Genomic DNA, 110,737 nt, shown 5'->3' with positions numbered 1-110,737 from the left:
TCAGGAACGAGTCTTTGTTGCATGTGAGCCATGCATGCAAATGCTCAGTTAGCATGCATTCATGCCAAACGACAATCAACACACATGTTCCCAGCTTTTAGCTGCACTTCCATCACACATGAGTAAAGAATAAAGGCTCGTTTTGTTATTTTATCATTCTGGTTACTTTTTCTTACAGGAGTAGGTACAGAGCAGAAGTGTAACACACATGAACGGATAGCAGGCACTGCTGGGTGGTCCGTCTTACCCCACGTTTTTTTTTTTGTCTGAGTTGTTGACATGTCCCTCTTTAAGAGCATCCACCACCTAGATGTCTTTAATTTGAAATTTAGTCTTTACACCTATCAACAGAGGAAGGATTGAGCATTCCGAAGGCTATAAATAATATGAATTATAATTTATAATATAGATTACGAGTGCAGTGTCGCAAGATATGCGGCCTCAAACCTTAGCTGGTCCGTCTTATCCCACCTTCCCCTATATTTTTTTAGAACGCAGTTGATAGAGAACAGAAAACAATGAGCGCCAGCCAGGATTGTCGAGTTTGATGTAATTTATTTGTGAATAATCAATTTTTACAAGCTAGTCGGTTGATCGGCTATCGGTCACACCTGCGTCTGGCTAGCCGCAGTATTATTGGCCGGAACCGATCGGTCCGCAGCCCGGAGCCGGCGGGCTGCGGACGACCACCCCGCGAGTGCCAGCACGCACAAACACAACTGCAACAACAGCGCCGCACACGAGCTCGGCACAAATAAGCGAGACAAGGACGCGAGAAATAATCACTTCGTGGGTTTGCGAGACGGAAGTACAGAGTGCAGACTAACTATTCATAGTCACCGTGGTGCAGACTGCAGTGCAGACCACACATGGGTGGAGAACCTGCCCCGGCCACCCCGGCCGTGGCCGGGGTAACTTTCAGCCGACCCCGGCGCGGCCGGGTTAACTTTTTCCACTTTTGTAAATCCTAAAAGCTGTCTCCTTACGAAAAATCTGCCATCTATAAAAGTGTCTCTCATTATTCTTATCTACCTTGAAAAGTTCTTGAAAATTTACCTACTTTATTTTCATTTTGGAGCTTCTATGTTTTTAAGTCTTTTCATCGCGGAGCCCGACATGTTTCATCAAACAGAAGTAAATCATAGTTAAGGGCCGTTATCGTAAGATGGCACTGTAATAACATCACAAGACAGGACGAGGGTAATATCAGTGTCCAGTGAGATAGAAGGACCAGCTGCTGGGGCTCAAGGCTCCCCCCAACTTAACCCGCGCCAGGGTGGTGGCCCTATCGTAACACGTTGAGTCGAGAGGTGGGCTTTCCACGCTCCTTCTAACTCCGCTACTGGGCTACGAGGCGAGAAGCGGAACGACGTTTGAAAGAGCGACAAACGTGATCAGAGAAATCTGGTCATGTTTTAGGCAAGCTCAATAATAAAATCACCATAGATCATCAAAAGCCAAATTTCTCTGATTTTAGCGTTTTCCGACAACTTTTCTCAAAGTTCATGAACATAACGGAGCTTAAACACTGCAAACAAAACATTCGATTACTCGTTTAACCCGCGCGGGGCTGGGGTCTCCAGCCGAACGCGCGGGGCTGGGGGGGGGGTAAATTTTACCCCCCCTGTTATCTCCCGAACTAATGGTCCGATTTGGAAAATTCAAACGCCAATCGAAAGCTCTCATCACGAACTACTAAAAACATGTACTTAATTTAAAGTTTGAGGTCAAGGTCAAGGTCAGGTCAAGGGTACAAATTGCAAGTTTCTACAGTATCGGCCTTGCACCGTAGTTACCGAAGAATGGAGTCATGGACTGAGACTGATCGCCCAAAACGTGTTCTTAGGCTACCAAGACAATATTCGCTGCATACAATATCATTCAGAGGTCAAGGTCAAGGTCAGGTCAGGTCAGGTCAGGTCACCAAAAAACAAAATATAGAAAAGGGCATGTGCGACACATGTTTTATTGGTCATTTTACTCATAGAATTTAATAGGCACACTCAATAAGTGATATGGACCACCTCTGGATGAATTTCAGGTCGAGGTCAGGTCAAGGTCAGGTCAAGTGAGGTCAAATTTTGAAGTTGGTTGTTAAGGCCTCAAAAGGTGTCTATCTGATGCAGTTTTTCACGGCGAATCGAATGGTGCTATTTTTGCTTCCGTACGAGGTCTAGAACTTCCAAAAAAGTCATTTTTCAAAAAATTTGTGTGTCGTGACGTCATAAAATCTTGAATAACTCCCACATTTTTGAACCGATTCTTCTAAAATTTGGTATGTAGGTGCACATAGACCACTTCTCTGACATATATTCCGTTTTTTTCGATTGACTCAAAATTTTGGATTTTATAATGATTTTCCCAAAAAAGTTAGTTTTTTGAAAAAATTTAGGCCAAAATCCAAAATTTTCAAAAAACCGAGATAGCCATTTGATAGACAAAGTAAAATTACGTATAACCTTTTTTGTTACGTCTTGATTCCTTTAAAAATGAAGATGTTAGCGGCGTTTGAACTTTTGCCGTTTTTGAGGCGAAAATGGCGAACATGACGTCACTAAAACGTCAATTTCTCAAAAAATTTCCGACGGATTTCGCTCAAATTTTCAGGGAACGTGTCAAATTGATGTAAGAAAAGGTACTGAAAGTTTGGCGGCGCTACGCGCCGCCGTTTTTGAGATATCGCAAAAATTCGCGAGGGGGGGTAAAATTTACCCCCCCCCCCAGCCCCGCGCGGGTTAAGGCTCGGTCGCGAATAGTATTTCAGGTGCGAGCTCAAATCAATAAGAGGGTCAAAACGGTCAAATTTGACATTTTGTTTTGTGTGGGAAGGTTGCAACTTGCAACTTCCACGGAATAAGCTTTGCAAAGGGCATGATGGCATTTTAGCACGATCATCCAGCAAATTTGACCTGATGACCTGACCTAGCACTAGGTGACATGCGTCCGAAATTTTAAGGCGTGTTGCAAAATTGTTGTTACAATTACGAAATCTTCTGCACCTGCGTGCAGCAGTTTTCCTTAAAAACGTACAAACGGCAGACACCCATTATTCTATGCCACAGAATATACATAGGGGTTTATTGATAACCGTTGACAAATATTTGAGCATCATCGTCTTTCTGACTTCCGGTCGCCGGCCGGGGTAACTTTTTCAAACATTCTCCACCCGTGGGTCTGATACATCGAGACACAATCTACAGAAAGTCCCTTGCGTAATTAGAAAAGAGGCAAAACACGTGACACGTGAAACGTATCTCCGTCCGTCAAAAAAGTGATATTGAAAGGCACGAATACAAGAAGCATTAGCTTGCAAGCACTACAATCGTGCACTACATGTTTTAAGCAAATCGTGCATCCAGTTAATCGTGCATCCGTTTCACCATTAACAATGGTGGTTAGGCATGCTTCGTAGACCCTTCACATTCAAAGCGCAGTAAGCGCCGCTCACTATATTTTCACCCGAGGCATCTTTCACATCCCGCCATATCTGACCCTTACCGGCCCGACCCAGATGAGTGAGATGACCAACATTACATTCAGACAATCATCGTCCCATCTCCTCAGGCCCGCGCTGAGTGACGCACAGACCACGCGCGCGCCGGCGCACCACTTTCGACAATCGATGGGCGATCCTGTCAAATTACCGGCGCATCTACACCAAAGTAATGGGCTCGGTTAGATTAGTCATTTGTGCCGGCGGCGATTTACGTGCGAGCCACAATGCAGAGACTTTGTTAAATGAAGCTCTTTACGATCCGAACCCATAGCGGGGCGGACATAACGTCCCGAACTGAGTCATTCCTCAATGAAACTGGGCCGGCGTTAAACAATTCATGCGGGTCGCTGCGGAGCGGCCGTTTGATTCGGCGTACTGGACGGCGGTGCTGGCCTCCGCCGCAGGATGGACGGGGTGAATTCGGCGCCTAATGTGGAGACCTGCTCGTTTAGATCGAGCAGAGAGTGATTCGTTAGTCGCATTTAGGTCAGCTCATCAGATTTGTTCGGAGATTCGCCCGTATCAGCGCTCGTCAGTAGCGGGAACGCGTCGGTTGGTGCTGCCCTGACACAGCAGGCGATCAACAGAAAGTCGGCGCGGGGACGGTGCTTCACGTCAGTCAGATGCAATGCACGAGACTTGGATAACTTATATTGAAGTGATAGACTGTGACTCATTGCTCACACATTTTGCTCGAAAACAAATTAAAGTTTGTTTAATTTTAGGTTTATGTGAAAAAGTAACGTCTAATTGCGCTTTTAGTCATCGATTTATGCTTGTAGTCATGGACTGCATGTACCTATTTACTTCCTTTACCCTGATCATATATAAACGGTTTATTGAACGGATATTTTCTTCGAGCTTGGCCGTTGGCACCATAGAGATCTTATATACATCTTAAGATCTTAAGATAGAGATCTTATATATCTCTCCTCAGAGTCCGATTGTGACGCCCCGCATAGGCCGCTCCCCAATCCTAATAAAATTATAGCATTTATCACGGAGATTCGCCGTCCAGACAGGAGTATGCGGCCTAATATATCATGCGGACCGTTTTTTACAGCTGCTACGCACTGGCTAATGGCATTGGCCTTTGTTATTACAGTTGTGGCCGGCCTCTAATTGTGGTGGTCACCGGGGGGCACAGCCGTGGCGGATAGAGGGCAGAAGGAGGAAATATCGACACTGGTGCGGCACGCGGGCGGGGCGGCGGGCAGCCAGGGTGGGTCAGATGGACTGAACTAGGCTGGGTCAGATGAACTGAGCTGGGCTAGGTCAGATGGACTGAGTTGTGTGGACTGAGCTGAAGTCCGGGAGAGATCATCAGTAGAGCCAAAATAAAATTTAAGTTGAGCCTGGTGTGGACAAAGTAGAACGAATTCTAGAACGAAATAAAACGAAGTGCTATATTGGAGTTCGGGCAGCGGGCTACCTACACGGGTTTAGAATCTGGAACGAATGAAGTGGAGTCTGGAATGGTCCACCGGAATGCATGGATGTTGCTCCATAAACTTCTGTTTTGCAGTCTTGAATGAATCGGACCGAATTGTGAAAAGATTAAAAATATCAGCTTGGCACAACACCCATCAATACGTTGAAATCAGTTGACTTTCAATCAGTTTAATTTTAGCTGAAGTCACAGTGTGCAAACTGGATACCCATTGGGACCTCCTAGGAGCTCCTCAACCTCTTAGCTGAACCACATGTGCCTCGCACATGTCGACATTCGAAAGCGCTGATAGGACGCATAACTCCCGTTTTCGTGCTGTTGCATCATCTCGTCATCTGTGGGTTGCAGCTGTTTCCGACCCGGCCGTGCCAGTTCTTTGGAGCACAGGTGTGTGTCCGCCCTGCTCCCCCCCCCCCCATATCATAATCTCCTCTCGTCTGTAATGACTCCGGTCACAGAGTCCCCAGAGTCGCCGGCGAATCGCCATCGTCCCGCGACCGGCGGGGAGCTGACGGAAATTAGCGCAGTGACATCCCGCGGTCCCGGCCGACCACAGGGGCGGGACGGGACGGGCTCGGACAATCACGCGCCCACCCGGGACCGTGGGAGCCCGGTCCCCTCTGGGGGAGGCCAGGGGAGTCGGTTCGGGAGGTCTCGTGTCACCGTAATGACAGTGGTGTCTATCATCGTGGGCGTCACACGCGACCAATCGCTCCGTGACATAGCTCTGTTATCGACGGACGATCGGGGCGGGGTGTGTCGTGCCGCGAATCAATCATTAGGCCCCCGTTGCCCGCGCCCCACTCACCGTTTGTTCTCCCCAGTTGGCTGTCAGTGGCCGAAACCACTCACGTCGGCTCGTTCTCAGGGTAAGCTAGCCCCTAAAAAACGGCCGGCGGAGTAGTAACGACGAGGTATAGTGTGGACTACCTATGTTCGGTTCGGTATGGTTATTCTTATCAATCGTGAAAATAATATGGTCTAATCTGAGACATCGGTGAGGGTGGGTGGGAGACTTTCCTCTCGCGTTTCGCTCCGTTCACCGTCCGTCGCTGTCGATGACTGGTGAGCGCGCCACTTTCCGTCGACGGCCCGCCCGTCCCCGCGCCCCTTCCAGACACCCCTCCCGGGTCTGCCCTGCGTCCGTCGACGGGGCGATTAGCCACGGTCACGTTCGGTGGCGCCATGGCAGGGTCCTAACCTTCCATAGCCGCGTCGCCGCTATGAGTTGATTAGGCCCCCGTTGCCCGCGCCCCACTCACCGTTTGTTCTCCCCAGTTGGCTGTCAGCGGCCGAAACCACTCACGTCGGCTCGTTCTCAGGGTAAGCTAGCCCCGATCCGGCTGGTCCCGTGCTGTGGTATAGGTTTCCGTGCAACGGGGATCCGCAGATTCCGCATGGCATGTGCAGTCGGCCGTACGGGCACTGGCGGCTGCACAAGCCCCGCGAGAAACGAAAACATAATTCGGCGTCGGCCCCCGGCCGTCTGTTTGTTTTGGAGTAGGTGTCTGGTCCTGGCCTGGCCTGGGTGGGGAGGAATTGGTCGAGGTCGGCGTGGGTCAAATACTCCCACGGGCGCAGGGACATGGCCTGGCGGGCCCGTTCGTCCATGCCCCGCACCTCCTGCCCGTCCCTCCCCATCCCGCGGTCGGCTAGCCATGCCAGGTACACGATGGCCTGCAGGCCCATCTCCGGGAAGTAAAACACGGAGTGAGCGAGCAGCGCCGCGACGGCTGCGATGTGGCCTGCGGCGGACGTGTGACCTCCGCCCGGCGCGGCGGCCTGTGTCGCTGCTACGAACTTCCTCCTGTCCCGCAGGGCGCGAGCTTCACCGGCTGTGACGGCCGGCAGGCGCAGTGACGTCGGCGGTGCGGCGCTCCTAACGCGCACCCTTGCCGCCCTGAGTTCCTCTCTGCGACAGGGCGTCTCCTCCTCCTCGGAACTGGTGTCCGACGAGCTCGACGATTCGTGGCGGTGGTGGCGGCGGCTGCGGCGGCGGGGTCGCTCGCTGTCCCCGCTGGCCCGTGCTCGTTTCCTGGGCGAGCGATCGGCGTCTGCCCCTCGCGGCCGGTGTTGGTGCGGCGGGGGGGCGGCGCCGCCCGCCGCCACCTGATACCATCCTCCGCTGTGCGGCTCGCGCTCTCCCGTCGGTCCCGCGTCTGCCGGCGGCCAGGGCTGCCCCTCATTTGTTCTCGCCTGCCATGTAGTCGCTCCCGGCGGCCCCGCTATGGGCTCCCGCGGCCCCGCTACGGACCCCGTCGGCCCCGCTGACGGTCCCAGCGGGCCCGCAGCTGTCCAGGCGGTGGCGGTCGCCGACCGTCCCGGCTGCCAGCCCTCTGGCCCCGGCGGCGCGGCGGCCTGTCCCTGTTGCCAGGCGGCAGGCGCAGACGTTACCGAAGGTAGCCCCTCCTGCCAGGCGGCCGGCGCGGGCGGCCTTGGCGGGCCGAAAGCCGGGCCGACGGTGGTGTGCGGCGCCCTGGCTGCGTCGCCCGCCGGTCTCCCCGGTGTGTGTGCCGCCGTGCCCGGCCACGCGCCCGCCGGTGGGGGCGGCTGTGCCGCTCCGCTCGGCCACGCGCCGGTCGGTGGGGGCGGCCAGATGGCCAGGCCCCCGCGCGGGTCGTGGGCTCCACGCGTGCCGGCTGCGGCGCTCGCGGCGTCTAACTCGGCACGCAGCCCGGCGTCTATGTCCGCCTGCTCAGTGCTAGCCGGGCTTAGCTGCCGCAGATCTGGAAACAGGATCCTTGTTAGAGTTCCGTCGGGGCCAGACGAAATCGTCTCGCTAGTGTCTGTGTTTGGTGTCGTACGCTGTGTCGTGTCTAGGCTGACATGGGGTGATAGCGGGCTACGCTCTGCAGTGCCGCCGTGACGATGCCGCGCTGTCCCCGTATGTAACCCCCGTATGCGGAGCTGGTCCAGCGTCCCAACAGTTGTATGGTGGTGTCTGGCACGCCTGCTGCCGCGGCGGTCGTCGCCAGCCCTATACGCAGCGAGTGTGAGGAATAGCCGGGTCCCAGCGCCCGTCGCAGGACGTCCGACATGGTACGTCTCGTGAGAGGTGTCCCCGATGCTAGGACGAATAGTGGCCCGCTGCGCAGTCCCGGTGTCCGGTCCCGCTCTTGGCAGTAGCGTGTAATTGCTTTTACCGGGCACGTTGAGGTGCCTGTTGCTGGCAGGTGCCGCTTCTCTGGGGGTCCGAACTGCCGCGTTTTCTGTATGCGGAGTTCGATGGTGCAACCTTGGTCTCTTGGAGCCAACGTCACGTCTGCGCGCCTTAGGCCGCGCCCTGGTTCTGTCGACAGGTATTCTCCGCACCGCAGCCCTGCGTAAAACGCTAACGTACAAGCCGCCCACAGGCATAGCTGGTCCCGGTATGATGGCAGAATGTGACATAATCTTCCTTTTAGGGTTCTCAGATCTGCAATGGTGACTGGCGACCTCCGTCGTGTGCCGTGTCCGGGTCCACGCACCTGTGAGCCTCTCAGAGCCGCGCTGACCACGGGGGATGTACCGCCCGCGTACGGTACGCCATACTGTACGTGTAGGTGTCGCACCGCTGATAGATACTGTCGCACCGTAGCCCCGGCCACTCCGCGCCGTCGGAGGTGGCCGACGAAATAGACCAGTGTGTCAGTGTCGGCCGGCACGGGTCGAATGCCGTAGCGTCTGCAGAAAGAGTAATACTGTTGCTGGCCGTTGTAGTAAGCCCGTTGCGAAGCCGGTGCCAAGCTGTTTCGGAGCACGTGCCGCGTAACGGTCTCCAGCTCGCTGTCTCGTGCGCACGGGTGGTGCTGACTTAGCGGGAAGCCAGGAAAGCCTGCCATAGGTGTAACGTCAGCCGTCGGCTTTCTCGCTGTCCTGTGGTTTCCGTTGCTCCCGCCGCTGGGCGTCCCTCACCCTGGAAAGTGATAGTGTATGGTTTGAATTCTATCGGAGAGGGGCGGACGCGTGCAATGTGGCGAATGGTGCTGTGTATGTTTTGTTATGCATTTTTTTTGTATGTACTTTTGGGTGTAAATCGAGTGCAGCGTGGCCGAGGCGTCAGCGGCGGACCTAATGTACGTGCGGACATGGGTGGAGAATTGGTTTCGATATGGCGCCGGTTGCTTGGAACAATACTTTCGTATTTATATTCTTATCAAACTGAAATCCTTAAATTTCGTAGCTTTTACCCTGGAAGTTGGTATGGCATTGCCACACCATCTTTTAAATTGGTGTGGCGCGTGCCATACCTGCCATACCATATTCTCGATCCATGCCGGTGCGGAGTTTACGGGGTGGCTGAGACTACGGCGGCGGGCCTGATGTGTGTGTGCATGAGTTGCAGGTAGCCGAGGCGTCGGCGTGATCTGACGTATGTGCGTGATTTACAGAGTGGCCGAGGCGTCGGCGGCGGACCTGATGTATGTGCGTGTGTTGCAGAGTGGCCGATGTGTCGGCGGCGGACCTGATGTATGTGCAGTGCGGAGTAGTGATGTCAACTACGGAAAATCGGAATACCGATACCACCCAAGTACGAACCAAACAGTGGGGAAATACCGAACCAAACCGACTGGGAACATGAGGAAAATACCAACTTTTACTTATTTCTTAGCCTCTGAAGCATTAGCTTAGCGAGGGTTCATTATACCAACAAAATACCAAACACATTAGGATTGACATACCAAGTGCCGAGTTGGTATCGGTGTGGTATCGGTATACCGAAATTGGTATCCGATTGACATCTCTAGTGCAGAGTAGCCGAGGCGTCGGCGGCGGACCTGATGCATGCGTGCCGAGGCGTCGGCGGCGGACCTGATGCATGTGCGTGCCGAGGCGTCGGCGGCGGACCTGATGCGTGTGCGTGCCGAGGCGTCGGCGGCGGACCTGATGCGTGTGCGTGCCGAGGCGTCGGCGGCGGACCTGATGTATGTGCAGTGCAGAGTAGTGACGTCAACTACGGAAAATCGGAATACCGATACCAGACCAAGTACCAACCTAGGGTGCATTATGCCAACAAAATACCGAACACATTAGGAATTGAATGCCAAGTACCGAGTTGGTATCGGTATGGTATCGGTATACCGAAAAGTTGTATCCGAGGACATCTCTACTGCAGAGTAGCCGAGGCGTCGGCGGCGGACCTGATGCGTGTGCGTGCCGAGGCGTCGGCGGCGGACCTGATGCGTGTGTGTGCCGAGGCGTCGGCGGCGGACCTGATGCGTGTGCGTGCCGAGGCGTCGGCGGCGGACCTGATGTATGTGCGTGCCGAGGGCGGCGGACCTGATGCATGTGCAGGAGTTTGTATGTGCGTGAGTTGCAGAGTGGCCGAGGCGTCGGCAGCGGACCGGTGTATGTGCAGTGCGGCGTAGCCGAGGCGTCGGCGGCGTATCTGCTGTATGTGCGGTGCAGGGTAGCCGAGGCGTCGGCGGCGGACCTGATGCGTGTGCACCCGTTCTCTACGCGGCTGCGTGCGCGCTTAATGCGCCTCTGAGTAGGCGCGTGTCGGTCGCCTGGCAGCCGTCCTCGCGATGTCGCCGTAGGCTACCGCGCCCCCCTGTGGTGCGTGCACCCGAGCCGTACCCGATGCTCCTCACCTGCCATGTCGGCGCTGGTGTGCCTGATCCGAATCTCCTCGTAGCTGTTGGTACGCCACACGGTTTTCCTTGTCTCACTTTCCTCTCGCGTTTCGCTCCGTTCACCGTCCGTCGCTGTCGATGACTGGTGAGCGCGCCACTTTCCGTCGACGGCCCGCCCGTCCCCGCGCCCCTTCCAGACACCCCTCCCGGGTCTGCCCTGCGTCCGTCGACGGGGCGATTAGCCACGGTCACGTTCGGTGGCGCCATGGCAGGGTCCTAACCTTCCATAGCCGCGTCGCCGCTATGAGTTGAGTGGACGCAGGCCGGGGTGGCCGCCGGGCCGGACGGCAGGGGTCGGGTCGGCGGTGGTTACCTGTGGCATGCAGGGACAGATGTCACCTGTCGCGGTCAGAGGACGGCGGGGGCGGAACAGAACACCTGCGATTGTCACCCGATTTCATGGGGAGTTGGCGGAATTAATCGATCGCTGGGTGGACCACGCAATGGGCGAGCTGTGACACTGTCAGCTGTGCAGTCACTGACGCAACATTATTGGTGGCTTCCTCTCCATCTTCAGCTCTGCGGCGTTCCGCTGTGGGTGCAGAGCAGGCGGAGACACATCGCGGACGGCACTCCGCCTATCCCACCCCGCCCCCACACTCACCACCGCTTCCAGCTCCACCGCCCCCGACGCGTCCGTGGCGAGCGCATCTCCCAGCATTCCGACAGTGGCCGTAAACAGGCCGGCCGCCGCCGACAATTGCCCACCGTCACCATCTATCACCTGGCCCGCTGCCGGCGACGCCGGCCGCTGCGACACGACAATAAGACTCAAATATTTGCCGCCGAGCGCCGTGATTCGCCGCGTTCCGGTTTATTATACCGAGCTGATTGTTTCGGCGCCGCCGGCTACAAAAGTGAATTAATACATCAAACGCCACCAAATTAGAGGTGGCACGTGGAAATGCGCCGGGATTTTTGATTCGCCACGCCGCCGCGAGGACTGGCAGTGCGGTGTTTACCGGCGGCGGTGGCGGCGCAGCGGAGGCGGTGGCGGCGCGCCCGACACGTGTGCGCCGCCGGTCGACAGCGTCCAAATTGCCGGTTTGTCTGTCGGTTGGGCACGGGAGAGGAGGGCGGTAATGACTGCCCGGGGCGGACCGGAGGCCGGTCGGCTCCGGCTCGAGCCACTCTCTGTTCACCTGTCAGAGATGGACAGAGAGCAGAGAGCCGAGACGGCGGAAACGGGCAGAGCAGAGAGCAGAGCGAGATTGGAATGGAGTCGGGTCACCAATCGGAGTGGAGAGGGAGAGGGAGAGGGAGAGAGAGAGAGAGAGAGAGAGAGAGAGAGAGAGAGAGAGAGAGAGAGAGAGAGAGAGAGAGACGACTATTGAAAATAGTTTCGGTTATTGACGATTTATTTCTAAGAGCAACGTCGTAATTAAATGCGTAACGGTTATGCATCGAGCACGCTTAAGCTTTACCCCTCGCAAAAAAGACAAAATGGAGCTAAGAGCCAGATCTGCTTCTAGGGGTGATGTTTCCCAATGTTAGCCGAATAGCATTTACTCACGCACAGGGATGCGCTTTAAAGTTGTTAACCGTGGGCATCATCGACATCAAAACTGAACCGCTTAAGTCAGACAAGATTGGTTCACTATGCACCAGTAAATGCGTGAATGAGCCATTATGAAATGACCATCGCGCGCGTAGTCAGTCATCTACAAACGATCAATACTTCGGCGATCACTTTATCGGCCAAACTGGTGTCCCGTCTAATCATTCAATCCGCCCACCTACATTGCACTGGTCGTGACCATTTCGAGTTCACGTCGTTTGTGTCGGCTTAATCTGACAGCTACCCCATCGATAGGTCCCTTAGGAGGGGACTGGGGACGCAAAAGCAGGGACGGAGCAGGGGTACAGGGGGACTGATTTGACCAGGACACGCGCCACGTGCTCGATGACTTCCACCTTAGAGGGCGGGGCCTTATCGATATCTACCGGTGAAATTAGTTATTTCCGCCTCAATTTCAGAGCAACTGGCTGACTTCATCTTATGTGGGGGAGTGGGTTGTCGTCCAGTGGCGGATCCAGGGGGGGGGGGCAAAATGGGCATTTGTCCCCCCCCCCCCAACGGCATGATTTTAACATTACGCCTATGGACGATGCATAGAAAGAATCGATAAATTGTTATGGTTTGCCCCCCCCCAAAAAAAAACTCTGAGCTGGATCCGCCTCTGTTGTCGTCTATTAATTCTGCTATATCACACATGCTATTGATCTATTTTACAGCTGGTTGACGGTGTGCGGTCAGCAGAAGCGCAGATGTGATTGTCCACAGCTCCCCGAATAACCTAGCGAGAAATGGCTTATCGTAACGGTCACCTCACACCTTAAAAATCTTATCAAGCCCTGATAAAAACGTCCATTATGGCAATTTGGACACACTCTCACCTATGATATAACACAGCTATGCCACGGCGGCACTGGCCAAATTAATAGGTTTCGTGTTACGTGGCACAGAAAGCGATATCACCCGCGTAATGCCATAGCTTTACCGTTAAACACATCAATAACGAGTCAATTATTGTGACCGCATATGAGGGTTACGATACCAATAATTCATCTGACATGTTCACGTGCCCAGTGCTCCATTACTGGCATGGCATGTGACATATGAAATTGGTCTTCTGACGATGGTTGTCTTTAACCCTCGCCGGCCGAGGGGGGGGGCGGGTGCCGCCCCCCCCCCCATAGGGTTTTTTCGCGATAGCTCCGAACACGCTGGCGATAGAGAGCTGAAACTTGGCATACCTGACCTTTGATCCAAGCCGGATCTTTTGACACCAACCGCATTTTTGGGTCAGGTCAGGTCACTGACCTATGACGTCATAAGTGAACCTCTGCACGGTCTTCAGATGTCGCAACTTCGCAACGCCCTCACTGCCAGAGGAGATGTCACAGGGAATTGAAACTTGCAGGATCTAGTATCCATTATGAGTCCCACAACTTGTATATCTCGGATTTTTCCTAAAGGTCATATGAGGTCAGGTCATTTTCGTGACCTCACCATTATAAGTCAATGGGGAAAAATTCAAACTGCTATTCTGGCGCCGGGAACGATCTCCAACTATCTCAAGCACACAGAATCGTGATTTGATGCACTCCTTGCAAGGTTAGATGCGTCACTTTTGCAATGTTGACCTTGCGTGACGTCATTTATGACGTCATCAAGGTCATATTAGTTTTTCGTCAATAACTCTTGATCAAATTGAGCTAGCGAGTCGGGAAAGCCACCAATGGACTCAGGAAGACCTGCCGAATCGAATGATATGCGACATGACCTCTTTCGACCAACTTCGTGACCTGGGGGTGCTGACCTGACCTTGACCTGAGGTCAACACCCCAAGTTGACCTGACCCGGACAAAAAGTATATCATTCGACGCGCCTGAGCGAGACGAACACGATGCTGCCAAAATCGGCGCTCTGCGGCCGTTTTTTGCGAAGTTATTCACCAAAAACGGAACCGTACCTTGGGGCACTTGACCTGACCTCAGAGGTCACCGGTTGACCTAGGACCTTAAAATCGGGTACCAATCTCTGCGTCTCGTAACGGCGCACACGCTCGTTTTTTCCGCGACGCGCTAGCTCCACCAGGGGCGAAACGGCGAGGGGGGGGGGTCGTACCCGCCCCCCCCCCCTCGGCCGGCGCGTATGTAGAAAACCAATAGGTCCGGCGAGGGTTAAATGACACGAGAGAACGAAACCGATTGTACACAATCGACGTTAGTAATCATAATTCTTGATTCCGATTTCTAGCATCACTGTCTATGGAACGCGAACCGCAGCTTCGTAGGCTGAATACAGTCAGGATAATAAAGTACACGGCTCATGGCTCGTTCAATTCTTTCAATTTATTGCATATCTATATATTTTTCCGTATTTCGAGGCCGAGGTTTACGTTTGTCATCGTGTGGCGATATTACCTATCTTTGTAAGAAACACCTATGATGATCGTCCACAGGTGTTGTTCGGGTGCGGTGCATTAATAAAGTCCCGCCGGGGTGACAGCAGAGGGCAGGACGGTCCGTTTTTACCGACGCTCACTGGGTGACGTTTCCTGCCCGTACAACATAAATTTATCGTGTTTAATTACCACACAGCAAGGGATGGTGCGCACCTGAGCCAGTCCCTGCCCCTGATACGGGGATCGGGCCGAAATAACACCGCTATTAGAGCATTATGAAGACGGCAACAATGAAAAATTCAGCCCCGGACGGCAATTAAAAGTAATTTATAACATCTGTCGGGAAGGCGTAACTCGTAAGAGCAGAGGCCATGCGTTGAAAGAGCCCGGCTTCCCGCTGGGTATGTTATGGGCTATTTGAGGTTGAACGTCAGAGATAAAAAGAGGTGGGTCAAATAAAACAGACTAATTAGTAGTTATCAGCCGCGGTAAAGATACACAAAATCACGAATCAGCATCATCATCATCATGGTGCAGCGCCAAACTATTATTGGTATTTGTAAGTTTCATGAGCCGAAAATATTGAGGAAACTTGGATCATTTGAAGGAATTTCTCATCGACTGAAACAAAGCTTCTCAAGCATTAGGTACAGCTGCAGCACACGAACAACATCGGACTGGAAAAGATGTCATTTTTAAGTGAAGATATTTTAGCGAAAAAACCTCTTGACATCGCAATGTGAGCACTCAAACGAGTTGTCCGGGAAAGGTGTTAAACAGCGCCACACTTTGTGCGTAATAGATGATACCATAGGCGCGCGGGAACCAGGGGGGAAGGCAGTGGGGGCAGCTTGCCACCCAACTCTGGGGCCGTGAGGGCGCTGCCCCCACAACTTTTAGACGGAATATCGCACTTTTTTGCAAATGTTTTCTTTTTTTGTTGAAAAAGCCAAGGGATAAAAAATAAGTGGCCTACCACCGGTGAGAAAACTAGATTTAGGGGGTATTAGGTACCCTATAGGCTGATCTCTATTACGGTGTGCCCCCCCCCCTCCCCCACCCTCCCCCAGTCTGAAAGTAGTTCCCGCGCCCCTGGATAATAAAGTTTGTTATAGGTACTATGAGAACCAACATTTGGTGCGGCTCTGAAATGAATAATGACCCCTAAGGTGGACAGAGGCGTCGTGGAAAAATTTCGTTACCTGTCAGTGTAAACTTGCTAAGACTGACAGGCGATTCGAACCCCACGATTGTCGCCCAGCCCTTGATCAATGACGGCGGGCTCGAGGGCAGTGCATCACTATTTGTCGCCGATGTGCCGTCGTTTGTCACGGATGCGCCGTTTCTGGCGACAGCTGTCACTGGCTGTGAAGTGACGTTTGTCAGGGAAATATATGATTGTCAGGCGCGTACAGATGGCACACGAAACCACCCAAACCGACCAATAGCGGTCGGTAGAACACGATCAGTCCTATCGAATGGACCGATTGAGCTCTCTGGAAAGATGTATAATGGGCAAATGCTAGATATTCCTTGTTTTATTTATAGAACGGGTGATTATCGTCCACTTGCTCAGGGATCCGCCGCCAAGCTGAAAATAGCCAAACAATAACATGAAGAATGAAGATTGTATGAACTTCTTACAAATTGCACATAGCTCATTTATGTTTCTGCTCGCGCTCGCCACTCCAGTGACTTTCTACAAAGGATGGAGACGGAAACTATACGAACGATAACCCTCGTCGTTTCGCCCCTGAAATGGGTAGAGCTTCCCCGAAGAAACGAAAAGTTGACCGTCATGGACACAGTAAATAACGTCACCTAAATACCACTTTTTTAACCCGCGCCTCGCTAGGGGGAGGGGCAGAATCTGCCCCCTCCCGTTTTTCGCCAATAACTTCTAAACGCGTTACGCCAGCGACGTCAAACTTTCAGTACCTTATCATACATCAATTTAACATGTTGTCTTAAAATTTGAGCGAAAGATCGTTCCCGGTGCTAGAATAGCAGTTTTCATTTTTCCCCATTGACTTATAACCCGCGCCCCAGTGGCGGTCTCCGCCAACTTCGCCCTAGTGGAGGGGGGGGGGGGCATATGTTACCACCCAACTCTAACTCAAAAACTAAGAGGGCTAGAAAGACGCGGTAAAAAGCAGTCGATAGCTCTCAATGCGTACGTTTGAAAGCATTTCAGTCATTTTTCATCTTATTGGGGTCACCAGAGGTCATCAAAGGTCAAAATTTGCCAATGGTCATTATATTTTTCAGAAAACATGCCGTTATCTCAGGAACTATGGTAGCTAGAAAAACGCATGGAAAAGCACTCGATAGCTCTTGAACTCTTCTTTTGAAAAGGTCATTATCAAAATTGACCTCAGGTCACTGGTTTAGCCTCCAGAGGGCAAAAACTTCAAAAATAGCTGTTTTTACGAAAAGTGTTTTTTTGACCATAACTTTCGACAACAAAAAGCCACGACATTTCTATTGCCAGAATCGTGTTCCTCTCGCCGAGACGCGTCGAATGAACTATAATTTGACCTTGAAAGGTCAACTTGAAAATTTGACCTCAGGTCAAGGTCATGACCTGACCGGAAAAGGTCATGTAGCATATCAGTCGATGCGTCTCGGCAAGACAAACACAATGAGACCATCGCCAGCGTTCTATCTCTTTCCAATCGCGAGTTATTGGCAAAAATCTGTTTGTAGCCTCAAATGACCTCGGATGACCTTTCTAGAGGCTATCAGCAAAAATGACACCCTGGTCATCATGGGTGGTCCAAATCATTGTGATTCTGAAATATTTGGACTATTCCTATGCGTACACACGGATCTAGAGGCATTTTCATTTTTTCTCCATTGACTTATAATGGAAAGGTCACGCCACTGACCTGACCTTAGGTCACGGATATAGAAAATCCGAGATATACAAATTGTAGGCGCCCATAACATCATGCAATCCACCAAGTTTAAAGCCCTTCTGACAAACACTGCAGGCTGGACATGATTGCAAACTTTTTTAGGCTTGGTCAGTTAACATGACCTGGTGACCTGACCTGACATGACCTGGGGTCAAAAATTTCACACATTGTCCAAAATTGATGTACCGAAATCTACCCCAAGCGGCGCGGCGCTACGCGCCGCGGTTTTTTATTTACACGCAAAAAACGCGACAGGGTCGTAACATATGCCCCCCCCCCCCCACTGGGGCGAAGGATAATGGCGAGGTCACGAAAATGACCTGACCTCATATGACCTTTAGGAAAAGTCCGAGACATACAAGTTGTGAGACTCATAATGGATACTAGATCCTGCAAGTTTCATTTCCCTGTGACATCTCCTCTGGCAGTGTGGGCGTTGTGAAGCTGCGACATCTGAAGACCGTGCAGAGGTTCACTTATGACGTCATAGGTCAGTGACCTGACCTGACCCAAAAATGCGGTTGGAGTAAAAAGACCCGGCTTGAATCAAAGGTCAGGTATGCCAAGTTTCAGCTCTCTATCGCCAGCGTGTTCGGAGCTATCGCGAAAAAACCCTATGGGGGGGGGGGGGCGGCACCCCCCTCGGCCGGCGAGGGTTAATGCAGAAATAAAAACAGGAACCATAATCCTTATCCATCAGCACAAACGAAGAATTTAGTGCTTTTCATCGGTAGTCTTGATATGTAAAGATACCGCAATCCATCCCAGACTTTCTGGCGAATGGCAACACAAAATAGATAATCAGCCATTTATTTTCTTGTGATTCGCACATCATCTTACCACTGAGGTCATGGACTCGCGTGCATAAATACACAAATAAATGCGTCCCCCGACTGCTTCGGACAAACTCAAGCCACACTGAAGTAGAATGCACTTTGTCGATACATTATCGACGAAACGATATCACAATCATCACGTGAATAGTGCAACGGATCATCAATTGCCACATCGATTGCCATGGTATATTATGCGCCTCAGGACTAGCAGTACAAAACGTGGACGACGCCGGGCGGTGCCACCAACGCAACACACACCTTCGCACAACATGGAGAGCAGCAGTTCCCGATGGAATGCGCACCGTTTCAGTGCTGGAACGACAGTGGGAATAATACTGGCGGAATGACTTTCCTCGACTTCCCTCAGCCTCAAATGTCATGCACTGATAAGCGCCGTATGACAATACAATGCGGTAATAAAGGTGACGCCACACGGACACATGATAATACATCAAACGCATGCACATACCAAGCTGACAACAGAGAAGTCCACATACGTGCTGACTTTCACAAGGATATAATCTCGGATGTAGGAAGACGATCACAATAGCGTGTTGACCCGTTCAGTCACGAATCAGTAAGGCAGCTTGACATCCGCACCGTCGGAACACAGCCCGCGACGGTGTGATCCTCAAAGGCTAAGACAAGGCACACTGCTGCATATACCCGTGTAGCAGGAGGGGGGGGGGGGCGGAAAGACTGATACTTAAAGTGGTGTAAATCACCGACAGGGTGAATGTTTTGGTCAGCCATACCAGAAGACAGGTTTCCATTTTGATTGATTAACAGTGACCACCTCGCGTACTTTCGGCATTGGGTCGTCCGAGTCGTTCAAATGACAAACCGCAGTGCACATATTCATCACTCCGAAACTGAGCTGCCTTTACCTACCACCGGACGACAGGCTCCACCCCGTCCCGACCGGTGACCGCACGCACCTAGGACCCGTACTGCGGCCTCTGCGGTCCGCCGTCCTCCTCGTCTGGCGTGGTGGCGATGCTGCCTCTCAGCAAGGTGCTCACAAACCCTGAGCTGACTCCAAGGAGGCGACACGGTGCAGCCCCGTTCCGTGCCGGCCCGAACGGCGCCAGAGAGCCGGGCAGTGCGCTCGGCAGCGGCAGGGGTGGCGGCGGCGGGCGGCGGCGCACCACGCCGTCCCACTCCGACTCGACACAGGCGGTGAGCTGCTGCAGTCTGGCGAGCAGGTGCCGCTCGTGCGCCTGCTGCGCCGGCCGGCCGGCGCGCGGGCAGTGCAGCAGCGGCGACCACCGGCAGTAGGCCAGCGTCCACAGCTCCAGCTGCGCCACACAGGCGGCCACCGGCAGCGGCGACGGCCGCTCCGCCGCGCCCAGCACGGCGCGCGCCGCGTACAGCGGACTGACGAACAGATCCCGGTACTCGGAGGGGAACTGCTGCTCCCACTGCCAGACGGGCCGGCGGGGCAGCGCGCGACGAGAGGACACTTCCTGGAACGGCCGGAGGGACACCAATCCGTCAGTGCTATGCCGCTTCTCGACGTGTTCCAGCGCTGAGCATGGTGTGGCGGTCATATCAGGTGCAACACCACATGTTAGCGTAAATGTGATGGTTACTCAGCTCAGGCAACTGTATGGTCTCAGAATATGCAGGTGGAAGAAGACAACAAAATAATTCGAAAATCATTCTTCACACATGACATCTGCAAAACTGAATTATTGTAATGCCAAATATTTCCCCAGTACGACTTCACTATCATATTTCATTCATTCCAGTTGCACCCTCCACCGCCTACTATGCCTCACCTTTCCTTCGAGGGCGAACACGCGCTGTTTCTGCGAGTTGAAGAGGAATGTATCGAACACGGGAACGAAGAGCGAGTCCCAGAGACAGACCAGGTAGGTGGCGGTGAACTCAAATTGATCTGGGTGCTGGATCACCAGCTGGTGAACGCAGTCGAGGAACAGCAGAAACACTGGCGACTGAAAACACAGAACAGAGAACAGTCACAATTGGTGAACACAGTCGAGGAACAGCAGAAACACCGGCGACTGGGAACAGAACACAAAACACGCAGCTGATGAACGTAGAACACAGCCTGGTGAAGACAGAACACAGCTGTTGAACACAGAACAAGCTGAAGAATACAGCCAACGAACAGCGGAAACACTGGACACTAAAGAGCATGGCGCACATTAGTGAATGGCGAGCGCTCATCACTGAAGGGTATGTAAACACATCAGAAGCCGGCAGTCTTCATACATCGTGAGACAAAGCAGAACTCGCTAGTTACTGGTAATGAGTGATCTGGTCGAAAAATCACATCTTTCCAGTGAATATCAATGCAATGCCATAATCACCCTCAGAGCCTAGCTGGCACAAAACTGGAAATCTCTCCCGCCACGTCCCCATCCAATGACTGTAGAGCCATAGGTCAGTCTACCATCATCCCGTCCCCCACCCACCTTTCTGCCGCCGTCGGGCGCGTACAGCAGGCCCAGCCTCTCCTGGAAGGGGTGTCCCAGCACCCCCCACTCCCTCTGCACCAGACGCTCGAACCCGGACCGAGAGCGGGTCGCCGGGTCGAGCAGCAGCTGCGCCAGACACGACACCAGAGCGGTCAGGTCGCGGCCGCCAGACTCTGAGGGCACAGAGGCATGGTGGTCAGGCTATGTCAGGCCACAGACACAACAGGCAGATACGGTACTACAGCAATAACAGGATCATACATCAAACCAATGCAAATAACCATTGACTCTCGCAGCTTTCCAGGACGTCTGGATCTGGAAGCTCATGTTTAGAGCAGTGCATAGGTACAGCCCGCCGGTAAAGTAATGTGCGGTTTTACCAATCTCAACACACATGGCTCTGACTGACGATTTTTAATACGAAGTGATCCAGGAGTAGACAACAAAAGATAGGCTATCATCTTCAAGGAAGATGACTACACATGTAAGCTACATTCCAAGTTTCATTCTAGTCTAGCAAATCATTCCTAAGCTACAGAAGCAAAGCATTACCAAGACTGAAACCGCACATTTACTTCTGTGGTGGACTGCAGTATTTGTGTAGTAAAGCGTCGTGACACATTTACTGCACACCATATCTAGAATGCTTTTCAACCACGACACCTCTCCGCGGTGCCGGGCCGTACCTTTGAGCACACAGGCGGCGCCGTCCTCTGTGATGACGTTCACACAGGTGACGGCGGCCTTCAGACAGCGGGAGACGAACCGCATCCAGTGGGTGGCTCCGAGCTGGCTCAGGAACCGGTCATCGCTCAGCTCGAACGCCTGCACGCTGTCTGCCGGGCGGCGGAGCGGGCGGTGTTATATGACAGGGTCAACGAACAGAATGGGGCAGCAGTAAAACAATAAAGATCAGACAAAGAGCAGCCGGATAGCGAAAGCAGTCATGCCCAGAGCAGTGGTAGATTAGTGGTACAGTGTATATCAGTGTATACCTATATGGCGATTAGAATATGACAAAAGTTTAGCGGGGTTGCGTGCAAATCACGTAAGTGAATGTAGATATGCTGTGTTTTTGGCAGCAAACCTAACAGAATGCCTACACACAGCACCACTCATATCAGTTCTAGATTCATATCAAAATCCATATTCCAGACGGAAGTAAGGATAAGATATTCCGACCGGCGACCCGTCTTATCGGCAGCCTACCACCGTCCGCTCCACGCGACCCGCCCGTCCGTCCGCGCCCGTCTCACCCGGAGCACAGAGCTGCCGCAGTTTACAGTAGCTCTCCTGGATGCCTTCGATAGTAGGACATTCGGCGCCCACATTGAGCACCTCAGGCTCCTTCTGGAACGGGTGGCACGCGCGGATACCATCCAGCACACGACGCTCCTCCGTGCTGGAAACAGCAGACGCCGAGCCGTGAGAGAGGGGACAGACGGGCGGCCCGCGGGCCGGCGGGGATCAGACTGGATAAGGATGAGACTGCATAGGTGCCGCTAGTGACAAGCGAGGCTACAGAGATGTCGCAGTGTAAGGCGCAGGCCAGCGGGTCAATGGACACTGTCAAGTTGTTTAAGGTTTCTTGAAATGAAATCAACGACATGACATGGCGGAAAGATTAAGCGCAGCTTCAAGCTGATAAAGTATTTTACTGAGCATTGCCCACTCAGGACAGTCATTCGAATGCCGCTTTCCCGGCTCTCCCCACCTCTGTCGGAACTCTGGGTGTGTGTAGGCCGACCGGACGATGGCGGCGCCTGCCGAGTTACCCCAGCACCAGACGGGCGGCCGGCGCTCCTTGAAGTGGCTGCTAGCGGCGACCAGGTCGGTGTCGAACACCCCCTTCGGCACGACCAGAACCTGCGGCAGGCTGCGGGGGCGGGAGCGGGCCGGGGGTCAGATACCGGGGAAGTGGGAGAGGGGAGGGAGACTAAAGAGATATTTAGTATTTACCTCTCTGCGGCACATCTGATAAACTTCACCTACCTATGGCACATCACCAAGCTACTGCACATCTGGTACATCCTACCATCCACCCGCGGCTCACCCGATACACCCCACCACCCCCTAACAGCGCCGCGTCACCTACCTCCGGCACATCTGGTACATCCTACCACCCACCCGCGGCTCACCCGATACCCCCTGCCAGCGCCGCGTCACCTACCTGCGGCACATCTGGTACATCTCGCCACGTAACACCTGCGGCACATCTGGTACATCTCACCACGTACACACCTGCGGCACATCTGGTACATCTCGCCACGTACACACCTGCGGCTCACCTGATACACCCCACCACCCCCTGCCAGCGCCGCGTCACCTACCTGCGGCACATCTGGTACATCTCACCACATACACAACTGCGGCACATCTGGTACATCTCACCACGTACACACCTGCGGCACATCTGGTACATCTCGCCACGTACACACCTGCGGCTCACCTGATACACCCCACCACCCCCTGCCAGCGCCGCGTCACCTACCTGCGGCACATCTGGTACATCTCACCACATACACAACTGCGGCACATCTGGTACATCTCACCACGTACACACCTGCGGCACATCTGGTACATCTCGCCACGTACACACCTGCGGCACATCTGGTACACTCGAGGGCAGATTGATGTTCCACCACTCCCTACCCATCGGGCTCCCATGGCTCAGCACTGGCTGCTGCCGGTGTTGCCTGCCCTCAGCACTGCTCAGCACTGTCTGCCAGTGCCAGTGCTGCCAGTGCTGCCACTGGCAGCAGCCAGTGCTGAACCATGGGAGCCCGATGGGTAGGGAGTGGCGGAACATCAATCTGCCCCCGAGTGTACATCTCGCCACGTACACACCTGCGGCACATCTGGTACATCTCGCCACGTACACACCTGCGGCACATCTGGTACATCTCGCCACGTACACACCTGCGGCACATCTGGTACATCTCGTTGGCGTGGCTGACCCGCCAGCCGATGGTACCCGTCCTCTCTAGCTCGGCCTGCCAGTAGTCGGCCGTGTCCAGCTCCCCGAACGGAGGCGGCGACACCGGCTCCGCACTGTAAACGACGACAGGCGTAAAGTTTCGAACGGAGACAGGGAGACGAGCGAGTTGGTTTCACAGTAACTCACCAGCTGCACGGTTTCGCTGCCAGACATGTATTTTAGCGGTGTGGCCAAAACAGAAAGGTGAGAACGAAATGAGGCATGCAAGCTGTTGGCAGGTTGCAGAAATCAGTACAATGAGTTACCCAAGTTGACATATTCAATTCATACTTTTCGTGACCATCGTCCATCTCCCACCCCACTGCCAGAAGCAAGGAAACACGCGGCGACCTAGCCACCAGCCACGCGGATCGCAAAGCATACCCAGACCGCAATTAATAGGCCGATCAGTTCCACGCTATCCACCCAAACGACTACGACCGGACCACTGCAACCAAGTGGAGCGCTCGAACTGCCAGATCACTGCCCCTTAGGACAAAACTGAACCCAACAGCTCAAGGCAAAACGGACTGCTGAACCACCTGAACCAGACCGCTGCACCCGAGTGGACCATTGGACCCGACGGACCACCGCACACACGCGGACAACTGGACCTACCGGTAGTGGAAGGCGAACAGCTGCCCGACGGCCACCGGCTGGCAGTGGAACAGCAGCGCGTTCGTCACGTCCACGCTCTCGTTGACGCCAGATAGTCGATAGCTAAAGGTGAACAGGCGGAAGTCCTGGCCGGCGGAAGACAGGTGAGGTTAGGTAGAAGACTGGGGGTGGGATGGTTGGAAAATAGCACAAAACAGGCTGGGATTGCTTATATATTTGGAGACATGGCACTATGAAAATAATAAAACTTAGAACACTTTTTGCAACTGCCAACTAATACTGTCCAAGTCTATCAAAAAGGCGTTTTTACATAGTAAGATCTGTCGAGTTGATGACTAGGTTATTACATGACAGATCACACAAAATCAGCAACAATTTTCGTCAGCAGGGACAATATATCATCTTAATGAACAATCATCGTCAGTATTCATATAGCATCAGCGCATTAGGTCCTACACAATTACACAACCATCATTACAGACTGTGAGGCCACATCACGAGCAGGAGCCCCGGCCACTGAAATTTCCGGCGCTGCAGACCCACCTTACAGCGTATCTGGATGCCCTTGATCTTGCCGGAGACGGTGGAATGGGGCGGCAGCGGCCGGGTCTTGCCGCCGGAGGAGAGCAGCTGGTGGACCGTGTCGACGTTGGCCAGGGTGATCTCGTGCTCGCCCAGCAGCAGACTGCGCGGCGACTGAGGCAAGAGAAACGGGTGTGATAGCGGCGGGCCAGAGAGCAAGACTGAGTGGGCGAGAATATTCTGTCCTCCCCATCCTCAGGACAAACCCACCCGCGTCCTCCCTCAGCTCCCTTCCTTCACAGGCTGGCGGTCACCCCCATCTGACAACTGGTGGATGAGGTTGGGTCTATTGCAGGACCCGTTAGAATCTTCCCCGGGCTGACCGTTAAGGACGGTCCCAACAGGACGAGCCGGTCCCGCTGGGACAGTCTCGTCTCCGCAGATCACTGTCGTTTTCCCGCACAGTACTTATCCCGTAGCTCTGCAAGGTCTTTTTAGGCGATAAGAGCAGGGCTAAAAAAAAAAATAAAGAGTGGGCGAACAAGGCGGGGAGAGAGAGAGAGAGAGAGAGAGAGAGAGAGAGAGAGAGAGAGAGAGAGAGAGAGAGAGAGAGAGAGGAGAAAAGAAAGAGGAGAGAGAGGGGGAAAGGACAGAGGAGAGAGAGGGGGAAAGGACAGAGGAGAGGGAAACAGGGACAGAGGTGAGAGACTGGGAGAGAGAAAAGGGCCAGAGGTGGGAGAAATGAGAAAGTAGAGAGGGCGGAGGAGAGAGATGTCCCGAGACATGCCATGGTTAGGAATGACATCATTGTTAACTTTCAGGAAGTTTGTGATTGCATTTGAATGTACACTCATTCTACAGTATTTTACGGTATTTTGATTTAAGAGCTCTGTGGTGCCATCTCGTACCACAGCGATGCATGTCAGTTTTTTCGCCTGAAGCCTTCTCAGCTTCTGTCTGATCGTAGACCCCTTCAGCACTGGGCTTTCTTCCTCAATTCTATGCCAACTGTGAAAAACTCGTTAAACAGTAATGGCAACAGGTCCAGCCAGTTCAGAAATGATGAAAAATGCTGCGATTCACAGTGAGTTATTGTGCTTTGTGAACAACAAGATCCAGTCAACACCATTTGAGATCATCGTCAAGCAATGCATTGAGTTTTACTCAAGTGAGCAGATTCAATCTGCCAAAGACCTCTTCTGGGACACAACGGTGTCTGTCACTCCTTTCTTGGCATCTAGAAAAGACTTGCGCAACATTAAGCGAAAAAACACTGGTGCTCAGAGCAAGGAGAAACTTGATATGGAGGACCTACTGAAAGTCATACAGGTCTGTGACAAGGAGGGTATTACCTTGCCTGGGTACTATGCCCTAGACTTGGGAAATGTCCCTCCAACTTCTGTAGAGCAGTTGGATGCAGCAGTGCTCATGGGACAACTTCAGGGAATGAAGAAAGACATTAGCGACCTCAGTAGTGCTATGTCATCACTCACTAGCACAGTGTCAACACTGAAGAAAGTGGATTCCACTGGCCAAGTCACTTCACCATCATGGGCTGAGGTGGCTTCATCTGCCCATGCCCCAGCTGCACCAAGCCGCCCGGTCTCAAACTGTCCAGTTCAGTCGAAAGAAGCAGAGACTACTGCAGCAATCACTGCAAGTCAGCTCAAGCCAATTCAACGTCAAAAGCAACAGCAACAATCTGTGCATCAACAGTCTGTGCATCCAGTCCAGAGGCAGACACAGATGGATGATGAGGGGTTCACCCTCGTCGGAAAGAAGCCCAACAGGAGAGCAGCGGTGAAGGGATCATGCGCAGAGACACAGCTCAAAGGAGTGGCTGCTCCGCCTAGAAGGATGAACTTATTTGTGGGCAGGCTGGACCCCGACACGACTTGTGAGGCAGTGGTTCTCCACATTGACCATATCATAGGTAAGCCCAGTAATGTCGAGGCTGTTGAGATCCCTCATTGCTTGGCATCCTACGGCTACAAGGGTTTCAGAGTGTCAGTCCCTGTAGAATGTGTAAACATGATAATGCAGTCGGAGAAATGGCCGATGCATGTGGCAGTAAGAAAGTTCTATCCACCAAGAGTGGGTAAGGCTGTGAGTCAGAAGTTAAGACGCACCACAAGTGCAGATAACATCTCCAGGTCTGGCTAGGTAGAGGGGTGAAGTCGGACAATGTGCTTTCCAAATGTTGCGTATTTGTTCTTTCAATTGTTGTTCTTTGAAAAACTCTCTATATGAATTGCATTCATTGTGCACTAACAATGATTTGATTTTTCTCCAAGAAACATGGCTGTCCAAATTTGAATTGTCGCTACTCAATGATATTCACACAGACTTCATTGGATTAGGAATTTCTGCCTTCAATTCACATAGTGCATTGTTAGCTGGTAGACCATATGGTGGTCTGGCTATTCTTTGGAGGAAAAGCCTGCAGCCAGGAGTTCGCGCTATAGCTCTAAATGAGCGTATAATGCAGGTTGATGTTCTGACGAATGTCGGAATAGTGTCACTATTTAATGTGTATTTGCCTACAGATTATCATGACAGTGACAGTCAAGATGACTTTGGAATGTGCATTGGAGAGCTTAGTTGTTATCTTGACATTGTTCGCACCAGAACTGACTATTATGGGGTCATTGGTGACTGTAATGCGAATAGTTATGGGTCCCGTTTCTTCTTAGAATTGTTGGACTTTTGCTTGGAAAACAGCCTGATAGTGTCGGATTTGTTCTTGTTAGAACCCACTACTTCCACATATACATATGTCAGTGCTGCACATGGTACCACTTCATGGTTGGACCATTGCTTGTGTAGTCCGGCCCTTCACCTTACCATTGATAGGATTTTCATTCACTATGACACAAGTGTTTATGATCATTTGCCAATGGTTGTGGAATTCATTCTCCAAGCAACCGACATTGTTATGCCGGAGCAAATAGCCCAAAAGATCCCCAGACCGCAATGGAAATCGATTACACGGGAAGAAATTGTTAACTACAATGAATTTATCGTAAGGGAGCTAGGAATACAATATACGGCTCCACTTCAAACGCTAAGTGCTGATTGCGGCCTAGAATGTGTTAATGAGGACCATGTCCTACATATAAGTAGTTGCTACTCCCGTTTAGTTGAGACTGTGAAACTAGCCGGATCTCATTGCATCAAGCAGACCGGAGGTGCTCGGCGCCATAGTCAGATTCCTGGATGGAATAGGCATGTCAAAACGAAGCATGCTGTAGCCCGCCAAGCTTTTCTTTGGTGGCGTCACTGTGGATCTCCCAAGGTAGGTCCAGTGGCTTTTCATATGAGACAGACTAGACTTGCTTTTAAATACTCCCTGAGGAAGTGTAGGAAAGATTACAGAGTCGCAAAAGCTAACAAAATAGCAGCCACTTTGGCTAATAAACGGCCAGACCAGTTTTGGTTCCTCATTAAGCAAGAGTTAAGTGGAAAGTCGAGTACTCCACTGAGCTTTGGTCTCATTTGTGGTCAGGCAAACATTGTTAAGATGTGGAAATCTCATTTTGCATCGATCTTCAACGATTTTACCTGCTGCAGTGATGATGCTGTCTTAAATGAACTGACAAGAGCACCACTCTCACATGTCCCTCCCATTGACCTTCAAGATGTCTGTGGTGCAGTAGCTAAGCTTAAGGGTGGAAAAGCCCCAGGCTGGGACCTTGTGTGCAATGAACACTTGTTGCACTTAGAAACGAACTTTCTCGGTGATTTGGCTGTCCTATTTAATGGAATGCTTAACCATTCGGCACTGCCAAGTGATATGATCTATTCTTTGTTAGTTCCCATAATGAAGGATAGGTGCGGTGCTTTAGATGACAAAGCAAATTACCGGGCTATAGCATTGTCCACTACTTTGTCAAAGATATTGGAACTCATACTTTTGGACAGGTTAATGCCTTTCCTAAGTACCTGCGATGCACAGTTTGGCTTCAAGGCGGGACAATCCACTACTTTTGCAACATACGCCCTTAAAGAAACAGTGAACCACTATACAAGTCAGGGTAGCCCTGTTTATGCCTGTTTTTTGGACGCCAGCAAAGCATTTGACAGAGTATCCCATTCTAAACTCTTCCGCATTCTTGCTGATCGTAATGTACCCCTACCATATGTCAAGCTCCTCTTGAGATGGTATAGGACGCAAAAACTAAGCGTCAAATGGGCTGGTAGTGAATCCGACGCAATCAACGTTCAGAATGGTGTGAGGCAGGGTGGATCGTTATCCCCGATGTTATTTAATGTGTACATTGACTCTCTTCTTACTGTGTTGAGGAAGCTGAAGATAGGCTGTTTCATGGGTCCAAGTGCCGTGAATGTGATTGCGTATGCTGATGATTTAGTGCTTTTGGCTCCAACTAGGTCTGCCCTTCAAATGATGGTACAAAAATGTGAGCACTCTGCATTAGCACTTGATGTCGTGTTTAACACAAAGAAGACAGTGTGTATGATGTTTCCGCCACAAAAGCCATATAGAAAATTACACCTGACCAATAGCCAGACTGCAGATATCTATTTACATGGACAAAAACTAGGATGGGTGCAGGAGTTTAAGTATTTAGGTCACACAGTTTCATGTGATTTGGATGATAGTTCTGACATGCGCAGAGTCAAGCGATTTATGTATTATAGTACAAAATATATGCTTTGTGCTAAATTAGGCTTTGCAGATAGGGACACTCTGGTTAGGCTCTTCAGGGCATTTTGTACAAGCATGTATGGCTGTGAGTTGTGGAGTATGCTGAGTGGGAAAAAGGCGATGCGTGAATTGTGTGTCGCCTATCACTCCTGTTTGAAGAAACTTGTTCATGTTCCAAGATGGACGAGAAACCACAACCTGTGCATGGAGCTAAAGGTGCTCACATGTCCAATGCTGATAGCGAGCAGGCAACTTCTTTTCTGGAAGAGAGCTACATCTAGTCAAAATAGCATAATAAATGATCTGAATAGGGCCATAGGCGAGAAAGGGCTAGTTGCACGCAACCATAGGAAAATCCGTACTGACTATGAACTGCTGGAACTTGATATAAATGATGTCAGTCGAAAAGATGTTGGCAATATGTTTAGTGCCCATTTAGAAAGAGTGGTACAAGCCCGTCTCATGCAGGTCTGAATTCGCTGATGTCAAACTGCTAAGCTGATCTATTCGTGTGCACAGTGCATGGGTGTGATGTGTGTAGAGTGTATATTGTATGTTGGTGATATTGTTATGTTAACTGATTTTGTCATGTATATGCACCGACTTGGTGCGAAATAAATGCTATTATTATTATTATTATTATTCTGAAAGGTATTGAAAAGAAATAATTAAAATTATCATTAACGGGACATAGAGCATGACCATTAAGCCGAGGCTGAGGAGATAATGAATGATCCCCCTTGTTCAATTCAATATCCTTCACCACTCCCTCAGCTTCATTCATTTCCCTTACAGGGATACAGCCCTGACCATTGACCCTTCCTCCTCCAACAGCAACCCACTGTCCACTGACCGTCCTCTCTCCATTGGTGCTGCTGCTGTCGACAAAGGCCAGCTTGAAGTTTGTGACCACCAGGCGGCCTCGGATGCCCTCTGCCTGCTCGGCCAATGGGAGGTAGAGCAGCACATCATTGGCAGTTGCCCTCACCTCCTCTCCTGGCAGGAGCGTTGGTAATGGCAACGAGTCCACCTGTTGGACAGCAGCAGGTGGGAGGGGGGAGGGGGGCAATGGGAGAGGTTAGCCTACTGGGATGCATCTTTTCCCTCGATCTCAATTATCCTCAGTAAATACACAAATCTGTCCAAGGAAGCTCTCATGAAAATTGCTTGACTGGCTGTCCACTACCAAGATGCATCAACAAGACTTCAACAAGCTTCGCTGTGACTTGGTGATTTCCTTGAAACGAACAAACTACAAACATTGATGGAATGTTCTTACAGAACAAAAACAAATAATTGATTTCTTTATAAAATGAAAGTGTACACATTCGGCCTTAATAAATGCTTAATTTTATTAAAGGGACCCTCCCACCTTAACATTAGTTTTGAGTTGAGATAGCCAAATTGGTGGCCATTGCCTGAAAATACCGGTTTGGGCATTCACAACATCGAAAATTGCTTTAATTCGGAGATATGGAATTTCAAACTTGCAGTTCTCGGATTCTAAGGGGCTAATGCATTGGTATGCCCCCTTAGAATTTGTGACGTCAGCGGAGATCTAACGCTTTTTTAATCTTTTACTAAAACGTTTGGCAGCACGCTGTGGTATATGCTGCTTTGCGCGCAACAAATGCCGCACTTTCAAATAAAGTCGCTAGGAACAGCGGAGATCCCAAAAAGTAAACAAAAGTAAAAGTCTAATATCTTGAAAACCGGTGAATATTTTTCGATGAAATTTGGTAGATATTCATTTTTGCTCTTTCTGAACCGAGCGACATCACTTTCATGCCAATTCATTAACTTTTTTGAAGGTGGGAGGGTCCCTTTAATGCCACTTACTCCATCAGTAACATATTCACTCAAATCAATATAACTTCTGAAGCTTTTCATTTCAACCAACCGACAACTTCAAAGTTCAACTTGAGATGTTATGCAAAAGGTATTGTTATATTACATGTGTCTTACTGGGAACATATTATACATGTCAAGTGACTTAAATAATTTTTAGTTAATCAATGAACAACCTTCCATGAAATATTTCCATAAACCCCGCGAAATCACTGCTCCCTCCACAGCTCCACAGTGTTTGTTTACATTTCCCTGGAATTAGCAGGCATTTATTGCGCACATGTTACATAAGTCTGTTCACCGCTTTCTGCTGTCAATGTGTTTGTCAAATTACACTGCGTTCGATGTTTCCCGAACGACGAAGATTCTACGCCGTCCGGCCAATCACGTTCCATAACGGCAGCCAAGCCCCCGCTAACCTTGAACGGGATTGGCCGGACGACGTAGAATCTTTGCCGCCCGAGAGACATCGAACGCAGGGCTAGTGTTAAAATCTACCGTAAGGTGACGGTCGTCAAGTTAGATGTAAGTGAATCCTAATCTATAATCTAAGATTCGGAATCAGGTGAGCCCCTACGATTTGGACCAAACCTGGTCAGTGGATAGTACGTAACGTCCTGATTACGATGCACCCAAAATCTAAGCTCGGCCCGCCATATTTACGAAGTTACGGATGTTTGAATTTCAAGGTCATTCGGGAGAGCCTCTACGATTTCCGTCAAAATTTGTGTACGGACACTCTAGATGCTCCTCATTACGAATATCACAAAATTTAAGCTCGGCCCGCCATATTTACGAAGTTACGGAGGTTTGAATTTCAAGGTCATTTGGGTGAGCCCCTACGATTTCCGTCAAAATGGAGATGCAGCCACCACGCACCATGGTCACCGCTTGGAGTGGGCGGTATATAGGGCCTTGGACATCCTCTGTTCCGTCGTTTCCATCCTCAGGAGACTGAAATCCTTCTCCTCCACGCCGCAACCCCCACTCCGACCTGGACAGGCACCATTATCTCATTCCGGCTGCTCCCTTGGAGCGGCACCGCTGCTCCCGAGGGAGCGCACCCCTGACCCCGTAGCCGGGTGCAGAGAGTACTTGGGGGGGGGGGGGGCGGACTGGTCGGCCTGTCCATTCGGACGGGCTCCGCCCCGGCGTCTCTAGGGTGTCCACCCAGACCGATATCTCCCCCTACTCCTATCATCCTTCCCGGGCTCTGAAATGGTCTTGTCAGACCGAAAGGGCCCAACCCAACAAAACAAAAAGCCATTGGCATGAGTTCATCGAAGGCAACGCGTGAAAATAAATGGACATCCCGACCCGACATTCGCTAAGCACATCCGACCCGATGAGCTACTCACCTTCACACGTTCAGCATTAGTATTCGTCCGGCCTCTGTTGACGGTAAATGAATTCTTCCGCATCAAAGCTTTGCCAATCATCTGGGATAACCTCTGTGCTCACCGCAACACTAAGCTACCGAATATCACCGTCGTCACTGGCCACAGCACACCCTGCCGCACCCGCTCACCGCCCGTCCGCCCCGCCTGACTGGCAGCGCCGCGCGGCGCCGACCAGTCCAGCGCCAACGACGCAACCGGTCTGTGAAACTCGACACTCCGTTTTCCGGGTTAGATATTTTTTAACAACGAGCCGCAACGTCGCATACACTGTACAAGGCTTGACTCACGCCTGCATGTCATGAACTCATCGCGCTTACTCGCTCATACATTGCATTCACTTACTGACATACTGCGCTCACTTGCTCAAACATTCTCACTAGCTCACATATTGCGCTCACTCGCTCACTCGTTGACTCATCACGCTCACTCTGCCCTCCCTCACTCTTTCGATACGGGCGTTGCGACAGAGAGGCTCGGGCGGGCGGCTCTGGGCCGAGCTCAGATGCTCAGTATGTGATCAGACAGAGGTGGCGGCCGCTCGGACCGGCCGGACAGCTCGGAAGACAGCGGAGACGAGGCGCGGCGCGACACGGCGCCCGGTTCGCCGCAGCGGAAACACGCGCAGCGCGGGCGCGGCGTCAGGTTCGCCGCAGAAGCGCCGCGGTTCGCCGTGCGCCGAGCCGCCTACAATAAATACGCTATATTAGAGAAAATATACTCCGATTCCGTCGCCTCACATGTGGTAGGTATGGTCTCTCTTTTGCGCTGCAGTGCCGCTGCGTATGTACAACAATGTCTTTGGTTTAACGTAAAATACTGACCCGGCGAGCGGCGACAGCTAGATCGCGACTAAAATGCGTTCAGATGGAAGTTAGTGGACCTTCTCACTCCTCTCACCCATGCTCTCACGACTCACGCGCCTTGGTCGCTCACTCTCGCCCGATAAAGGTTTCAAAAGCAGTCCCGATGCCGTTTCGCCCGCGGCAGCCGATGGCGGCGGCCGGGTGCGCATCCGCGGTGGAGCCGGGCTCGTCGCTACCCACTCCATTGCCCGGCGACTGCAGGTACCGAGACACCCCGCGCCGGCGCCGACATCGGAGACGGCAGACCCACTGCTCGCGCCAGGGGCGCCGCGGACCACTAATGCCGAGAAATATCACATGGACGCCCTCGCACAGCGTCCGCTCGTCCGCGCCCGCCACCTGTCTCGGCTCCGGTGGCTCGAGCGCTCCAGTAACTCCGGCCCGGGGTTACCCGGACCGTCCTCATACACTGGTCAAAAATGTACCGGTGACGTTCGGTTCCTCCGTAGTCGCCAGCTCATAGTAACCATCTTCTCGTCATACGCGGGGGCGAAATGAGTAGAAGAGGATTCTGAGACCCACACTGTTCGCTGGCTCATGAGGACGTCTTGCCGACCGACGGCCACGAGGCGACCGGCCAGCTCGACGCTCGAGGAAACTGTACAGCAGCTGGGTCGGGAGCCTGGTGTCAGTATTTGAGTAACGAGACCGGCCCACCTGTCCTGTCCGTCGGCTCCTGACGTCCTGGTGGCGGCGGCGCTCCGCCAGCGGCACAGAGAGCTCCGCCCGAGCCCGCAGATCTGTCATGATAGGAGTGTTGGTGTGTCGCCCTCACACGGTGTCCAGCGATCTCTGGAGGTGTTGATCCCTCCAGCACACTGCCGTGCCGCCAGGCCATCACTGACGCTGGATATGGCTTCACACTCCGAGTGATTCGCACATCGCCGGACACATAGCCTTCACAACGCGCCAATGAAACCAAACACAGCTTCATCGGCCGTCGCTCTCCCTCTCCTCTTCTCACACCACTCGCCCACATCCTCCGGTCCTCTGATCGGTCACTGGTCGGCCACTGTTCCGTCCCATTCAGTCCGAGTCCGGCGGAGCCCGCTCGGAGAGCAGCTGCACGCTGTTAGCCTGCTCGGCGCTGAGGTAGCCGCGCGACACGGCGTAGTCCACCAGCGCCGTGTGACAGAACACGTACTGGTCGGGCATCTGGATGCTGTGCGCGCGCTGCGAGCGCACCTTCTCGACGGTACCCTGCACGTCCACGGTGCCGACGTCCTCCAGGCGGCGTATGCAGATGTCCAGCGTGCACAGCGTGCCTGTGAGAGGGAGGAGGGGCAGGGGGTCAGTTAACATGTGGGGTGGGATTTTAGGGAGGATGGAGGCGACGAGTGGGAGGACGATGGATGCCCGACCTGCGGCGGCGGAGACAGGGAGGACGCGGAACATTTCCTGACGTCGTGCCCCGCGACGGCCCGCGTCCGGCACGTCGTTTTTGGGAGAGAGGACCCGACGCTGCGGGAGGTCTTCGCTGACCCGTGCCGGGTCATTGAGTTCCTGCGGCGTCTGGGCCGACTATAGAGCGCCCACGGCGCTAGACACTCTGGCGGGGTGCTGGTTTTTCCGGCCCTACCCATCGTCTGCGCCCGCCGGAACCCGTCTGGGGGCCTGCTGCCCTCCCTGCGCGGACGTCGCAAGTGTCGCCCCCGAGGGGGCTGGGGCCCTCCCGGACCCCCCATGTGGGCCCCACCGGGCCCGACGGCCGGAACGACAACAACAACAACGAGTGGAAGGGTAAAACGGGTGCGTTTCAACGCAATGATGGCTTTCTTATATCCAGCTCAGTTGAAATAAACAGCTACAAGAAACTTTCGAGTTTCGGTGTCATCTCTTTTGAGAAATTCAATAAAACAAGCATCGGCAGATCGTCACTAGAATAAAACTCGAGTTCCGTTCCACCCTCTCCCTCTCTTTTCATCCCTCTATCCATCTCCCTTCCAGTCCCTATATCATCCCCCTCTACTCACCGGTCCTTCCGATGCCGGCACTGCAGTGGACCAGGATGGGCGGCCCCAGCGGGTGGCCCGTCCACGAGGGCGACAGCTCGGGCAGACGGCGCTCCTGGGTCTCGCGGATGGCCGCCAGAAACCGCAGCATCGTCTCGGCCGAGTGGGGCACGTTGTAGTCGGGCCAGGCCGTGAACAGAAAGTGCGTCACCTGAGGTCAGACACACATACAAGCGGGTTAGGAAAGACAGTCACACCGGCACGAGCAGAGTGTCTTTGAACGGAGGCTTTAGGGCGTAGACAGACTGCGAACTTCAGTTAGCGATGTGATTTCGTAAGTGGCAAGTGGCTGTGATCGAGTGTATCATTATGGTTGATACTGCCAGGACTGAAGCTGCGTGCAAACTGCACGACGTCGGCTAAAACGTTAGCAGTCTCTGCACAATAGATCGCATTTTTAAGCGGACGTGGCCTCAGCAGATCCCGAACAGTTCGCAAAACTGCAAATGGCCAATAAACCGTCAGCCGGCAGCGGCTCAACGCGGCACGACTTTAAATCGTCCGGGAAAGAGAAATAACATCGCCGGTAGTAAACATTTCCGAGAAGCTAAAGAAGTTTGTGCTGGAGCCACACGAATCAGCCAGCAGCAGCCTCGGAAAATCGAACAGAGTCAAGGGTCTCACAATGTGAAACACTTAGCACGTCGCTGGCACGTCATCCTCGAACCTCGCTCGCCTTTTCCCTAGGCCACTCTACATCACTAAAACCTCAGCTGAATACTGAATCAGGCACTACAGACTACCATCAGGCGCCTCGCTCAAATCTGTCTTGTCTGGGTCTTGTCCGTCTAAAGCCTGAAACAGACTCTTTCCGCATTCAGGAAATCGCATGCGAGAGCCTATTCAAATACATTACCAGTATAACGCCTTTTGGGGCGACTAACGGAGCGAGCGAGAGGGTGGGCCTTGCGCGTGCGAAATTGCGAGGGGGTACCCCCAACTGACTTGTGCACGGCACCCTACTAACCGGTCTCTAGCGATGTGCCAAATTTGAGCACAATCGGCCCAGCCGTTCTCGAGATCTGGAAGCGGCACCCTGCACGTGCGCACGTGCAAAATGGGTCCCAACTGACTTTTGCACGGCACTCTACAAATCGGTCCCTAACCATGTACCAAATTTGAGCGCAATCGGTCCAGCCGTTCTTGAGATCTGGAAACGACCCCTGCACGTGCGCACGTGCAGCAGCACCCCAACTCTGGCACATGGATATGCATTGCCTAGTGGGTGCCTACCTACATGCCAACTTTCAGCGCAATCGGCCCAGTAGTTACCGAGATATTGCAACTATTAAAAAAGTGACACCTCTTCGTTTTGCACGTGGCACGTGCATAAGGGGTCACTCACATGCATCGGGAATAGTCCAATACTTGGTAGAAGGAATGAAGCTACCCTACAAAAATTACCGCATGTAAATCGGTCAAGTGGTTGCTGGGATATAAGCGTCGCAAAAGCGTGACCACGGCCGGCCGGCCGGCCGGCCGGCCGGCCGCTCATACTCAGAAATTTCCGTTAATCTAAGGAAAGACTACGCTCGCTTCGCTCGCTCCGTAATAATTCTTCTCGCATCAATCGCTTGCGGGAGGTGCGTGCGATTGATGCGAGCGTGCTTCCATGTATTTGATTCCATGTATTCTTCCAGCCTTAACGCATTCTGTAACTGTTGGGTTTGTGTGTTTATAATCAGATAAAGATGTTCAGACGCTACGTTTTCTCTTTCTCTTTTGCATGGCTGCTGCTATTCTGCATCTACCAACACTGTATTTGACAAGACATACGAGACTAGTATATATTCTCATGCTGCTCCGTACTTTCCCCACACTACTCTCAGTTTTCTCCCACCACCCACTCCTCCTTTCCTCTCTCCACCCCCTCTCACCTCTCTCGTCTGCTCGGTGCGTGTGTCCGTCACCAGTAGCTGACTGACGTTATAACAGTCGTGCTGCGTCACGCCCAGGTTCTCCACGGTGAAGAAGCCGTGCCGGGTCTCGGCGCCGAACTCGAGTGGCCAGTACCGGCCGCACTTGGTCCGGCCCTGCTCCACTAGTCGCGTGGTCATCACAATCAGCAGCACGCGCTGCTCCCACACCATTCGCCAGAAGTCGGCGAACGTGCCCGGGATCGGACCTGCGCGGGCACGGGGAAGGGTCAGAGCCGACTGCGGGAAGGGAGAGCTAGGAGAGAGGGGGAGAGAGAGAGAGAGAGAGAGAGAGAGAGAGAGAGAGAGAGAGAGAGAGAGAGGGAGAGGGGGGGAGAAGGAGACGGACCAAATACTAGTCTTCAGATTTCTTATTTATCCATACGAAATAGTTTCTCAGTATTAGTGTCAAACACTAGTGGGACAAGGAGAAGGAGACAACAGAACTTGCACCAGCTCGGAGTGAGCTCCGACAGGTAGAGAATTAGGATCCGCAATTATTAGTGCAGGAGCTGCGAAGAACGGAGCGAAAGAAACTAAAGGGTCGTCATATAAGAACAAAATAAACGTCAACAGGCCTATCAAAAATTGATCCTGAAGTTTCCACGTCATACACGTAGAATGTAATATATGCAGCGACCAACACTACCATTATTTCTACAAACACCTCGTTCACTAGCTAGCCACCTCGGCAGCTAGCCGCCAGCCTGTCAGCCCCCCTCCCACCGCCTACCTTGTGACGAGATGAAGGCGTTCTTCTGTTTATATCCGTCGACAAAGTTGGCGTTGATGTAGTCCGAGTTGGGGTCGTCGTTGACCTGAGTCAGCGTCACGCGGCTGTGGTCGTAGCAGAGCACGTCGCTGTACCGGTTCTTACCCCGGTTGGCCGGGATCCTGGCGGGGGTGAGACGGCAGGTCAGAGCACTGGTGAAGGGGTGGATCCTGGCGAGGCTAGGGTGTGTGCCATGATAGGGAGTACCTTGACCAGTTACAGTAATAAATAATGTAAAAAGATGTTGGATGATTCTTTAACCCTCGCCCGCACATGCCATTTTCCCATCCTAGAACGCACATGGGGGGGGGGGGGGTGGTTGCCACCCCCCCGCGCCGTTTCGTTCCTGTTGGAGATAGAGCTTAGCGGTAAAGACCAAAAAGATTCTTTGGGAAGAGACGAATCCAATGATACCCGATTTTACCTTCTCAGGTCAGTCATTGACCTTCCAGGTCAGGTCAAACTAAAAAATGTTGCTGTTTTGGGTCACCGTTGGATATCAAGTGCGCTGCTTATCATATACCGATGACGATGCCGTTTTCTGGTGCCAAGCCAGCTAGAACCTCTTTGTCACACTACCCGACCAGATTTTTGCTGCTGAGGTCATTTCAGGTCAAGTTAGGTCAAGGTCAGTTATATGTGTTTGTATGTCTGTGTGTGTCCTGCCGTCCAAAGGCAAAACCCATTATGTTACATTGACCTGTGACCTAACATAATGGTTTTTGCCACTGGACGGCAGCGTCTGTGTGTATACTGATGTGTGCACCGATTGTTTTTGTGTCCATATTACATGAAATCATGATCTGAGAAGCTTTTACCAAAAATGCAGTCAAAAAAACTTCACAAAAAGTAAATTCAGCTTGCCTAAAACGCAATTATCTTAGATGACCTAGGTTGACCTTGACCCTGACCTTGACCCCTGTACATCGTCGAACAACATGTTCCATTATGGGTGGGAGGTAAGACTGGCAAAAAAGGCCGAAATCAAGGTGTCAAAAGCTCACAAGGCCCATGGCAAACGCAAGATGTTGAGAATTGGCCATTTGGGTCATGACATGACCTGAGAAACAAGGTCATATCTCCGAAACCAAAAATCACAGAAACTTGAAATTTTCAGTGGACATCAAAAAAGGATAGAGGAGCAGCTATACCAAAAATCAGCCTTCTAGCTCTAAAAATGTTGAGTGCAGAGCAGAAAGACTACCTGGGGGGGTGGGGGGGGTGGCAACCACCCCCCCATGTGCGGGCGAGGGTTAAAGCAATGAGTGGTGTATCATATCGGTGGCACCACATGCAATAGTTAATCCAGGGCGTCAAGAGCTACTTATATTTAGTAGTAAGAACATACGTGCCCAAAGTTGTGACGCTACACGCTACACTAAAAAAAAGCACACAAAACACAAAAACAGTAGCAGACGACCCCTCTCCCCTTTCCAAATTCATTCCCCCTCCTCCCTCCACCCCGCAGCACTCACATCGAGTGGTTGAAGGTGCCGGCCGGCGGTCGCGACTTGATCTCCCAGTAGTCGTCATAGAGGCCGCGGCGGCCCTTGGTCTGCAGCTGCTGCAGCAGCTCGACCAGCGTGATGCCGCGACCGTCGTCCATGTGCAGACTGTCGTCGTCGCTGAACCCTGAGCTCTCGGAGCAGCCGGCCGGGTCCGGGGAGCCGCCGCCGCCGCCTCCGCCCCCTTCGTCGCCGGCGCCGCAGTGGTCACGATCGGCGGCCGGCCCCGGCGCCGTCGCGGGCGGCGGGGAGTCGGCCGGCCGGCGCTGCACGTTGCCGTCGCCGTCTGCCGACGAGAAGGAGGCCTCGGACGGCTCGCTGGCCACGCTGGCCGCCGTCGAGTTGTTGGCGTTGGCCATGTCGTCGGCCGCCATGCCCAGCCTCTCGCGGTCCAGCTGTGGGGCGACACAGAGATTAGGTCAGGCCGGATCGGCTCCCGGACATCGGTCAGAATGAGTGTGGTGATGCAAGCGATTGTCGATTGATCAATAGCTGACCATTTCATTTTTGTTTTAACTAGAGCGGTTATCATAGACCAGAAAACTGTAGTCGGACCAATTGCAGCGTTCCTCGCACTCCCCTCAGACAGAGCCACGTCCGTTTCCAGTGCTGTGTTCATACCTGGGTGAGGCTGATGTCGCACAGGTCACCATCCGCCCGGCTACTCATCGAACGGTGGCAGTCGCGCAGCCACTGGGCATGGTCGGCACGCAGCGTGCCACCGAACTGGGGCGGCAGCGACTCGCGCGCAATGTGCAGCGACAGCTAGCGGCACACACACAGCACACACACACGGCACACGGTTAGTGAGAGCAGCACACCGCCGGCAGGGCAGGGTACGCAGTGTGGGGGGCAGCGGGCGGCGTGGACGGACACCTGAGGTCGTACACCGCCGTACACAGCCGCTCGGCCACCTGACCGGGCACAACTGGGTAAATATGAATGGGCCGGCCGGCACCAGCTGTTGGTGAATGACTACTCCGAACTGAATGGACAGACGCAAATCGATCAGTGATTGAGTGTGATCGTCACGCGCAAATGTGCATGAAAGATGAAGAACAACCTACAAGCGATAAAAAAACAATGCATTAAATCAGCAACAATATAACATAAAAATGTGACTAATCCCTTTTGACCAAAATTTTTCATGAAATTGTAGCAAGGGAATGAAGGGAAGGAAAAGTACAGAAATAAAAAAAGCTGCATCTTGAGGTTCATCAAACAGCGCGGTCCACTGCTGTTCGGCGGTGTAGCAGAAAAGAGATTCGCTGCTGGAAGGAACTCGATAGTAGAGCTGGTAGAACAGGGGAGCTTGAGAGTCGTTGAAGAGATCCCGAGATAGATCTAGTGAGAGATCCAGATAGTGATGAGATCCTGAGATAGATGAGATCCACCGGATAGAGATGTAAGTATCCACCTTGCGTACAAATACATCTGATGGAAGATGCTTTTTAATTTAGAGGCTTGATGATTCTGTTCATTGTATAGACCATGATGCACGAGATGGTTCTTCACTGCTCGGATTAAGGATGGAGGGATCCGATCAGCTAGGTTTGCGGCACAGTTGGGTAGGTGAAGGACAGGGCATTTCGAAGTCCCGATGACCACTGCCAAACATATGGGTGGTAATTACATTGATAAATTGAATGTGATCATTCGTCCAGTCACCCATTCCTATATCACTGGCCTCCCCATTAAGAAAATTGCCCACTTAATTCGTATTAGCGTTGCTGGTTTTCAGTTGCCCTCGAGAATCATTTGTTCGACTGCCGTAACCGAATTCTACCAAATTCCTATCGGCCTTACTCTAAGATTCATGCGTCATCATTCTCACATCCTTGCTCGCATTACGTTCACATTTCATGTGTTCACCCAAATTTAATTGGTAGCCCCCGAAATTCCCTCCGATAGTGTTAGGCGTCTTACAAACCATGGTCTCCCCGGCGAGATAAATGTCTCTTTCCGAAATCCATATGCATGCTCCGCTAACCGGCGACAAAGATACTTATCGCAGGGCCGTCCAGAATAATTATACAAAAATATCCACCCTACTAATTTATGGGATTCACTTCACGTCCGATAGACTTATGGTACACACATACACGATTTATATCCGACTTATCTCTCTACCGGGAGAGATTACCTATGCCCTCTTCCGGTCCGCGTGTAACATTCCCGTTCACGACCCAGGGACCACCGTTCATATCCTGGAACTCTCCTCAGGAACTCTCCTTAAACCATGGGATTTACTCTTCAAGGCCTTACGTGTCCTGGAGTACATTCTTCCCTCCCCTGAGGCTGTCCAGTACTGATTAAGGTACCTTTACAAAATAAGTATGAGGACTTATTCGGGACACTACGGCTCGCTTTATTAGCCCTTTGGGTGACTCACCCCTGACCCTCGGCTTCTTGCCTTTGGCATAACTTACTCTCCACTGCACTGTGCCAATCTTCCCCCTTCCCCCCCTGCCGTAGAAACCTCTCACTGCCTTCTCACCCAGTGTTACCTAAGCGGGAAAATTAACAGTGGCCGGTACCACTGGCGGAAAACGTGCATATGCCCTGCGTACGTGACGGCGTGTCCCTCTTATTATTCCGGTCTGGACGTGGGTTTAGAGAAGTGCATCTGTGTCTCATACGGTCATGCTGGTAAACGCTACGCCATAGGAGACGGGCAAACAAGCCGTCTGTGCCTCACAATGCCCTGTGCCAATATTGGTGGAGTAATTATTGGCGCTAACTCTCAAGAACGCGAATAACAGAAACGCATCTAATCGTAATCTCAAGTCCTAATTGCTGCTGCACGCGTGAACCTAATCATCAGTTCTCGTAAACAATCCTAGCAGACCTTGAACCGCTCTTGATTTCATCAGATAATCTAGAACCAATTAGTACGCACCGATCTGTCGTCTGGTTGTGATCCACCGTATCATAGTGAATTGCTGAATGCTCAAACGGAAATGACTCCTTGAAACTCGTTCGATAGCTTCTGATGGGCTACTAGTTACCTAAACAAATTATCTTTATAGAGTGCCAGAATATTGTCATAGGGTCCCTAGCCTTTCATAGGGAATCTATTTTAAATCATCCTATTAGCAGTAAACAATGCGCATCAAACGAAGTGCAGTCCTAAATATCAAATAGCATGTCATATTTAAAATTATGCATTAACTGTTTACGTTCTTACCCCGTTGCAACTTTCCACAACTAACCATGCTCCTATATACAATGACCTTCACCTACCGCCCGCGCCCCAATTACGGCTAACCCACTGCCCCTGTTGTGGCTGCTTTTTACGCCCTCTGGCGGCTCAACGCCCGCGTCGAGAGCGACGATACTGGCCGCCGGCTGGCGTCGCGTCGACAGTCAGTCAAGGCCACGCCGCGATGGGCGCGTCATCACTCGCGGTGCAATGCTCGTGCGTGTTGTCTCTTCTGGCCGGGTGGATTCACCGGATGTGTCAGTGAGTGTGAATCTGGTAAAATATCGCTGCAATATCTCCCTGTTCGACATCTCATCAGCTCCATTCAACGTAAGTTTTTTTTTAAATTAAATTCCTGTCCCATTTAATCGTTCCCCAACAAAGGTGGTCCTTTCTAGTATTTATTCTACAAAAGCACAACGATCGGCACCTATATTAGTCGCATATTAGTTCTAACCACAAACAATTCTACATCTACCTGTTACTCGACATTTCGCAATTTCAATGACGCAAAGTGACCATCTAAAGTCGCTAAGTGTCAAACCGTCAACCTCAAACCACTGCTCGCAACTCTGCACCTAAGTAACAGAAGAAATTCCGCCGTAAGCTCAAGCATTCGTATCTGTCGGAAATCATAACTCATAGCCATATTCATAGATCGATCGCATGAATCAGTCGCCACCTTAAAACATTACATTCCCTTTCAACCGTATTTACCTGTTCTATAATTGATTTCGACTTCGCAATTAATTCCTACAGCAATATTACCAATGATTTCGCAATGCAACTTTTAGTGAGTACAGCACGAATCTAAACCCTTAATTTCACAAACGTTCCAACCTCAAAACGCACCTGGCCATCGCCCATAATAAATCGAACGAACCAGCTTGACCGAAGACAAAGACATTTCAACGCTGTCACACATCCAGTCATCAATCTCAACGTTCGTGACCATGAGCTGCTTATTCAAATTTTAGCCTCTCGCTCTGGGCCTAATCGTGAACTCCAACTGACAATAACGGTTTGCTGGCGACTCTGACATGACTTCGAAATTCAGATCCTAATATGCTACTAGGGTGTCTGGACCAATAAGCTCAAAGTAATTTAAGTTTTCCAATTCCAATTGAGAGTGCATTTTATGGCAACCGAAAATGTTTGGCAGTCGTCACGGCACGGCAACCGGGCAGAGGGGGGGGGGGGTCAAGGATTGGGATTGAGCAGACTTTTCAACAACACTCACATTCTGGAGTTTCTCTGCGCTTCCGCTTCTCAGTGTGGTCACAAGCGTCGGCTACTGTCCTCGGTTCTGATCACTCGAACTGAAGAGGCTTCTCGCGGGTGACCCCGGACTGACGGCGGCCTCCAGATGGCGTCTCCGGCTCCGGCTGCAGACTGTGACTCTCGGCTGCTCGACTGTGATTCTCCCTCTGGTTGGGTGGCGCACCCTTTTATAGTTGGGGGGGGGGGGGGGGAGGGGTGACTGCCACGCCCTTGCGACGTCATCTTCCTCTGCCTTCTTCTGGTGGGTGGGGCCGTAAGATGGCGCCCTCTGTCCTGTTTAGTCACCTTGCTCCTCTGTGCCTGCAATTTTTGGCCGTCGAATCGTCTTCGTGTTGAGTGCTTTATCATTTTAGTAATCGCTGACATAAAACAATCCACGAAAGGTTTGTGATTTTCGAGTTTTAATTTTGATTCTTCAATTTCATTTTATTCAAACTTTTGTTTCCTTCCGTTTCGTCTGCCGCCAACGCCCCTGTGACGTCACTCTTGCTCCGCCCACCGTACCGGGGCGTGGCCGTAAGTCAGCGCCTTCTTCCTCTGCGGAGATCTCTGGAACTACCTCATGAGGCCATTGTGAGGTCGGTCACCCGGCTATTTTGCCAGGTTCACTCACCCTGGGTTGCTGTGCCCGACAAAGGAGGCTGTGTGCTCCAGCCGGCATCCATCCTTGACACTGCTCCATGATCTGTTGACATATCTTACTGATCCAGCGTTATTTGAGGAGGCTCGGATCGCTCATCCTGCGGTAGCTGTCTCCATAGGCGAGCGTCGTAATGAGAGTTTAACGGCTGCCCATTGCGAAGACCTCTGGAACTACAGCGTTTTTGCTTGCCGTAGGATCTTTCTGGTTTTGCCATTCCCTCCGTGGGACTCAGCGCGGCGCAGCTGTTGTGGTACCTGACAGAGTACGTGACAAGTGACAGAGTACCTTAACGTGCTCGCTCGCCGCCGCCGCCGGCCGCAGTTCTGACGTAGCTTGTTGACTCAGCTGTGCCTCGGCGGTTCGTACTGATGTGACCGGCATCGTCTTCTCGCAGATGTGTCTACTGCGGGCTATTCTCACGGACAGTGCTCGTTGAGGGAGTTGGGGAAAAGTGCTGAATGGGGATGGCGGGCCTGGTGACGGGGGGGGGGGGGGGGGTAGTGAATAATGAGAGGGGAGGAGAGCGCAGCAGCAGCGCTCCGCTCAGCTGTGCGTCACCCGGTAGCAGCGACGGGTGTGTGAATGGAGGGCTAGGCCTGTGACCGGACTGCGAGGGGGGGGAACTGCCGTACCGAGCCGTGCCGAAAAGATACTACGTTAAATGTTCAAGATGTAGCGTGCTACATCTTCAGTCCAAACAACCCTAGTTGCGTCCTCGCAACTCATACAAAAAAGTCACACCCCTTACTCATCTAAATTTACACAATCATGTGAACTTCCGCAACGCCCACAGCATGACATCGTATACCTAGTACAGTACACACACGCACCTGTTGTTCCTCGTCCCCACCTCAGTTTGTCGTTCACCAGATCCGGGTCACGGGCACCAACCACTTTGGTTAGCCCGATGTCGTCGGTTGTCGTCCGGTAAGCGGCTTCTTAGGAGGGTGAAGACCTCTGCGGCAGCCCAGGTGGGCGGCCTCCACAGCAGTTCGGGTGGCAGCCTCCATGGCAGCCTCATGGCGGCCCGGGTGGCGGCCTCCATGGCAGCCCGGGTGGGCAGCTTGCACGGCGGCCCGCGTGGGCAGCCTACGTGGCAGCCCAGGTGGACGACACCTCCGTGGCAGTCCGGGTAGGCGACCTCCATGGCCGGCCCTGCCGCGACCTCCGTGGCCGCCCGGGTGGCAGGCTCCGTGGCAGCTCAGGTGAGCGACCTCCATGGCAGCTCAGGTGGGTGACCCCCGAGGCAGCACGCGAGGGCAATGCATCCCCGTGGCAGCCCGGTTGGGTGACCATCGTGGCAGACCCGTGACAGCCTCCGTTGTAGCTCAGGTAGGCGACTTCCGTGGCAGCCCAGGTAGGTGACCCTCGTGGCAGACCCGGTGACAGCCTCCGTGGTAGCTCAGGTAGGCGACTTCCGCGGCAGCTCAGGTGAGTGACCCCCGAGGCAGCACGCGATGGCAATGCATCCCCCGTGGCAGCTCAGGTAGGCGACTTCCGCGGCAGCTCAGTCGAGTGACCCCCCGAGGCAGCACGCGGGACCAATGCTTCCTCCGTGGCAGCTCAGGTAGGCGACTTCCACGGCCGATCAGGTGAGTGACCCCCCGAGGCAGCACGCGGGACCAATGCTTCCTCCGTGGCAGCTCAGGTAGGCGACTTCCGCGGCCGCTCAGGTGAGTGACCTCCGAGGCAGCCCGCGAGGGCAATGCATCCTTCGTGGCAGCACAGGTGACCTCCGTGGCAGCTCAGGTAGCGACCTTTCGGCGGACCAGGTGACAGCCGTCGCAGCAGCCCAGGTGGGTGATCTCTGCAGCAGCCCATCTGAATGGATCGTTTGGCAGTTGGTCTTGCAGCATCCTGGCACCCTCTCCTCGTTCACCAACATGATAATCGCCTTGGCTGTGTTGTGAAGACGACCGTGTTTGATTTTGATTCAGTACAACACGAGCATTCCGCCTGTTCTTCCTCTTCTGCTTTTGATATTGCTGTCCTTTTATCCTCAATACTCTAGAAAGTTCGAGCTCTCCTTTGCAATACAGCAGCTGACCGTGACTTGGACTTGTTGTACAGCAGAACGTAGAAGAATTGATATGCTGATGCAAACAATTGTCAAGTTTCATTTTCGGCCTGTCTTCTGTATTAGTCTGATCCTTTGTTCATGAGACAGCTTCATTTCCTTATCTTATCTTCAACAGCTTCTTCTATGTCCTTTTCAGTATTCGTAAGACCGCTTCCTCTCATCAGTTCCTTCACGTCGACCCCTGCAGCACGTTCATTTCCACTGCTGTCAGTATTTCGAACACCTGCTCAATTCTTCAACTTTCCTGTCATCAGCCACCATCATAAGCTTCATCATCTTCACACAGCTTTCTTTAGCTCATCCTCTTTCTTCATATCGACCCCTGCAGCACGCTCATTTCCACTGCTGCCAGTATTTCGAACACCTGCTCTATTCTTCGACTTCTTCCTCTTCTCCATACGGTTGACTTTCAATTCATCAACTTCGGGTTCGGCGGCTTGTGCCAGTCTACCAGCTTCACAATTTGAGAATTATCAAATCCCCACGTTTTGGGCGCCATTTGTAGCAAGGGAATGAAGGGAAGGAAAAGTACAGAAATAAAAAAAGCTGCATCTTGAGGTTCATCAAACAGCGCGGTCCACTGCTGTTCGGCGGTGTAGCAGAAAAGAGATTCGCTGCTGGAAGGAACTCGATAGTAGAGCTGGTAGAACAGGGGAGCTTGAGAGTCGTTGAAGAGATCCCGAGATAGATCTAGTGAGAGATCCAGATAGTGATGAGATCCTGAGATAGATGAGATCCACCGGATAGAGATGTAAGTATCCACCTTGCGTACAAATACATCTGATGGAAGATGCTTTTTAATTTAGAGGCTTGATGATTCTGTTCATTGTATAGACCATGATGCACGAGATGGTTCTTCACTGCTCGGATTAAGGATGGAGGGATCCGATCAGCTAGGTTTGCGGCACAGTTGGGTAGGTGAAGGACAGGGCATTTCGAAGTCCCGATGACCACTGCCAAACATATGGGTGGTAATTACATTGATAAATTGAATGTGATCATTCGTCCAGTCACCCATTCCTATATCACTGGCCTCCCCATTAAGAAAATTGCCCACTTAATTCGTATTAGCGTTGCTGGTTTTCAGTTGCCCTCGAGAATCATTTGTTCGACTGCCGTAACCGAATTCTACCAAATTCCTATCGGCCTTACTCTAAGATTCATGCGTCATCATTCTCACATCCTTGCTCGCATTACGTTCACATTTCATGTGTTCACCCAAATTTAATTGGTAGCCCCCGAAATTCCCTCCGATAGTGTTAGGCGTCTTACAAACCATGGTCTCCCCGGCGAGATAAATGTCTCTTTCCGAAATCCATATGCATGCTCCGCTAACCGGCGACAAAGATACTTATCGCAGGGCCGTCCAGAATAATTATACAAAAATATCCACCCTACTAATTTATGGGATTCACTTCACGTCCGATAGACTTATGGTACACACATACACGATTTATATCCGACTTATCTCTCTACCGGGAGAGATTACCTATGCCCTCTTCCGGTCCGCGTGTAACATTCCCGTTCACGACCCAGGGACCACCGTTCATATCCTGGAACTCTCCTCAGGAACTCTCCTTAAACCATGGGATTTACTCTTCAAGGCCTTACGTGTCCTGGAGTACATTCTTCCCTCCCCTGAGGCTGTCCAGTACTGATTAAGGTACCTTTACAAAATAAGTATGAGGACTTATTCGGGACACTACGGCTCGCTTTATTCGCCCTTTGGGTGACTCACCCCTGACCCTCGGCTTCTTGCCTTTGGCATAACTTACTCTCCACTGCACTGTGCCAATCTTCCCCCTTCCCCCCCTGCCGTAGAAACCTCTCACTGCCTTCTCACCCAGTGTTACCTAAGCGGGAAAATTAACAGTGGCCGGTACCACTGGCGGAAAACGTGCATATGCCCTGCGTACGTGACGGCGTGTCCCTCTTATTATTCCGGTCTGGACGTGGGTTTAGAGAAGTGCATCTGTGTCTCATACGGTCATGCTGGTAAACGCTACGCCATAGGAGACGGGCAAACAAGCCGTCTGTGCCTCACAATGCCCTGTGCCAATATTGGTGGAGTAATTATTGGCGCTAACTCTCAAGAACGCGAATAACAGAAACGCATCTAATCGTAATCTCAAGTCCTAATTGCTGCTGCACGCGTGAACCTAATCATCAGTTCTCGTAAACAATCCTAGCAGACCTTGAACCGCTCTTGATTTCATCAGATAATCTAGAACCAATTAGTACGCACCGATCTGTCGTCTGGTTGTGATCCACCGTATCATAGTGAATTGCTGAATGCTCAAACGGAAATGACTCCTTGAAACTCGTTCGATAGCTTCTGATGGGCTACTAGTTACCTAAACAAATTATCTTTATAGAGTGCCAGAATATTGTCATAGGGTCCCTAGCCTTTCATAGGGAATCTATTTTAAATCATCCTATTAGCAGTAAACAATGCGCATCAAACGAAGTGCAGTCCTAAATATCAAATAGCATGTCATATTTAAAATTATGCATTAACTGTTTACGTTCTTACCCCGTTGCAACTTTCCACAACTAACCATGCTCCTATATACAATGACCTTCACCTACCGCCCGCGCCCCAATTACGGCTAACCCACTGCCCCTGTTGTGGCTGCTTTTTACGCCCTCTGGCGGCTCAACGCCCGCGTCGAGAGCGACGATACTGGCCGCCGGCTGGCGTCGCGTCGACAGTCAGTCAAGGCCACGCCGCGATGGGCGCGTCATCACTCGCGGTGCAATGCTCGTGCGTGTTGTCTCTTCTGGCCGGGTGGATTCACCGGATGTGTCAGTGAGTGTGAATCTGGTAAAATATCGCTGCAATATCTCCCTGTTCGACATCTCATCAGCTCCATTCAACGTAAGTTTTTTTTTAAATTAAATTCCTGTCCCATTTAATCGTTCCCCAACAAAGGTGGTCCTTTCTAGTATTTATTCTACAAAAGCACAACGATCGGCACCTATATTAGTCGCATATTAGTTCTAACCACAAACAATTCTACATCTACCTGTTACTCGACATTTCGCAATTTCAATGACGCAAAGTGACCATCTAAAGTCGCTAAGTGTCAAACCGTCAACCTCAAACCACTGCTCGCAACTCTGCACCTAAGTAACAGAAGAAATTCCGCCGTAAGCTCAAGCATTCGTATCTGTCGGAAATCATAACTCATAGCCATATTCATAGATCGATCGCATGAATCAGTCGCCACCTTAAAACATTACATTCCCTTTCAACCGTATTTACCTGTTCTATAATTGATTTCGACTTCGCAATTAATTCCTACAGCAATATTACCAATGATTTCGCAATGCAACTTTTAGTGAGTACAGCACGAATCTAAACCCTTAATTTCACAAACGTTCCAACCTCAAAACGCACCTGGCCATCGCCCATAATAAATCGAACGAACCAGCTTGACCGAAGACAAAGACATTTCAACGCTGTCACACATCCAGTCATCAATCTCAACGTTCGTGACCATGAGCTGCTTATTCAAATTTTAGCCTCTCGCTCTGGGCCTAATCGTGAACTCCAACTGACAATAACGGTTTGCTGGCGACTCTGACATGACTTCGAAATTCAGATCCTAATATGCTACTAGGGTGTCTGGACCAATAAGCTCAAAGTAATTTAAGTTTTCCAATTCCAATTGAGAGTGCATTTTATGGCAACCGAAAATGTTTGGCAGTCGTCACGGCACGGCAACCGGGCAGAGGGGGGGGGGGTCAAGGATTGGGATTGAGCAGACTTTTCAACAACACTCACATTCTGGAGTTTCTCTGCGCTTCCGCTTCTCAGTGTGGTCACAAGCGTCGGCTACTGTCCTCGGTTCTGATCACTCGAACTGAAGAGGCTTCTCGCGGGTGACCCCGGACTGACGGCGGCCTCCAGATGGCGTCTCCGGCTCCGGCTGCAGACTGTGACTCTCGGCTGCTCGACTGTGATTCTCCCTCTGGTTGGGTGGCGCACCCTTTTATAGTTGGGGGGGGGGGAGGGGTGACTGCCACGCCCTTGCGACGTCATCTTCCTCTGCCTTCTTCTGGTGGGTGGGGCCGTAAGATGGCGCCCTCTGTCCTGTTTAGTCACCTTGCTCCTCTGTGCCTGCAATTTTTGGCCGTCGAATCGTCTTCGTGTTGAGTGCTTTATCATTTTAGTAATCGCTGACATAAAACAATCCACGAAAGGTTTGTGATTTTCGAGTTTTAATTTTGATTCTTCAATTTCATTTTATTCAAACTTTTGTTTCCTTCCGTTTCGTCTGCCGCCAACGCCCCTGTGACGTCACTCTTGCTCCGCCCACCGTACCGGGGCGTGGCCGTAAGTCAGCGCCTTCTTCCTCTGCGGAGATCTCTGGAACTACCTCATGAGGCCATTGTGAGGTCGGTCACCCGGCTATTTTGCCAGGTTCACTCACCCTGGGTTGCTGTGCCCGACAAAGGAGGCTGTGTGCTCCAGCCGGCATCCATCCTTGACACTGCTCCATGATCTGTTGACATATCTTACTGATCCAGCGTTATTTGAGGAGGCTCGGATCGCTCATCCTGCGGTAGCTGTCTCCATAGGCGAGCGTCGTAATGAGAGTTTAACGGCTGCCCATTGCGAAGACCTCTGGAACTACAGCGTTTTTGCTTGCCGTAGGATCTTTCTGGTTTTGCCATTCCCTCCGTGGGACTCAGCGCGGCGCAGCTGTTGTGGTACCTGACAGAGTACGTGACAAGTGACAGAGTACCTTAACGTGCTCGCTCGCCGCCGCCGCCGGCCGCAGTTCTGACGTAGCTTGTTGACTCAGCTGTGCCTCGGCGGTTCGTACTGATGTGACCGGCATCGTCTTCTCGCAGATGTGTCTACTGCGGGCTATTCTCACGGACAGTGCTCGTTGAGGGAGTTGGGGAAAAGTGCTGAATGGGGATGGCGGGCCTGGTGACGGGGGGGGGGGGGGGTAGTGAATAATGAGAGGGGAGGAGAGCGCAGCAGCAGCGCTCCGCTCAGCTGTGCGTCACCCGGTAGCAGCGACGGGTGTGTGAATGGAGGGCTAGGCCTGTGACCGGACTGCGAGGGGGGGGAACTGCCGTACCGAGCCGTGCCGAAAAGATACTACGTTAAATGTTCAAGATGTAGCGTGCTACAAAATCAATAGCATGAAGGTAGGATAGTCCGCTCATATGCCCCCAGACACAACCCTACAAACAGAACGCTTTCACCCGTACGGCCCTCCCCACAGCGATCCTCGCTGGCCCACAGTTTCTCACAGACTTTGACCTCACTGTCCTCTAGCTGCTACCCCCACTGATCAAAACACAAACTGTGGCCTAGATCGGCCCTAGGTAACCCCATCCCGTCACTGACCTCACGTGTCCCATCACTGACACCAGGGCCTCGTTTCATAAAGCGAGTCCGTAACTTATGCCGGTTTTTGGGCTTGTGCAAGCGCATGTGAAGCGATAATTTCATTTCCCCTTATATCCCTTCTGTTCTTGCTTGCAAGATAACTAAATTAACTATTCAAACCATCGCCATCGCTTCGCATGAACTTGCAATACAAGACCAAAAACCGGCGTAAGTTACGGACTCGTCTTATGAAACGAGGCCCAGGTGTCCCCAATGACCTCTGACCCTCTGAACCCTGCCCCCTCCGCCACTGACCTGGGGACGACTGACGGTCCACACACGGTCGCGCAGCTTCTCTCTGACGAACAGACGGAGGATTTTGAACGGCGCCCGGAACCAGAGGGGCGCCGTCACGATTAGCACCTTTTTCAGGCGCGCCGGGTAGCCGCCCTGCGGGGACACGCGCACACAGAGGTCAGACGAGGAGGCAGTGAGGTCAGCTGCCCGGCCGGCCAAGACGCACCACATTGACACAAGACGTGATCAGTGAACGCATATGGGGGGTAGGGAGCACATCACAACATATTACATATGTTGTGGTGGGAACATGAATAAACTCGAGTTTTGAGCAGGTGTGTAGTAACAAGCTCACAATTACTTTTGCTTCTGCCTCAAATCACTTCTACGAACTAGTAAAAAGGGAAATAAATACAGAAAAAAGGGAGACAGAAAACGATGGTCACGGTCACTAACAACCAAAGGCTCCCAAGAATAATTCATCATTCAACGATCCATCTTTGTTCCAGTCATTGCCATCAAAACTACCCCACTTCACCCATTTCTCCATCCTCGCACTCCAGTCCAGGGCAGTGGGCGTGCACCGCCCCCCCCCCCCCCGCCGCGGCGGTGACCGACACCGTACGGCTCACGGCTCTGTTTCCGGGCACGCCGGGGGCAGGGGGCAGGGGAGGGGTGCAGTGACGGTCGATGGCGGTCGATCGATACCGATGGTCGCCGTCCCGTCCAGTCTCTCCTCCCCTGCGCCCCCTCCCACTGCCACTGCCCACAGCGCCGCCTTGAGTGGACACTGGACACGGAGGGCGGTACCGGAGGGCGGTACCCGGACGGAGGGAGTGAGGGGTGCACGTGTACCCGATGAAGCCGGCAGCAGTGATCGGTCGCGGTGAAGGTGCTGTTTCGGGTCAACAATCCGGCATTGGTTTGGCATATGTCCAGCATGTCTTCAAGTCGGTTCTAGGCACTGCTCCCTAACCGGCGCAGTGATGTGTCAGGTCACAGGTCACTGGTGGTCACTGGTCCTGTCACTGGACTCCTACTGCTCCAGGTCACGGATCAATCAGTGGTTTGCCGTTTGTCCGGTCACTGCTCCGGTCACTGGTCTGACGTTTGCAGCCAGTGTTTTACCTAACAGTTTCCTAAGAGGAGATCCATCGATCGATGATTGGGTTTTCAGGGCACCCAGACCTCAGAGGTCATCGGCGCCCAAGACCAATTAAATTAATCAGACAACCACATCGCCAGTAGGGGAAACATCGGAAAGAGAAGACGACCGGAGTGCCCCCACACAGAAAATACCCAGTTTCAACATCCAGTCGGTTACATAAATGTAACGAAATCCAGCACATCTGAACACACGGCGATTTTAGTACACTGTTTAAAACAATGGAGGTGCACGTCAATGACCGGCTAAGCAGTAAGTACTACCACATGAAGCTGAAAAGTGTACGCAGCGTCCATACAGTGGACGTCATATATGTACAGTCCACAGCAAAAGTAATGTGCGGTTTCAGTCATGGGTATGTTGTGCTTCTAAAGCATAGGGGCGATTAACCAGACTACAATGAAACTGTAAATGCTGCTACATGTATCGTCACCATTGCAGCCGGAACTTTATCCATTGACGTCTTCTTTTCGATCAATCCGCATTAAAAAAATCGCCAGTCAAACCCATCCATTGAGATTGGTAAAACCGCACATTACTTTAGCGGTGGGCTGTACGTTCAATCACCGTCCCTGAGAACGGCGGGCGAGGATGGGAGCAACTACAGACCATAAGAGACCAGTTATGATGATAACAATTGATGTCAAGTGATGTGATACCAATATGTGTACACTGCAAACCGTACAGCTCGAACCCTAAAACCACCCAATGATTAGAGAAACGCGTGCCAAAGCTTACGTCACTAGCCAGTCAAATCTTACGCATGGGCCGTTCACTTGTACAAAAAAGTAAAACAAGTACCCGTTTTTCAATTCACTCCACCTCTTTTGTATTGCAAACATCGTGAAGTTGATGACCAATACGGACCAATATTTTCAGCCAGTGCTTCAACGTATCGGTGGCATGTGCAATATGCATCTGAGCTGAAAAGACTAAAACTCGATTAACCTGGAGGAATTTCGCCACGCCGATTGTGGCATCAAGGAATGAAGTAAGTGAAGAAATGAAGTTGCAAGGAATATTCTGATGCCACCCCGCGGTGTTGCGGCTATTCCGAATAGTGAGCTGCAGAAAGCACCCCGAACTACTTGGCAACAGCGTTCCGGGTCATACCTACTGCCGATACCATGCCAATCGAGAGGTAACATGTCAACAAAGGTGTTCCTATGCAATTGCTCCCACCGAATTGGCGTCCTGATGGAAAGCTACCTCTGAATAAACAATCAGTGGACATGATTCCGTATCTTATAACCCACAAGATCCGTGAGATCAGATTCTTGACCCATTTTATCAGATCCATGCAACTCTCAATTCTGACGGCGCACCGCAGCCGAAAACATGTCACTCGCGTAGGTCATATAATTGAGCGACTGCAAGACGCTATTGGTACCTATCCTAAAGTGAGCTTTCGGTGCGTTCATATCGTCTACACCAGTGGCCAGTGGGTGAAGCATCACGCCGCTGTACATCTGGCCGTTTGAGAACGATTCAATTTCCAAGGTCATCCACCGACCATGACACTGGCGACCGTAAGCACGAACACAGAACAGAACAACTTGATCAAACACACTGCTTGGCAACGCCAGACACAAGCTCTAGCATAACATTCACTGTGTAGCATCGCCACAAACTCCTTCACGGTCATACAGCTCATGTCAGAAGACATCAAGTATCAACAAATACAATGCACATCTCCAAATCCAACAGAAAGCAATGTGAGCTAATGCATACCAAAGGATTACAAAATGCGCTTAAAAATGCTTATGTGACAGCAGTAAGAAAACCTGAAAGCGCAGGGAATGCGGTAGAACGAAATCCAAGTCTAATCGGGTCGCAATATCACGTGTCGTCAAACCTCGAATAATGTATGTGTCGTTGCACCCACCATTAACAATACCTAATCGCCTCTGAATGTGAACGCCTATTTGCTGTCACTCACACAACCAAGGTCACTCTGTTCCCAGGACGGGACTGGGTACCGGTGACGGCCTTCGGGTCCTCACCTATGAATGGCGGTGGGCGTGCACCGGGCGGGCCGGGGGCGGGGACGGGGGCGGGGCGATCGCCGGCGGTGGGGGCGTACAGACTCCTCGTCCCTCGGCTGACCACGGGCCGCTCCGTGCACTGCACACTCCCTGCACCTCGATCACGCGGCGGCTCTCGCTCGCAGCGCGCACAGTACACAGGCACACGGTGCTCGTCTGCGCGCTCGTCCCGGCGGCGGCGGCGATCGCACAGGCGCGCCGCCCGTGGCCGGAGCTCAGCTGACTTTTGCGTATCGACCGGCCGGCTACCGTCGCCGCCGCCGCGCCGCGCCGAGCGCCCTTCATAGGGGACGCGGTCGGCGCCGCGCCGCGAGGGGACTCGCCGGCCCTTTGTGTGCCCCGCCGGGTCAATACTGGCCGTGGCCGACCCTGAGGGCGCACGGCAGTCCGCGACCGGCGGCCGGTTGGCAGCACAGGTTCGCCGCCGCCGCCCGGTGCCGAGCCACCGCGTAGTCGGCTCCCGGAACGCCAGGCCGACCGAGCAACAGCATACCTGGCCGGCTGGCCGCCCCCGCGCCGGCGCCGCCTCCGTGAAGACGGCCGCACGTGATTCATTATTTCGCAGAGGAGGTAATCAATAGCCCATGTCTATTCGTGGCCGACAGAGCGACAATGCCGCTCAGCGCTGGAGCCGCGCGCCGCCTCCTAATGGCCGCCGAGCCGGTGATGATACGTGAAATGTCGACCGTGCCATTCCCTCATTTAAGTTTCTTGAAGTTCAACACCATTGACGATTCCAGCTTATGTTTGATCGATGATCATTGTAAAATGTCAGGTAATTCAAAGGCCTCCGTGATAAGAAAATAGTGCAATGCACATTCAATATACAGTCTATTTATGCAGTACCATTCATACCACCACTGTCATCACCATCGACACCGACATCAGACCAGGCCCGCTAAGAACCATCCCAGACCATCCGAGCTCCACCCAGAACAACCCGAGACGGAGCAGGGGATACATCATATCAGGGCTGCGGAGTCGGAGTCGGAGTCGGCAGTTGTGACCGAAGTCAGAGTCGGAGTCGGAGTCGGTCGGAGTCGGCAGTTGTGACTGAAGTCGGAGTCGGAGTCGATTTTGGAAACCCGACCCGGAGTCAGGGTCGGAGTCGCCGATAATCCGTCGACTCCGCAGCCCTGCCAGGTCTGCGGAGTCGGAGTCGGGAGTTGGAGTCGGTCGGAGTCGACAGTTCTGCCCGGAGTCGGAGTCGGAGTTGGTTTTTGAAAGCTGGAGTCGGAGTCAGAGTCGGAGTTGCCGAAAATCCATCGACTCCACAGCCCTGCATCACATCCCACCAAAACACACCACATCTGACCGCATTGGGCCAGTCGGCACTCGGGAGCCGTACCTTAGCCCGGCGGTGAACATACACGACGCACAACTCAGACGCACAACTCACAAGACGCACGCATTCAAGACGCGAATAGCACCGGGCGGGGTGGCTGACCGGCCAACAGCGTGTCGCGACCGGGATCGGTACAGAGGGAGCGAGATGACACGATAGGTCGCTGGCGCTCGGCACACAGTCGCAGAATATACCCCGAGCGCGCAAAAAGAGACGTAAATGTTGGGCATTGGAGTTTGTCTCCATGCCGACCGAGGGCCTGTGTGTTCCTTGGAAACAGGAGAATTGTGTCATTGAGAAATTAATAACCAATGAAGAAGGAAACATTTTTTTTTTTTGTCGTGAAAGCCTTGATCTGCAATTGCGAAGCATAAATTGGTTGAATTCCTTTTAAAGAAGCAATGCTGTTCCCTGCTGGTCGACAAAAATGTGTTCACCTCCCCAGTCCCCACAACCTCACGCCCACAGATCACCTCCCCAGTCCCCACATCCCACACACCCATCACAGCCATCCTAGGAACGCGGATTGCGCACGGTAACAACGCCAGCAGACCAGCGCACCAATCAGCGCCGCTGGGGACTGGGGGAAACCCGACAGTCCAGAACAGTGTACCGAAGTAATGGCACAGCGACAAGGCCTCGGTGGGTGTCGGCGTGGCCAGGCCGGGAGCCCCGCCCGAGGGGAAGAACGGGATCAATTGTGTCAACGGGACGGTTTGCAATCGTCCGTCCGTCCGTCTGTATTCGGTTGGCTGGTTGGCTGGTTGGTTGGTTGGTTGGTTGGTTGGTTGGTTGGTTGGTTGGTTGGTTGGTTGGTTGGTTGGTTGGTTGGTTGGTTGGTTGGTTGGTTGGTTGGTTGGTTGGTTGGTTGGTTGGTTGGTTGGACAGTGGTCGGTAAGTCTGTCCGTCGCATGTTGGTCTGCCGGTTTGTCCAGCCTGTCCTTCTGAGCTCCGCTTAGTAACTCCACGACGGCTGGGAATTACTTCGGTTGCCGTGTTTGTTCCGTTGTAAAATGTCAATGTGTTTTTGATCAGCACCGTCGTTAGAAGCTGACCTTTGGGTCTCGTCCAATTATAATGACCGCCTAGGTATGCAGAGCATTGGAAAATAGTCTCATTGTTTCACTGCAATTGAAGTTCACATGAAAGTAAAATAGGCAATGTTTGCCTGTTTGCTTGTTGAGGTTTCAAGGGGCGTGGTAGTCGGAAAACGCTTACCTTCAACAGTGTGAGGATCTTCTGACTGAGGTCGTAGTCGAAGTTTGAGTATTTCGAGTCGGACATGTCGTAGATGAAGACGAGTCCGTTCCGCTGCGCGTCGATGCTCTCCATCGCCACGTCCAGCTGGTACACGATGCCCTGCGGCAGAAGAAGTGGAACGTCAAGAGCTGATAGAAAGGGCAGGTTTCAAAATTGGAACTTAGGCCAGTAATTCATTCAAACAACACCACTATACAATGCGGAAACAGATGAACTGCATTCCGTTATTTGACCGGGCACCGAGCTACATTGCGACAGCGCGGCGGCCGGCTCCCAGGGGTGAGCGGCGGGGCGCTGCACACCAGAGAGCTCCATTTCCGGCGGCCACCGCTTCCGTCTAGCGTCAGCGTCAGCGGCGGGTCAGGGCCGCCTCCCGACAGCCGGGCGGCATCACGGCTCCGTCGGCCGCGCCGCACGGCGTCAGCTCCGACGGCCGCGCGGAGCCGCCCGGCGATCACCGACAGACCGGCCACGGTCCGGGCCCCGGCCACCCCCGCACCGACCGCCCCGCGGCGGGTCCCGATCGCTCGGTGCTTCCCCAGGTTCGATCGAACAGGTCATCCGCCGACTGAGCGCAGCGGATCGCCACCGGAGACGCAGATCTACGCGGTAACGTCGGCGGAAAGTTCGATCGCGCCTCGACTTCAGGTCGGCACGCTCCCGGCGCCGCCGGACTTGCAGCAGAGGGGTGCGTCGACGTCCGGGTTCGGCGAATACGGTACATCCAGTGGAAAGGTTAAAACAGCATCGACTTAGGCCGGTTGCAGGATACCGCGCTTAGAGACTGATCTTCACTTCTTTTTACATTCCTGCTGTTCCACTGCAATAAATTTAATAGATATAAAGGACAAATGGTAGCCTTAGCCCCCTGCTGTCAAGTTGATCTGCAGCTGCAATGAGTTTGAATGAATGAATGGGGGGGATGAACATTTCACGAAAACAGCGCACCCGCTTCATGCTGTCACTGTTAGCAGTCAACTCGTGTTATCATCGACCTCAAGTTAGTCGAGCCGCTTAAAGGGACTATCCCACCTTCTAAAATGTTGTTAAAACCAGTGAAATTGTGCCCGACTTTATAGATTGGATGACTAGGAACACGGTTCTGGCATTTATTTTTCATTTAACATCTTAGGCTTCCCATATTCCAAACACAAACTTTCAAATATGTGACGTCACAGCCCAAAATTACCTCCTTCCCCAGGCCACATTACTGTCATAAAGCTGATTCTTTTTACTCTGTAGGCACCACAACACAGTTCAGACCAAGTTTTAAGCGATTTTTCAACGAACAAACCCATTTAAATCAGAATGACTAAAGGAGGTGACGTCACACTAACGGTCGCTCCATAGATAGGGCCTTGTACAAGGCCCATTTTCAAATGAAGGGAACGAATTTCTTCAACACCAAGAGGCCGCGGGGGTTGCAACCTAGATAGATAGTGGTTTCTGAACCTCGCCGCAAACTTGGCTATCTCAACTCAAACCCCATGTTAAAGGTCGGATAGTCCCTTTAAGCAAACTCCAGTAACGAGGCAGGACATGTGTACCGAATGGTCAGCCGGATGCTCAGCTAAATCCACACTCCACAGTCATACTTCCGCCGCGCAGGCCTGTGGTGATTTTCCAGACTGGATTAAAGACGATACGCCCACTTCCGCTGACTGGCGGCTGTTAGCTGAGGTGTTTTCCAGAGAGTCACGGTGAGGCCAGCATTCAACGCAAATTTAGCTGCTCACAATTGAACTCACGCTGCTATGAAGAAAACGGCAGGCATAGGTACAATCAAATTGATGTTCACTGAGCGCGGATCCCGATTCTCTGGAACGGTGCACTGTCCAGGTCGCAGGCCATCACAGCGCTTTGCTGCTGGTCGCAAACGATCGGGAGTGCCGAACCGGACAGCTCGGCACTTCAGAGCGAGCGGCGTCCGCCACGACAGAAGCTGGAGAACGGCTATTCGAGAAACAAGGGGTCCCACGCAACGAAACCACGATATGCCGACACCAAACGAGGAGAAAATAAAACTTCATCGTTCCGTAAACAGCATCATGCCTACCCATTGGATCACTCCTCTGAAAATCTGATCCGTTAGGGTGAGCGTTGAAGCAAATTCAGAGCTCTGTATCCGGGGAAAAGAGACGCTGCAACTTACAAGCGTGCAGCTGTGTTCGCAGGTGTGCATTTACAGCCAGCGGGCTGGGCTACAGCGGGAGATGTTGGTGCAGGATAAGGCGGGTGGTGAGCCCTTAGAAGCGCTGCAAATCCGCGTTATCCGTGACTACCAAACCACTAACACCAACGTATTATTTTTGTATCATGTGGATCTCATCTGGAGCGAAAAAAGCAAGAAAACGGCGCTACAAGTATGAAACCTCTCCCACAAAGCGTGTCACGATTAAAAGCATTTTACCCATGTTCCGTGGCATTCTTTCTTACTGCCATGTTGTACACACGGCCATAGTTAGTTACCCTCAACCTTAGAAAGAACATTAGCCGTCATTGTGATGCATGTCTAAATACCTGAGTCCTATTTTTAACATTGCAAAATAATGTTGAACATAGCGAGAACACACACAAGATAACCAAAGCCGCATAACCAGATGCACTGACCGTGAACTCAGGAGACGTCATAAGCTTCGGATTGTGCAAACCACAGCACGGACAGAGGAAGAAAAATCAGCTCCGTGAGTGAAGAGCATTAAAAGAGGCCCCAGATAACTATTCACCACTGTTAATGTTCCATATATGTTAAGTCTGTAGAAGTGGAAGCTGGTAAAGTTGCGAAGCTGAGAGAAGGCGCGATGCTAGGCCTAACTTCAGTGACAGGTGAAGGGCGGAATTCGCGCTGCTATATAACTATAACAGCCAGCTGTGTCACAACACGGCTTCATCCAACGTACGCAATCCATCTACTGGGACATCATGTTGTGTCCGTATTCCTTCACAATGTTTCGTTATCCAAACATAAAGGAGCATTCGAATGCACAGCAAACATATCATGTCAGGAAGTACAAAGTACAATCTCACCGCTGCATGACTAAAACAGCAACCAGAACTAAGTTACCAAGGAGGCAACGCACGGCTTTCTCTGAATCCGGCAGGGTCGCCTCCGCCCATCCCCGTGGCATGTCCGGTGTTGGAGGGGAGGGGAGGCACGCCGCCACCCCGTCGGCACCGCTCCTACATCAGAGACATTCCCGAGGCGGCTCACTTCATCCAGTGAGTCGACACTCAACGCGGTCCACCTTGCCTCGCCGTCACCCGACACAGGCGGCACGCAGCACCGACGGCTCTGGTCTCCCCTGTGCCTTCCCGAGTCGGCGCGGGACACCTCAGTCGCTGCCATGGACGGCTGGGACATGAGGACACTGGGGACACTACAGATGGCGCTGTCGGGTGGGTCTTTGAACCCAAAACGTCCACCGACCAACGTCCCACCACAAGCAAAGCAGCCTACGGTCGGATGGAGGTCGAGAGAAAGACAGGCAAACTGTTTACTCAAAACGTCCACCTGAAAATCCCCACTACAAGGAACACAGCGTAAGGTCGGTTAGTGATTAGATAGGCTGTGCGGGGACATGCTGGTACTCCATGGATCCCACCGGGAGGACATAGCTCCCCGCCGTCGCCGGCGCGCAGCGGGGCACTGGTCGGGCCGCCCCGCTCTGGCAGTGGTCAGGCCGCCCCGCTCTGGCACTGGTCGGGCCGCCCCGCTCTGGCACTGGTCGGGCCGCCCCGCTCTGGCACTGACCTGCAGTGTGTCCTTGTGTGTGGAGAGGTGCGGAAAGTGAAGCCGGGCCGTGAACAGCGCTATCGAGGCGCCGCAGCTGTCCCGCGCCGGCTGCCGGACACACACAGGGCACGGGTCAGACTGGGGTCACACATGTCGCTGTGGGGTCACACGGGTCAGACTGGGGTCACCCAGGTCAGACTGGGTCACAAAGGTCACTGTGGGGTCACACAGGTCACTGTGGGGTGGCACGGTCAAACTGGTCGGAAACACGGAGGTCCCCAAGCGTTTTCGTTTTAATTATATGAATCCAATTAGTATCACAACATGCTATAATCCAACTATCTAACATTCCCTGCCAGTAAAATGCAACAGCTTACCATTTAAAGCTGGCAAAATTGACCCCAAAACACCACACACCTCACCCCTCGCAACCGACGCTGACGCCATGCTGGTTACGGCGGATGAACACAATTTATAAACAATCAAGGCTGCAAAAATATTAGATGCGTTTCGCGTGCACAATTTTTTATCGCAGCCAGAAATGACAAACAATACCAAGGTTCTCAAATTGTTATGTCTAAAGCGCGGACAACTTTAAATTTGAGAAAAGCGATTATTACTCGATGAAATTCAAAGAGGTGTCCTAACCTAACCTAACCTAACCTAACCTAACCTAACCTACTGATTTTTGCCTACCGAGCTTAAAGAATCCTAACCTAACCTACTGATTTTGCCTACCAGGCATAAAGAAACCTAACCTAACCTAACCTAACCTAACCTACTGATTCTTGCCTACCGGGAATCCTAACCTAACCTAACCTAACCTAACCTAACCTAACCTAACCTACTGATTTTTGCCTACCAGGCATTAAGAAACCTAACCTAACCTAACCTAACCTAACCTACTGATTCTTGCCTACCGGGAATCCTAACCTAACCTAACCTAACCTAACCTAACCTACTGATTTTCGCCTACCGGATAAGGAAATAGTTACTTGCAGGAATAGATTGCAGGCAATAGTAAATCAAATATTTTCAGGTTAAGTGGTCATGCATCAGGCTTCAGGCCTTCGGCCTGAAGCCAGATACATAACCATTTAACCTAAAAATATTTGATTTACTATTGCCTGTAATCTCTCCTAAGGCATTGCCTTCGGCACTGCACTGCTTCGCCACGAGTTGGCCACAGACGAAAACATGTACAGTACAGGCGAAGAAATGTTGGACGAAGAATGAAAATATGTACAGACAAAAAAATGCACGGACCAAAAAACGAAAATAAAGAAAATGCACGAACGAAAATATTTACGAACGAAACATTTCTGAAGACTTTTTCAGAAAAGTCGCTATCATTCGTCGACAGATCTGGCGCATCTCGTGAGGCGCTTTACCGAAAAAGAAAATTACCGAATTCTCTTCTATTAAAAATTAAAAATACAGAACCGTAATTCCAAAATTATTTGTGTATATCTATCACTTTTTCATAAAAATAGTACCCCCCCCCCCCACCCAAAACCCCGGTTTCCCACAGTTCCCCTAGTGTGTTGGGTTTTATGAAGATACTACATTTCTGCGTAATGGTATTTAACAACAATTGACATGTTGACAACAGACCGTCGTGCGGCTCCACCGAGATCGTGGTAAGAATACGATTAGTTAGCTTTTGGTCTTAAAATTATCGATCAGATAACTGGAAACCACATTATTCTTACTAAACATGAGTTTCTCTATAGAATGATGTCTATATTATAGGGATTAACTAATTTTGAAGCGGGGACCTCCATGTGTACCGCCGTCAAACTGCGTCACAACTCACACCGCCCAGTCATGATCAGACTGAGGTTAAATACTGGGATTAGCTGCCGCGGTCTGCCATCATGATTGGTCAGACAGAAGATCATGGCTTAGGCTGCAAAAGCTATACAAAAGCAAAGGAATAAGGAAGCACGTTTAAAAGACCATTGTAGGCTCATAATCAACTCAAAGTTCAAATAACAGCCAGCGTCATCGCACAGCGGTCAAGGTGGCCAGTGTGTTAGCTACTGTGAAATTAAACCGCGAGTTTAACGAATGAATAAGCATTCACACATTAAAGCCAATGGGTTCCACACCGCCAGCGTCACTCACCAGTAGCGTGAATTTGCCCATTTCCAGCTCGCTCTTGAGAGGGTTCTCGTGCGGCCGGAAATCGGTGAGATTCTCCATGAGTCTTGTTCGCTCGTGCTGCTCGTAAAGCGTTAGCGCCCTGTGTGGGTAAGAAAAGACCCGTGCACGTTAGGTATCACTTATCAGAGCGTCAAACGGTCGCCATTCGTCACGTTAACGTCATACTGTCATTGGCAGTGCTGACACATCGGAAATGCTGAAATGAAATGCAAAAAAACAGAGTAGTCTAACATCATACGAACAAATGCAATCCAACAACATTGGTGTAGCCCCGAATTAAGGCAACAAGTATCCAACCAAACGTTTGCATTTTCATCTGCATTTGGATGTGATTGCAATGCCAACCTCCTTGTAGTGAAGCTTGAGTATAAAAAAAATAGATCAGTCATATTGGACTCTAAAGCAGCGAGATATTTTACAAATTTATATCATCAAACACACTTTCGATTCTCCCTTCCGATAACGACATTGTTGCTACATACCGGTCAACATCGAACTTCCGGGCCATCAGGAATTTCACGGCAGTCTTCCACGTGATGGGGCCGGCATTCTTTCTGGCGCGGGCCTTGTTCACGATCTCCAGGAACTTCTGGGTCGCCTGAAGACAATATAGACACATGAGAGTGTCAGTGGTAGAAGTGGCCATGGACGGAGCCGAAAAAGAGCCGAACAGTATACATTCAATCAAACGACCTCCGGAGGAAAATGACGCCTTTGCGGGAGTACCTACACAATTTAATAAGTTGTAAAGCGATGCAGAGACAGAGAGAATGAATAAAAATTACCTAAATAATCATCTCCTATGATCAGATCATTGAGTCAAACCCAAAAGATAATAAACTATGAGACACATTGGGCTGTTCACACACACACAAAAATATCAAGCACTTCATGAATTATTGTTTATCTGAAGAAAGGCATTCTGGAGACAGGAAGCCTTTCATTCACAGGGAGACAGGAAGCCTCCTTGTTGAAGACTTCCTCTCAACAGCTACCATTCAGTGACTGCTCTTAAACCTACCTCCTCCTCCTCAGCTGACAGAAGAGATGCCATCTTCATTCCCAATGGGGTGGCTGAGAGCCTTTACAGGACACAGGCTTACAAATCTAGAACTAAACAGAGTCTCAGTGATATGTCAAACACTATCTGTCTTGAAAGGCTTCTATTGAGACTGTTTCAATTATTTTCAAAAAGCATAACAGGTGATGCATTTAGTAATGTCTCTGGTGGAATCTGAAAGAAACAACATGTTAAGGTGACATGATTTTGCAACTTTGTGTTTATGCAATGTGTATGTGTTGTGAATGAAATACACACCATAGTTCTATAACAGTTCTGCTAAGTGCTACATTCAAGTACCTACCCACACAAGAAGCTTAATTTTATATCGAGAAAGCCCATATGAATCATGAATTGCTAGCTCACATGGTCTATAAGAATTTAACCAGCTCTCTTTTCATTCTTTAACTTATGTTTCAAGTACTCTTCCAGTAGGTAATTATCCTTCCTCACATCATTACTTCTCCTATAAATTTATCCAATTTACCTGCTAAAACAATTTGGTGCCTATATTTCAGAGTTCAGGTTGCACAGGTCACAGCCAATCCTTGAATACCTACCTACCTAGTTAGTGATAACCTGTTGATGAAAGCATTCCATGTGAACGAACATCAGTGGCTTGCAAATTGCACATTACAATTACAAACAAAAATATATGATTAATGGTTCCTATTCCTAGTTCCTACCACCTTGCTCATCAGTATCACTGAACATCTCAACAATTGGTTGAAAAGTTCATAAATAGTTCAAGTTCAAGACAAGATATCTTTGATTTTTGAAGCCTATTAAATTGACCACATCTATATCTTATCTAAGAGTAAGTATATCATCAAAACAGCCTCTTTTGTCTTGTGATGCCTGCATTATCATTCCTATAAATTCAATATTGATATTCCCATAATAAAAGTTAGATTTTGAGAGACTACTAACACATTTAAACTGGGCCTTTGTTGCATTGATATGATATAGCTTTGCAAATGCAGGCTGGGGCTGATGATATGTGAATGTAACACAGTCAATGAGTGCAATTAATTACATCAAAGTTGCAACTTTGTTGGCAATGATTAGAGATATGCAGTTAAATTTTACATAATCTCCTTGACCTAGGGGGATTCGTAAAAGTAGGGCCGTCATCATCATTTGCAATTACTTTCTGATGTTTACAAACACAGTTTGGGCAGCCCAACAACATGATTTATCAGGACAACATCGAATTTTACACTCCAATTTTATAACGCAGTAACCTGTCCCTGCTCATTGCCATTTAAAATAGCATTTAGAATAGATAGAGAGGCAGCCCCCTTTGAAAACGCAAACGGTAGGTCAGGTAGTCGTTGACAAAGTACCAGATGATGTATCAGACGGTATCAGACATCAAATCGAATGTCATCTAATGCAGATATGAACACATGTGAAAAGCACCTATAGTAGTGGACTCGACGGTAAGTATTTTCAATAATAAATTATGAATTTTGGTACACGACCAATCACACGACCGCCGCCAAACACTTTTGGGCGGATGTTCGGCAGACGGCAAATGTATCAAGGACAAGGATCAACAGTTGTTACCGGTACGACACCGTTTCCAAATTGACGATTTAACAACATTTTACAATATTTACATCTAGTTTAGGTGTATTTACTTTTTTTGAAAAAAAAAATAATAAGTTCTAAATTATTTGCTCATTTTGTGCAATAAAACTCACGTTTTGATATCAACTGTTAACAAAAAAATATATCTTACGTCATTTAATTCCAGATTGTTGATCACTGCATTGTTGTGATTTGGATGCGCTACGTTTGTCTATTTTGCCGCTTGGTGTTGCAAATGCAAAGTGTTGCAAAGAGAATTCGCAGTTATTCGAGTTTCTAGTTAAATTGCTTGTGATATTTTCGGTGTTATCCCTTTTAGATCATTCAATAATCGCACAGCCAAGTTGTCTGAAGTCTCCATTTCTCCATGTTTGCAGAGAAAGGACAGGAATATCAAAATTGGGGGTTCCATGTTTCAAGGAAACTGAAACGGACCTGGACCGGGTCCAATGCCCACTGCAAGTTGTGACGGTCCCTACCTAATGGAAGCACCAGTTTGTCGTTTTTCAGCTATTTGGGCTGTGTGGATCGAGTTACCAGAGAGCTATCTATCGGAAGAATTACAACACATGTTGCGCTTTGAAGGTAGTTGTTAGATTGGTGAAAATCATGGATCGGCCAACTGTTGAGAACTGGTTGAGGACGCTATTCCTTGGCCAGTATTCTGAATCATTTTTGGACAATGGATATGATGAGCTTGAAATTTGTAAGCAGATTGGTGAACAGGATCTTGATGCTGTGGGTGTATTCAATCCAACTCATCGATTTAAAATCTTGGAAGCAGTTAGGAAGCTGAGAGAAGAGGGAGCAACTGCAGTTTATTTTACAGTTGAAGAAGTGTTGAAGTCTGGAGAGTGTAAATGTGGTATTGAGAAGGCAATGAGAATACCTCCCTCTCATGCATCCAAGTATATTCCTCAAAAAGCATGTCATTTCTGTACATCAAACTCTGAGAGCATGAGCACATGCAGCAGTCCACCAGAACCAAAGACTCCATTGCCAGAGCTGAAGAGACTGCCTGCTCAGAAATTGAGGCAGATGCTTCAGAATAAATTGGTTATTGATGGCATCAAGCTTTACAATTCACCATACTCTACAAAGGTGGGCAATATGATTCCTAGTTGTGACTTTTGTTTGTGTTGTTTTCAGAAACATGAGTAGGTAATTGTGCTATGCAAAACTTTTGTTTTAGCATCTTAAATGATGTATTACCTTTTTTACTCACAATTCAACTAGGCTTTGTTTCATATTTTAGCTCATGCTCCTTTGATCCTTCATTGCAAAGTGTTGTATCCTTTTAACTGACGAGTGCCTTTCCATCTGATTTCAGGATGGCAGGACTGGCTACCTGAATGGTCTGGCATCTCGCTATGCAGATGATGTTCAGACCCACTACCAGGATGTTCTTCAGCAGCTGGATGTGCTGCGGCAGCAGGCGTGGCAGCAGGTGATGGAGGGCGACGGCAGGTCCGGACCTGGCTCTCCACCGACCCTCGCGCCTCCACCGCCCCCAGTTCAGCAGCAGCAGCAGCAGCCAGACCTGACTCAGTCCGTTCAGCCCATCTACCAGCCAGGCCAGTACTTGGTGAGTTCTCAGGTCAATCGCAATTCTGGAGTTTTTTTGTCATTTTAGAATTTAGTGCCAAGCCTACTGCTCTGCAGTCTGCAATCTACACTTTGCTTCTCATTTGTTTGTCGCCATGTGTGATATGGGTCCATTTGGTGTCATCGCTGTCCACCGGCACCGACGACCCTCACCGGGTTAATACATATCGTCACCGCCCGGCGCAAAGGAAACCGTCGCGTGACGGCGTCGGCAGATGGCGGCCCGATATGACGTGACCCGTGGGGCGGTGCGGGGGGGGGGGGCTCGGTCCAGCCGTGGGGAAGGGAAGGGTCACAACCGGAACACTAGTGCTGATAGTGTACTGGGAAAGCTATCGCTAGGAATCTGCCAGCGTGTGTCGTTTTGTGTATTTAACACTCTGGCGACGACCAATGGTGGAGGGCGGGTGGGGGCAGGTGGGAAAGATCGATGGAAGACTGACACACGTGATGAATAACGGAAGTGCTTCAGTTAGTCCTTTATCTATAAGCTGATACATGCTTCCCTTGCAAGTGGCTTTGCAAAGGGATTGTGCCATTGGTGGTTGTTGGACGGACAATGATCGAACAATCAGCAGTGATACTGATAACTGAGGAGCAGTGATGACTCTACCTCAGTATATACTAGGCTCTCACCTCTACCAGTAATGTGGAGCCGGAAAAAGAATGAACGGGTCCAGCTCTGGTTGGGTATTTCGGCTCTGGCTCCGATCCGACTATCTGTGCAAAAATAAGAAATGGTACTTGGCGCCGGTTCGTGACTAGATTTTTTTTATATGACCTGGCTCTTGGCAACGCAAAGACGACTCCAACCGAACGGCAACTAAAGTGCGTGTATCGTTGAAATTCGTGTCAAATTCATATTTTTCAATGGCATATTTTAGTTTCAGATTAATATTTACTTAAAATGCAAACAGATAAGCCAGTCCCAATGAACTGAATTTTAAATGATTGACTTGTCCTGTTAGCACGTGATGCTTTTCTAGCTCGGTTTATTGATGACTTCGTTTGTTTTCGGTGTTGTGTTCATCGAGTGTGAAACACCGTTATCGTTTAATTATTTCCTTTTAGGTGTTACAGACGTATGTTTTACATTTCTTCTAAATCCGGGCATTGTAAATCGGCACATTACCTGCAAAAGTCACGTTTTCAGCACGTTTACACGTCATCTTCCTTGTTTGGGCTGCGGCCACCGGGAAAAGTGGAACTACTGGCCGCCCGAGTTTCCGCGTAATTGACCCTGTCGTCGGCTATGATCTGACCGATTGTCAGCTCTATCCGCGCTGACATAGAGCAGTAGGTCTGTCAGCGCGTAGGTCCGCGCTGGCAGACCTACACAGATGGTGTATACTGAGCAGTGTTCGCTCGATATTGAAGGGGTTTCCATTAAGTGGAGCCACGGGATTAGCCTCTTGGTCCCAACTCCCACAGTCCCTTGGTGACATCAGCCGGAGGTGGCGTAATGTCGAGTGATATGATAGCGCGCCATGGCGTCATTAGGGCCCAATGACGACTGATGCCCAATGATTGGGCATTCCGTTACGATGTGATATCACCGGAAGTTTGCTTATTTTAGCAGTCATAACACGGTATTGATTGTCTACGATTGTTCGGTCGTCTGACTAAGTGCGTCATTTTAGGTTCTGTCGAAATCTGTTATTCGCAATTGTTGCATACGACTGTAATCCTTTCCCTCTTTTCCGCCCTCCTCGCCGACACTGTCTGACCGGGCGTGGCTCCTCTTTTACAGCCATCCAGCTGCCTCAGCGACAATGACGAGGATGAGATCTACGGCTTCGGGTACGGCCTGTACGACCCCCGCGCGGTGGAGTCGCAGCACAGCCGCAGGCAGGGGTGAGTGCACGGTGGGCGCGGGAAGTACAGGCTCGCTGTCGCTGGCCGCTCGGTGGTTTGGTTGTTTGGTGGGCTTGTGCAAGTGACTCAGGTGGTTTAAGATGTAATGCCAGTTTTTTAAAGGGACTATCCCACCTTTAACATGGGGTTTGAGTTGAGATAGCCAAGTTTGCGGCGAGGTTCAGAAACCACTATCTATCTAGGTTGCAACCCCCGCGGCCTCTTGGTGTTGAAGAAATTCGTTCCCTTCATTTGAAAATGGGCCTTGTACAAGGCCCTATCTTCAACATGGAGCGACCGTTAGTGTGACGTCACCTCGTTTAGTCATCCTGATTTAAATGGGTTTGTTCGTTGAAAAATCGCTTAAAACTTGGTCTTAACTTTGTTGTGGTGCCTTCAGAGTAAAAAGAATCAGCTTTATGACAGTAATGTGGCCTGGGGAAGGAGGTAATTTTGGGCTGTGACGTCACATATTTGAAAGTTTGTGTTTGGAATATGGGAAGCCTAAGATGTTTAATGAAAAATAAATGCCAGAACCGTGTTCCTGGTCATCCAATCTATAAAGTCGGGCACAATTTAACTGGTTTTAACAACATTTTAGAAGGTGGGATAGTCCCTTTAATGTTTATTCAATTTCATTGGTATTTACTTCCGCCTTTGGTGATCTAGAATCTAGCGATGATCACTTTTAGCCATTCATATTAAGTTATATGCAATTCAACATGCTTACTTTATGATCACATGCATTTGGGAGTTACATGTAACTGCTTTTTACTGGCACTGCTATTACTCACAAAAATTCTTGGAGTTTCCTTTGAAACTCTCAAGTCTCAGTACACTGCGAGTTTCAAATACACCGCGCAGTGTACATATATTGGCTCCAGCGATCCCTCCATGTCACCATTATGGACAATGAGGTGCTGAGTGTCGCTGCGTCGGCCGCCGGTCCGCTGACGGTCCCCATTCGAGGGCGATCGTCTGCCGACCGTCGGTCGTGCCGGTCGGTCGCTCGGCGAGTGAGCCATTTCCGCTGTGTGCCGCAGGTCCCGGTCGCGCTCACCGGCCTACGCAGTACCGCAGGACGGCTCCGGTGAGTCCCCCACGGCCCCCACCACTCCCCTGCTCGCTACTGGTCCCCCGTCCATTCAGTCGTCGACCGGATGGACATCCGGTCGACATGCATTGGGTATACATTATGATACATGCATTGGTTATACATGTATCGAGCGTGTAGGTCTTTTCCGTCCTAAGTTTTTGTTTATCGTTCTATGTGGAAACCCATATGAAGTTGACGTTGTGTTGTCTGTTGCTATGCACATTTCGCGTACCTACGTGCTTCTGTCTGCAGTGTGTAACCTTTCTGTCTGTTCTGTTCATGAGCTGACCCAGTTTGACATCTCGTTTAACGACCTGTATGACCGTTCGGTCGTCCATATATGGCCTCTCGGTCTTCTCCCTGTGACCTTTGTTGCCCGCAGTGACCTCTGTCGGTTCTGTCTGACCCCTCTGCCCCTCCCCCCGGCAGACGGGGACGCTCGGCGCGCTGCCCTACCGGCTGGCGCTACCCTGGGTGCCGCCAACGGCAAAAAGCGGGGCCGCCTCGGCCGGCTGTTCCGCACGCTCAAAATCAACCGGCACCACAACTTCCCCAAGCTGGGACGGACCAAGGTAGGATGGGCTGGCCATCGAGGCTTCCGAGCGGGATGACCGGGTGCCTGGTACAGTGTATTTCGTTAGTGTAAAGTGACAGGACAAAACGTTGGCTGTTACTAAGCTACGAGTCATTTTGGTCTTCCTGCAGGTCTGGTCCGTTGTAGCTGCTACCTACGCAGCAAATACTCGTATACTCGTACCATAAAGTATTGAAACTTTCTAAAATAAATGTTTCTTGTTTCCTTTTCCCATGATTCAAGCTGAGGTAATCGACGCAGATTAATGACTGGCTGGTTCTTCTAAGATGGTATTTATGATGATAGGATTCAACTACTTTCAACTTCTGACCGCTTGCGGCCGATAGTTGACTGTGGGTAACTAGCAAAAAGTTATCAGAAGTTTAGCTAGATGAGGAAAGATATCATGCGCTGTCGGGCTTGGAATATTTTGTTTCCGTTACCTCCACTGATGAATGTGCAGCACTTAGGTAACAAAGCTCCAGATTTATCACTTAAGCCTGCACTCCGCAGCTGCGTATGGTGATTCTACCGACCCCAGAAAATTATCAGCAACGCCGACGTAGCAGCGATATTCTCAGCCGCTCGTGGAGCGTTCCTTGTGGAGCGCAATAGCATTGATCGCCGATCGGGTGTGTGGTGCAGCTGCCCCGATCGTATTGGCCCACCTGCCGCCACATACCCTGTGTTTCGTTTCTGCGTTGCTAATTGCAGCTATCGCTGCTTTTCCAGGGCGGCCGCACGCTGGCGGGAACTGCCGGCCCGGTGCTGCTGCCACCATCGTCACATTACGCACCTTCGGGTTCCATCTACCGCCAACAGATGTCGTCCGGGCGCACCATCGAGGAAGGAGTGCAAATGGTGGGTCCTCTGCGCTCTGTTGGGGTTTGGATAAAATGTGTTGAAGAGACTTTCTATATGGATTGCATGTGTGCTTTCGTTCACGTGCCTTTTGGGGTTAATAACGTCAAACGACTGTTGACTGAGCTTAAATCTTTTTATTTTAGTGCAAGCCTCATAACAAATAAAAAGCTCAGACGCTGAGACCCGTAGCTGTTTGCTGACCACATCCCGGCGCCATGTGTCCCCAGTTCAAGGAGCTGGAGCGGGAGCGACTGCAGCAGCGCAGGATGGAGGAGGCCGGCTCCTCGGTGGCGGTAAGTGCACAGAAACGGGCTCAGGGAGGTCCACAGTCCTCCGGGGAGGTCCACAGTCTTCCGGGGAAGTCCACAGTGCTCCAGGGAGGTCCACAGGGCTTCTGTCGAAACTGTTCAGTCTGTTGGGGAGGGCGGGAACAGGTTATGGGAGGATGATACGGACGTCGGACATGCTGCCTCCGACAGGATGGTTTCTTCTCCTCGGCTCAGGTCCGTTGTCTGTCTGCTCTGACCGGCACCGTCGACTGTCCAGGGATTTTGATGTGTGGGATAGACGAGACTTAGGTTTGACGCTCATCAGCTGCGAGGCTCTTTTTTCGAGGAACTTGAACCATATGACGCGGACGGACGGAATCGGAATTTCGCGAAGCACTTGATGCGGTCGACGGCGTGTCTAGTTATTATGTATTTTAATTCTGCTATTCAGTGTTCGTGCTTGCCGACGAACGCCATTTGGTTTATCTGTATCGTTTTTGGGAGCAAAATGACATTGAAGTGCAGGGATCACTGTGCTGCACGCAAGTGTTATCTTCAGGCATATTGTTTCATCATGATACTCATTTCATCAGTATTTCATGAACCTATTGTTATAGACTTTGTTTGTCCCTAAATCGTCCCTGCTCGGTCCCGTTTGGCGTCGCTGGTTTCTCGCTCTCGCCAGCCCCAGATGCCGCCTCTGTCGCCCTCTCTTCCTCTCTCCTCCGCGCCTGCCTGCGCCTGCCGAGTCCGCCGGTGGTAGCGCCACCTGTCGCTCGGGTCTCCGCACCGGCAACTCCTGCACCCAGGTGGGGACCGGCGCGCGCGCCTGCTCCCCGACTCATAATGGACTCTTCCGTCGGCTCAGACGCTGGTGGCTTACCAACGACAATGGACTCGTCCGGGCCGCGATCGGCGCTCGTCGGTGGCCGGCCATGAGTCTGGCTCTGTTGCCGGGGTCGTTGGGTCCGCGCAGGGGTCGGGCGGAAAGGAAACGGTCACGGTTCGTTCGTTGAACTTCCGTAGGCGGTGGTGTCATAAGGGTTAGGTCGGCAGGTGACAGAGGACTGGGAAGTGGGAATGCTCATGAAGCTGATTTCTTTTGTTGCAGTGACCTGGGGCCGTATTCACGTCGACTTCGTAAGTCGATTTTCTTTCGTAAGTATAATTTGGTATTCACGTCGACACTTCTCAAGTTTTTATCGACGGAGTTCACGTGATTAAAAAATTTACTTAAGAAGTAGGTCAAACTTAAGAAAATTCTTACGAAAATGATAGACGTGAATACGGCCCCTGGAAGGTGTTCGAATTTTTGGTACCGGTAATCAACGTTTAACGGCATTTAAATGACCAACTGTCGTCTTGTTTCTGCATATTTTATGGATGCTATGTGCTGTTCCGTGGTGCAAAGTGTTCAAACATTTCCTCAATTGAAAATCAACATTTAAAATCACTGCTAAAATTTGAGTTATTGTGCCACATAATTGTTCTTTCACCATTCATTGCTTGTTCTACATTCACCAAATCTAAAAAAAAACTTGAAATACATTTTGGTAAAATTAAAGGCAGTGTTATCGACAAAATAAGCAAAGAAGCTTAAAGGAAATAGTTCACTTTCACGAAATTATTTTTTTTGCAATGGATTTATGATTTTTTATGTTCAAAATGATCAGCAAAGAAAATAAAACCTATTTATAACAAAAGATTATTTTCTATATTTTGATATAAGAAGAACTTTTCAGTTTCTGTAAGGCACAGGCGATCCAGTATGAAAAGAGCATGGGTCCCGAAAATTCTTCAGAAACTAGAGAAATGATCGCGGCCACCGGCATTTGGGCGATCTGCTGCTGCTGAATGTTCTTATTGATCAGTACGAGAATTTCTCTAGAGTTCTCGTAGATAATTTCTCTAGTTTCTGAAGAATTTTCGGTACCCATGCTCTTTTCATACTGGATGCAAATATATGCAAGGCACAAATCCTCAACGCAAGACACCTTTTTCGGGACGAGAAATAGAATATCTTTGCCTAGGGTGATCGTTGGGCTGTAAAAGCTCCTGATTTATGCTCGTCTCAGCCCAGGCTACGGAACTGCTATTCCAGTTCAAAACCCATGTTAAAAAGTGAACTATTTCCTTTAAAATATAGCGTTTCAAGCTGCGGGAAATTCAAGCTTATCTTGTTCTTACCACCACCGACCATTATTACCATTGTCAATTTATTGCATTCTTTCCTAAATTTTAGTATGGAGTTAGCGCTTTAGGATATATGATTTTTGAAAATCTGAACTGCCTTTGTCGATATCTGAAATGCTTCAGATTGAGGAGCTGCGGTCAAATTGTGTTGATTTTTTATGCATATCGTCCCTTTTAAATCAATGTGTTTAAGGTGTGCACTGTAGACACACGAAGGTCCACGACTTTATCGAGATAAGATTTTGATAGCAAAGTCCTTTTTTTCCTGGCTCATACTCAGCGATTGGAACCTGCTAGAAAGTTCGGTAATTGAATACGTTGCTCCAGCTGTCACAATCGCTACCTTTTCATGGAAAGCATGTTGATACACTTTTCCACCATTGTTTTGCTTCTAGTCTGGTTTCCCTATTTTCATTTTTAACAAGCCTCCCCTTTGTCGTTAAAATTGTTCCGTGTCTCCCGTTTCTTTGTTTTCCTCAACCAACCTCGAACAGGACAGTCAATTGTATAGGCATGGATGATATAACACTGGATTGGTGTCTCGTGGAAATTAGCATTGGGATCCGCGACATTGGGATCAGGCCTGCCATCTAGCGAGAGAATTATCGTAAGTTAGGAGCAAGCCGAGTGAACGCCATCTCTCAGCATTATGACACACGTGGGTGTGGTGTGTTAGTTGGCTTGAAGTGCATATTCCCACGAGTTGGAGGTAATCTAACTGGACCTGAGACGACAAAAAACTTCTTAAAGTGCTTGAAAGCCAAAAACGTCAAGCAGCCTTTAGGTAATAACGAAAATAAAATGCGTAAGACGGTGTGTATTGAAACGCCCAGTCCCATCGGCTTGTACGACCTTTTATATGGTCATTTACTCACAATGGTACAGCAGTTTGACAATATGTCACTTACATATTCGGTAGGCTTATTCCTTCTTCTCCGAATTTCGCCCGATTTTCTTCATCTTAGTTAATGTTACGGCACGTGTCACGTGCCAACTTAGGGGTGTCGAAATTGCTCCACATAAAGTAACTCCGCAATGGCTGGGCCAATTACAGTAAAATTTCGTCAATAGTTAGGCACCCAGTGGCCAATGCATTTCCATGTGTCACTATGGGGGTGCTACTGCACGTGCGCACGTGGGGGGGGGGGGGTGCCGCTTCCATATCTCAAGAACGGCTGGGCGGATAACACTCAAACTTGGTACACAAATGTCACATCGATCCTCGCACTGCATTGATCAGTGCTTACATTGGTGCAGAGCTGTTAGGAATACGATGAAATGAGATGCGTGGTGTTTATGCCTTTCTTTTCCAGCAGCTGATTGATTCGCAACAGGAGATCCTTGTTTGCGAAGGCTTCGTCTCCCTTTTCCGCCCCTTGTTTAAAATAACATTAACAATGTACGGAGAAGATCACACATAAAAGCTGTTTTAGGCGGCTACCTTGGGCCAGGGCTGCGAAGTTGTAGTCAGAGCCAGCGGTTCTGTTCCGACTCGGAGTCGGTTGATTTTTAAAAGCTGTAGCCCGAGCATGAGTCGAACGTCACCGAAAAGTCATCACTCCACAGACTTACCAGGGCTGCAGAGTCGGAGTCAGAGTCGGAGTCTGTGTGAATTGACAGTTCTGCCCGGAGGAGTCGGAGTCGATATTTGGATACCGGAATCGGAGTTGGAGCCAAAGTTACTGAAATTTCATCGACTACGCACCACCGGTTGGGTCCTTTTCATAGAGCGTCTTGAATGACATATTGAGCGGCAATGACGTTAGCAATTCTGTTTAAGTTTTTCATTAGACTTATAAATAGTACTTACGTTCGTTTTGTTCTTTGATCGGACAATTTGTTTGATTTAGGCCAAGTAAATACTCATGTGAAAAATAGCGAAAACGACACGTGCTGGCGAAGTCTCCAATAACTCCCTGTTTCACGATTTAATGAGGAAATAACATGGAACTGCTTATCTTATTACTGACCCTGCACATAAATCTATTAATTTCTTCGCTTTTACTGACATATAAAGACATAACCTTTTGAAAAATTGCACAACAAGCCTGCTACTATACCACACTCCCGTGTGTCACAATGCTAATCAGCGGCGTTCACTCGGCTTGCTCCTAACTTACGACAATTCTCCCGCTAGATGGCAGGCCTGAGCTCAATGTCGCCAAAAACTGCGAAGACACCAATCCATTATTATCTCATCCATGGTATAGGTTAGTACGCAATTCACCACACGAAATCGGCATGTGATCGGTCGGTAGGTACTCGGTTAGTCCGCTTCTGCTACCTTCATCCTTCCTATTGCTATTCTGATCATGGCACCATCCCAGCTCCCGGGCCACCTCCTCAGCGGTGACTGGGCCGCTGCGCCCGCCCACACCCAGTGCAGAGATCGCCCGCCGCCTGCCCTCTGGATAACCCCGCCGCTGGGGGCGCACAGCGGTGGCGGTCGGTGCGCGTGCACGGCTGGCCGCCGCCGCGGGGTCACCGGGTCCGGCCGACCGGCCGCCGCCGCCGGCGCCGCGCGGTGACCGGACGGAGCGGCCGCTCACCTCCAGCCGTCCGCAGGGCCGGCGAGCGGCGCCCGGCGCCCGGCACCGACCTTGCTGTCCGCCGGCGGCGCTGCAAGGGCGTCCGGGGTATTGGTGCCAATCGGAATTTCTTTTCTTGGAATTCCAATTTTTGTCCAATTCCAATTTGGAATTTGGACGGAATTCTTAACATTTTTTGGAAATTAATCGGAACACAAGGCCTTTAAAATTTAAAATTTTAAAACGGAGGCCTTTAAAACGCTTTTAAACACTTTTAAAATTTACGCAAAAAATGCAAAAATCGTTAAAAATTGGAATAGCCCCCGCTTTGGACAAAATTGGAAATTTACTTGCAATTTCTTGGAATTGGATCGGAATTGGAATTGAAATTTCATGAAATTGGCACCACTAGTCCGGGGTCACCTCCAGAGAGCGGCCGCCGGCGCGCCGGCCGCACCCGCCGCGCCCGCCGCCCTGAAGGACCCGATTGACGTCAGCCGGCGGCGCCGACCGGCCGCCGGGGTCGTTGGCCGACCGCGGACGGGTCCATTGCGCGCCGCGGACGGGTCCACCTGGAGGGGAGGCCGCCGCCGCGCCGCCGACTCATGGCGTGCTGACGTCACGCACGGAGTTCCGCCGGGTCGGGGTGGACGGCCGGCGCGCGGCGAGGTCACCGACCGACGGCGCGGGGCCGACGGCCGCCGACGACCGACGATCATGAGCTGCACCGACGATGTACGGAGGGGGACCGCAGAGCGCGTAGCCGCCGGTACAGGAGAGGTCGGGGAGCGGGGCCGCGTAATGATGAGACGATGAGTGCGTCTCTGAGATGATCTTGTGGATTCTTTTTTTTTTTAGGAATTTGGAAGAGATTGTGGGATGGCTCGTATTGTAAAATAATCAGGTTCGTAGTCCAGGGTCCTCGGCACTCGACATGTCTGAAATGTAGCACACAGCTACGCCGCTCGTTTTATTCAAACGAACCAAAATTTTCCGTTTACGCTAATCTCAATATTGTTGGTTTCCCAGGTTTTTAGAAAAGCGCGAAATCACTCACGTTTATGCTCGTTTTTTTGCGAGGCCAAATTGTTTCTGGTTTTCTCATTTTTCTTCTGGCGCACTCGCATCACGCATGTCTATCGCTAAATTCATTGTGCATTGTGCATGCTGAGTTGATAGTTGCCAGCTTCTTGGCCTCGAGATCTCTGAGACCGCCGGCTGTGAACGGGTTTGGTCGGACCGGCCGGCCGGCCGGGCCGCCTGTCCTTCGCACCAGGATGTGTCCAGGGTCGCCACACGGACCCAGGCGGAGGCCGGCTCTGCCGCGGTCACGGCAGGGCCTCCAAGGTCCGTCCGCCTGTACTGCAGGACGGCGGGAAACTGGGGCCAGGGACGGGCCGGGCTGCTGACTGCTTCACGACGGTGAATGGGGAAGGGAGGTGACGATCTACCAGGTGAACTCTGGAGTAAGGGTGATGTCCTTGGTGAAAATGAAGACAATGACATATATTTCTTTTTCTATATGGTGAATTTATATTTCTATATGGTGAATATATGGTGAATTTGGTGACTTTTCGTAGCTTTCAGCTCAGTTTCGCTTCTATGGTTCAGCTGAAGATGTTCCTCCGATTCTGATGGTAGATGCGAGTCACATTGATAGGAAAATTATGGTGTTTACGGAAGAACGTAGTTTACGGAACTGATTTGAAGACAATTGTAATCAGTTTATTTGGTTGTACAATCAGTAGGGAATGTCTCTAGTTCACGATTCACAGCACGAAATCTGGCATAGGACGGATTAATATTCGATTATTGTGTTGCCTGGTATTCGTTTTTTGCTCGGAGCCGTTAAAATGTCGAGCGGACTCAGCTCTAACTCCAGTGAGCACGGCTTCTCCGGCTCCCTTTCCGAATATTATGCCTTGGCGGCTCTGGCTCCGAGTAAATTGTACAGTCACCAGCACTTGCTACTAATCACCTCGTTTTTGTTCAGTAGTTTGAAGACCGATCAATTCTCAGTCGCGCAAGTTACGTCAAACGATCCGTTTGGTCCTCCGATTTTCGAATATCTAACTTGTTTTTGTATATTCGATGCATTTTGGGATGGGGAGCCAAAAAACTCGTTTCTGCCCTAAAGTGTGCCCCAAGAAGTCGTAGAACCTAGCCCCGCCTCTGATCCACAGACCACTAGTGCCATCTCTTGTCAGCCGAACAAGTCGCAGAAGTAAATAATGTCACGTGACCTTTGCACACGCTACAATTACTACGCAGCTGTAGTGGGGGAAGCGGGACGGAGGCGTGGAGAGGGACGCGATCGGTCGGCTGGGGTCAGGTCGCCGAGGTCAGAGGTCATCCGCCGGAGGGTGTTCGAGCGGTTGGGCCGTGTGGGCTAGGGCCTGCGGAGTGGGGAGCGCCTGGACCTGTCTGGAAACAAGCCACAACGCTGTGACAGTCGAGAATATTGTGAGGAAAGAGAGAGAGAGAGAGGGAGATGGAGAGGGAGAGAGAGAGGGAGGGAGAGAGGAAGAGAGAGGGGAGAGAGTGAAAGAGAGAGGAGAGAGAGGGAGAGAGAAAGGGAGAGGGAGAGATAGAAAGAGAGAGAAAAAGAGAGGGGAGAGAGAGAGGGAAAGAGAGAGAGAGAGGGAGAGAGAGAGGGAGAGAGAGAGAGAGAAAAAGAGAGAGAAAAAGAGAGAGGGGAGAGCGAGAGCGAGAGCGAGAGCGAGAGCGAGAGCGAGAGCGAGAGCGAGAGCGAGAGCGAGAGCGAGAGCGAGAGCGAGAGAGAGAGAGAGAGGAGAGAGAGAGAGAGAGAGAGGAGAGAGAGAGAGAGAGAGAGAGAGAGAGAGAGAGAGAGAGAGAGAGAGAGAGAGAGAGCTAAGAAGACTGGGGGGAAAGAATAAGGACGGGAGGAGAGAAAAGAGAGAGAGAAAAAAAACTGAAAAGGAAAACCAGAGAGGGTAAAATGAGAAAGAGGGCAATTGGTAAATCAGTGAGAGGGAGCGAGAGAGGAAATATTTAGTTGTGTCAGCTTGTTTCACATGTAAAATGCAAATTTGCTTTCCATCATCACTGCTTCGGATTGGAAATTAAATCTTAGCATTCTTATGATAAACCCACGTTGACGGGGTGCAATAGCGGCGGAACACCTTCAATTAAGGGGGGGGGGGGCACTGCCGACTTTTGGCCCTATTATTTCCATGCAACGCTCATAGGGCCAAAATCGCCAAAATCAAAGGGGGGCACGGTGTCCCGGTGCCCTCCTCGTTCCGCCGCCTATGACGGGATGGGGACGCTTTTATGGTTGTCGTTGGGAGCTCGGCACTAATGGGGTCAGTGGGGATGATGTTGAAGGTTTCGCAAATGTTTCATAAAAGAGATGCTATTTTTGCACAACCTATTAAACATTTTTTACGTTTGCTATGAAAATGTTAGGCCCAGTTCCTTCAAGATCAGGTCCACGACTCAACAGCTTACAACAGGAGCTAGCTAACATAACAATTAACCCACGCCGTGTTGGTGGCATGAATTTTCCATCGAGTGCTGGGGGGGGGGCGTTTCACGTCCCTCCGTGGCCCCCTCCTGGGCCACGTAGCGACACGCAGTAAGCGGCAATCGAAAGAGCGTCAAGAATAAGGAGGAACACACTCGGTCATTTTAAGGTCAGTGCAAAGGTCAGGTCACCAGGGTTCATCAAAGGTCAAATTTTGTTGATTTCAGCGATTTCGAACACCCGACGGCTAACACGGGAACCAATAGAGCTACAGCGCTGCGGAAAAGCGCATTCGATAGCTCTTTTAACGCTCTTTCGCCTACATGTCCTCAAATTTGACCTCAGATCAACGGTTTAGCCCCCAGAGGGCACCGCTCTGATTGACCTCAAATTTGGCCTCAGATCAACGGTTTTTTCACCGCTCTAGCACGTCTCTGTCAAAAGTAAAAAAACTGCTGAGGACCTTTAATGTCCTAAAATGACCTCAGGGGCACACACAGGGGTCACAGGCGCAATTTTCCGATTCAGTGTGTCATGTTTACCTATGAACCGATGTTTGAGAGGGTGTAGAACGAAATTCGTCCAAAAGAGGCGCATTTCAATTTTCTCCCATTGACTTGGAGCAGTCGCAAAATTGACCTGACCTTAGGTCACAGACATAAAAAGTCCGAGGTATCCATTTTATGCATACTGTTACCCTAAGCAATTACTGAAAGTTTTAAAGTGATCGCTTAGTCGGTGTAGCTACAACGAGCTTTCGAATTTTTTTTCTGAGGTAAGGTCACTTGACGTTACCTGGTGACCTTACCTTGAATGACGCTACGCGTCGCGTCGCCGTTTCTGAGATATTCGCGAAAAAAACCTGACTGGGAAGGGCGTAAAAACGCCCCCCCCCCCCAAGCACGGCGCGGGTGGTCGACATAGCAACTCGGACTGAACAAATGCCTTTAACCCTCGCCCGCACATGGGGGGTTGCCCCCCCCCCCCAGGTAGTCTTTCTGCTCTGCACTCAACATTTTTAGAGCTAGAAGCCTGATTTTTGGTATAGCTGCTACTCTTTCCTGCTCCTCTATCCTCTATCCTAAAACTGGGCATCATTGGATTCGTCTCTTCCCAAAGAATCTTTTTGGTCTTTACCACGAAGCTGTATCTCCAACAGGAACGAAATGGCGCGGGGGGTGCCCCCCCCCCCCATGTGCGTTCTAGGATGGGAAAATGGCATGTGCGGGCGAGGGTTAACGTTTCAACGATTGAATAAGGTGAGAGGATTGAGGTAGGCTTGTATCGGATTTTCTTCTGCTTGTTGGTAGTTTAGGTTGAAGTTAATTTCGCGAGCTGTCCATAATCATTCAAGAGGGAAAATTCAGCTGCACATCGTTCGGGTCAAAGTAATACCAAACATTCTCAAATTTTGTAGTAAAGAGCCAGTAGTCTACGAATATATTCAAAAAACAATGAGAAAAAGAATAAGCGGACCGGTTTCGTCTATCAAAGACTTCTTCAGCGCTTTTTCAAAAACGTATAAGAAGAAAACTAGCACAGTGACAATCGTTTGAAATTAAATTGGATTCAGTAAGAACTAAGAACTTCATTGTCCGAAAACCGCTGACAGTTAATAGCTCAATGACACTTAGAGCCGTGCATAAGGAGGCGTGAAAACACTCTCCTCATCTCGTTCTATTACGAGACTAGGATCATGTCATGGCGTGAGAAAGGTGTTCTCAAAATAAATGACACTGTATGAGTGAATAAATATTCCGCGCCCCCCTGGGCTATTGGCGGACCCTCCCACCTGATCGGGTGGTGCAGCCGTTTCACCCTCCACCGATCTCGGAAAGTTACCGACCGATTTTAAACATTCAAAGAGCGATCGATAGCCCCACCAGGAAACTACTTTGTTACCAGGTTTCGTTGACCTAGGTGCAACCCATGACGTTACAAGTCAGGTCAAAGGTCGCATTTTTTCACCGATTTAGTCTAAGGAATGCGTTTACAGTTTAACACATCAAATAAAAGGCATGTTATCAAAAAACATCGATGGAGCGTTGGTTGTCTAATACATATGTTGCCTAAAGATGTCATTGATGTTAGGTCAGTTCACAGAGGTCAGGTCACTTAGGGTCACAATATGAACCCAACTATGCTAGGGTCGTGTGATGCATGTTTTATGGCAATTTTACATTTAAAATTCAATGGTGTGAGCTAGACGGCCATTGGGGCCAGTTAAGATTACATTTTGGTGGAGGTCAGGTCAAGGTCAGGTCAACGAAGGTCAAATTTCAAAGTTGATATTTTGCATAAAAGGGGTATCTATTCGATGCAATTCATCACAGGAAATTCAATGGTCTTTGGCTTGCTTTGAGTGTTCTGTGACGGCTAAAAATTGAATTTGAAAATTTTACGTAATAAATTTTGAGTATTTTTTTTGCCATAACTTTGCTAAAAATGAAGCTATCGAGTTTAAGTTTGGCATATCTAGAGCAGCTAGTTCTATAACATATATTTCAATTTTAATTTTGAAAGTTGTTGGTATTTTCGGGGTGTTATACATCTATAGTTTTGATGGTCAAAATCAATTTTTGTTTGGAAATAAGAGTTAGCAGTTTGTAGCGCTGTTCATTTTACATCTTTTTGATCTTGAATATTTTTCGTTATCTTCAAAACTAAGCGTGACAGCTCTTCCCGCTAAACCTTTTATTGGGTCGAAAATGACAGAACATGGCATCTCTCTGACGTCATTTGTGACTAACGTTTCATAAGAGCTCTGGAAAAATTTGGTCACAAGGTGTAAAAATGATGCCCGGAGGGGTCTTGAAAGTTTGGTGGCGACATTTGCTATACTTTAAGAGATATCGACTGAAAAGGAGAGAGGCGACCGATTCGCGCCGCCCTCCCCCATCAACGGGGCTTTCAATTGCTGCTCTCACAGAACTATTGGTTATATTGCAACGATAGTGGAATTGCAAGTGGCAATATAAGCTTCCTGCCAGCGCCGGACCAGAGTTTAAAGATGCAGGCTGAATTTTAACATTTAACTTTGGAATTTTTAAACCGTTGAGCTTTTTAGAAGCTGTATGAACTGTTCAGCTCCTTTTTTGGTCCATCACAGCGGGCTTGTATGTCATTTGCCAACCAAAATCGAATTAAAAACTTTTATTTGGTCTGGCTACCTCGCCAACCTTTTAACTGGATCGTTTAGTAGCTTTTGATTGGGCACTGCCCACGTTGTCTGTCTAGCCTTTCGTGTCATAGATAGACACTCTATGACACGAGAAGAGGCTGCTGACATCGTTTGTCGCGGTTGGATAATACCAATCCACGTCCCAGTGGCTGCTCGATCGCACTTTCCCTGGCCCAACTCTCCCACCAGGCTAGACTTTGCCCGGCACAGTCGTCGCCTCAGTGCCTCGGGCGGTGACCCGTTCAAAGGGGCTCTCAATTCGTATGGTGCCGTGGCTCTCAAACCAATACAGAACAGTGAAACGCAAAGGCTCACTTTCCATATAAGGCGAACGGCTGATTCTGGCGCCGGGGCTTCATTCATGCTAAGGCGCCCAATCACAGCGCCGCATTTCAGTTAGTGTCGGGCGCAAAAGCTATTATGCTCCGCCCCTCCATCACGTGACCCTGCCCTCACGTGGCCTCAGTCACGTGGTGTTTCCACTTCTTGGCGCATGGCGGCGCTAGTCTCGCAGGGGCGGTGGTAGCTTGCTCCCCCGCCGTCCGAGGGTGATGGGTAGCAACTGCTGGTGACTGTACATACTCCGGCAACTTCTGCCCCGACTCGAAGATCGTGGATGACGAGACGTCATGCCGCTATGGTGCGGCGCACTGTCCCATCTTCCCGCCTCCAGTGGCCGGCAGCCGGAGTCGGACCACTGCCCCCTCCGGCCTCCGGCCGCGTTACGGTGCCCTCCGCCCTCTGCCGGCGGCTCTGTGCCCTCCGCCCCCGGCCGCGCCACTGTGCCCTCCGCCCCCTGCCGCGCCACTGTACCCTCCGCCCCCGGCCGCGCCCTGGGGTGACCTCGGGCGTCCTCTACTGACCCGCGGCCGTCCGGGCGCCCTCGGCCGGCGGCTCGTGTCCTCCACGGCCGGCCGGCTCACCTGACCATTGATCTGTGGCGGCGGCGGCGCCGACCCGCTCTCGGTCCGTCATCGACCGTCGGCGGGCCATGCGCGGCGCGCGGCCTTGGCTCGCTCCCGGCGGCCCGGCGCTGACCTCGCGCGCACCGGCCGGCGCCTCGGTGGACGGACGGCGACCTTGGTGGCCGGCCGACAGCCTTGGAGCGCCGGCCGCGCCCGACTCGGCCGCCCCGAACCGGGCCGATTCTGTGGAAGGGTTAGCCGGCCGACCGCAGCGCCACCACGGCTACCGGCGGCCGGCGGAACTAGTAGTTGGGTGTGCTGTCGCTTCGTAGGAGATGGGGCTTGTGTGGTCCGTCTACTGTTGCCAATCCCAGGTGTGAGGGCTGTCGCAAAATTATGGGGAAAAACAGGCAGGTTGGGCTGGTCAGTGCTAACCTTTCCAGAGACCTATACTGCATTATTTAACGATTTTTCTCGTAAAACATAATTTATATTGAGATTTGAAAACGCCAGTGACTTTCGGACTTCAGTGCACCTGTTTCTGCCTGTAGCTAAACTAAAAAATGACGCTGCTCTGGCTTCGCCTATTCGTCATATTTGAATATCTTAAAACATGTTGAATGCAATTATTTTCTCCTTCTTCAAAGAGTGATTAAAAGAATGCATTTCTTCCAGACTCTTGGCTGAACTGCATATTTTGGTCCGCCCTCTTGATCGTCTTTATTGGCATGCGCTTTATGATATGCGTGGTTATGAGTTTGATAGGCGCTCTGCTCACTTGGAACACATCAGACCATAGCTGGACATCGGCCAGCCGGGATATTTTTTATCACATGGATATTATAATTACTTTTCGTTCCGGGAATTACCTTATGCGTGCTAGGAATGTTTGTGTTGTGTACGATTTTCCACTAAGAACAACTGGCTCTGCTCCATGGGTAACGGTAGCGTAGCTTCAGTGCCGGATAGCACGCCCGTGATAGTTGGAGGTGTAGGGCGCGACACCTAGTGGGTGTCCTGGAAAGCTGAGCTGCTGTAGCTTACCGTCAGGGTGCACCATGTGCTCTATTGCTCGACCGTTGCCTCCTAAATGTTACTTGTCTGTTCGATACTCGCGTGATTTTGCTTACCAAAGAAATGTGCAATCTGCATCGAGAAGCTCGATCACATAAATTGGCTCACACTGAAATTTAGCATTGTCATCAGACATCAAGCATCATGGTAACCGGACAAAAGATCGTAAAGCAGAAGATCGTAGGAAGTTGATCGTATGCAAAAGATCGTAATGGATAAAGATCTTACGACATAATGCTCGTATGGACAAAAGATCGTATTCGCTTAAGATCGTTAAGGAAAATGATCACATGCCAAAACATCGTATGGGATAAAGATCGTACGGCATGATGATCGTATGGATAAAAAATCGTATGGGCAAAAGATCGTCAGTGAAAATAAATTATGCCAAAAGATCGTGTAGGATAAAGATCAAACAGTAGGTATAATGTTCGTATGAACGAAATAATGGCATGGATATTTCTAAAGTAGGCACTGGATTGAGGCTTCAGGCAGAACAAGCTGCGTTTAGTTACATGTACCTATTGCTATCGTTTTTACGTCAGCTGCCTTACGAACCTCATTACGGTGGATGTGATATCAGTGTGCATTCCTGTTTGTCGGCTATACTGGGCCGTCCTTGCGCGGAGTCCGCGTCACTGTGCCCTGCCCGGTCAGCCCACCGGGCGTAGTGCGTCCTCACCCAGCCGTGTTCGCGCTGCTGGCCCGTCACAGGCACTGTGACTCACTGCCGTCCTTCGCTCGGTCCCGTGCACCGAACGGTAGTGGCTCAATGAACGGCAGCATCGTGTTCTGGCTTCTCCCGACCTGGTGGACGTTGTCGATCGGTAGTCCCTTGTCGGCAGTGTCGAGGAGTCATGAAGCTGTGGTAGTTTGGTTTTTTGCCGTGGTTTCTTTGGCGCAGCGCAGTGGAAAAGCCCCACTCCCTTGGTATATAGGGCCTTGGCCCCACTCAGTGTAAACGAGGTGTCGACTAGGTATCAGAAAACCGCGGAGTTCGTGCGCTGTGTAGCTCGAGGGTTCGGGCTGTATTTGACCTTGCATTGTTCAAGGAGTTATTGCAGTTGCTTGTTCTCGTTGCTTCTTGAGCTGCCGTTTATATGTTTGGTTTATCCGCTTGCCGCTGGCATTATATGCTGATGCGCGTTCGGATCGTTTTGGTAGGTAGGTGTGCATAAATCCACCAGCGCCGGATGAATTGATCCGCTTCGACTGACACAACATGATCCTTAATATTTCCTTAACCCGCGCACCGACGGGGGTCTGCGCCAACTTCGCACCGACGGGGGCACGGTTCGTCGGAAGGTCATCTCAGGCTCAAAAGAAACGATATATACCATTCGAAAGCTGACGGTGAGCTGAATCCAAAAATGTAATTTATCGATCGATGGCCTTTTTTGAAAATTGCGTTTTTGTAAAAACTTAATAATCTTTTATTCAACGGGCTATCCCGGACATTCTTGAAAACATAAACATGTATTTTTTAGTTCCAGTGAAAGCTGAGCGCCAAAAGAACAATATTTAGCGAAACAATATTTCCAAACATTAATATGCGTCTCCCACAGCCGACAATAAGGCGCAATCACACAGTTCAGTGTCACGATGGACCAAAGTCAGCCGCACATAAGCGTGAAATGACCCTTATCGACTCGCAGACCCGGCGCTCTCGGCCCGCCTGACCGGCCACGGAAAGAACGTTCGGCTCTCGTTCTACTAAACAAATGTCATATTTGTCAGTTTAACTGTCCACATCGCTATTAAAGTTATTCAGGATACCTGTGAAGAAAATTCATTGCTCTGCCATCTTCACATCATGCATTAATTTGCATTTGTTCATGTCTACATTTGCTCAATTGAGCTTGGTATCATGCCCATATAAGGAAAATTGGCCGCGCTGAAATGTCAGAGGTTGCACCGGCCTCAGCTCGGGTGGAGTGGGGGTAGCGCCCGGCGGGGCAGGGTAACCTTTGACCGGCCGCACGGCCGAGCAGCTGTCACCAGTACAGCCTCTGACAGTGAAACCCCGCTCACTTCCCCTGCGCGGCCACTGATCGCAGCTAAATGGAACAAAATATGTATAAGAAAAATGTAAATTAAAGCATGTTGTAAATCAAGCAGAACAATGAATTTTCTTCACAGGTATCCTAAATATCTTTAATAGCGATGTGGACAGTTAAAGTGACAAATATGACATTTGTTTAGTAGAACGAGAGCCGAACGTTCTTTCCGTGGCCGGTCAGGCGGACCGAGAGCGCCGGGTCTGCGAGTCGATAAGGGTCATTTCACGCTTCTGTGTGGCTGACTTTGGTCCATCGTGACACTGAGCTGTGTGATTGCGCCTTATTGTCGGCTGTGGGAGACGCATATGCATGTTCGGAAATATTGCTTCGCTAAATATTGTTCTTTTGGCGTTCAGCTTTCACTGGAACTCAAAAATACGTGTTTATGTTTTCAAGAATGTCCGGGAGAGCCCGTTGAATAAAAGATTATTAAGTTTTTACAAAAACGCAATTTTCAAAAAAGGCCATCTATCGATTTTGTTAAAAATACATTTTTGGATTCAGCTCACCGTCAGCTTTCGAATCGTATATACCGTTTCTTTTGAGCCTGAGATGACCTTCCGACGAACCGTGGGGGGGGGGCGGATGACCGCCCCCCCCCCCTGAGATCTCGAGAACGAAGCAAGATAGCGACAAGCGGTAAACGGCATCGGATACGCACGGCCAAGATCTACAATTTTTACTAAGGTCATTTTCAGGTCAGGTCAAAGATGACGTCACAGGGGTCGAAAAAGTCAAAATGGCGGTGCTAGATATGGAGAGAGTTTTTCTCGAATAACTTTCGAATTAGTCAAGATAGGAACAAACTAAGGGCATCATCGTGATCCTCTCGTCAATCCGCATCGAATGATATATATGTTGACCTCGAAAGGTCAAGGTCAAAGGTTGACCTCAGGTCACGTGACCTCGAGGTCATCATGTATATCATTCGATGCGTCTTGACGAGCTGAACACAATGAGACCATCCACGCGTCTGTATCTTGTTCTTGTACGGAGTTATTAGCCAAAAACCTTTGGTGACCTTTGATGACGTCACACGACCTCACAGCTGCCCAACAGCAAAACAGACCTCAAGGTAGTGAAGGTTGATCGTATATGAAGTCATGTATGGTATATGGGGCCATTCCGACCCGTTTTAGTGGTAAAAACAGGGAGTTGATTTTTCCCCCATTGACTTATAATGGGGAGGTCGCAAAATTGACCTGACCTTAGGTCACCGATATCAAAATTCCGAGATATACAAATTGTAGCTACTAATGACCTAATAATATCCTGAGACTTTCAAAGGCCTCAGACATCTACTGTAGCTCTGGCACGGTGACAAAGTTGCAAAAAAGTGACTTGAGGTTGGGTCATTCAAAGTGACCTGGTGACCTGACCTTAAAAGGTAGGAGGTTCAAACTTGCACACCATGTGTAAAATTAATGAGGTTATACTCATACCAAATTTCGCGGCGCTACGCGCCGCGGTTTTCCCGCTATTCGCGAAAAACCTCAGGGGGGGGGGCGGATATCCGCCCCCCCGTCGGTGCGCGGGTTAATATTGTGTGCCATCGAAATTAATTGGTAAACGGTGTAAATAACTGCATAAGTCTTTTCCATTTGCCATGAATAAATTAGTTTCGATGGTGTGAACTGTGAAGCACCTTCCTTGAGCACAGCCCTCCTTTCGGCCTACACAATATGCTTTTAGTCACTCAAAGGTGGACGACACGTATTTGAAGGAGTGTCGCCTGCTGGGTTTTATAATATTAGCATCCTCTCTGCGCAGTGCGCACTATCGTCTGTTTTGACTCACCTCGGTCTCTCAGAGTTAGAGGTAGGTCAACCCCGGACCCGCACGGGGCAGGTCTACCCGGACCCGCCAGTGACCAGACCGGTCGGAGGCTCATTGTTAGTCCGGTCTTGGGTCCGGCTTGGACTGACCAAACATATTACGCACTCTTTTTACTACGCAGCATGACTCACTATACCCGTGAGACGGGACGAGACACAGACGCACGTCCTCTTCGATCTCATCCGGTCACCGATACCCACATCCTTGCAAAGCCACGGGTACGTTCCTGAAGTCCGTACCGCCCTGCACCATTGCCGGGAGCCGCTGCGTGCCGGCCCCGGTATTTCTCCGAACTGGCCTCGGGCCGTCCTGCCCTGTGGTCAGATGACTCATTTGCTATCACCCGCGGCGGCAGCGAGTCAGATTTGACACGATCGGCTGTAATGAGCCAGTGAGCTGTGAGTATGTGAATTTCCTCGCGTTTTAGAGCGTTTGCGGGTGCATATGGCACGCGCCGGAATCAGGGCGGGCGCCGCGTGCCGCCGCCGGCGCTGCAGACCCTGTGATTTGCACGTCCGGTGTCCTACACTTTGGGCTGGCCCAGATTTTGCAGGCCGATGTCACTGTCAGTTGTCGGCCACAAATATATAGCAGAACTGTGCCATCATTTGGACCGCACAGAATAAAGTGTTGTAGTGGGATGGGTGCGCAGCCACCTGTTGTCAGGCTAGTTCTTTCAGCATTTGTTTCCATGATTTGCTATATGGACCATGAAGTAGGAGTGTTGACCTAGTGATGTGGTCGCCTTGGCGCATTTATGTCCATTGAGAGTTTGTATTTGTTTTGTTGGGTTAGCCTCTTTCGGCCTGACGAGACCAACCATTTGAGTGAATGGTCTTCCATACTCAACCATATTTTAGTGAATGGTCTCCCTGTAGTCTGCCTACGTATGGCTATTGGCTAGTCGCTGAACGGGTCATGAAGGTCACGTAACCCCTACACGTGACCCGTGTGCCACGTGACGGGAGAACCGCTCACGTACGGCCGCGACACGTGGTGGAGCTCTGGCACGTAGCGCGTGACCTGTGACCGCTGGGGTCAGTGGACCTCACGCGCCGGGGACACATGTGTCGAGAGAGGGGAGGGTCATCATGGGCTGTGGTGGATCAAGAGGTATCCGTAATCCAGCACATAACGACACAAGTCATTTGCGATGGCGCTGATTGGATATCCGATACTAGCCTGTCTGGCCCTGTGGCTTTGCATGTCGCCCGCGGCTCTATGGCTGCGTCATAGTCGACTGAACTAAAAACCGCCGGTGTATTCTGACTGTATCACCGGCGCACCGTCTGTCTGCCTGTGGTGTTTGTCTATGTGGCCTTCGGACCAAACTAATAGGCTGCCGGGCCGTCCGCTTCCTCTCGCTACCGACAGACGAGGCGAGTATCATTCATTGCTGCCCTTGCCACCTCCCCGTTCAGAGTGAGGACATGCGTAGTGGCTCGATGGAATCGGCCGAAAATGTGGAGACGGCGAAAAAATGACTGGAAAGTTGGATGGTGTATTCGGATGAGCGGCCCTCTGTGCGCCGCGCCGGGTCGGAAGCTCTGCTGACCTCGCTGGGAGAGCCGAGGTCGGTGGCAGTCCGGCCGGCGGATGGCAGCCGGCCTTTTTGTCCGGCCGGCTGCTGATCTGTTGTCGCCCTCTGTGTTGATGATACGGGCTGTGGCCCTGGTGGAGAAGTGGGCTGGGCAGAACAGGCGGGCGGGCAGCAGGGCGGCCAAAACCGACTGGGCTTGCGATATTGGGTGTAAGTGAATGTGGGTGATTAACGGTGGCCTCAGGCCTGCGTCGGATGGGTCACAAATTGTTCGTCACTGGATTGATATTCAGAGCCATGCTCCTGCCTTGACATTTTCTATGATTTCTGTTAAGGCTTTTGACGTTTCTCTCAAGTCGACTTCTTATTTAATCCCATCTACTAGTGCCACTTCAAAGGTCAAGCACATGTTTGGCCTTTGATGGCTTATCACTGTTGGCTGAGCACGGGCATTGTGCAGTGCTGTCGCAAGCCCCAGTCTCCAGTCGCAGAGGCGGACTCTCCCCGTCCCCGCCCGCGTTGGCGACTTACGGGGCGGCGGCTCGCTTTCGTGGTGTGATAATATTTAATAACGCCCCAGGGTCGTCACGATTGAGCCCCGCATCACACTACCGTCGCATCTCCGCCTCACGCCGGGGGCATGGGCGGGATGCGAAGGATGCACTCAACAACGATGAGGACAATCGAAAGTGTTGGTGTTGGGGTCCCTACCAGCAGTGACCATATGGCCAACCGGAAACAGCTTCTGGGCGACTGAATGACATGCCTTTTTCTTTGATCTTATGCCGTGTGTTCCTCATTGCCAGCCCTTCACATCATCGTCACGTCACCTTCACGTCATATCGAGATTTGTGTGACCACTTGACTCTATGCAGTACAGCTCATGCTCTTTGTGTTCCGTTTTCGCTGTGTTGACCGGTAGTTTCCCCCGTTTTGGTAGCTAAGTCACGGCCTACACAACGGTCGTGGTCGGGGAGTGATGTTGCACCCGTGGCCGCGCCCCTTCTGTTGCCAGCGCGGTCTGCTCGGCCGGTCGGCTCGACATGGGCCGTGGAGTGTGTTAAATGGAGCTCATCCGCGGTACTTACCGTGATGACACGGAACAGACACTGGCTTAGCAGATAATGCTCAGCGGCAGTGGCCGAGATTTTCGTGGACTTGAAGCGTAATGGGGCTGGAGCTGGATGGGCGCATGGGCGCATTCAGTAAGTCAGGACAAAACGGAAAAAAATGCCGAACTATTCATATCAGAACTTGGAGAACTTGAGAAGCATATAAGAATTTGAACTGGTCCGTGCTGCCCTCACTCCAGTCAAAAATCAAAATCCCTTTCGTAGCATAGATATCGTATATTCTACGACCGGCATTTTGAGTCCAGATGGCAAAGAATCTTCGTCGTACGGGTGTCGGTGAACGGAGTCTATATTTATTTGATATGCGTTGTCTTTTGCCTGACCCTTTGTTATGTGTTAAGCTCCCTCTCTTACCCCCCCCCCCCCGAGGGGTGAGGCAAATTAAGCGAGCTAGCTCGCCCATGTTCTGTCATTTCCCATGCCAATGTGTCACTGTGTCAGTATAACATATCGTCGACAGGCGGCGCGGCGCTGGCGCGCGTCCGAGACAATAGCAGCGCCGTTAGCCAGTGCCCGCCCCGTCATCACTGTCAGCCGGTGATTGGTGACACATTGTCTCTCCGAGGCGGCAGCGTACGGTGGCAAAACGGCGTACCGACCACCAACTACCTCTGCCGCGGCCGCTGCCGCCGCGCGCGTCACTCCTCGTACCCCAGACGGTCGCCGCCGCGCCGCTGCTCGTCTCTGAGACGCGTGGCGCGCCGGCGGTGTATGTAGTGTATGTGTGACGGAGCCCACAGCGTGCTCGCCATATGGTCGGCATGCGGCGGCCTCTTCGCCACCGCTTTTGAAGGGCCGGGCTGTTTTGCGGTGGCTCGTCGTCCGTGACGCTAGTGGAGCACCGCCGGACGAGTGCGTGATACGGTTTCACTTGATGTGGTGTGAATGTGGGGAGAGTGGGATATGGAGATTATGTGTTTGGAAATATTGGGGCTGTTGTTTGATTCCGCATTGTTACGTCATATCGGTATTGTGTGATAATGCGGAGCACATGTGAATAATTGACATTGACGATTGAAGCTGGCGTGCTATGACGTTTGAAATGTTCCGACCCGATGTTACTTCGCTTGACGACTAGCTGACCTGAACTGACGTCTTTCGGCAGATGCTGCGTGACCTGAGGTCGGGTGTGCGGGACGACGACAGGTCACCGAGTCGAGGTGCCACCGGCGGATCGTCGCTCTACGGCCAATCAGGTACAGCCACGTCACACCAAGGAACCAATCAGAGTCCGGGGTGAGATGGACTCGGCTCATGGCTTCTCTTATAGCGATTTATGGAGTAATCTGTGATTTTCATGATATTTTTTTTTACATCAATTCCAAGACTTTTAAAGTAAAACTCACTTTTAGAACGCAACTTATAAGCATGCTGATTTCCTACTTCTTTGTAATGAGCATCAATCGTAACGGACTTATGATCACGCTGCACGTTTTGTCGGGCATTATCATTCAGCAAACGGTCGGCACTCGGCAAACAACACGGGCATATATCAATACAGCAAGGTCATTACGATATGAGCCACCCAGTGGCTAATGAGATACGACGCTCCCGTAATACCAACAGGCCCGCCTGCCTCCCCTCGGGCGGCCGTCAGATGGTGGCTCCGGTTTCTGCCGGTCCGGTGTGGCCCATATGCGTGTGTTTGCGCGTGGTCGGCGGTGCCGGCGGCTGTCTGGCTTATGATGGATCGGGGAGCGGTGATACCCCGACCGCAGACTGTCCTGGGGAGATGGAGGGAGAGGAGAGAGAGAGAGCGGGGGAGAGGGTGGTGACGGCTCCCCTGGTGACGACAGACAGAATGGTGATGGAGCCGCACAAATGGCAGGGGTGGTGGGGGCGGATGCTCGGGTCGGAGCGGGGGTCGGATCGGGTCGGCCCGGAGGCAGCTGTGTGGGCCCGTACTCGTAGTCGCGGTGGTAACCTTTCTGGGTCGCAGCTGCGCCCTGTGTGCTGATATAGCAGCGCTGCAGGTGAACAGGAAGGACAGAGTGTTTTTGGTAGTTACCACGCCTACCACAACTGATAAAAGAGTCGCTTTTACGATCGTCCCAACTTTTTTCATTGATTGGTTTCAGAATTCAGTTCCTCACTTTATGTCGTAAAATCAGTACATGTGTCAATTGATATCCAGACCACGGAATATATAGTCTACGACATATGTCGTAGGACGTAGACTATATATTCTGTGTCCAGACTGACCAATTTGTCACTTAGATCTTGGTCTAGCACATTGATTTGTTGGATATCCACTATCCAGCCACCAAACAATATTTCTTTCGACTAGAGCCGGAGTAGTGGAGGTGACGTAAGAAAAGATGTTTTAGTTGCCCCTTCGATGACAGCGTAAACTTCCACCTCAGTCACTGTCACCTGACTCGTGCTTCCATCGGTACCACCGTCAGACCGGGTCCGTGCAACTCGCCTTGTGCCGCCTGAACTGGGGAACCCATTGGACTTGCGGTGTTACCTTGCTTGGCCCCTGTGGCCGCGCAACGAAGTTCGAACGGGCGAAATTCGAACTACTTATATGCAAACTGTTGGGATTGGCACACAGCGGATCGCCTGGCGTGCTCCCGATGATCGATATTCACTCTCCCGGATCTGGATGTGAGATGCGAAGGCCGCCGGCAGTAATTTCTGGGAGGAATGTATATTGAAAGATTCGGCGTCAGATGTTTATCGACGCGATTTTGTATTGGTTTGCACCATGTCTTGCCAAAGGAATGTTAAGGTGTGCCGTTTTCTGGAACCGGCATTCGATAATATGGTAGATGGTTTATTGGATGGACAGCTATCTTTATTGGCTTATTGTGGGTTTTGCTGCAATCTGCTCCACAATCATGCAAAAGCCAACTGGCCGAATTTTGTACAAAGAATTAGCGTCACTTTTATCTGTTGATGTTTTATGTATTGTTTTTCATTCAGGGAACCTCTCGCGAACTGTTGATTTCGAGACGTCATATCTGAACTCGTTTGCATCTAATTACAAGACAGATCACCGACTCCCGATAAGATATTTCAACAGATCCCTCCCATCTGCGAAATGCGTGCCAACAGACACACTTTCCACCCTGTACTGCGTTCCGGTCCATCCACTCGTGATCCCGTATTTGGGTTACACAGGCGCACAGGTCGAGACCCAGACCCGAGCTCGGCGTGTCCCACAGAGGTTCGTCACGCTGTCACGACCCCGGGACTTGTCCCCAAAGTCGTGCCTGAGTGCCACTCACAGCCGCTGAAGACACTCCCCGCCGGCGGGACCCTGTAGCAAACGGAAGAGCGTGCGTTTGGGACAAGAGTCGTGTGAAAAGTGTCCTGACAAAACTGGATATCATGACTGACGAGGCCGATTCACACCAGAGTTTTGTGGCTCATCCAGGATGACCGTCAGGAATCGCCACGGTTGACAGAAAATCCTCGCGCATCAGCGGTTTTGTGGCGTGGTTTTTGTGGTGTTTGAATGGTTTTGTCGCTAGTTTGTGTGGTGGTAGCGGTGGGCCAACCTTGACCAAGTTTCGGACCTTATTTTTTATTGGGATTATGTGATGACCATCGGCTTCCGTATAGATACTCTTCCTGTTCTTCAATAAATAAAGATTGGGGCCATTTCAGCCATTCTTGCTTCGGTGTGTGCAGTTGCATCAGTCCGTCCATGAATGAGAGTTGGAGAGCTCATCAACGAATATGCTCCGTTTTGTCTCGAACTTGTGTGTCGGTTAACATTTTCCGTTTTTCCGAACATCTAAACCGTATTCCTCTTTAATCGCGTCTCGCCACCGAGTCGGAGCTGAAAGTCGTGGGACATTTTGTCTTATGAGCCTGTTTGAAGTATTCGAAGTGTCCGGACGTGATGTTGTTTGACCTCGCTCGAGTCTGGATGTCGTTTCCTTCTTGTCATCCTCATGCCTGTGCGTATTTTGATGCGCTATTTCAACTTGCGCTGCTTATTGAGGCATAATCATTACGCATCGGGAGCAGATGTCTCCCTCCGCCCGACTGTTCTCATTCTAGATTTCTCGGCTTGATATAGCGTCTGAATTAGCCCCGGTTGTTCTCTGCGGTAATTTCAGATAGTTACGTCCGTCGAACAATCATTTGTAACTCATGTGACTGTTGGGTGACCATTTGTAGCTGACACCCCGGGGGTACAAATTATCGTCACAGACCATAACGATGTCTGACCTAGTTTGTGAAAGTATGACTGGAACCGTGTCGTCTATGTAACTATCAGACACGTGTATCGGTGGCTGTGGGCCGGAAGGGACACCGCTCTCACCACCTCCGTCACTGACACCCCGTCCCTCCGACAGATGAGTTTTGGCGCGGCGGCGGCTCGGGCTCCGGCTCAGCAGTGGCGGTGGTGGCGCGCCCGTGGTTCGACCAGTCGCCAGACAGTGACACTGAGGAGTACCTGTTGGACAACTCGCTGAGGGACCAGCTGGTGCCGGCCAGCCCGGCGCGCTGTGACGATGACGTGGTCTCTCTGCGGACAGCCGGGGACATTAGCCTGCCGCGGTACGGCAGTCCGCCGGCAGCCGCCGCCGCCACCGCCACAGACCCCAGGTACTATCAGAACATCGGCTTTGTGATGTCGCCGGCCGGTGAGCTGCAGCGGTACTACGGCCGACCGATGGCCCCCGGTGTGGGCGGAGGGAGGCCCCCGCAGCCGGACCAGGCTGCTCTGTTGGCCGGGGTGGCCGGACTGAGTGTTCAGGGCGCGGCGACCAGCCCCACGGCGGCGGCAGCGGCAGGGGCGGCGCCCGCACAACTGGTAACGGGTGGCGGCCAGTAGCCCGGCGGCTCCGTCTCCTGCCGGTAGGAGTGTGAGCCGCGCGTGTATTTGTAGCGGGGATGGCTGTGCTTGGGGCTCCGAAGAGTGCCACGTGGCTCGTCGGCGGGGCTCTGCCGTGTGCGGGCGGACCGCCGACGCTCCCATGTCGCCGTCGACGCGCGGTGGCCCGTTCGTCCACTGTATGTGCGTGGGATGCTCTCTGCCAAACGACCGTGCTGGCAATCCCAGATCTCAGAGCGCGGTGCTGACTCGGTGACGTAGTTGCTCATGACAGACAGCGAAGGCGTGCCTGGGTGCGCGTCCCTGCGCCCACTGTCCTGGGCGAGCTCCGCCCGCCGGGCCGGGGCGTCGTGTATTGTACATAGAATGAACGGCGTGCTGCCGTCGTCCGCAGCCTGTTAGCCGGGCAGTCTGTTTTGTAGACGCCGCTGTTCGGCTCGACTGCTGTTATCTCCGCTGTATTCACGCCGTTTTTGGAGAGCTGTTGGTGAACATTGTGCTGGGGAAGTGTTATTCGCTCTGTTCAGAGAACGCTAGGCACGCGCGTTATGTATTAGTTTGCAATTTCTCCATGACATGTTTGGCTCCTATGGCTTCAGGAGCGAATACCTCATCTGGTCCACACCAGATCACACTCTAAGTCCCGCTAACCTGGTACAAATGTCTTTATGCACGATTCTTCACTGACTCCGAATCTCAACTCCCAGTGCTAATGATTTCATTTGGCTCATGAGTGTAAACGAATATGCAAAAAAGTGTAATAATCTCAACTGCTTGTTCCGTCCTGAATTGAAAACGTCCACAGCAAGATCCATCCATAATACTTCATAATGAGCATAAAACGTCTCCATTTCGACCACTTTGCATAAACTCACTCCATACAATATATGCCAAAGGTGAAGCAACACCCTCCCTATTTCATCCGTCCTGTCTCTGGCCTTTCTCACTCTCTCCATAGCCTGCCTTCCATTTAATCTCCGTAACGCTATCGTCGGTCGTCCCGACTGCCCTCTGGCCCGACCTGACCTGACCTGACCTGACCTGACCCCACCGTCTCACCGACGACACTCCACAGTACAACGATTCGCGCCGGCGTGGGTCGGCCGCCGCCTCGTGCGGGACAGAATATGCGGTGCTTATTTTTATACCGGTGTGTGTACGACGTTGTGCGTGTGTGTCGTGCTCGTGGGATCGCGGCCGCCGCCGTCGTGTGTGGCCCACCCGCGGCGCACTGTGGCGAGTGGTGTCCCCTGGGACAGACCGGAGCCTGGTGCTGCCCGGTGGGGCCCAGATTGTACCTGTGACTGCGCCCATCGCCGGCCAGTCCTAAATAAAGACCGCAGCTGCCGCTGGTGTGTGCTGGATGAGATGCGGGGTGAGGCTGGTTGGGTGATTTGAAAGGTGAAAGACGGAAAGGTCAAAGGAAGGGCTTCGTAGCTGAGTGAGACTGGGTACCTTGGTGCTGGTTCAATGGCGTCAAATGCAGAACTGGCACAGATTATTTATCGATCGTTTGATAGGAGCGTGACTTATTAGATGTTGAAACGGCAGAATACGCCTGAAATGGTCAGGAATTGCAGGCCAGGGTCGTGCTCGTGTTGAATTGGCTTCGTCTCTGCCTCACGACAGTGGAACGCCTCACGCCTGGCGCCGAATATCTCGTATATGAAATTTGGAGGTGATTTATTCCGGTGACGAACCTACAAACTTCGCGATATTCTTCCCTGCAAATGGTGATGACTCATTTTCAGACAATTTTTACGCAGAGCCAAGTTAAAATATTTACCCCATTACGTCGCTCGCTGCATTTCTTGCTAAGTGTAATGTTCCTTCTGCTCCGTTCTGCAGTTCTGCTCCAAGTGAGTGAAGGTTATGCTCGAATGTCAAGCACAACTGGAGTGAGCCGGTCCAGACTCGTCTCCTGCCGCTCCCGACATACTGTGGAAAATTATGATTATAAGGAACAGAAGCCTTAGGAACATATAGTAGGTATTTGGGTCTTTGATTAATGGGTCATCTGCAACGACACTTTGAAGAGAGAGGATTAGTTAGTGCTACGCATTTGTTTCTTGTATTCGTTTGCATCAAGCGCGACAGATACCTATACTGAAACGTAAAAAAGGTGCCGAGCAACAGCATGCGCCACAAACCCTCATTCCCCATATTTCCTGCAATTTTAAAAGCAAATCGTTCTCTCGGAGCCACGAGTAGGTAAGATCTCGTCATAGGTACCTATCATATTTTGATTCATCTCTGGTTGAAGGCGTTTGGTCGTCGGTTTTGCCGTATGGCGACACTGAAGCATTATGTATTTATAGTCATCGTGGCATTATGTATGTGCACTTGCAGCCTGTTCCGCTAGGTCTACCTCGAGACGAGATTTGTGTATTAGTCTGTTGGGCCAAGTAGCTTACGGCTGTGTAGTGCGGTGCAGTATAATTACAGGGATGTAATGCGGCGCAGCATCTGGTAGTGCTCTGCGACAGAGGAAACCTGCTCGCCCTCTTTAGTACACAAGAAGAAACCGAGTCTTGTGCTGAGGAACATTGTCACTCGTTTGACGGTGACAAAATTTTTATCGGGGTGCATCTCACATTCGGTGTGATAGCGTTAATCCTTCACGGGCATAGGCGGCGGAACGGGGGGGGCACCGGGGCACCGTGCCCCCCCTTGGATTCTGCAAGGGGGCACCAATAGCAAGGTGCCCCCCCTTAAATTTGATGTATTAGTACCAGGGGCGGATTCGGGAAAACTCGGGAAATTCGGGAAAGGGGAGGTTCATGAATCGAAGTGGTGCCCCTACCTAGTACCTATGCCCAAAATTAAAACCTCAACGGATTTCGCCCACTTAATTTTGGTGGTGCCCTATTTTCAGTTTTTTTTGCTTTATTTTTGGTTAGTCATGTGATGACTGGTGCCCCTGCTAAGCCGCTGGTGCCCCTGGAAAGACTGTGGTACCTACCTACCCTGCCCCCTGACAAGCCTACGGTGGGCCCTGACATGACTTAGGTGCCCATGGGCCCTGACAGGCCCGTGGTGCCCCTGACAGGCCTGTGGTGTCCTTGCTAGGCATGTGGTGTCCCTGGGCCTTGGCAGGTTTGTGGTGCCCCTGTTAGAACGTAGGTGCCCTTGACAGGTTTGTGGTGCCTCTGACAATCCTAAATTGCCAACGACAGGCTTGTGGTGCCCTTGACAGGCCCATGGTGCCCTTGAGAAGCCGGTGGTTCCCCTGCGAAGCCGATAGTGTCCCTGACAGGCCTCTGGTGCCCCTGGCAGGTCTGTGGTGCCCCTGGAAGACCTGTAGTGCTTTTGCTAGGCCGATGGTGCTCCTGACAGGCCTGTGGTGCCACTGACAGGCCCGTGGTGCCCCTGCTAGGCCTTTGGCACCCCTGGCGGGCCTGTGGTGCCCCTGTCGGCTGTCAGGCCTGTGGTGCTCCTGGCAGGCATGTGGTGACCCCAGGCCCTAAGTCATGACACATGTGACCTCCACCCTGGGATTCGCCACTGATTAGTACTGCGATGGCTTCTTGGGAATTATACATGTAGGATAAATGGAATTTATCAAACGACAATAAGGAAGAGACAAACACATAGGTACTTGAGGATCAGCTTAAAGTTAACCACACATACGGGCAGGGGTGTAATTTTCCTAAAATGATTGTGGGTGCCCAGCTGTAGGGGCGCCCGGCGCCAGGCCGTTTTGGGGCGTGATAGATATTCTTTATGTGGGAGCCTAAATTAACACCGAATTTGATAACATTGCTAGCCGAATGGCGCTTCAAGTGACGTGTCTGACTAAGCAAATACACGCTTAAAAGTGGAAACTGACCGGAAGGACGTAAAAAATATGTAGAGAGGCGCCATCCAGTAGGAGGGGCACCAAATGTGGAGGCGCCAGACGGTTACGACTTACGAGGGCGCCGTGAGACGATGAAAAGGGCGCCATTCTCTTAGGAGGGCGCCGAGTGATTGAAAACGCTATGTGGTCTAGGGGCGCTAAGAGGCCAGAAGGGCGCCGCACAGTCAGTAGTGCTACGTTGGTGGGGACGTGGGGGCGCCAGATGGTTACGAGGGCGCCTTGAGATCATGAAAAGGGCGCCATTCTCGTAAAAGGGTGCCGAGTGATTGAAAACGCTATATGTGGTTCAGGGGCGCTGAGAGGCCAGAAGGGCGCCGAATAGTCGAGGGATGCACGGTGAACAGAGACCTAAGGACGCGAGACGGTCAGGAGGGCGCCGTTAGACCATGAGAATGGCGCGGTGCTGTCAAAAGTGCGCCATTCTCCCAGAAGGGCGCCGAGTGATGATTAAAAACGCTATCCATGCTCGGGGTTACATGAGCAGAGTTAATACGCATTACAAACGGACTACAATGGTGAGCGAATAGGAAAATCCGTTCCTGATACGCATTTACTTGCTCATGTAACCCCGGTACATGAACGCGAGACGGTTAGGAGGACGCCGTTAGAGCATGCGAAGGGCACCGTGCTCTCGAAAGGACGCTTGCAGCCTTGTAAAAGACTTGTGGGTGCTTTTTCATCATTGTGGGGGCATAATTCAGGATTGTGGGTGCATATGCCCCCACAAAGAGATATAAAATTAGGTACACCCCTGCATACGGGGGTGAACTGCAATTTTCGTTTAGTAAAAAAAAAAAAAATCATCGTGTCAGGGCTGTGACGAAAAATAAGTGGCCTAAATCCGATGAGAAAACAGGATTTGGGGGTACCCTAGGTTTGGCTCCTTGAGCCATGGTGCCCCCCCTTGTCTCAAATCGTTCCGCCGCCTATGTTCACGGGGCGTGTCCGTTTTCACGTTTTCCTTCATCTGGCCGACTGCACTGAAGCGTGCGCCCGACGCGATGCTATCAGCAGATGGGAATATCCCTCAGACGTTGCTGTCTCACACCTGCCACTCGGACGGTCTCCGTGCTGTCTTCAGGCGCCGGCTGGGACTACGCCACACTTCCGGGGCAATATTTACCCTATGTCTTCTGCCGGGGGGTGAGGGGGATCGGCTGTGTCCCATCAGAGGCGGTCCTGTTTGTACATTCATCTCGCCGTGTGCCCCGCCCCTTCCCTCTCCCGTCCCCGCCGCACTCACAAATGTGCGTGTTTATTCTGAACATAAACACGCGGATTAGCACTCGCGTTCGGTCCTTTTCTCGCCAGACACGCGCTCTTGTTCAAGCGCCGTGTATCGAGGGAGATATCGCGTCGAGCTCGAGCACTTTTCGCCTTGATGCTAATTCTCCAATCTCTCTTTCCAAGTTCGAGCCGTGCGCTGCGGTTGTGCTGCGCCGTCTCTTGCAAACACGCATTACGGGGTTATCCGTGTGCGGTTTTTGCGCTGCGGTGCCGTGTCAATAACGCTGTGCTCCCTCCGTCACCGACACCGCGGCCGGCTGTGACCTTGGTGATGACATTGCTCAGTTCCCGGCGCCCGGCCCGCCCGGCCTGCCACCTGAGCCCCGGCTGGCGGGCGCAGCTGCTGGTGGCTCCCCGAGCTGTATGTACCGGCGCCGAGCGCGGTGGGTTTCCCAGGCCACAACTGACGTCGCCGCGGCCCGGGTCGCGAGGCGAACAACAACCAACAGCACGTGCCAGGCGGACGGGTGCCGACAGAGAACGTGCAAAGTGCGACTACTTGAGGCAGGAGTCTCTAATCAAAATAATTGACGGATGGTCTGAGCATAGGATTGGCAGCATTTGATTACGTGTTACATAATTTGGCTTAGGGAATCCCGGCCGCACTGTTCCCAATTCATCACGATTTTATACATTTTCGTGCGTTCTTTTGCGTTATAAAAGGATTTAGATAGATTGACCGTCATTTACGCGCTATTTCTCGGTTTGCATTGCACATCGTTATTCGCCACAAACATTTCCTTGGTTAAGTTTGTTTCCTAATTTTTTTACAGGAACCAGACATGAAATGTCTGGCGACATAGGCGTAGGAACAGGGGGGGCCAGGTGGGCAAGTGCCCACCCACTTTTCGAGGTGGGGGGCCAACCATGTGTTTTGGCCCACCCACTTTTTACTCAAGGCCCCTTGTCTCGATTTGATAGGACGTCGTCACCTTCCAGAATAAACAAACTCGGTAAAAATAAGTTCCACGAATCCCCACGCACGGACTCTCAAGGGGCAGTGATGGATCCAAGGAGGCCCTCTGTACGAGTACATACTTGTCAGTCGAAGCCCCTGAGACTGATGGCCTGAGAGACCCTAGTGGATCTGAGGAGGCCCCAATATCCACACTGGTCTGGGGAGGCCCCTGACACTGGCGGTCTGGGAGGCCCCTCTATCCATACTAGTCAGAGGTCTGAGACTGGTGGTCTGGGAGGCCCCTCCATCCACACTAGTCAGAATAGGCCCCTGACACTGGCGGTCTATCCGAGGCCCCCTACCCTCACTAGTCAGAGGAGGCCCCTCTATCCTCAAAAGTCAGAAGAGGCCCCTGAGACTGCTGGTCTGGGAGGCCTATCCATCTACACTGTAGTCAGAGGAGGCCCCTGAGACTGATGACCTGATAGGCCCTTATAATCACACCAGGCAGAAGAGGCCCATGAGACTGATTGACTGAGAGGCCCTTCTATTCATACTGGCCACAGGAGACCCCCAAAACTTTCGGTCTGGGAGGTCCCTCAATCCGGCACCAGTCAGAAGAGTCCCCTGAAACTGATGGCCTGGGAAGCCCTTATATTCACACTAGGCAGAAGAGGCCCCTGAGACTGATGGTATGAGAGGCCCTCATATTCACACCAGTCAGAAGAGGCCCCCGAGGCTGATGGTTGTGAGGCCCCTCTGTTCATATAACTGGCCACTGGAGGCCCCTGAAACCGATGGTCTGGGAGGGCCCTCTATCCACACTAGTCAGAAGAGGCCCCTGAGACCGATGGTCTGAGAGGCTCTTATATTCATACTGGCCACGAGAGGCCCCTGAGACTGGTAGTCAGAGAGGTCCACTCCTAATGAATCTAAGGGGGCCCTCTATCCACATTTACACTTTTCTAGGGAGGCCCCCGAGACTGATGGTCTGAGAGGCCCTTTTATTTATACTGTCCACAGGAGCCCCCAACGATTAATGGTCTGATAGGCTCTTTCATTTATGCTAACCAGAGGAGGCCCCTAGGATTGATGGTCTAACAGGTCCTTCTATTTATACTAGCCAGAGGAGGCCCATGAGACTGATGGTCTGAGAGGCCCTTCTATTCAAACTACATAGACAGATGAGGCCCCTGAGAATGATAGTCCGAAGAGCCATGCGGCGGCAACTGACCGTGGCCATATTTCGGCTCGGTAAGGCCCCACAGAGCTCATGAGAGCACCTCAAGGGCTCCTAAGTAGATACGCTTATCCCCATAAGGGTGGCATAAGGGCTTCTGAAGGCTCCTTGTAGGCATCTAAGGGCCCTTTCCGGCCTCTAACGGCTCCACCCGCCTGTGATGGCTCCCCACCAGTGTTTATGAGCGCCACACAGCGGCGCCTTTGAGGGTCATACTAGTGACTCCTAGGGCCCTACATCGGTGGCTCTCGGGGCCCCACACCGGCGCCTCTGTGGGCCACCACACCTGTGCATCTCAAGGCTCTACAGGTACAGGTCTCGCGGGTTTTAGCGGTAGGTTTTGCACCTAGAAAATTTAGTGTACTTCAGGCTATATCTTCGTCGTCTTAAGCTTTTAAGTGTTGAAGATGCGATCGACTTGTTGGGTAACAAGCCGGCCATGACCGTGTAAAATGGCTTCATCGTAGATCGATTAGTTTCTGAGATATAACCGGAAATGTAAAAGTTCAAAACCTACCGCTTAATCTCGCGAGACCTGTACATCTGAAGGACCCACACCGACACCTCTGAGGGCCCCACACCAGTGTCTCGGAGCTCTGAAGGCCCCACACCGGTGACTCTGAGGACTCACCGGCTCCTGAGAGCACCATGTTGATGTCTAACGGCTCCACAAGGTATATAAAGGTATATACCTTTTGTTTTTTTTTTGTGTTTTGTGTTTTGCTACATGTAGCAAAACACCCAACCCTCCTAACAGTGTTCTATTACCTTCTTCCTGGTGTTCATTTGGAAGCGCGAGTAATTTAAGCGGGGAAGGGACTAAATTAACTTTCCTCAAGTGCTCAGATATGTACTGTGCAATTACACCGCTAACGGTGTTAATATTTTTCTGTGTGTACTAGTTAGCTCTTGAAGGGAGTATGTAATAGGTACCTACAGCTGCGCCTTCCATGTCCATGAATGCACAAAAACGCCAGGTAGACCGAGACAGACTGCAGAGGTATGCTTTTCGTTATTTGTCATCTTGGTTGTAAAGGTACCAGCGTCCAGCCCTCTTAAGAATCTGCGCTCGGAGATTACCAAATACCGACTTACAACTGATTTGAACTATACCAGTCATGGCAAGATGCCGTTTTAAGCGAGTCAAGGGTCCGTAAATGCGGCATATGCGTAGCAAGCAAGCCATTCGACCTGTAGGCTGTAACCATGATGCAGCGCCTCTATTCCCGGCCTGATGCTGCTCCTGCTTCATGCACATGGCACATACAGTGCAATGCTAATCTAGCCCATACATCAAGAGCCCCAGTGTCGCTGCTGCCGTGGGGCCCGGCATTGCGCGAATGCCGGGAGGTTACCGGTCGGCTCTCCCCTGCACCTCAGTCAGCGGACTCTCCGTGACTGCACGGGGATCCCCTCATGCTCTCAAAATCCCAGCCCTGCATGGCATTTATAGACGGCATCTATACTATATGCATCGCAAAACACGAGCGAGGATGGCAGCGATGGTCGTCGGCCGTCGCATGGCTCGTGCACTCTAGCTCGGGATTCCCGCATTACTAGGCATTCAGCAATCAGTGAATTTATTCTGAAGCTGTGACATTAGCTCGTAAGCGATGTCACGGCCGACCCTGTTTTGGTTATCCCGTCCCCTCCTGCGCCCTGTGCCCTGTCCAATGCCCACCGAGGTGTTGTGGCCTGTCGCGCTGTCCTGCTGGACATTCTGCTTTCCATCGCCGCCTGACAACTCAGAAGGGTGGACATTCTAAACAACGAACAGCGCTCTGAATGCAGTCCGGAAACTGCATGTCATGCCATGAGGAAGGCATCAGTGGTTTGCTAGAGGGTATGAGGAAATAAAGTAAAGCAGGACTGGGTTACGTTTAATGTCAGCGTTGCAGTCTCCCGGTTTTAGGTATTCCAAGCATCGGTGTTATGTAGGTACGATTTAACCCGGCACCGCCTGCAGTGGCGGATCCAGGGGGGGGGGCAAAATGGGCATTTGCCCCCCCCCCCCCAAACGGCATGATTTTAACATTACGCCTATGGACGATGCATGGAAAGAATCGATAAATTTTTATGGTTTGCCCCCCCCCCCAAACCTCTGAGCTGGATCCGCCTCTGACCGCCTGGGCTATTTCCGTACCCACGACAGCCTGGGGGGGGGGGGGGGGGGTCGGATCCGACCCCCCCCCTGTTATCTCGAGAACCAATGGTCGTATCGAGCCCCGCGAGGCGGCGTTCGAAAGGTCTCTACGAGACCTTCCCAAAGCACTCTTAAGATTTTTAGATTGAGGTCAACTTTCGGGTCAAGGTCAGGTCAAAGGTCAAATTCTGGGGTTTTGCATGATTAGGCTTACGGACAGCGGAATCGACAGCTGCTGCTCGAAACTCACCAAAAATGACCTCTAAGACCTAGTGAAGGTACCATGTGCGTATAGGGGTCATACTAAGTACGGGTCAAGGTCAGGTCAGGTCACGAAAGGTCACGGTTTTCACTTTCTGCTACATGGCCGTGCGACACATGTTTTATGGCTTATTTTTCACGCCGAATCCGATGGTAATGGTTATATGTGACCCCAAGTCACTGTGCTTGGTGATAAGTGTGCATTGAAAGCATAAAAAATCGTTTATACCATACATAACTAAGCGAGGGCTAAGAAAAAAGGTCAATTTTTCAACTTTTTATTTTTGACATAACAATGCACTTTCCTAGACGAGCTTTGTCCCAGGAATCTAGTGGTGCCATTTGTTTTCACATGCGATGTTCAGAAGTGCCTCTAATTCACGAAAATACTTATGACGTCACCATGCCCTATGCATGTTGGAGCTATTTTTTACAATTTGGGGGTCAAAAATCACGATAGAACGTTGAAATTTGGGACATCCAATGTTCTAATAGAGCTCTACAACATATATTCCGGTTTTTTGGAAATTCTCAAAATTTTGGATTTTATTAGCTGTTTTCCAAAAAAATATACTTTTTGGAATTTTTAGGGGTGAAAACCGCATTTTATGGAAAATCCGAGATAGCCATTTTAAAGAACTTGTTGCGCTGCGTCCATTCATGTTCTTAATTTGCAATTTGCTTTAAACCCTGATTTTTGGCGATTTTTCAAACATTTACCACTTTTTGACTGAAAACGCCATGTATTTACATCACTAAAATCGATATATCTAAAAAAAAATTGGAAATTTTTTGTTCTTAAAAATTGCACAGGAGACATCAAATTGATGGGGGAGAAGGTGTGCCAAGTTTCAAGTCGATAACGTAAGCGGTTCATAAGTTATTCAAGAAAAACGGAGGGGGGGTCGGATCCGACCCCCCCCCCCCCAGGCGGTCGCGGGTCTTACTATACAAAGCCGCCTGCACTTTTAGCTCGTGCTGCGCATATCCGTGACTTCATCTCAGTATCGTTCAGCTCAGGCGAGCAGATTACTCGCCCTTCCGGCTGTGTACTGTGTAGGAGGTCCCAGTCAGCGTTATGTCAGCAGCGGAGAAGCCGCCGACCGCCGAGGGCATAACATCGGTCCCGGACCCGGTACTGGACAGTGTCAGAAGGTCCCCGGGTCACATGACCGGCAGGATACGCCGAGTCAGCCTGTTGTCATGGTAACCGTACTGACCACAGCCGCGCCCGACCGCTGCGGCTCGTCATGGATACATGAGCCGGATATACACAGGGGGCGGGTCGCTGAGACGGGCAGGGCAGATGTCAGCGAGAGGGGCCGGCAGAGAAGTTCGTCTGGGCCGTTCCAACTCCTTGATTGTGGTTTTCAATATCACTGAGCAACAGGTCAGACCTTCTTTGGCTGACTGACTATAATAGGCACAGAGCAAGTGCATGCGCATGATTCATTGTCGTGTACATACCTACCTATTGAACATGCTGTTTGATGTCAACGCGACCCAGTACAATCACAATGCACATTGCACGATGAAAGTGCACATGTGATGCGTCAGTTTTCGGCTGAAGAGAGCAAGGGTATGTCAAACAATCTCTTTGTTGTTGAGCGCTGCGCAGTTTCTGTTTGCGCTAACGGTATACTATCGCCGACTCGTGCCAAATGCCAAGTAGATTTGCATGCTCTCGATAAGAAAGCCGCTGTATCCATGACTGCAGCATGTATTATCTGCATATTTTGCCTCACGTGTGCACATTGTCCATGACATCATTGATATGTTTCGGCTCGCAATTCGAAAGGTTACAGGCAGGACGTTATGCTTGTCTGGATAAAGGAATGTTTTTCATCCTGCAATAAAAGCACGGATCTGTGCTGGATTAGATGTCAAAATTAGCGTTCAGCGATGTTTTGTCTCCCTTGGAAAGATTTTTGTAAAGTATATCCCTGCGGGTCAGCACATCTCCCAGTGGAACGAGCAGACTGGCAGGAGTTGCCTGCACTGGCCAGTCTTCTTCTGCAGTGGAAGCGAGAAAGGCAAGATCGTCAGTCGTCCAACTCCCATTTTAGCTAATTCCATACAACGAAAATCATTTTCGGAAGTTTGGAGGAAACCTTCAGTTCTATTTCCTAAACGCATACAGATTACAGCATCTTTATATTCATTATAAAATATCTTAGTAATAATGCATACACTTCAGTCACATCTAACTAATTTCTTATCATTTCCACTCACTGACCTTAGGACAATGAGTGTCGTATTTTTTGGCACCAGGTAAACGTCAAACGACTGCAGTTGCTCGGTGGATTTACTAAAGCAACTGTGCACACATGCACTACAGCAGTGTACTCGTGTAGTGCATACAGCCTTCGGCCGCGGTCGAGCTGCACTATATTTGCTCGATCCTGGTTTGCGGTTACGGTGTAGGTAGGTGCGCGCTGCGCAGCGCCGACTGAACCTTTTGTTTTGCAGGTAGCGCTGTAAAAGCGGCACCTACGTAAATCGTGTAGGCACGTGATGCGGCAGAGCTCTATGTATTTCAAGCGCAACGCTCACGAGCCGGAGCCGAGTTTTGTCGTACATCCCGATTGTGAGTTCCCAGGCCAAGAGCAGCACAACATTTATGGTGTCACATAGGTAGGTACTTACGTACATACAACACACACTAAACAATGCGTAGCGTTTTTCGTTATCATGTTACCATAGCTTGGCGCAATCCAACGATGTGTTTGATTTGATTTTTTACGAACTTGAGCCATTACCCATTCATTGTTTTGATCCGCTTTAGCCACGGAAGTGCTTAACCTACGTGCAGTGCACAGTATAACGTGAATGTTCATATAGCGGATAAACTTCCTTTGGACGGCAAACGGCGTAACGTCACCGCGCGTGTTTCCCAGTTGCCCGGTTTCCTCCAGGACTGATGCAGCTGCGTCACGGGCGTCATAGCTGCGTCAGAATGACTGACAATCCACAGTGCCATTGTTGAGTGGTAGGCGTCATCGCCCAGCACCGGGTAGCGACCGGCGGTACCGGGCTGACCCAGCACCCCTGCAGGTCACAGACCGG

The 110,737-nt window shown here is 51.1% G+C and overlaps 3 protein-coding genes across 6 annotated transcripts; 1 reads left to right on the top strand and 2 right to left on the bottom strand.

Moving 5' to 3' along the window:
* Nucleotides 1-18,186: 18,186 nt before the first annotated feature.
* On the bottom strand, nucleotides 18,187-32,846 carry LOC122380708 (myotubularin-related protein 10-B-like). 2 transcript variants are annotated; one of them, XM_043364110.1, is made up of 11 exons: nucleotides 32,660-32,846; nucleotides 30,307-30,483; nucleotides 24,809-24,961; nucleotides 24,266-24,390; nucleotides 23,590-23,721; nucleotides 22,385-22,546; nucleotides 21,927-22,072; nucleotides 21,357-21,506; nucleotides 20,668-20,843; nucleotides 20,008-20,184; nucleotides 18,187-19,692 (listed from the first exon to the last, which is right to left on the bottom strand). In XM_043364110.1, the coding sequence occupies exons 1-11, from the start codon at nucleotides 32,738-32,740 to the stop codon at nucleotides 19,165-19,167; spliced, it is 2,007 nt and encodes a 668-aa protein (XP_043220045.1). In that variant the 5' UTR covers nucleotides 32,741-32,846; the 3' UTR covers nucleotides 18,187-19,164. The 2 variants fall into 2 exon arrangements, with proteins under 2 accessions (XP_043220045.1, XP_043220046.1); XM_043364111.1 differs by lacking the exon at nucleotides 32,660-32,846 and adding an exon at nucleotides 31,293-31,554.
* Nucleotides 32,847-32,916: 70 nt separating this feature from the next.
* On the bottom strand, nucleotides 32,917-66,946 carry LOC122380707 (tyrosine-protein phosphatase non-receptor type 9-like). Of its 3 annotated transcripts, none has more exons than XM_043364107.1 (13): nucleotides 66,881-66,946; nucleotides 65,358-65,570; nucleotides 64,819-64,934; nucleotides 64,298-64,415; nucleotides 62,189-62,278; nucleotides 58,396-58,536; nucleotides 52,641-52,775; nucleotides 40,391-40,534; nucleotides 39,740-40,164; nucleotides 38,226-38,386; nucleotides 37,454-37,701; nucleotides 35,538-35,727; nucleotides 32,917-34,829 (listed from the first exon to the last, which is right to left on the bottom strand). In XM_043364107.1, the coding sequence occupies exons 2-13, from the start codon at nucleotides 65,394-65,396 to the stop codon at nucleotides 34,591-34,593; spliced, it is 2,046 nt and encodes a 681-aa protein (XP_043220042.1). In that variant the 5' UTR covers nucleotides 65,397-65,570; nucleotides 66,881-66,946; the 3' UTR covers nucleotides 32,917-34,590. The 3 variants fall into 3 exon arrangements, with proteins under 3 accessions (XP_043220042.1, XP_043220043.1, XP_043220044.1); XM_043364108.1 differs by having other exon boundaries at nucleotides 66,876-66,907; XM_043364109.1 differs by lacking the exon at nucleotides 66,881-66,946 and adding an exon at nucleotides 66,819-66,880.
* A 245-nt stretch (nucleotides 66,947-67,191) lies between these two features.
* Nucleotides 67,192-99,331, top strand: LOC122380706. Its single transcript, XM_043364106.1, has 9 exons — nucleotides 67,192-68,090; nucleotides 68,320-68,574; nucleotides 70,345-70,448; nucleotides 71,492-71,538; nucleotides 71,974-72,116; nucleotides 72,851-72,979; nucleotides 73,210-73,275; nucleotides 94,294-94,384; nucleotides 97,502-99,331. The coding sequence occupies exons 1-9, from the start codon at nucleotides 67,599-67,601 to the stop codon at nucleotides 97,981-97,983; spliced, it is 1,809 nt and encodes a 602-aa protein (XP_043220041.1). The 5' UTR covers nucleotides 67,192-67,598; the 3' UTR covers nucleotides 97,984-99,331.
* The last annotated feature ends 11,406 nt before the right edge of the window (nucleotides 99,332-110,737 follow it).

Source organism: Amphibalanus amphitrite, unplaced genomic scaffold (assembly GCF_019059575.1).
Source record: "Amphibalanus amphitrite isolate SeventyFive unplaced genomic scaffold, NRLGWU_Aamphi_draft 000105F_arrow, whole genome shotgun sequence".
In the NCBI taxonomy this organism is placed as follows: Eukaryota; Metazoa; Arthropoda; class Thecostraca; order Balanomorpha; family Balanidae; genus Amphibalanus; species Amphibalanus amphitrite.
This window is presented reverse-complemented; position numbering and strand designations above follow the sequence as displayed.

Bases quoted from the DNA above. Each gene is read 5' to 3' on its own strand.
- LOC122380708 (XM_043364110.1), bottom strand. From the start codon at position 32,740: ATGATTGGCAAAGCTTTGATGCGGAAGAATTCATTTACCGTCAACAGA. The intron at 22,547-23,589 runs GTGTGTACGTGG...CCGCCCCCGCAG, and splicing joins ATGTACCAGATGTGCCGCAG to CCTGCCGCAGGTTCTGGTCG. The intron at 20,844-21,356 runs GTACGGCCCGGC...CTGTGCCCTCAG, and splicing joins CGCCGCCTGTGTGCTCAAAG to AGTCTGGCGGCCGCGACCTG.
- LOC122380707 (XM_043364107.1), bottom strand. From the start codon at position 65,396: ATGAAGATGGCATCTCTTCTGTCAGCTGAGGAGGAGGAG. The intron at 58,537-62,188 runs GTCAGTGCCAGA...CTTCTGCCGCAG, and splicing joins CACACAAGGACACACTGCAG to GGCATCGTGTACCAGCTGGA. The intron at 34,830-35,537 runs GTGAGTAGAGGG...TCCCTCTCACAG, and splicing joins TGCCGGCATCGGAAGGACCG to GCACGCTGTGCACGCTGGAC.
- LOC122380706 (XM_043364106.1), top strand. From the start codon at position 67,599: ATGGATCGGCCAACTGTTGAGAACTGGTTGAGGACGCTATTCCTTGGC. The intron at 72,980-73,209 runs GTGGGTCCTCTG...ATGTGTCCCCAG, and splicing joins TCGAGGAAGGAGTGCAAATG to TTCAAGGAGCTGGAGCGGGA. The intron at 73,276-94,293 runs GTAAGTGCACAG...GTCTTTCGGCAG, and splicing joins AGGCCGGCTCCTCGGTGGCG to ATGCTGCGTGACCTGAGGTC.